Raw genomic sequence first — 144,179 nt, forward strand, 5'->3', positions numbered from 1 at the left:
TCAAAATTTAATATTATATATATAGGTAAATAAAATTTTAGAATTAACATAATTAGTAATACTCTTTTCTTATTTTTTCAATTAGTCGTACTCTGGAAAATTAAAAATTGATATACTTTCGGTAAATGATAAAATAAATTATATATTAAAACTAATATAATATAAGTTTTTAAAAAATCTTAATTTTCTAAAATTTTATATTATTAATAAATGAAACTAATTTTTTACATTTGACAATTTTAAGAACTTTATCAATATATAATTGATAATTTCATAATCATAAATATTATATTTTTATAAGGAATATTAATATTCATCATTTATATGATAATATTCATTATTTACTGTAACGATGTTTATTTTGTATTCCGTTAGTTTTTAAATGCTAATTATTTTAATGAAGAATATTCATCGTTTATGATTTACATATCTATTAATTTGTTATTGTCAATTCAGTAGTTATAACTTTATATATATTTCTCAAATCACTATATGAAATATTTATTTTCAGATGAAAATAATGTTGATTCTTTACAAAAGTTAGATTAATTGTTTTTGTGATATATATTGAAATATTTTTATAATTGATATAAATATTCATCATTTATAGGCATATTATTCATTAATTTGTTAATGAATATTTATTATTAATGAATATTATTTATTTATATATTCAAATAGACATATATAACATAGACATAATATAAATCGTCTTTACAGTTAGTAAATTAAAAAAAAACATCAAGCTAAAATTATCTTAAAAATATTTATATTGTGGTACAAATATTTCTTTTAATAAAATAAAGTTAATAAACCATGAACATCTAACATTAAAGTAATAAACATTCAATACATGTTTAATGAACATAAATTAATGAACATTCATATACAAATTAATGAATATAAAATCAAAAAAAGTGTGTATCAGAATTCTCACGCACGTGTTATACTTAATCGGACCATATTACAGTATGGTCCGGAATGTATGATATAAGCCCCCACCTTAAACAATCATCGTAAAAGGATAAAATCTACACTAAATCTTTCGTCTCTTCCTAAAATAAAAATTCACGTCTTTCTAAAATAAAAGTTATTATAAGGTAATTGTTTAAGAGAGTTAGAAAGTCTAAAAATGCTAAGTTAAACATTTAGTCATGACAATGCATAGTCAAATATGTTGATTTTCTAATAAATCAATAAATGAAAGATTTCAAGGGACTAATCGCGTATGTCTTGTTTCCAATGGTTCATGATTTGAGGATGCATAAAGAGTTCACTATGGATCCACAGGCAACTATCAATTGCCTAATTGTAGTGCGGACTCCATCATCACCTTGACCTCCAAAGGCACCAATAAACTCAGACGGTGTGGGATTGGATACAGGTTCTACAATTGCATAGAGGTAGGAATCACGTTTTCCATGGAACCCTAATATCTTTCCATCAAATGATGGGAAGCAGAAAGAGAAATTTACAAATTTAATGTTTTAATTTTTTTGTTTTGATGTCTAAGCTATTTTTTTATTCAATTAAGTGTTTGAATCTGTTAAAAGTATTCAATATAGTGTCTCTAGCCGGTTTTACATATTAAAGTGTTTATATGACTTATTTTGAATAGTAAATTAACTTAAATACCTTATTTTAAAAAATAATATCATATTTTCTTTCTTTTTTTTTTCTATCCATTTTCAGCATTATTTGTTTAGAAAACTTTGTTTCTTTCTAAAAAAATTAAAAGAAAAAATAACAAATTTCTTTTTTCTCATGCATTCAAGTAAAAAACTAAAGAAAATTAAATAATTTTTAAAAATTAATACTACATCTTTATTTTTCTAGAGCTAAATTTATTAATAAAAAACAGAAAGAAGACCAAAGAATAAAAAGAAAAGAAGAAATAGAACAAAATGATTAATTGCAAAAATAATCATGACCTTTAGCACTTGTAGGGTTGAAGTTGATCCTACGAGTCAGATTATGGTAATTCCAATGAGTTGCATACTGCATCAGAATCTGAATGTGAGGAGTAGAGAGAGACAAAAGTGAGATTTTTCTACTTTTTTAATGGTATTTATTATATTTCTTTATGTGTCTTAGTGTGGAAATATTGATGATGATGCAAGGACCATATTTACATAACCTGCTAATTTACCGATTAGTAATAGTTAAAGGAGTTCAATTTTTGAAGTTGTTGAACCATACACTTTTGATGGTCAATCTGAAGCTTAGAGGCAAAGTAGACAACCCAAAGACAAAAGAATTAAGTGTGGAAATCCAAAACGAAAAGAAGTGCCATCAAGATATATATGCAGCAATCAAAAAAGTCCAAGAACTGATTTGAAACCATTCTTTTTGTATTTATCATATTTAGTTTATGGATTATGAGACAAATTGATATATTGTTTTAGAGTAGTTAAACTGTTATTTTGTGTTTTGAAGTTGAATCAGGTCTCTAAGTGGCAACTGTTTCAGTTGTGAAACTAGACAATAAGATTCCTCATTTTGTATATCTTTTAAAAGGTCAATTAACATTATCTTATTTAATATTTTATTGTGGATTGCTTAGTTTATAGCAATAATTTCTTTCTTATTCTTAAAAACATTTCCAATTAATAAACTTAATTCTTCAATTCAAGCTTGACAGACTTACAAAAAACTTCTAACGACATAAGAGATGGTATAAATATAAAACAAATTATTCAGGGATGCTATTGATATCAATTACAAAATACAGTGACATTTGTGAAATGGCCTATAATATCTAGGGACAATGGATGAAATTAAACTGGACAACTTATTATTGCTACGTCAACCTTCTTCCATGGCAAAAAGCTCTACACCCTAAGTAACACTACCCTACTCCACCATTAGTGCAAAATAATTTACAACCTTAATATAAACCAAACTACATCAAGCTTCTCTTCTCTTTTTTGTGGGCATATTCTATCTCTCTTTCTACATTTTTTATTCTCTTTCTTTCTGTCTCCTTCATATTATCAATTTTTTGAAGTAGTCCTTTTATCAATGTCTTTGCCCTTGGTTGCATAGAAGAGTCTACCCACAAGAAAAATTGGCATGGCTGATTCTGCAAAAATTCAACCATTTGAAACTAATTATATTCCAACCACTAAAAAAATTCATTTTTCATCAAAATCAAATAACAAGAACTCTACCTCAAAATTCTAACATCCAAAGAACCTCCTGCTTGGATTTGCATCGGTCCAAGAGGATTTCAACACTACTTCGACATGGCAAAAGTAGTCTAGTGCAATCAATTGAAAATCTATGTTAGCCAATTCAGACATTAGGGTTCCACAAATTGAAGGGTTAAACCAAAAGATGAAAGATTTGTTTCTGTTAAATCTGTGTATACTTTCGGTTAGGATTATGCTTAGTTTGTGTTAGGTTTGTTTTATATATATTTTTTTAAAAAGCATGAAAAGATAATCATTTAAGAAAAAATCTTTAAAATGTATTAATTAAAAAAATATAAAGATAAAAAAAATGAAAGAACACGAACAAAACATTTTAAAACGGCATATATTGTAATTTTCTTTAAATAATTTTACAATAAAAAAGCCTTTAATACAGATAAGATGTAAAATAGAAATAAAAAAGGATTAGAATATGTTCTATATATCTTTTTTTCTATAGTTGCAAATACTCAAGTGTTCCAGAATAAATTTAGTCATAGAATATAAATTTAATTCAAACCCATTTGAAGTAATAGGAATCATAGAATTTCTATAACAAATCCGTTCTTATATTCATATATATGTGTTGTGCAGATTTTGTTTGTGAGATCAGCTCAGCTAATGTGGTTGCTGATTAGATGTCGAGGGAGTTTTGTATCCTATACAGTTCCCATAAATGGCAACAATCAAAATTGTCAACTTAATTAAAGCCAAATTGATTAAAATCAAAATCAGTAAATAATTTTTTAAAATCCATTTATTTTTTAAAATTTATTAAATTGAAAAGTTAAAGTCTGAAGGGAAACTAAAATTAGAACTGAAATCTTAAAAAGAAAAAGAGTAGTTCATAATCACCTTTTCTCGAGCCAGTATAGGTTCGCCTTGTTAAGATATAGAATTGGAGCTGGTAAAAAACCGTCTTCTTTGCTTATTGATATTCTTATATAAATGGGATATATATATATATATAGTAGACGATTATCATTATTATAGATAACTAGACAGACTATTATTTCAATTCTTTTTATAGAAAAATATGACACTGCTCTGTAGCTTGTGTTTTTCTATTATATATGAGGCAAAAACTAACAAATTACACCTGTCTTATTATGGCTTATTCATTATTCTTCTAATAATTTGAAACACCATATAAATGTTGACGGATAATTTGGTCAATTTGGTCTATTGAAGGGTTAAATACATTTAATTTAAACTTGTTCAATAAATAGTCTTTTAAATTTATGTTCAATGGTCAAATATATTTAATCTAAATCTTTACAGCAAATAGCTCATGTAGGCAACGGTTTCGAGCACACTTAAATATCTCTAGGGACTACAGCATTGAAAGGCTTTTTAACCTAATTAGGGACAATGCTAACTAATCGCAAAAATTGGTGTGTAGAAATGGAGTCGCCATCCGAATAATTTTCGGAACACTTTTACTAATTGAATAGCAAAAAACAGCAATTTAGAGACCACAGTAAAATGGTTGCTATTTAGCTACCATTTACCAACCACTTTACTTTCATTTGAAGACCAAATTAATTTTTTTAACTTTGCGACTACATTTGAGACCATTTAGCAACCATCAAAATCAGCGATCATTTAGAGACCATAATAGTGGTCTCTAAATTGGGCGCCAATTTTTATACATAATTAGCGACTATTTAAAGACAACACCGAAATCTCTAAATTAAAGACCACAACATGTGGTCATAAAAAATAGTGCTAAATTTGTGTGGATAATTTAGCCATCACTTAAAGACTATACTGGTGGTCTCTATTTGTTAAATAAATATAAAATTATTAAAATTAATATATAAAATAATTTACTTTATCAATTAAATAATTTATTAAATTTAATGTTTATTTTACCTTTAATTTTTATTTATTTATATATTAATTTAACTGTTAATTTTTGAAATGTATTTTATATTTTATAATAATATGTAATTATAAAATAAAGATATATTAAAATTCATTGTGGTTAGCGACCACAAGCCATATGGTCTCTAACTAGAAAGTCATACGACACTAGTTCATGTCGTTCCGATGTAAATTAGCGACCACACGTGTTTAAGTAAAACGCCATCTTCCCTTGTCATTTTAATATGATTCCACGACCACTTTAGCATGATTGTGGTTGCTAATGTAGACATAACACCAATTACGATTTCCTTTTCTCCAATTGCAGATGTATCAAAAAATCAAATCCCTAGCACATAACTTCCCACAATTAAACCCTCCTTGCACCACCACTCCTCACCATTTGTAATCATAATTCCTCCTCCGCTGTTGTCCTCCTTGCACCACCATTAAAGTCATCTCTTTTTCTCTATCTCTGAAGTAAGCCTCCCTCTCTCACACTCTCTTCTTCGTCTGTCTCTCTTTTTCTCTCTCTTTCTCTCTCTCCACCATTGACTTCTCTCTTTCACTTTCGGGTTTGGTGGTTTGAAGATCTGAGACAGGTTAGAAAAAATATACAATGTTGATGGTGATTAATATTGATTTTGTGGTGAATAAGTTAAAGAAAAGTTTCTTGATTAATGTTGATAAGATGCAGGTTTAGAATTGTTCTTAGTCTTACACTATTGATTCTTTAGTGATTTATAATATGTGGGTTTTGTTCTTAATTTTATACTACTGCCTTTGATGGTGTATTTGTAAATGTTGGCTTTGATTATTCCTGATTCCTTCATCTTTATCACTTTCTGATTTGGTTACCATGTCTATGTTAGCAAGCATTTTGAATTTTCTCTGTTGTTCTTGAATAAAGAAATCTAGCTTCAATTATACGAATGGGCACTTAGCTTTTCTTTGAGTCTACCAAAATACTCTATCTTTGTTGAGATTTTAGCAGACATGGCTTAATGTGTAGTGGTTTATATGCATGGTGTTTCTTAGGCATATAGTTGATAGAAAAATCAAAGCCTCAAATATCTCGTGTCTCTCGTTTGTGGCTAAAAGTTATCATGTTATGATGAGGCCTTGATAAGGCATCTGTCAATTATTATTGAAATCTCTGAATTCATGTCAATTATCTGATTTTCTTGTTTAGAAATTTTGCAGTAGTTTGTTTTCTTCTGTTATTTGGTTCAACCATTTGTTGTCCCTCTTTTGAGGGTATAGGCTGTAACTTCTACTTGTACACTAGAATCTATTATTATTAAACTTTGCTAGTTACCATATCCATTCAACCAAAACATTGAGTATATTTTTATCATGATTGAGTATTTTTTTTCTTGAAAGATAATCATGACTGAGTTAATGTTTAAATTAAAGTCAGATAAATTTCTTATCGAAGCTCGACCACTTCGTAATCTGTTGTTCTTTTTATTTCTTAAGTTGGATTGAGCAAATTGGATGGGTTTCAGAGGCAAGAATTAGATCGTTGTTGTGAGACAGGTAATCCATCAATAGGCTGGAATATGTGACCAAGCTTAATCAAAGACTAGATAGCAATAAAGGCCCCCAACACTTTCAATAATCTTTTATAGTTTTGAGCTCAAGAGTTGAAGAGGAAGTTATCTAAAGATGGAATATGGATCTAGGGTGTTTATTGGTTTTGTGCTTGCTTTTGGAAATTACAATACGAAAGCCCAAAATCTTACCAATCGTTTTGTATTCAATTGCTAACCCCCTAAGCCTAGGGTTTCCTTTTTCTATTTATAAGAAAAGGTTAGGAAAAACCCTAGAGACTTAGATATACTCTCCATTTAATTATTGATAATTACATTAATTAAAAATAAAAATAGTTTTATCAAATTTTTTTTTTAAATCGATAAATATTGATTTTTTTGATAATTTGGGATAATACTGATAAATACTCATTTAATAATAAGAATAAAAAATAGATAATTATTGATAAAACTTCTAAAAAGTTGATTTTGACGGTTATGAGTGTTTTAAATCAGAAATACATTGAAAACGACTACAAAACCTGAGGTTTGGGCCAACCGGCATTGTGCAGAGTCAACCGACTCATGTGCAGAGCTGACTGGCTCTTTGTATAGCCGATTGGCTGCGCGCAGAGCCGATTAGTTCTAAATATTGGTAGACTCACAAAAATTTATAATTTAGTCCTCGAACTTGGCCATTTGATTTATTTTGACCCTAAAATTTAATTTCTTAGTCAATTTAGCCTAATTTGATTTTCAAATATAATATTTGGCTCAATTACTTATAACCCTAACCAAAATTTTGACATTCTCCAACTTCGTGAGACTTGAGAGAAATAACAATTTTTATTATCGGGTTTTTTTGTAATTTCCTCAATATCTAAATTTGGAAGATGAGTGTTGATAGCCTCCTGAATTTGTGTCCAATAATGAAATATACACATAGTTTAAACTTTTCTTAGAAATAAAATAACACTAGATTTTTAGGTTTTAATTGAAATATAAAGATTTAAAAAAATACTAATTTCATTAATTTACTGATATAATATCTAGTGACGCGCTATACAAGAATATATTTGGTAAAATTTAAAATTTTAGATTTAATTGATCCAAAATGGACAAGTATTAAATAAATTAAATTTTAATTTTCTAAGGATTAAATAAGTCAAATTTTAAATTTTTTAATAAACAGATCTATAACTTGTCATTTTTTAATCAATTAATTATAAATTTTAAATTTTGTCAAACACACTTTTGTATAGCGTCTCACTAGATATTATATCAGTAAATTAATAAAATAAATAATATTTTTAATTTGGGTGTATTTGACCCTTATATACAAGTTTAGGAGGTATGTTTTGAAAAAATCTAAATTGAATGTATTTGATTTTTGGACATAAAATTTATGGAGTTATTTGTTAAAAAAAATTAAATTTTATGTATTTGACCATTAAACATCAGTTCAATAACAAAAAAATTAAATTTTATATATTTAACCATTAAACATAAGTTTAATGGAGAAAATTAACCCTTTGTCCAACCGTTGACTCTCTCGGACTATTGTTTAACGTCTTTAACGTCTTTTGTTCTCAGCCAATCAAATATGATATTCTGAGTGCACCCCGCCAATAGTAATTTCTCTTTTTCAAGAAAAGGAAACAGAGAAACCAATTAGGTCATTGTCAATGCGGAAATAAAAGCTTCATGGTTAATATTTAATTAACAAAAGAGGATCAATTGAAACATTGTGGCAGACCATAACTTTCATTTGATATGGTTTTGGAGTCAAATTAATTAAGATTTAAGAGCGTAATTATTGGGAAAAAGATAAGATAATAAAAGCCATGCTACAATTTCTTAATTGGAGATCCATTTTGTTGTTATTAGGTGAAGTGTAGGAGATATGTAGTTAATTACGATTTAAATATATATTTTCTAAAAGTCCATATTCGAATCTTAATAAATGTTTTAAAAAAGTCAGTACACCATATTATCCATAGATATATTAAATTAAATAATGATATATAACATAATTTATTAGATGTTACATTTATAGTGATTAGTTTATTTTTACTATTAATCACACATATTAAAAATTAACTAATAAAAATATAATAATTAATAAATAATACTACATATCATATGATAAACTGTGACTATTTAAGAATTTCTCATTCATAATGTAAAATAAAAAGTAAAAACATTTGAATAATCATTTCTATTTGCTTTAATTCATATGGATAATCCTTTCTAATTTAAAGCGTACATTATGTAAGAACACTTGAATTTCAAACTAATTCTTTCCTATCTCTTTTGTATAATGGGAATGTTTTTACAAAACTTGGGTTTTAAAAAATTTTAATAGTTATTTTATTTATTTTCTTTAATATATATTTTATTTATTTTTAAAGAATAAATTCTTTTCGCTAATTTTTTATAAAATGGAATAAATATCTCATAAAATTTTATCTAAATATAATGTTAAGAGGCATGGTGATTCCATATTTGTAATAATATGCTTATGATAAACTAAATAGATTAACACATACTTGCACAGTAAAAGTAGATTAAATAAAATATTATATAAAATAATTGGATAAAAGACAAGTAAAGATAAATATTCTTTAACATCTAACAACAAAAGCAATTTGTGTAGTTTATTTTATCTCCTAAAGTCTCGTAATAAAAATAAAAATTAATTAAAGTTTGGCATTAAATCTTGTTACACTTGTGCCTTTTTGAATAAAAAATTGCAAAAGAAGAAAAAACTTTGATTATTATTAAATATCTTGATATACTTGTTCCTTATTTATTATTATTATTATTTAGGAAACAAAAGAAAAAAGAAGAAAAGCTTAAAGAGTAAAATTTAATATTGACAAAAGAAGAGAAAAAAAAAAAAAAAAAGGCGTTCTAGAAGGTGTCTTAGGTTGTGGCCTTATCTACAAGAGTAAGAGCACACTTAAATCAGCGTTTTTGTCTTGTAATTTGTGAATGATGAACCTCCTCACTCCTCATTTCCCAAAACCAATAGTGACTTCCTGGCTAACTGAGTGGGATTGTGGGAACAAAACACCAACACTTTCTAGAAGGCTTCCCCCACGTGGTAAGTTTAACTCTTACTAGATTGCAACAATTGCTTTTTCCAACTTTTAATTTTAATTTTTACAATTTTTTGAATTTCTTATAATTCATAAAAAATAAAAATATTTAATAATGAAATTAAAAGATTTTAAATATTTTTTTTAAACATAATTTTAAATAAATTTTTAATGTGTTTGAGATTGCCGTTAGATTTTTTAAAAAATAAATTTAAAATTTTTTAGATTTTTTCTAAACTGTCTTTTTAAAAAAATTATCTTTAAAAAAATACCGGTTGATTTACTTGTTATAAAAATAACTTTTAAGAATTAGAAAATAAAATAAAATAAGAAAAATTGAAATTAAACCCTAATGAAGATTCCCCAAATCGCTTTCTTTACAGAGAGGTTGATGTTAATAATTTTGATAGTCATTTTCAGCCGTTGGAGGGGTCTGAAAGTCTAGGGGCCAGCCAACAAGATTCTTGAATCCCAAGAAAAAAGACATGGATTTTGGTTTAGCCTTGGATTTGGAATTGAAAGGTTAAGATTCAAAGTCTAGGGGCCAACTTGAAATCCAAATTGAATTTTGTTTAGTAGAAGTTTTATTTGGTTTCTTTCTTCTAGAAACTCTGGCACGTGCGAGACATTACGGAATAATTTCTGGGAAGTGTTTGGTCACACTTTATAGCATGCATAAAGTAATATGATGATATGGTATTTGTTAAGTTTCTGCAGGCATGTTTCAATCACCCAAACGAAGGCAGAGTTTTGGCATTTTGTCCCGGCTACAAGTTAGCTTTTAAGCCGATTAATAATGATTTTATAGCTTCCATCCCGGAACGATTATCTATTATATATATATATATATATATATATATATATATATAAAAGGATAATTATTTTTTAAAATTAGTTGATATAATTTTTAATTAATTAAATTAGTAATCAGTTAATTATTAATTAGTAATAGTAATAAAGTTAAATCTCTTAACTTATTATAATTTTATTAATTATTAATAGGAGATATAAAAAGAAAATCTAATATCAGTATCAAAAAAGTATTTGGCCAGTATAAAATAAAAAATATGCTAATTAATTTTTCATTATTATTATTTTTATTATTTCAAAATTAAATAACTAATTGAAAAGTGTTTTGCAAGTCGCGTATTATAATTATACATAACTTCTAAAATAAAAAACTTTAATAAAATAATATTCAAACTAGACGAGTCTATCTTAATAATATTAGAAATTATAAATTTATTATTACTAAAATTAAATAATTTTATATTTTATATATAATTTATGAAAATAAAATTTATATATGTTATAGGTGACTTGATAATATAAAAGTCACATCTTATATTTAATGATGAAAATATTATTATAGCACAATTTAAAAAATTAAATAAAAATAGTATGCCACATATATAGATATTAATTTTTTTAATTATTAATTTATTAATTTAAATATAATTAATATATAATTATTAATTAAAATTAATTTAATTAGTTAAATATTATTTGAATACTTCGATGAATAAATAGTTTGAAATTCATACATATATTAAGTAATAAAACATAAATAAAAGAAGCGCGTGTAAAATAATTAGGTTTGATTAAAAATAAGAAAAAAATTGCAATGTTTCATTTAACTTGATTAAAAAATACATTAAAAATATTATTTCACTTAATATCTCCTGTAAATTTAGGATATATATATATATATATATAAGTATTCATAAAAATATAAAGAAAAATACTTTATTCATCTTAATGAAAAAAAAAAACCTTCAAATGAAGAGTCATAAAAAATCAACAATGTAAGTTTTTTCCATAATTATTGGACCATTTAATAATAAATGAATAAAAATATACCATTAAGTGATGGTCAATGAAGAGTTATATGATGGTTAATAAAGAGTTATCTAATTTATTTATTTAAATTTTTTAATAATAGATTAAATTCATCAAATATAAAGACAACCTTTATTCATTTTAAAGATAAAAAAAATTAAATGAAGAGTCATAAAAAAATCAACAAAATAAGTTTTTTTCATTATTATTGGAGCATTTATTGAATTGAAATAAACTATTAAATGATGGTTAAAGAAGAGTTATATGATGGTTAATAATGAGTTATATAATTTATTTATTTTATTTTTTATAATAGATTAAATTCATTAAAATATAAAAAAATTATAGAAAAATTGACAAAAAAAGAGAAAGTAAGTTGAAAATATTGCTTATATATATATATATATATATATATATATATATATATATATATATATATATATATATATATATATATATATTGTTATTAAAATTAGTTAATATAATTTTTTATTAATTGAGTTACTAATTATTTAGTAACTAAAGATAGCAATAGGACTAAACATCTTTTAGCTAAAATCGTAACATTATTATAATTCTAGTAATCATTAATAAGAAATATAAAAAATCTATACAATTTAGAGCAAAGAAAAGAGTACAAAGAGAGGATATTAACGCAACCCACTTATTATGACCGATAGATTCATATTATAGGATATTTTAATGCTTTATATTATGTTTTATATGTATAATATGTGAGAAAATGGGCTTTAACACCTCACTTTAGTTTAGTTGTCTAATATGAAGTATTATTAGCTAAGAAAGAAAAATATTGAGTTAAATATACACAAATGGACTACCACTGCTAAGACTCAAAATAAATATGCATTGACTGTTAATTGTCAAGCCTAGCCGAAAAATATAAGGCCCGCAAGGAGAAATTAATTAGTCACTATATAATTATGGACAACTACTTTTAAATTATTTATTTTATTTAGGATAGTTAAGAAGATAACTATTAGAGGTGTTATGCTTAAATAAGTGGTGAAGATACATATATAAGAAGAGGAGTTCAGTTGTAACAAGTCCACCATTCCCTTTGTATTCTATACAGTTCATCTTCCATAAACAATTTACTTTAGTTATGAATTATTCTTTAAAGATTTAAGAAGCTTTTCAAGAAATGGAAAGTGAGGACCAATCATCTTCATACTTTGAAGAATTCTGGATTTCGAGAGAGCTTTTATTTTATGTTTTTCTACTTAATTACAATGACCGTTTGATTAATTTTGTTAGACTAATTTTTATAAGTGTTTAGTTTAGCTTTTTACTTATGTATGAACTGTTATTGTTGGAAATTGGAGATTAGAGTTACATAAAGCTCGATGATGAGAATGTTTTATTGGCTACAAAACTGGAAAAAAAATGAAAAAGAACTGTAACCTTGATGTCTTAGGAAAATTGTCCAAAAAATATTAATGGTATAGTAATAAGCATTAAAATGAGCAAAAATGCCAATCAAGGCAATAGCGAGAGGGTTTGTAAGGTTGTACTCGCACGGGCTTAGCCTAAGTGATACTAACCAAACTAGCACAATGAATCCTACTACAACAAGGAGTCTTGATGATGCAAGTCCTATTAGCTCAAGGAATTCTAATCCAATAAGGAGTCCTGACTCAACTAGGAATTCTAATCCTGCAAGGAGTCCTAATGATATTAGGAGTTCAAGCAACGAAAGAAATTTTAATTGAACTTATCCAAGACATTTAGGCTAAGGACACATCAAGGCTTGAAGAATTGGATTTAAGTCCAAGGCTCATTAATCTAATTCAGTTTATTGGGCTTAAAAAGACCCAAAAACTGAATTGGAGTATATGAAGACTTTGGGCCTAACTTGGCTTATGTTACGAGGCTCATCTATATGACTTATGTAAATTAGAATTTTATGGCTTATTTTAGGCGGCCGCACATGTATTTTAACTAATTAGGACTTTGTTTAAGTTATCTCTTGTAGTTAGGAAGGTTATCTTTATCCTAGATTAGATGTAAATCCTTATTAGTTAAGTAAGAGTTCTATTCTTACTAAGACTTTAGATATTTGTTTAAAACATGTAAAATTCATATGCCTTTGACAGATTATGATTAATTAAAGTTTCTACTTCCTTTCAAGCCAAAATTATTTGTATCTTGTGTTCTTGTTTGAATGCAAAACTTACTTATCAAGGGGTTGATCTATCCTTGTGGCGTATTTAGGATTAGGGTTTAAGGGACTTAGTTTTCCTTAGGTTCTAATACTTGATCATTTTTCTAAGAAATCTGTCTTCTAAACTTTCTTAGGGGTTGAACTGAATTGGTTTTTGGGGTTTTCATGTTAATGTGTTGGGGGTCCGCAAGTCAAAAGGAGTTCTCAAGCTTATTCGTGGAGGTTCCATATCACTAAGCTCACGTGAGCTCAACCTAAGCTCGTGCGAGGCTGTCCAGGCAGCACGCAATTTGGGACCTTACGCGTGTCTAGAAGAAAGCATACGCGCACTTGGCTGAACTCGCACGAACCAGCATGTACTCGCGCGAGTCTAGCAGCTGACCTGGAGTCATGAACCTCGCATCAGACCTCGCACACGCTTGTCTCTAAGCTTGCGCGTGTCCACCCTGAGCTCACGCAAGTCCGCATTATGACCGCACGCGAGTTCAGCCTGGACAGAAGTCAGCTTTCAGTTGACGTATCGCTCATCCAATGACAGAACCTTTTCTTAAAAAAGCCTATAAAAGGCAAAGAGGAATTTTGTGTCAAGGGTTAGAGTTTTTGGGATTTCACAAGTATATCACAGTTTAAATTTTAAAAAGTTTTTTTTAGCTTTTAAACTTTTAATTATGGAAAAGAAATTTCTTTGAAGGGAAACACAAAAACAACTTAATTTCTTTTCTTGGGCAACTCCTCCTTCCCCCTTACACTGGGTTGGATTTTCTTTTTTTAATTTCTCGGAAGACCAATTGTTTTTAACAACTAAGGTTGCCACTTAAGGGTAAAATCTACTCTTAATCATATTTTCTTTGTGAATTTATAATATTCATTATATTCAAGAAATCTTCAGGATAATAAATTTTTCTTTCTACCAAGTCACAATTGAGTTTAAGTGCATATTCAGATAATCATTGGGTAGGATGCTTTGAAATTAGAAAATCTTTGACTAGGTATTGCATTTTTCTTGAAGATTCAATCATGAGTTGGAGGTCAAAGAAACAAAGAATAGTCTTTGAAAGTTCGACATAAACTAAATATAGGTTCATGGAAACCACATTTTGTGAATTCATAAAGATTCTTTACTTATTGAAGTACTTCAAGATTGTACTTGATCAACCAGCAGAGTTTTATTGTGATAACATCTCAACCATTCATTTAGCAAACAATCTAGTATTCCATGAGAGATCAAAAAATATGGAAATGGATTGTCACTTTATTAGAGAGAAGATTCAAAATGAATTGATCAAGCCATAGCACATCAAGACACAACATCAATTAGCAGACTTATTCACTAAAGCTCTCCATCCTGCACAGTTTAGAAGTTTGTTGTCCGAGATGAGCATTAGTGATATACATCTCACATTGCATTAAGGGGGGTGTGAAGAATAGTAAGGATGGTTTATTCCTTTCATATTTATGTGACATGTGGTTTAGTTATTCAGATTAATTAGTCCTAGTCATTAACCAATAGTTAGTCTGACTTAGCTTGTATAAACACTTTCTTTTACCTCATTAATCAAGTATAAATCATTTCATCATTATTGCTTTGTTTTCTAGATCCTTGTTTCATTTCAGAGTATAACTTTGACTCTATTTCTCCATTGGATATTGATACAATCCCATATTAGTTTTAAATGAGAATACAATGTTTATTGGATGACAAATATTTTTATGCCATATCATGTTCAATGGATAGTCATACAAAATTGGCTTTTAAGTGGCATCTTCAATGAATGCCCGATTAATATATAAATATACAAAAATTAAGACGTAATATATAGTTGTAGTTCAATGACAATTTTATTTTATTTTCAATATATACTTGATTTTTAATGATTATATTATATAACCATTACAATAATATACATGATTTTTAATTTTATTTTTGTATTTATTAATTTAAGTATAATATGGAATCATTGTGAATTAAATATAACTTATGAACTATCATATTATAAGATAGTTGAATTGATGAAAATAAGAATTAAATTGGTCAAAGTTAGAATATTCGATTTTCAAAAGGATAGTTCATTTAATTAAAATAAGAGTTAATTTGATAGTTAAATTAAATAGAAAAAAGAATATTCAATTTGATTGAAATAAATAAAATTGTAAGAGTATATTTTAATTGATCAAAAATAGAAAAATTCACTTTTGTTTGAAAAAATTATAAAAGAATAGTTCAATAGATCAAATTAAGAGTTAATTTGAATAAAATAAGAATATTCAGTTTGATAAAAAAAATTACAAAATGATAGTTCAATTGATCAAAGTAAGAATTAATTTGATATCTCATTTAATCAAAATTAGGAACGTCAATTTATTTAATAAAAAAGATTTGCAAAATGATAATTTAATTGATCAAATGTAAGGATATTCGGTTTGATTTAAGAAAAAAAATGCAAAAAGATAGTTCAATTAATCAAAGGTGATTTGATCAAAAGTAAGAATATTTAATTCGATTTGAAAAAATTACAAAATAATAATTCAACTGCTAAATTTAAGAATATTTTGGCTTGATTTGAAGAAAATTATAAAAGAATAGTTGAATTGATCAAATTAAGACTTAATTTGATATTCTACTTTATTAAAGTATGAATGTTTGGTTTGATTTGAAAAGAAAAAATATTTCATAGCCATGCATCACTGTAATATTTTTTTAATTTATTGAACTCATACCAGAATGAATAATGGGTGAAAATATTTTAAATTTTCATTTTGTATAAGTTAAACAGTCATGCATCAATCCGTGATTAGTTTTGTGCAATATTTTCTTAATTTTAATCTTATTTTATTGATTGATTATGTTTAAGCATTTAATATAATGTTGGATGGAATAGGAGAGAAATTCCAATTTTCCTTCCTTTATCACTTGTATATAAAGCCTTTTTTAGTAAGGTTAAATGATATGGATCAAATTAATTTAAATAGCACTACTGTTTGTATCCAGGTCGTTCAGAACTAAAGTGAGGTCGGAGGCAAAGCCGAGCTGTTTTAGAGAACGGCTCAACCTGTAGCCAACATAATTGGCAGAAGAAGAATATCACTACAATCATTATTTATCTTCCAAATAGCAGAAGAAGAATACTTCTTCTAGAAGCTTTATTTAAATAAAATAATAATTTCTGATTTTAATTATTTAATATTGATATTGTTGCCGGTGACATTTGATCGCCCCCTGAATATCTTAATCAATCCCCACAGTTATTTGCTTTCTATAATAATACCGCATTTCACTTTGACCCTTTATATATCTCTTTCTCTTTTCTTCTTTCTCCAATTCACACACCAAAACAAACAGCTCCTCAGAAACTCTGTTGCTATACTTTCCATTTTCCTATTTTACCCCTAAAACTCTCTCTCAATTCAATGTTCACCTCTTCCTCTTTAACCCTAAATCCCCCAATCTACGCCGCCGCCACGACGCCACTCCTTTCGTCACCGAAATCTCCACTTTCTCCTCCTTTTCCTCTTTCTCCTCGTCCTCTATCAACCGCCGCATCTCTCCGGAGGATGACCGTCACCGCCGCCTCAGTCTCAACATGTCTCGAATCAGTCCCGGTCAACTCGCGCAGAGCTATGAGCTTATACGAGATTCTCCGAATCAAGCAAACGGCGTCCTTGATGGAGATCAAAACAGCATATAGAAGTCTCGCGAAGCTATATCATCCGGATGCGGCCGTCCGCGAAGATGTCGAAACTGACGGTCGTGATTTTATGGAGATCCACAACGCTTACGAGACTCTGTCGGATCCGGCTGCGAGAGCGCTTTACGATTTGTCTCTTGATGCGGCATCTAGGAGAAGGAGACCGGCTGTTGGTTTTACTGGCGGGTACTACCCGACCCGGAGATGGGAAACGGATCAGTGCTGGTAGAAAAGTAGATTTTTGACTTGAAGGTTAAAAATGACAATGTCTCACAAATCTAATCGAATGATTTTCCTTTTTTTTCTTAACCTTTTCTTTTTTTCATTCTTTAGGAGTTTTAGTTTAACGTGTAAACATGTCACTGACGTGGCAATGTGTAGAGAGATTTTTTTAGTGTATATTCTACACTTTTTTTCTTTTTGCCTCTATGAGGATGACAAAGAAAATTCAAAAAAAAAAAGGAAAAGTAGGAAAGTAAATATTTCTTATTGAGTTTCTTTCTTTTTTATTTTCTTTAAAATATTTATTATATGGTGCTTTTGCTTTTGATTTTGATTTTATATTTTTTGAAGTGATTTGGGTTTGTTGCAATGCAAATTATGAATTATCTTTGCCAACTTGGCAAGATAATCATATTATTGACTATGTACAAACTACTAAAATCAAAAAAATGAAAACAAATATAATAAATAGGAATGCAAGGGTTCAATCTGAAAAAATGTAAAAGTGCAGGGGTAAAACTTGCATTTCTTTTTTTATTTACTTTGATTAATGGTTTCAAATAATTATACATCGAAATCAATTGATAATTTTATAAGAATTCTTTTTGTAAAATATGTTTTCTGAAAAACATTAATATATAATATCTGATTTGTTTTTATATCTCACAACTTCAAAATAGAATTGTAACGTGTTTAATGTAATTGTTAAATGATTAAGTACTTGAAGATATTATTTAAATTATAATATTTTTGATAGCTTTGTTTTTAATATTTATTATTATGTTTTTATATTTTTTAGTTTTATTATATTTAATTTTTTATTTTTTATTTTTATTTCTAATTTTATTAAAGAATATTCTACACAAAATTTATTTGTTATATTGAATTTTTATATTTTATTTTTATATTTTATTAAAAATCTAATAAAAATACAAAAACTTAATAAAATAACATAAAAATATATATTTTACCTACTTTTTTTTTAAAGCTTTTTGATAGTTTATTTATAGGAAATGCTAAAATAAGTATTAAAAGAATTATTTAGATTTTAAAAAAATATAAAATTTGATTATGTGGTTTAACTGATTGACATAAAAGATTTTATAATTTTTTTATGATTATTAACAATTTACATCCATTTATTAAAATCATTAATTTAATAGTCATAACAGATATTTATTTAATATCAATTGCTTGTGATTCTACTATCATCCTATTCTCTATCAACTTACTTTTTTTCTAAAACTAGTAATATTAATTTTTATAAAATATAAAGAGAAATTAAATAAAAAAATATTACAGAATATTCAGACTCTGCTGAATCCTCAGAAGAGTCCTCTTCAGATTCTGATGATAGTGAGATTTCATTCCGATGATCAATCTCTCCCCAAAAGAAGAGAAGGACATTTTAACAAATGTGATACAGTACCCTTTCTCTCCATATCCAGTTCCTGAGTTATCTCAGCTTGCTACTAAAATTCCTCCAGTTCCTTATGTTCCTATACAAGTCTTGCCTTCAAAATATGCAAAACCTGTTCTAGTTATAGCTTTCTTTGACACTGGAGCTTAAAGAAGCATGATGAATCCCGAAGTCCTTCCATCTGAATACCGGAAATCTCATGTTCGGTTTTTCAAAGCAGCAAATGGTCAAACTTTCAAGACTGCTCTGATCACAAAGTAGAAGATCAGGATACAGTTTTTTTTCTGGTTGCATGGTATGGACGCACATCATTAGCTCAGATCTGCCAAACAAAGACCTCTTAATAGGGTTTGATGTTTATCATCAAGCTCAAAGGCTTCAAATTCTTCCCAATGGAATAAAGTTCAAGAGGCAATTTTGTCCATACACAGACACCTCTAATCTGTTCACTATAGCAGATACAAAACAACCATTCCTACAATACAAAGAAAAATTCCTTACTTTTTGTCCAGAATCCCATTCACATTTCCAACACCCTCTTCCTTTGTGGAAAAATCTCCAGTTCTATATCAGCCTCCCGTTCAAGCTCAATGAAGATATCAACCCAACAAAGGCCACCCATCTAGGAATGTCTCCTATAGATCTAGCCCTTGCCAGATCAGAATGCTTGACTCTGCTACAACAGGGCCTCATTGAGCCCACAACCTCACAATGGGCCTGTCAAGCCTTTTATGTGGAAAAAAGGTCTGAGAAGTTAAGAGAGAAAAAGAGACTTGTTATTGATTACAAGCCTCTAAATCATTTTTTGCAAGACAACAAATTTCCTCTCCCTCGAATTTCGAATCTAAAAGTCCACATTCAAAAGGCCCAGTTCTATTCAAAATTTGACCTCAAGGATGGATTTTGGCAATTGGGTATCCATCCCTCAGAAAGATACAAAACAACCTTTTGTATCCCAAGCACCCAATATCAATGGACAGTCATGCCTTTTGGGCTCAAAACAGCTCCTTCACAATTCCAAAAAACAATGATATAAATCTTTGGGCCTATCCTTTACTCCTCCCTTATCTACATTGATGACATTCTCCTATTCTCGGAGACAGCTGAGGAACATCATCAACTCTTGAAACAGTTCCTTGCTATAATCCAAAAGTATGGAATCATGCTGTCAGAGAAACAGAGTATTATTGGCCAGCAAGAGATAGAGTTTCTTGGCATGCATTTCAAAGACGGCCAATACACATACGGTCCACACTTGACAAAAGAGCTCGATTACTTTCCAGATGAGAATCTCTCTGTAAAGCAAATCTAACAATTTCTTGGAATACTCAACTATGTCAGGGAAGCCATACCACACCTGTCCAGTTACACATGTCACCTTTTCAAAATGCTCAAAAAGGACCATCCTCTTTGGGGAACAGAATAGACTACAGCTGTCCAGAGACTAAAAGAATTGGCTCACAATCCTCCACCCCTCACCATTCCATCTACAGGAAATCTTATCTTTTAGACGGACGCATCTGATCATGCGTGTGGGGCCATTCTCCTTGAAAATCTCAACAACAAGGAACAACTGTGTGGTTATGCATCAAGACAATTTTCTCCATCAGAAAAGCATTACCACTCAACTTACAAAGAGATCTTGGCAGTCAAATACGGGATAAAAAAGTTTGAGTTTTTCCTGATTGGTCAACACTTCCTGGTTCGGATGGATAATTCTTCATTTCCAAAAATCATTGAATCCAATCAAAAGACCTTACCAGAACCTCAATTATTGAGGTTAAAATCATGGTTTAGCATATATGATTTTGAAGTTCAGCATATAAAAGGGACGAGAAATCTCATCCCATATTTCTTATCCAGACTGTCAAAGCTACAACCAAAACACCAACCTATTGTCCTCCTCACCTCAACAGTTAATCTTCCTATAATCTTCATGGCCTCTTCGTCCTCAAGAAACCCTCTCCAACCTCCCTCACCACCAGACCTTCCCACAAATCTCACAACAAAACAGGTCAACGATTTTGCCAAAAATATGATGTTTCATTACTTGGCAACTATCCAACAAACCTTCTCGTTACCCATCCAACCCAGTTTTTTTTATCCAGATTACCCTTGGTGCTTAATTTATCACCTTTCTCCTACCCATCCACAAATTGAAAGTGAATTATGATTTCTATGGTGCCTTTCTACAGTTTGTTATCATGCTATAGAAATCCCAGTCATGGACCTCCTATACTTCTTCAATATTGAAACAAATGCAGGAACATATCCATGGAAATATCTCACTTGGTTCAAAACCCCATACCAATGGAAAAAGAATCTCCTCAAAATCATTCATGAAAATAAATTGTTCACAGACAATGACTTCAAGGCTTTAAGATATCATGCCATCTATATTTTTCACAGGCCTTACCTTCAGCTCTCAGAAGACACTTATGCCACCCAAAATATCTGTCATTATTGGAGGACAATTGAAATGCCCTTACATCTTGCCCCTCCAACAATAACAAGGGATTTAAAGTTTTACTTTATCAGGATTTTACAATAATCAAACTTTTTTCGAAATTCAATTGTTAAAATGATCAACAATCTTAATAAATTCAAACACAAATTAGTAGCAGTGTTATGTTGTTTTTAGAGTACTATAATGTTACAAAAACAACTAAAGGAATTCATGCTAAACTATATTATATTTCTTTTCTTTTTCACTTTTTTTAGAATTTCATTTACTAGAATTCATTTCTAATTTCTTTGGACTCCTTAGAATTCAATGGCCAAATATACAACTAGGCCCTTTGACTATGGCACAATGACTAGCTAGGCTCTTGATATTTGTTTATTTCCAATAAACCTTATTTTAAAGAAATTGAAATATATAGACCCTTCTGTTAGTATAACACTAAAATTCGTTTATTTTTAGCTGCCTTGGCAAAACAAGTCCCATTTTTCTGCACTTAACACTTGATATATGGGACCATTATTAAATCTTAGTTACCATTGTTACATAGTTTTTCTTCTTCATTAGAGCATCCATAATAGTATGGTTTTCTTTTTAGAATGTAACACATATTCCATGTAATCACTTTATTATATACTATTTTTCATTATATTATTCTTCACTATAGATTATAAAATAGCATGGACTTATAAAGACAATCACGTATTTATTTTAATAATTTGTAATATATCCCACAAATAAATAAATTATTTTTAAAAAATTATTTCATTTTTAGAAACTATTACAACCCATTTTACTTTTGCTCATTTGCCCAAATTTACAACAAAATAAGTTTTACTTAAAAAAAAAGGATAGACCTACAAAAGGTGGCTCATTCTACTTGTAATACAGAATCTAAAATTTACCATTCATTACACCATTGTAGATGCCCTTACATAAAATCCCTAAGTTGTAAAACTAAATTCTTAATTTCTATCTCTAACTATTTTTTCAAGTTTGTACAAAGTAAAACAATTGAACAAAGGAGCAGCACACCAAGAAGGAAGGTTATAAAAAATAATAAATCCACATGAATAGCAAATGACAATAATGCCAATGCCACTGCAAGAAGTGAGACGAACATAGAGAGATTTTTACATAAGCTTAATATATATACTGCAACTAATTGGACAGTGACATATATGAATGTCTATTTTTTAGTATTGGATGATTGACACGTATTTCGTCATTTAAACCTAATAAATTTGTGTCAATCATCTATCAGTTTAGTATATAACAAGCATTATCAGCCGGTATTAAGAAAGCAAGAGTCTTCCTAGAACTTGTCCTTGCAGTTATATTTTTGCCTGTTATAAGAGGTAGAATGACCCTTGCTTGAATCTGCATACATATATATAGCATACAAGTACCCTAAACAAAATTCAAATCTCTATAAAAATGATGAAATAGTAGCTGCATTAAATATTCAAAGCCAATATCTTGAATAGCTTCAAAAGTAGGTCCAAATACTTATAATCCCACTCCCTCTCTTCTTTATTTTATTATTATTTTCTTCTTCATTATTTAATACTTCATGTCCCTTATTATTATTATTAATAATTATCCCCTTGTCCGAGTTGCCTCCTATGTCATTTTTGTATATTAAATTCCTATACTTTTACAAAATTAACTATTAACTCTAAGGATTAAATTGAAAAATAAATTTACCACTTAGTCTTTGAATTTTTATCAAGATGAGACTCATAAAAAATGTTAGGGTGAAATTATTAGTTTTAGTGGAAATAATAGTTAATTTTACAATAAATTGATTTTAATATTTAACGAAATTAATTACTTATCATTTTTACTTACTTAAATTTAGAGCAACACTATCGATTTAGTATATAATTTAATTTGAATTATTAAAATAGAATGCATAATTATAATTAAAAATATATTTATTTTTATTAGTATTTTGATAAATATTAAAATTAAACTATACTAAAAATGAAATTTTTTTCTAAATTTGATTAAAAACTTAATCTTTGACAATTTTAATACTTGATAAAGAAGTCTAAATAGCAAATAGTAATTTAATTTATCAATTTGACCTTTTTACTGTATTGATTTAGACATATGAGAGTAATAGTTAATTTTGTAAGGATATAAAAAAAATTAATATAATAAAATCGACATAAAAAATAACTTATATATTAGAGTAAACATCACGAGTAAAAAATAATAACCTCTTATTATTATCATTGTATTAATTATTATTTATTTTTCTATATTTATTTTCTTTCCTAATTTGCCTCTCGTCTTCTTCTGTTGCTTCAATTTGAGTAGACGTAAGGACATGTTTGCGTGATTCTTCTTCTTCTTACTCTGTTGCAACTTTCTTTGCTTTATTTAGCTTTTGCAAGGGGTTTAAAGGTGTTTAATTCACTTTTTAAGCAATTATAGTAGAGGAATTGAAAGAAATTTTAGAGATAAAAATTAGAGATTATATATATATATATATATATTTGTAGTTTGGGAATTTTATTTAGGGAAGAAGAAAAAGAGCTTTCCATCAATAGTAATTAGTGAATCCTATGTTCCAAATTGGGATAAATATATTAAAAATTTGTACAATTTTGAAAAATGTATCTCTTTAATTAAGAGATATATGATTAAAAATTATAAAAAAAATATTTTATTTTTAAAAAGTATTTACCGGCAAGAACTTTAGCCATTTTCATTCCAATCAGTCGTCATTATCATATTTTTTATGTTTGATAATATGAGTTTAGATTGGCCTGTATAGCTCTCTAGAGCAGAAATTCTGACATCTAAATATTGTCACACATATCAAAATAAAAGTAATTGAATTCTTACAAATCGAAATTTTTAATGATAAAGTAATTTTTATTTTATTATGATCTATAACCATATATTTCTGTTTATCTATAAAAACCACATATATTAAAAATTATAAACTGTAAAACCTTCCTTTTGCGTTTCTTCCTTCGAAATTTGCATATGTTAAGTGTAGAAGTGGGACCTATTTTGCGACGTTAGCCTAAAATAAACGAAGATTAGTGTTATACGGTCTATACGTTTCAGTTAAAAAAGAAAGGACCTACTGGAAATTTCAAGAGCCTAGTGGGCCCACAGAGCCATAATTCAGGGGCCTAGCTGTACCTCTGGCCCAATTCAATTGAAAGGAAACTGGGGGTAGGCCGGGTCCAGTGCTGTTGACTTATAAAAACTTGCTGGGTAGGATGAAGAAGCTTAAAACTCAGCATTTCTAGTCTTTCAGTTTAGCCAAAATAGAAAAATATAATTTCGGTTGAGGGAAGGGAAGTGCCTTTCAAGGGAATATCACACCTGTCCATTAATGATTTCCACCAAAGATTAATGGAAAAAAGACAAAATCAAATACCTTCTCGGTTGTTGTAGCCTATAATTCACTAAATCTAATTTTAACTATTTAAATTAATAGAATCGAGATTTTTAAAATTAATTTAAAATAATTATGAACATTTTTATTATATTTTTTTAAATTAATACCATATTAATAATAATGTTGACTTGTAGTAATATTACCGTAATCTAATTACCTTACGCTTAATTACCAATTAAATTTAACCTTTTAACGTTTTTAATAAATTTATTCAAAATTTTACTAAAAGCTATTGATATTTACAGAATTATTAGATATATATAATATATATATATATATATATATATATATATATAGTCGATGAAAAAATTCGGTGACTTTACTAATATAACAGTAAAAGTATTTGTTGTCACCAAATTAAGCAAAATGGCAATCTTTGATTTGATATCAAAACTCACCAATTGAAATAAAACAAATTATGTATTGATTCCCTTCTATTTTGTCATTCTTTTCTTCTTCTTCTTCTTCTTCTTTCTTCTTTCTTCTTCTTGTCGTTGTTTTCTTCTTCTTCTCTAATACAAATTCTGGGGTTCTAATAAATTTACTTTTGTTCGAATTCCTTTAGATTATAAAAGTAACTACAATCAAACATCTGTATCTGCAATCTCAATACAAACAAACAAGAGAATTTTAATTACAGTATCCATCAAAAAAAGAGAGGAATTCCAATAGAGTTGCATCATCGCCATGCCTTCCATAGCTCGCCTTAGTTTTAGTTTTTTATCAAATAATTTTGTTTCGTTAAATGTTGTGAACTTTAATGAAAAAAAAGGTGTTCTTTTTATTCTTTCGAATCCCTAATCCTGAATTTGAGAAATTGAAGAAGATAATAAGAACAGTACTAAATTAGTATTTACTTTTGAATTTCTGATTTTAATTTTGGCCTATATGGAGATGAACAGGAATGAACTACAAAACGTACTGATTTAATAGCCAATGATTTTGAACGCCACAAGGTTTGGGTTTTGTTGTTTGGTAACGATGATTGATTTGGCGGTGGTGGTAACGGTGGGTTGTGGTTGAAATGGCAGTTGTGCTATTTGTTTGATAATCCTGATTGAAACGGTGAGTTTTGACATATCAAAACTCACTGTTTTATTTGATTGGTGAGTCAACGAGTTTTCTTTTGCTGACTCGTTTTTTCAGTTATTTTAATAGCTTTCTATGCCACATCTTTTATTGGATAGTATATTTAAAAAAATATTTATAAATATTGGTAGATTTTTTAAGAAATTATGAAAGAATTGAATTAATTTATCAAAAACATAAAAGGTTAGGATTTAATTGGTAATTAAACTATTATCCTTTCAATAAATAATTATATAAAATTACATTTCAGATGCTCTAACTTCTAAATGATTAAGTATGCACTTCCATATTAAAAGAGATGATATTTGTTATATTTTATCCATTGCAAACCTTTTTTTTTTTTTTTTAGGGATTTTATTGTATCCAAACATAAATCATAATTTTAATATCAATTAGTTCCTTAAATAAAGAAGTTATTTTAATTTTTAATTAACCATAGATTTTTCAATTTCTAAAAGTAATTCTTTTCTCAAATCCACTTTTATGATTATTGTCATTTATTGAAATATGAGAAGAACATATTTTAAAAAATTATTGGACTAGAGAAGAATTGACTGGTTAACAACTCTCATAGTCTTAAATTTTATGAACCAGCTTTATGAAATCAAAAGGAAATTTGCATGTTCGATATGAAGCAAAACATAAGGGAGTCTTTCTTTTCTTAGTTGAAATGTATATGTATAGTTTGTTATTGAATATCCAAATTGCCTCATTTTTTGGGGTGAGGATGTCCCTATATTCTTATTTCAAAGCAAACATTGAGTGAAATAGAAGAAAATGCTACTTGGTTATTCTTTATCAGCTTGAGTGAACTATATAAAAAATAATAAATTAAATTAAATTAAAAACAAGTAATTTGAAAATTAATGTAATGTAAAAAGAAAAGTTCCAAGTTTGAATACTTTTTAGGAATATAATTAATAGGAATAATTGCCTTCTCTAACAAGTTGTTCAAATTATTGGTTAGTTAAAACTGAACAAATTCAATAATTGAGCTCTAAAATAAATAAATAAAATTATTAACAATGACAACTTGGATAGTTTGGCATTTATAGAAGGAGGATCCAGCTTGACATTACTTGAATATGAAACATTTAGTATTATGGTTATTTTATTGCATGCTGACCAATGGAAGATAAGGTTACTAAAATGTTTTCTATTTGTTATTAAATTGATTGGGTTTGAGTGCATCCCAATTTTAAATCACTTGGTTTCTATTTGAGGCTTTTCGGCATGTCTCGCCCCACTTTTCTTTTTTTCTATTATTAATTTTCACGGTGCACTGTTTTTTTGAAAAGAATAAATTATATTTACAGTCAGTTTCTTTTATAATTTTTTTTTATTTATACAATTTTTTTCAGAAAAAAATACTAAAAATATACCTCCAAAATACTTAATGAATATTTTTTTTATATTATTGTGTATTTTTTAGAATTTCATTGGAAAAATGTTTAAGATATATCTAAAAAATATTAAAAATTTATTTATTCTAACTTATATCGTTATAAATTTTTTTTTTTAGAATTTTGTTTGAAAAAAAATTAATATTTAATATTATAAATTGAATGATATTATATATATTTTTGTAGCTACTAGTATAATTTTTTACATAAAAATATATTTTTTAGAAAATAAATCACAAATATACTAATGTATTTAAAATATATAAAAATATAATTAAAATAAAACTAAAAAATATATATTTAACAGTCACAAAAATATATTAAAAAGATATAATAAAATAAAAAATATTATAATATAGTTCTACGAAAAACCGTACAAGTAAAATTAAAAAAAAAACAAAAAAAAACCGTAAAAGATCTATTTTAAGAAAAAGAATCATATAAAAAAAAAAATTTAGACACGCTTTTTTATAAATGTGTAAAACTCTTTTTTTTTTTTTAAATTTTTTAATTATGAAAAGAAAGAAACGGGATTCGAATTTGAAACGTCTGTCCAAGAACTCTTCCACCGGACCAAACAACTAGTGGTGTCCATCACTTCACTCCTCAAAATTCGCTCCTCACACATTCAAATTGTTTTGAGATAATATTTTGAATTATTGTTGCAATTTCTATAGTGGGTTTGTATTATTTCTTTGCTTTTATCTTTAAACTAAAAAATTCAGTTCTAAATAGTTTGATTCAATTGAGTTCATAATGGAGTTGAGTATCCAGTTTAGTTCAGTTCATAAATATAGATTGAATAACAAATCAATGCAATACTCAACTCAAGTGGCTCCTAACATTTGATGGAGTACTCAATTTTTTTATATAATTTAAAACATATTTATATAATAGTTTAATTCCGGAAACAGAATCAGCTTTAGCATCTCATTGCTCACTTTAGACTGTCAACTTGAGCAGCACAGTCAGTATTTAATTGTGGCAATTGTGAGCTCCTTCTAGCTTCCACTGGAGGATTGAGAATAAAAAATGAAAGCAGAAGTCTTTCCAATTGATTTTTTAACCACAATTTGGATCAGGAGAGCAAGAAATCCAGAAAATTCAAAATCCATATTTGCACTTAAAACTACGAAAAAGGTCAATCTGACAAGGGGGGCTGAGTCTGAAGCACCTGAACTAAAATAGTATTCCCCTCTAAACACTAAGCTTTTCTTCTTCATAATTTCTTATATTCTTCTAAAAAGAAAAAAAAAATATGACCAAAGGCCCTTCATATGAACCAAGATTTGTACAAACTCTCCTACTACCTCTAAACTCGTTATATAAAATGGTTGAGAAGGAAGAATCATCAACAGGTAACAAGCACGGAGTTGATGACATGCATGAGAACCCGGATAGTTGAGAGGTCAGTACCCGTAACAGCAGGTGAGTTGCGTAGCTGATGCAAAATCTGGTATACTTGCTCAAAGATTGGCCGCACATGCATTGAGATCATTTGGTCAGCTGGGTTTATGGCAGCTGCCACGTCTGTCATCCAAGCAAGCTTTCGAGCTGTATCCTTGCTTACGTCACAGGCCAACTGCTGCAGAAGAGAGAGCAACACTCCTTGGCTTAAGGGGAGTGGAACCATTGCTAGAATCCCTCGCAAATCAACCTAGCAAAACATAGAGGGAAGTTGTATAACTAATTATTCCATGTCAATTTCAAATCAAGATTAATCAACTAAGGATCAAAATGTAGAATGAAGAGATAAACACCAGCTACATTTATCTTACTGAATTAACATAAAAATGAAATATAGATATCAACAAAACTAACATCATTACCCAAAAATATATAAACAGATATGCGCACAAATTTCATCTCATCACATTAAAAAGAGCCAGGAATAGATAGCAAGTTAGAAACCTGAGAGCATAACCAGGAGACAATGTACACATCACTTCTTTGTAGGGCGATGGTGAAAGCCTCGCCATATTTGTGTTCAGATATCAATCTTGATAACTCCTTTGTTGGATCCACATGAGTCTCAACCTTAAACATTCATGAAAAATGCTTAAATTACAAAGGTTCAGAATAGTCAACGACAATTGACAGTTATGAATTAGCGATTAGCTAGGTTCATAACAACAGACCTTTTCATGGAGACCAGCCAAAGGGCCATTGCTCAGTTGCGTAACCAGGGGGTTTGCAGCATTTGAGTTTGCACCAGCAGCCACAAGAGCTAACAGCTTCCTTTGACTTTCAGCAAACTCCCCACTCAGGGTTTGGGTCAACGAGGATGCTGAGTTGATGGTTTCCTGCAAATAACAAACCATTAGCAGAACGATACAAATGCAGAAGGAAAAAACAGATTGCGGAATCTGCATAAGTGAGACAGCAAACTGTCCTAATTTGCACTATAAGAAAGTACCAAAATGCAATATTATCATGACAATTAATCATCAACACCAAAAAACTCATAATGTAAAGACCCAAAGTGCCCAGAAGTCAAATGACCCTAAAGCCAAATCCTGTGCTCAGTTAGGTTACACATCCTGAACAGTGACCAAGACATCATCTGAAGGAAGCTCAAAAATCAATAGCTCAAAAAGTGCATGCTATTGGAATTTAAGTAAAGTTTCAGCAACATGACTTCAACTCAACAATAAATGGCTCATATCCATAATATAAACCCGAAATTTGTGCTATCACTCAAATTTTCAGGGAAAAAGGATGAGTTTGATTCCTCTTCCTGATGAATTTCATAAATGTGGCACAAAAATACTCACCCTTAAAGCAAGGGCCAATGAAGAATGTGCAGATTCAAAATGTTGCTGAGCTGCAGCTGTATGTTCAACCATCCCTTTCCTAAAGGTGGCATCTACTTGCTCAAACATAGCTTTACACGACATCTCAAAGGCAGGGATAACTGAAGCTTCCAGGCCAGCCTTCAAGGAATCCTGCATAAGCACAATAAAGGTTTAACATAAATAGCAAAGGACACCCACAGATTCATTTTAAATGGTACTAGTCTCATCTCAAGGGAAGATTAATTTAATTTGCTTCTAGATCTTATTCAACAATATTTCACCACCAAGCCACAGCTCATCAAAAGCAGGTCTAGGTATACAAAAGCTCCCTAGATAGTCCTACTCTTTACAACAAGCTTGCACAAGTGGCTGTCTTTCAGCTTGAACATGAAACTCCTTGGGTTGCAAATATAAGAAAGTTCCACCGCAGTAGCGACTAGAAAATAGCCCTTAGATATCTTATCGAACTGTTTATTGTTCATGCGAATTACATCAAGTTGAAATCACACATACCTGGAGAGCCTGCTTTCCAGAAGTTTGAAATTGTGCTTGAATTTGCCTAGCAACAGTGGCTTCAAGTTTTGTATTAACTGATTTCTCCAGTTGATTTACTGCCTTATCACCTACTCCTCTCTGTAGTGCAACAAATCAGTCACAAACCAATGAAGATCACGTAAAATAATCACATTGTCAAATTTCTAACCTGGAATGACTCCGCAATAGCTGAAGATATTGTTTTCTCAAGGACTGGAGAGATAGTACGAGCTACAGCTGGTCCAATTGAAGCTAATTCTTTTTTCACTGCTTTCTCCAACATGGCTGTCAAGTCCTTGTTGATAAAGTTAGCAATCAGACTTGATATTTGCTGTGTGCGATCCCGCAATAACTTCTCATTCTTTGCATTTTCTTCTTGAAAACGAGCCCACAGTGCATCAGTATTTGCCTTGACAGCTTTCTCAATGCTCCGCCCTAAAGCAGCCTCCAGTCTTCTACATTCTTTTGAAACAGGGACAGCAACCATATTTGACATCTGCTTCTGCATTTCTCTTTGTGTGGCTATTAACTGCAAAAATAGGCAAATAGCAAGGTTAAAGTTGACAATACATTGGCCAAGCATACACTAAACAATACCTTACAGGTAAGAAGTAGATCAAGAAAATCCAGTTTTACAAGTAAATCCAGGTAAGATGTAAAGCATGCACATGTCAAACTTCACAAGATAGACAAAGTTATGAATCCAACCTTCAATCACCATCCTTCTCATGCCAAAAGAAAGAAAAAGATGTCCATTGAGAGGGGGAAGGGGCAAGAGAGAGAGAGAGAGAGAGAGAGAGAGAGTTCGGGTGGATGTGGGGTGTGGGGGGTTCTAAGCCAAACCTTAATCTCTACTCAAAAGATTTCTTCATAGGGAAGTCTCTCAACTCTCTATCTCATATCCCCAGATAAGATCTAGAATTTTTCAGGCTGCCATCAGCAGGGCCAAAATCTTGCCTCATCTTCTTGCCCTTAACTATCTGATCTCTTGGTATTTTCTTCAGATTTCTCCTCAGCCTTTTTTTTCTCCTTCCCTGTTTTCTTATAGTTTTGTCTCTCCCTGGGACATCTCCCTACTTTAGGTTAGTTATGTCTAGATAATCCTTACATGAGAAAATTATAAATTAACTATTTGTTCAAGATCCCAAACTTTTCCTTTTTGATCTATCCCCCTTTTGTTAAGATATTTCTTTTTGGACTAGAAGCAAAGCCCAGATATTGGAGATTAATGGGGATCCTTGATACACCCTAATCTAGGTTCAAGAAGATGCATTCTTCAAAGGACTTGTTCTCCAATTACAGGTGTGATATACCATGGCAACTAATCTCCAAACACTCAGGAGACTGGGCCTGGTTCAAGTAAGCAGTGATCAAAACCTCAACACAGTCCACAGCACCATCTTTCGCACGGACAAGGGGCCACTTAAGGTTGGCACCAATATCAGATGCTTTAAATGCTTTCTCCACTTTCTTACATCAAACCTCAATCTCTCAGCCATTTTTTTTCTTCAGGCATACCAAACCTTGAGCTTCTTATTTGTAACAAGCCTGGTATTGGTTTTGACTCTGTACTCCTACTCTTGTTGATGAAATGCTTCTTTTATTTGCCAAAAGAAAGAAAGGAAAGAAAAGGGGGAAAAGAAAGAAGATGATGATAGTAAGAAGAAATGAGGCCATAAACTCACAAGACCTACCTATATTTCTACAAGTCATATAATACAAGTACAAAAGTCTATCGGCAAACAATAAGTGAAGCACTTGAAATCTTTAAACTGCATGAAGTTACTACGAAGAGCACAAATATTATGCAAATACGTTCAAATCTTTATGCGTCCAAAGTCTAAAGAATTACCTGACTTAACATCTCCTGCATTGCAAATATTTGAGGAAAGGCAGTTTCTGAAGTTCCAGCCGGTTCATTAGAAGAGTCTGTTGAATTAAAGACACTTGGAGATGGAGAATATGGGCCTGATGCTTGAGAACTTTTCGCCTTCTGCTTCTTTGCCTTCGTACTTGGTGTTGATTGCTGAACTGTTGTGGGCATAGTTGACTCGGTAACTTTCTCCAGTACATTTTTGGTGGAGTCATGGACTTCGTCCTCACTTATATGAGAGGGTTGGGCATGATATTCGGGCACATCAACACCATCAACTTGCTGAGGTTCCTCCATAGTATAAGTTTCTGCTGATATGGCACTACATTCCCTGGCAACTTCAATACCAAGATCTGAAGCCTGGGAACAAAAGAACTTCTCCTTATTTTCAGGAACACGACTTTTAGGTTCTCCTCGGAGGCCAAATTCACCATTGTGAGTAGATTTATTTTCACCAACTACTTTAACCTCCACTTCTGCATTACTGACATCACTATTGACAACTACATCTTGAATATTTGCTTCCTCAGTCTTGATATCATTATTATTAGGAGGAACACCCATTAAAATCTCAGAAGGAGTTACAAGATGGGTTGGGTGTTTAAACATTACAGGCGGATCAAGCATGCTAGAGTTATCATCTAGTGTACCTTTTTTGTCATCATTCCTTAAGTCACTACCCAAAGAAGGAACATCCGATATATTTGCACGAATAGTATCCATTTGCTGGTCAACTGAATTGTCAATGACTGGCTGATTTGAACCTTGCTCACCAGATGGAGGGCCTGACTTAAGTCTTGATGAGAGATTAACATCAGTCATACCCCTACTTTTTATGGAAAGAGGAGATGGTTGAACACAAGTGATGTCAGCATCACTAGTCGAAGGGGCCAAAGCAAGAGGTTTGGAGTCATTACTTGAAGAGGGAATATCTTGCGAGGTAACTGCATCAATTGAAACAGAGCTTAGAGGAACATTCGAGAAGTTCTTTCCATGTGAGTCCAAAGCAGAAACTCCTTCAACATTAGCTAGATCAAGTGAAATATTGGAATCCGAATTCTCTAAACCAACATTCTCCAAGAGTGGCGGCAAGCACTGGCATAAATCCAAAGTATACTGCTGAATAGCCGCTGTCTGGACACAATAAATCTGAGCAACAGATTGTCCATGTAAAACATCACTAGTTCCTGTTAAACTCAAGATAGGCATGGTGACAGTAAACTCCGATATGTAATCCATGCGGGTTGCTGCTGGATTAGGACCGTAGTCTAGGTGTATAGCATATATTGCATTCCTCTTAGCATTTGCAAGTAAGAGGAGACCCACTTGGGACAGAGCTACAACTTGATTGAAGAATGCTTCCTCTATTCGAGGTTCAGCTGAACTCTTGAGCTCTAGAGTCTGAGTGCAATTCAATGAATCGCCATCACTGGGTAACAGCCAGCCCTCTTCTTTGTCTGAGACCCAAATCTTCACTTCTCGATTCTGGGACCCCTGTTCACAAATCATGCAAGATTGAATAGCATAAACATAGATAAAACAACTTTGAAAACTGAATCTGAAATGTTTATTCTCCATAGAGACCAGTTTAAATCACATCTTCAGAAACTTCAACAAATACAATTAGGGGTGAGCAAAACTCTGAAAAACCCGAAAACTGAACCGAACAGTTTCAGTATGGTTCGGATTGGTTTATATTTTTTGTAAATTCAGTTTAAGTTTCTTGAAAAACCAAATTACATCGGTTCGGTTTGGTTTTATGTCAAAAAATTTGGTTTAACGAAATAAATCAAAATAACTGGTTTTTTTATTATTTAGTAAGAAAATAATAATTTTTAAAGTGATTTTAGGTTCAGTTTGGTTTATTTGATTTGGTTATCGTAATTTTTCTCCTACTCAGTTCAGTTAATTCAGTTTAACTTTAAATTTGGTTCGGTTGGGTTTATTTTCAAAAACTGATTTGGTTTATTTGGTAGAGCTGGTTCAATTCAGTTTTGAACCGAACCGATCAAATGCTCACCCCTTTTGTACCAAAAAACTAGAAAGTACTTAAAAATCTTAATACATACAAAGAAAATAACTTAGAAGCTCCACACTTGGCTAGCATAATTATGACTAAAAGACTTGGACCAACAAAGAGAAAAGATCTTAGTAACATGTACTGCTGTAATAAGTATGATGTGATCTGGCCGGTTGCTAGCAGTCAAGAATGTTGCTGAGTAAACAGACTGGCCATCATGTGGTCTCAGTACCACAAGCGGTGATGCCTTGAGATCCTCCCAGATCTTAATCTGGTTGCAATAAGAAACAAAATCAATGCCCTTAAAAATAATTTAAAACAAGTTTGACAAATCTCAAAATCAACCAACGTGATTAGATGACTCCATTAACAACTCTAATTAAGCAAAAATACAAAAATGCATTATGCCCTAGTTAGAATGGTCAACCATATTAGGGTAGGTGGAGAAAAGAGTGGTACAAAATAATCTATTGACTATCTGAAAATGTAGCCTAAAATTGTTCTGAGTGGAGAAAGAGAATCCATAGAGCAGAACCTAATGAATTTGGGATTGAGTCTTAGTTGAGATAAATTGTATGCATTGTCAAACATAAACACATTAAACATGACAGAAGATTACAAAGCTAAAACACAGACCACCAATCAACTATCAGAGATAAAGATGCGAAATAAACCTACTACAAAGAAGAGAGTGAAGGAGCACTCTATTAAAGGGGCATGCACAGGGGACATGTTATCAAAAATCTAAATCACCCAGACTTTCTGCAATCAAATACTTATGAAGAGATTTCAACGTTAAAACCTCTCTAATTATAGCTCCAATCCAAACTTCAACTACCCACTTCTCTATGACTAATATCTCTATATTCTTTTCCCCATCAATTCTAACCTAGTTCAGCCATTTTCAAGGAAATTCAACAAGCTGGCAACAGCATAATCCAGTTTAAGTTTCAACGCTCCCACTACATAAGGGCGCACAGAATTTCATACGTCTCTATTATTTTCAAAAGAAATTTAGAAAAGAAACAAAAGATGCATGAAGAAAAGTAACAGAACCAAAAAGGACAAATACAAACTGTTCCATCCATAGAAGCAGAAACCAAACGGGTAGTCATCCACTGGCACATTGATAAATCAGTCACTTCTCCATCATGTTTGCCAACCAATTGGATACCATCAATCACTTTGTCAACAGGACATAAAAGAGGTGCCTCTGATGAATATACTCCAGCCTTTCCAACTTTGTTAGTATCAATTCTGAGAACACGCTTACCAACTCCAACAACCAAAATTTCCTATTAAAAGTGCAAAAATAATAGGTCATATGCAATATAAGAAGCAGCAACTTCAACAAGAAAAGGAATAATAGAAAACCATGCAGAAAAGGATAAAAGCAGACACTCTTTTGTTAAGGACAAGCAAATGAGTCATACTTGTTTGTAGCAATGCCAACAAACTCTTGGATTTTTAATCTCTCCCTCTCCAACTATTTGAATGGCAATAACAGCCTTTCCTGTAATTTGTGGCTTATCTTCCTCATCTGGACCTTCAGAAATTTTCCAGACATTAATCCGTCCATCTATGCCAGCACTGCATATAAACATGATAATACGTCACAATAACCAAAAATAAAATCAGACTAGGAGACTACAGAATGCAGAGAGAAAGATACCTAGCCAAGAGATGAACATCCTCAGCAAAGAAAGCCATATCAGTAACCCTCTGAGAGAAAAAGATACCTTAGATGAGCAGAAGACCATAACTATAGTTGCCTAAAACAAATTTTCCTTTCCATCCTTTAACTAGTCTGTTAAGTGAATAAAAAATAACATACAAATCAATTCCCCATTTTCACAAGGCCATATTGAAGAATATCACTTAATGGACTGTATCATACATGTCATAGACAGGAATTTGATCATTACACCTACCGCATTTGAAATCATTGTTATATCCTCCAAGAGAAATAGACAGTTAAACAACAATACTATCAAGATCAAACAAAAATGATGACTGAATGGAGAAGTCAATATTCTGATATGTGCAACAGTTTTCATTTTCTTTTCTTTTCATATGTTTGCAAAGCACCATTTACAATAACCGTTTTCAAATCTACATAAATGTTACCCTTATTATGTTATAATGGAACTTCTGAACTTAACAATCAGAATGAAGAGTATCAGCATAGAACCCTCTTTCCTTTGCAATAACTATACAATATTATGAAGAATGATACATCAAAGGTTCAACAAAAACAGAGGATGAACTGCAATGAACATAACTAAGAAATTGTCAAGCCAATGATCATATTGTCTTTCCACCAAATAATGGCAGAATGATTCAAGTTAATTAATGTTCTTAAACTAAATATCCATCTCCTGATTGTTGTCGATAAAATAAATTTCTGGTACATCCTTCTGATGACAGCTAATCAGGACTCCAGTAGAAAGCCCAGAAATATCCCAGCCATGATGCAGCTAAGTAATGATAAAAGAAAAACCAAACAAAGCTACCTAACTAATGTACACAATCGTATGGAGTCACACCCGTATTGATGTTTACATTTTACCATCAGATGAAATGAGGGCGCTATCATGCAGCACCTCACAAAATTCTTAAACATCATAGAAAGACTAAATCAAATGTATTTTCTTTTTATCATAAGAAGGTAATTAATTAGTGCTGCATGCTAAGGAATATAGCTAAGAAATAAATAAATCAAACCTGTTCTAAGAAAAGAAAAGGAAGTAAGAAAGTTTATAGTGGACTGGCAATAGGTCATAAATTCATAATTTGGCTCTCATTTGTCTAAGTTTACTTCTTTACCAGAAATAATTACCTCCAACTAGTTTGGGCTAAAAAATAAATCAACCAGAGTTTTGCTATTTCCTACCAGGTATTCAGAAGGCCACAACTTTTATATTCGTTAAAGCATAAAAGCAAATCGCAGATAGCAATACTTCTGCTCAACTTAACACCCTAAACCATCTACTGAAGCAAAAAATAATTATGCAATGTTAAATTTATGTACAAATTAAAGACCAAAACTACTTTATCTCATCAGTGCACGGCTCAACACCACTAGACACCAGACAAGACTCAGCCATAGCATCTTCTAAGAAAACAACCTTTCTCTGACCTCCAATAATCAACACAAGCAACACAACTTGCCAGGCCAGGATTAAACCCAACAATCAATACGCAAATAAAAAAACAATAATAACCAAATCCAAATTACGAAATCAATTAATAAATATGCATGGTAAAAAAATAAAAATAGAAATAGAGAGAACCTGAGAGTTGGAGCGAAACAAGGAGCGGAGAGCAGTATTAATATTAAGAATCCTAATATTACCCTGCTTTAACCCATAACATATATAAGATTTATTAACAGCAATTTGCCTTCCTAAGCACAACTGAGGATCAGAGTTGTACTTAGTAATAGGTGTAACCTCAAGTTGAGGCTGCACTTCCCCTTGTAACCTAACATCCACATCATAACACACTGCTACTTCACCACTCCCTATCCTTCTTCCCTTTGGCATCTTACTACTTGCCATCCTAATAGGTCCCACAACACCACCCGGAATCACAAGGGTCCCACTTCCTTCCGGCTGTTCTTGAATTGGCGGCGGAGGGGGAGGGGGGCGGAGGAGGGCCATGATTTCAGCACCACTGCGGTCGATGTTGTTATTGCGAGGAGAAGGGGTTTGGGGTTGAAGAGGAGGGGTAGGGTAGGAAAGAGAGCGGTGCGGCTGCTGCTGCTGCTGCTGAGGAGGAGGAGGAGGAGGAGCGTGAGAGAAAGTAGGAGGCGAGGGGGAAAATTGCTGGGGAAATTGTTGGGGGAATTGATGAAAGGGGAAGTTAGAGAGAGTAGGGGGAGGATAAGAAGTAGTGGCTGGGGAAGGAAATATAAGAGTAGGGTTATATTGTGGTGGTGGGGGCGGTGACGGTGATGGCGTTGTTGTCGGTGGTAGTGGTGGTGGTGTTGAAGTTGTGGGCATGAACAATTTGTGCATGTCGAATTGGGGTGGCGTTGGTGGTGTTGCTGTTGGGGTTTGTTGTTGATTTGGGGATGCCATTTTTAATTTTTGTTACCGAATGAGTGGAATTCGTTGATTCTCAGATCTAATATTGGAAATGGGTTTTTTGGGGCTTGTAATTGAATATATAATCTATATTATCAGTTCAATGGAGTGAGAAGGAAGAGATCTGAAGAATAGCGTTCTGAGAAGAAGAAGAAGAAGAAGAAGAAGACTATTATTATCAATATGAGATGATAAATAAACTCAGAATAAGAAGTACAACTGGAAGTGGACTGAAGAAGGGACTGGACTATGGAAAGACCGCAATCAATTAGAAACAAAACAACACATATAATAAAAGATTATGATGATTTTCAGAAGAAAAAAAATAAATAAATAAAAGAATTATGATGGTAAATTGGTAATTAAGCCTAAAAATGATAATGATAATAATAATCTTATTTTTGTGATTTCGAATTGGGTAATTAGTATTTTTCTTCTTATAAAATTATATAATTGTGGATTGTCCGTAACAAAAAAAAATTGTGTATATATGATTTGAAATTCTACAATTGGATTCTTTTCATAAACTTAAGAGTTTGCAAAGTTATTTTTGGAATAAAATATATTTAAAAGATATATTTTTTTAAATTCAGATAAATTTTATTTTTAACTTTTCTTAATTGCACTTTAATTTTAAAAGTTCGAGAAATCTTTTCATATTTTTCTCCAAACACAGACACAATATAACATTTCTGGTATCACAAATCTTGTCTCAAATAGAAAAAAAAAATATTTTAGAAAAAATATCTAATTCAATATCCTCTCGAAGTTTCCTTGATCCATCATTTGACGCTCTATATAGAAAGAAAGAAAATACGGTTGTACTTACACTTTGGTGACTCCATAAAAATAGTGTAAATCAAATAACTTAAATAGTAGTTTTGGAAAAAAGATATAAACCCACTAAAAAAACTTAACTAAAAATCTATTAGTTTCTTTTAAAAAATATGACAAATTTAAACACAAAAATTAAGAACATCATAGTTTTAATGTCTGTGCAACTATTGCCCTCTCATTTTCTTATAAAGTGAAATTCAACCTTAACAATCAAAGCTTGGGCTCCTCTTTACTGGTAACCATCATCATTTCGGTAATCATCCATATTTACGTATCAATGTTGTTTGTATTTACAAAAGATGTCGATAATCTTGTCCATGAGATTAAGTGTAAAAAGATCTTAAGGTGATTGTTTTAAAAGCTACATTTACAATTTGAGAAATTACTTTATAATCAAAACAATAGGGGTAATGGTAGCGATAGTAAAAGAGAGTGGTAATAGGTATTTTCGTAAGAAAATTGACGAGTCTCCTAAGAGACCAAGGTTGGTCACCAACAGTGATCGAGTCACAAAGATGATGGACCGAGTTTTCCCGCCATATTACATGTGCCGCCACCATGCGAATCCACAAAGAGCCATTAGAAAATACCTGATCCAAAAGAGTGAGAGGTCACCTATAGATCTAACTTGGAGGAAAAGCAATAAGTACAAAATAAATGGCAACATCTAAAGACAACAATACTACCAGCCAATAAGGAAATGTCAACATAATAGGAAATAAGCCGACGATAGTAAAGAAAGAGAATGGACAATAGAAAAAAGATTCCCTTAAACCCTACTCTTATCTCATTTATAAGAAATATGACGGTAAGAGGAAGAGGGAGGAAAATCCAAAACACTAAAACTCTTTCTCCTTTCCCTTTTCCTTAGTTCTTCACCTTACTTGATCATAAGAATAGCCCTACTAGTACCCCTGCCAGCACTGTCAACTCACTTGTTATTGCCTTGCAGGATCAAGTTAGGACACTTCTAAGAAATAAGTTATTAAAGAAAAAGAGATGAATTGCCATGTGACTTATAAAATTTCTCGTTGGAATAATATTGAAGTAGGAGAAATGGTTTTAGCAAAATAAGAGGTGATGCTAATGACAAAAATAAATTTCCTAAATGCACCACTAATAATAATGTCAGCAAGTAAAATGTTTGATGAAATACATAAAAATAAAGTATTATAAGTGCTCTTGTTTTAAGATAATAATTAATAAAAGAATAGCTATTATAACACCCATCACATATTAGAAGAGAAATATAGGATTGATATGCTTAAGAGTTTATGTGAATTCATATTAACACTTAAGGATTAATTTTTAGACCACATAGATAAACCCACTCATACCTTTAGTTGTTGGGCCATTAACATATAGATTCAAGCTTTATACATGGTATCAGAGCAACCTGCCGACCTGAGTATAGAATAAAGTATTATACATAACTAAGTAAAATAGTTCTGCCAGAGGAACCAATAAAGATTATTCCACTAAAGGAACAAATAAAGATTGTTCTGCTAGAAGAACCAATAAAGATTGTTCCGCTAGAGGAACCAACAAGAAAGTTGGACCAATAGAGACTGTTTCATTAAAAGAACCAGTAAAAAAAATCTCTAACTGAGACTGTTCTGTCAAAGGAACAAACAAGGTCTCTAAGTGAGACTATTCTGCCAGAGAAACCAATAAGATTGTTCCGCTATAGGAACCAATAAAAAAGTGTTTTAGTGAGACAGTTCTATCAAAGAAACCAACAAGAAAGTCTCTAAGTGAGACTATTTCAATAGAGGAACCAATAAAGATTGTTCCGATGGTGGAACTAACAAGAAAGTCCTTAAGTAAGATAGTTCTACTAGAGGAACCAACAAGAAAGTCTTTAAGTGCGACAGTTCCACTAGAGGAACCAATAAAAAGTCTCTAAGTGAGACTGCTCTACTGGAGGAACCAATAAACAAGTTTGCAGATGAGATTATTCCGCCAAAGGAACCAATACGAAAGTCTCTAAGTGAGACCATTTAGAGGAACCAGTAAAGACTGTTCTGACAGAGGAACCAACAAGAAAGCCTTTAAGTGAGACTGTTCTACTAGAGGAATTAATAAAGACAGTTTAGCTAGAGGAACCACCACGGATGTTTTTAAGAAAGATTTTTCTGCCAGAGGAATCAATGAAGATTATTCCACTAAATAAACCCTCATATAAAGAATATAAAAAGAATTGATTCTACCAAAAAGGAATTGAACAAAAGCCAAATAACTCAATCGGGATGGACATGTTATGCAATTTTAGTGAAAACATCATAAATATGTTAATCTATCCGGACAAATTAAACTATTTATTTTATCATCGGCTTGGTCAAGGTTTGCACTGTATCAATTCGACACAAGCAAACAGTTAATTCAAATCAAATGCAAAGAAAAAAATTCTCATCATGAAGTCCTAATCCCGTACATCCACTACATTGATGATTCAATAACAAGGAATATAAAGTTCAGTTGTTTGGTCACACACTCGTAATATATATATATATATATATATATATATATATATATATATATATATATATATATATATATATATATATGTATAAAGCTAGATTGCTACACGGTTCGGTTCAATAATGGTCAGACATCAATATCTAATAGAATCGAACTAAAAAAGGGAGGCTAATGATGATAATACAAATATTATGGGAATAGAGAAGGAAGAATCCTAGTAGGATTTAGTTCAACCTTGATATACATGAAACATATAGTAAAAACATGTAGAATAAATATTATTTCCTTAAACATTTATATATATATATATATGCAACATATACTAAAATAAGTGTAAAAAGCGAATCTTATTACACTTGAGCCGGGTAGGGGTTGGCTCTTGGACGGGGCAAAATCTTTCAAGACCACTACCGCCCTTTTTTTCCTCCTAGCTATTCACGTCATCGTATGTATGCTCGACTTCGGTTGCCGATGCTTAATAGGTAGGAGTACATTATGGCAGGACCATTCACCTTCATTGCATCACCTTGGCAGTCAATTCGATGCGGCGATCAAATGAGAAGGAAAACTAGCCCTAGCTGGTTGTTTTATGAAAGCAAGTCGTTCAGTTAGCAACGCTTTGAGAAAGCATGCGCAAGAAGACTACCTCAGGGGAAATACTCCATTTTTGGCATGGTTTCCTAACGTTCAATCAAGAATCTAACATATTAACAGAAAAAACAAGCAGGATAGTTAAGAGTTAAACTACTGTAGTACAACTAGTGTTTGTTAGTAGTACAACAGAATTCTGTTCACCCCAAAAGCCCTTCGTATGCAAGCCCTACTGAAGTGAAGTACCAAAGGCATGCTTAGTGACGAGCAAGAACAAAAACACCTCTTACTATAGATAGGCTAACACGCCTTTACTAATATTAGAATATAAGGTCCTTCTTTATCAAAGTCAAGTTTCTCACTTAGAAAGACTGCACCCACTGGTGCTTTTTTGTGTGTTAGCCAGGTGAAAGGCTTGCTTGACTATAAATAGATTAGTAAAAAGGTCTTAAGCTCTTTATTACTTTGGCTTTGAGAAGAGAATCGTTGGTTTAACCGATGAACTACATGGGAAAATGGATATTTTTTTAGTTAGACTTCTATCAATGCAGTGAGAGAACCATCCCTTCCTATTTGTTTGTCTTGTCAAATAGAAAGAAAATTAGACCCTAAAGAGTTTTTTTTACCACTTTAGGGGGTAGGGATGAGGGGGGGTTACATACAACCGAGGCAGAGTTGTTTATGATTGAATCTCAGAGGCATTCTTATCATTTGGTAGATCTAAGTCCATGGCCTATTTCAGGTTCACTCGGAACTTTGGCAACCACCGTAGGAGGTGTGATGTACATGCACTCATTTCAAGGGGGTGCAACACTTCTCAGTTTGGGCCTCATATTTATCCTATATACTATGTTTGTATGGTAGCGCAATATGGACTACATGTTCTCAGGTGCAACAGATGAAGGGATGTTGGGTTAAGTTCCTTCCGTCCGTCCCTAGTCAATCTTCGTACACGCCTGGCACCCTGACATCCTTATTAACACCCTACAAATCCAACCTGACAATTCATTCTTCCCCAGGATCAGGTTCCAAGTGTGCAAAGTCCCAGATTTGTAGAAAAAGAAAAGCAAAACAAAAGATGGAAGGTTGTTACAAATGCTTGCATTTCAACGCTTACTAAGAAGACTCACTAAGCTAGTAAGATTAGTGCTCGCATTGCCCCTTGGACAGCGAAAGAGAGAGTGACCGCACCTAGGAGGGCAACGCGCTTAAGGATGTGGAGGCGACCAATGGAAGCTCGACTGGTTGGAGAGGAGCGAAAAGACCAGCCCCCTAACCTAATGCGGCATTGGGTTTGGACTGTAGGGAATCGTAGCATTGGGGATGTCTGATCCTTTCTAGTGCGAACGAGTAAGATAACAGACCTCTTTCTTTGAAAGCCAAAATAAAAACAATTGTTGGAGTTTTAGATTCATTTTCTGTCAGCTAGATTAGTTCCCTGCTAACCTAGGAATGAGTGAATAAAGAAAAAGCCTATCTTTTCTCAAGCTTGATTCGGAATAGCTATCCGTTCAAGCAGGAGAGTTTGTTTTTCTTTGTTAAATGGCATACCTATAGAATAAAAGGGATTGGTCAAAAGGCTTTTTGGCAAAGGAAACTGATAGTCGCTTTTCGTTCCTTGCAACATGATTATAATTATTAAAATCACATTAGCTTTCGCTCGTGTCATTGACATCAGCCTCACGCACCTACGAGGCTATACCACCACAAAAGCAATCGATCTGGGTCAAGGGATTGAAATTCTCAAGATTTCTACTATTTTCTTATTTTGCCATTCGCTGATGATCTAGTGTGCTTTTCAAAACCCATCTTTTATGCCTAGAAAGGCCCATTTGAGTGATTAATAAACCCTCATTGGGAAGTGCCTTTTTTTTTAAGGCTCAAGCACATGGACTTGGAAACCCCTGGGCTGCCGTCCTTTCTTCAAATACCACGGCTTAGGGCCAGACCAAGGGTCCCCAAGTGCTATGGCAATCTACCATGTGGTTGTTGTTAAGAAAGATGAAGGAAAAGAACAATAAGGGGGTCGGACCCGTCCTCGTCACAAAATTCGATAAGCCAAAAAAAATTATAGAGGAAGAAAATGCAGTTGGGCTTTTGGAAGAGCGCTCCACGTGGTTTTTTTCCTATCTAGTATAGAACCCCTTAGAAGTGAGAAAGAGTCGATCTATGAAAGTTTTATTTCATATATATTAAAATATGGATACTACCTTTAAAGAAGGTTAAGGAAGAGTAATGCTTACCTTGCCATACAATAGTAGATTGGTCCATTGGGAGCTACTACTGATTCCGGCTTGGGATTCTTAGAGCTCCAAAGAAAGTTCAAAGAAGACAGGGAATCAAAGACATGCAATGAATTGAATAAAGAAGGTCGGTAAGGTAAATATAGAGCTCCACACATAGTTTTTAGTTCAGCGCAAGGCTAGCTCTTATATAATATATGCTAGAAAACTACCTGCCTTTATGAGACCTTATTATTCATCTCACGACCTATCTACACACATTTAGTAGTAACTCTTGTTTATTCTATCAGTCGATGAGAGAGGCTATTATGCAACCTGACCTTATGCGCCTTATTTTCTTCTTCTCTATGCGTATGTCTCGAGAATCTTTTAGGATAGCTTCCATGCCCATCTTATACAAACCTGTTGGAATCTCATATGTGACTATCTTGCCTACATCTTCATCATCATCCAATTGAGTAAACCAACCTTCTCTTGCCTGGCTAGCTCTGCTGCTAATAGGGCTAAAGTGCAAAGTAAGCATTAGTGTAGTATAACGCGGTAGTAGCACATTAGATTAGGGATAATTAGCGTGCATAAGATTAGAGTGTTGCCCGTTGTCTTGTTAGTGCCTCTCTCTAGTGCTAATTGCCTTTGTATTTTAGCCTTAAAAGGATAGGTCGTGCCATTCGAAAACTGAGAAAAGAGGCTGAGAGTACTCTGCTCTCTGCTCAAGGCGATCAGGGGTTTTCGAGCATTCGTCCAACCCAAGCCTATTCGTGAGATCCTCATGAGGCTAAGGAGTAAAGAATTTTCGATCTAACCATATCAGTATGAAGTTTCTATGATTACTTATGACATCATATTCAAGGGCATCCCTTACAAGCCTTCAAAGATCGGATTCCTCCCTCTTTCTATTCTAGACCTTGAAAGTAGTCCACTAGCAACGAAGTCGCGAAAAGAGCTTTTATTCCAAGTTACGACTTCTTCCTTTCTCTTTTTTTAGGCTTTCTAGCCAAGTCCACTAGAAAAGGATTTGTGAACAAGAGCAACGGAAATAAAATAGCTTTCTATCTAAAAAGTTTCATGTTCGCCTGGTCTTTCTTCTTTTTCTTTAAAGAGCGAGGTCAGGGACTTAATGGACAAAGAAGAATGGAAAAAAGAATGAAAAAAGCCCAAAAAAGCAAAAAAGGAACATAACCTCTGATACGATAAACAGAATAAAACCATATCGAGGTCCTAATTGTACGACTTTGGTATGATGTCCTTTTAATATAGACTCGCATAAAATATCGTGCCACTATACAAATATGGTATGCAGGATAACTATGAGGCCCAAACTGAGAAATGTTGCACCCCCTTGAAATGAGTGCATGTACATCACACCTCCTACGGTGGTTGCCAAAGTTCTGAGTGAACCCGAAATAGACCATGGACTTGGATCTACCAAATGATAAGAATGCCTCTGAAATTCAATCATAAACAACTTTGCCTTGGTTGTATGTAAACCCCCCCCCCCCCCCCCACCCTCTAAAGTGGTAAAGAAGGACCCTCTAGGCTCTAATTTTCCTTCTATCTGATAAGACAAATAAATAGGAAGGGATGGTACTCTCATTGCATTGATAGAAGTCTAACTAGAAAAATACCTCTCTATTACTTTGACTTTGAGAAGAGAATCGTTGGTTTAATCGACGAACTACATGGAGAAATGGATCTTCTTTCTTTCATTTTCAGCAAGAATTTTTAGAAAGTAACAATTCCATTCAGTTCGCTTTTAGAAAACTTGATGGTCGCGGATTAATGCGTTATGCACCATCGACGGCTTAAAATTAAAGGCGCAGGTTGATCTTTCTAGTTGAGGTTGCATTTATTCAACTTGACACGTGGGAAGGGCTTACTATCTTCGTGGCTTGGCTTGGTCTCGTTCCCTTTCCGCACTCTTACTCCACAGCATACTGATCTCTGTCAGGGTATCATTTGTAGGGAACAAATTATCCCTTTTACCTTTTCCTCCCTTCGTCTTAGAGACCGTGCCATTCTGGAAGTTTGTGTTATAGTTCGATATTTAGTGTCCTAGGCATAGAGGAACCACACTAATCCATTCCGAACTTGGTGGTTAAACTCTACTGCGGTGAAAATACTGTAGGGGAGGTCTTGTGGTAGGCATACAAGCATTCCAACTCATTTTAGTGGAAGGCCGTGCTATTTTTTTACATTAATTAGTTTGTAAGGGATTCAATGCGGACTTTGATAGGGATCAAATGGTTGTTCGTATACCTTTATCATTGGAGGCTCAAGCGCTCCCTTTCATGACGTAGCCATACAGAGAAGTCACTATCATCCCTGTAGTTAGATCTACTGGGAACTCCGATAAAGAATCAATCATAAAAAATCTAGACTGGACCAGAGAATGCCGCTGCTGATAGATTCCGCACAGATCAAGGGAGGTGGTTTCTTTTAGAAAGAGAGAAATGGGTAAAGAAAGGGCTACTGCGGCCATCGTGCTCAAGACTCTCGAAGATAGCATTGAGATTATTCAATGAATAATCATTCCCATTCTTGGTCTTGAAAAGTTTTGCCCCGTCTAAGAGCCAACCCCTACCCAGCTCAAGCGTAATAAGATTCACTTTTTATCATTAAAGATGGATTGAGCCTTTTCGAGAAAGAAAGAAAAATCAAGAAGCTCCCCCTTTCCCTAGTACTAGCAGACGAGCTTTATATAAATTTTTGAGAGGCTCTCTCCACCAATTCGCAGATCAATGTAGTTGAAATTTCCCTCGGGGTAGGGACTTCCACCAATGGTTGCTCGAGAACCAGCAGCAGTGCTGCCCTTTTGGATGACGTTGACAAATGGCAAAATGACTTCTAGGAGCTCATTTCCTAGCATCTCGGGTTGATAATTCTTATTTCTTTATCTTACCTATGCAATTATTGTTTTCTTAAAGAAATTTTTTTATAAATCTAAGTATAGGCGTCGACGATTAATATGTTTTTTGACTTTTTACAAGCAAGGAGGAGTGAAAAACTAGTTCAGTTTGGTATGCTCATTGTTTTATTGCAGATGGGGACTTATGCAAGAAATGGTGAGGACCCTCCAAATGGTTTTTTGTGCCTTACTAGCGGTTAGGAAGTTCTTGTAAAATATTATATTGCAGGCAGAAAAGGCAACATAGAAGCCAGCTATTTTATCTGCTTAAATCTATGATTTATTACCAGAATTTCATGCAAGTTAGTTCAAGCAAAAGAAGAAAGAGTTTGACTTTGACCCTTGGTGGTTGGGTTTCAATTGTGAAATAGGTTGTGATTAGTATGAATGTAAAATATTGAATTATTTATTATTCATTTTGAAGACCATCATATATATATATGCAAGAAAAACTTTTTAGGGGTGCCAAATATATAACAAAGAAAGTGGTTTTCTCACATCCAGTATTGACCTTATGTTCTATTTTTGCACGGGTTTTAAAAATGACCTTGAAGGCATGGTTGGTATCATAGCTTGAGCTATAACTCGGTCACTAATGTGTGTGCTTGTGTGGGTTTTCTAAATTTGAGCAAATTCTATTGAAAAACACCACTGTATAAGTACAAAATAAACATGTAGCCAAGTTCGTTATGGATCCCCCACTCTCAACCATAATAAAATGTTTCCACTATATCTCTCAAGAGTCGTTAAAGGAAGTACGGCGGGTCCGAGTAAGAAAAAATTCACTGAGAACTAGGGCATACAACAATGGATCAATTCATTCAACAAGATCCGTTCAGATCGGACCAGGATGAATGGGATTAATCTGACCTCTCGCTCATATGTAAGACTCACGCCGCCGACAGATGTCCCATGCCACATTTCGTGAACACTATGCTCGAGAATGAATGAATTGTGATATAGCATCGAATAAGCCATTACTCTATTCTTGATTTGAGATATATAAAGGACTTTAAGGGAAATAAAATAGGGCCCCCTACACCATATATCCTGTTGCCTAGGGACGACTGCACGTTACATTATAGCAGCATGACCAAATAAAGACGGAAACCCCTTATATAGGTTGGGCGTTCTTGCGCACTCGGCATCCTGCAAGAAAAGTCAAGGTCTTTTATTATAGAACAAGCAACGGATTGAGCTACACAAAATTCGTTGCTCATTAGCACATCTGTTTTCAATAAGAACATTTGTTTAGGCTTTATTAATAAGATAGAAAGGGCTCTTTCAGCTTACTCTGATATAGCAGACCGTTAACAGGGTGCCGCAGTTTATGGGCTTGAAGGACTTAGCACCATGACAAGTGGTATCAGAGCCGAAGGTTAGGCCAAGCCATGGCTAGTGGGAAGAATCCATAGGCTAATGTGGTCGAAGAGGCTCGATGGACGATTAAGGAGCGCAATGTTAAGATTGTTATGAACGCGACACTAGAGAGCTTGAAAAGAGCAAGAGAACTTCCTTCTGTTTGGACTGCCCAACTAAGGAAAAAAGCTTTAACCTACCCCACCCACCTCTCTTGCTTGAAGAATGAAAAGCGGGAACTTTTCGAGTGATGAAAGAGAGGGGTCTTCTCTTACACATAGGATCAAGGGTGAAAAAACATCTAAGTTTGAACCAGCCCCCCCTCCCCCCCCCCTATGTAGAAAGCATTGCAACAGAGTGTCTACGCCTTTGTTTTACATTAGTAATTGGCTCAACGCTAACCTTCCCCACCTTCTAAGGTAAGGGTATAAGGGTACTAAAGCTGCTTTTCACCCTCGATCTGTACGTACATGCATATGGATCTTCATCGTCCACCTCGAGATCCCCTATGAGATCTTCTTTCAGAGAAGCCCCTGCTTATGCTGGCCTTATATATTCATGGTTCCAGATCCATATATGGAATTGGAATGGGCTATGCCTTCATCTATGCTATTGGTTTTCAAACCAAAGCATCGATGGTGATTTATTGTATAGAAGAATAGATCCGTAGACCTATTGATTAACCATAGATGCAAGTGGGGCTCAGTCTCCGAACTGTACGTGAGACGAGTTTCTGCCTTATACAGCTTGGGCCAAAGACTGGAGGAAGTTTAGGAGAGATAGGTTCCGACTAAGACAAGTGGCTAGTTTTTAGTACAAAGGAACAGAAATGGGACTCTCATCATCCTGAAGAGCCATTTTAAGTTTAAAAAATTTGGCAACACAATAATGGATTAGAGAAGAGAAGTAGGGAATGTTATTCCCCCTTATCTGGATGTTCAAATCGATGCTAATATAATAGCATATGAACTCTCAGTTAAGGGGATGTCAGGTTCCCTTTGAGTGTAGAAAAGCTATTGCTCGAATTGAATTGAGGTTGTGCCTCTTTCAATCGCTATAGTTAAACTTCTGGATGTCATATAAATTGACTATATGTAATTTGGTATGCTCATTGTTTTGTTGCAGATGGGGACTTATGCAAGAAACTGTGAGAACCCTTCTAAATGTGCAACCTATATATAGTAAAATATTTATGAATACTAAATATATATTTAATGCATATCTTATTTTGTTGAACATATACCATTTACTACTATTTTTACCCTTTTTTAAAGAATATATATATTTTGAATGTACTTTATATATACATAATATATACTAAAATAAATATAATTCATACTATTTATGAGAATTTATCTTTTTATTTTTTTAATATGTAATTTGTATGTTAAAATATTAGCTAAATTTGACCAAATTGACACATTCATTCCATTTTCTATTATATTAAATAAATACTAATATTCGTAATCCTTGATGCTAAATAAATTTTAATCTTCAAATCAAACAAATTAAAATTTTAATTAAAAATACTAAATATATACATAACATATACTTTTTACTATATAATACTAAGAGAAATTTTCTTTTATAACTTTTCCAGATTTGTCTAAAATATAAACCACATATATGTAACATAAAAGTTGATTCTTAATAAATTTAACATGTTATATATTTAATTTGTAACATAAAATTTATGATTCATAATTTTTTTTAGGACATATTAAATTTTAGTATACTTTGCATAAAATATATATTACAATACCCATAATTTTTCTTTAATAATGATAATATTAATAATAATTAATAAATGAGTTTTATTTAAATTAATTTTACTTTATTTTTTTATTTGGTTTAAATAGGAATGATTTAAATAGAAATTTTAATGCTAAATTAGTTTGATTTTTAAGAAATTAATTAAGTAGATTCTTTGAGAAATAAATTATATTTTGGTTAATCAAATTTTTCCCAACGAATATATAAATTAAATTCTATAATTGAGAGTTATGGAAGAATTTGTAAAGGATATTTTATAAAAGAATTATTGAGAAAAAGAAAATTTTAATTAGCTAGTGGTGTTAAATTTAGAGCTAGGAGGTCCTCAAAGCTGTGAGTTAAAGTCATATGTCTATTTGCATGTGTTATGCTGAGATTTTATGAATAATTTTGATTACATGACTTAATACTTTAATCAGTTATTTTAATCGCTATTTATATAAGTTTCATTTGCTGCATTACGATTTTATTGTTTCGTGTTGACTCGGGATGGGACGGTTGTAGAACATGAATCAGAGACAGAAAATAAGGAGGTAAAGGCTTGTAAGTTTAAAAAGGTAAATTAGGATTTGCCCTGGTCGAGAATTACTCTCTGGGCACCGGCTTATTTGGAAATCTAAGTGACCAGACTGGAGTTAAGGATCCTGGTTGAGCTTCGCTTTCTGGGCATCAGCCTTATTGGAGTAAGAGAGCCGAAATGCTAAGAGTGTTAGTGTTAATTAAGTGACTAAACTGGATTTAAGGACTCTAGTCGAGCTTCGCTCTCTAGGCGCCAATTTTGTTAGAATGAGAGAGAGTCGAGATGTTTAGTGTTGGGATTAGGGTTCTGCTGAGGTACTCCGTCCCGTAGTAGGTGAAAGTTATTTTTATTTAAGCATGGCATGTCAAGTTTATCTTTTTACATGACTTAATATTCATTTCAAATTAAATAAATGTGTTATTGAAGTGTTTGTAACTGTTTTTGGGATATATGATTTTAACTCACTCTCGAGACTGACAGTCTCAAATTTTACTGTTTTTCATATCAGTGATTGTTAGTCTTCCTGCAGCTCTTATCTAGCAACCCGACCCCTTAATCATCGGGTGATGTAATTAATTTGATATGTTTGACTTGTAAAATCTTAAATTCTCCGCAATAGAAATAATAGACTTATCAGTTATAATTTTTATAGTTTCGGATTTTGCCTAGTTCTACTAACAAACCGAATTAAACATGTACAATTTAATAGTCAAGATAAATTGTGACATCAATGCTATTAGATGAGATTTAATTAAATTAGTGAATGGTCAGACTTACTACGGGATTCGATGGCCTTACGCCTACCCATTCCCTAGAGCTGGTCACGGGCCCACAAATCGGGTCGTGACATATACCATTTTTAAAGTTTTGTGTTTATTTTTAACTTTTAGATATTATTTTCAAAAATCAACTAAAAACTCTTTAAATTACTATAAAACATCTAAAATGGTGTCGATTTATTAATTTTAACTCAAAATCGACTAAGGCATACAAAAATCTAACAAGATAAAAAATTTAATTTTTTATAATCAAAATCTATTCTCAAATAATTGAAACAAACCTTGTAGCTTTGCTTTTCTTTCCATTAAATGATTGATTGTACTTTTAAAATTGTTTCCAGGACTAATACATTAATTGATCTCATATTTTATTTTTTAAAAGAGATTTTATTTGGTGTTTTAGATAGATGTAAATTTTGTATACATAAAGGTATAAATTTAAAAATGTGAGGTTGAAAAGTATTTTTATAAATCTTAATTTCTTTTCTCTTCTGTGTAATTAAGGTTTATCTTATTTTTTTAGCAATTGTTGCATCTTTTGCCTTTATCTAGTTAATGATCTTTAATTATTATTGTCAAAAAAATCCTTTTTAATACAAATCTTATAATTTGAGTACCATTGGAACTATTAACTTTAAATTTTGTTCTTCACTGTTTATTTTGCATAATTCTTTGACATGTTATCATTTTAAGCAAAAAGTACAAAGAAAAAACTCTTCAAGAGATAGTAACTCTATTAATAATTTGGTTTCACTTAGACTCTTTCTAGAAAGATTAACGGTGAAAGTGAAATAAAATGAAGGGTAAAGATCTAGTTGTTTTTTTCCAAATTGTTGAAGGTTCTTTTTTATTTTTTGCTATCATTTTTTCTATTAATCAATATTAAAAATAATAAAAAATAGAATATATAGATTTACTCCTTTTTTTTTTCTTGTAATCTATTTCGATTTACACTTCAAAATTAATTTAGAAGCATATTTCAAATACATATTGACTCACTTGTCTTTGTATACAATAACCATTTTCACCGCAATAGGCCAATTCCTGTAATAAATTAATAACAATAAGTTCCACGGTCGATTTATTTCTCTCCTCAATCTAATCTTAATTATTGTTACCATCTAAAGCAACCATGATTTATTTACTAAAGGATTATTATGTAATACTATGAGTTCTACTTTTGGATTTTGAAAAGCACGATCTATATGTAATATATACCTGTTCATGAGCCTGGGTATCCGCCCGGCGCACCCAGGCCCGCACTCTTTGGGCTGGGCTTGGACACATTATTTTTAGTAGAAGCCCGGCCCAGCCCGAGCCTGACAAAAACCCGGATTATTATGGGCGGGCTTGGGTTTTATATTGAAACCCAAGCCCAGCCTTGTCCAGCCTGATGTCTAGTATAGTTACTAAAAAATAGGTTTGAAATAAATATGTCATACTCATCACTCGAATCTGTGGCCTTCTTTTTATTTTGTGAATTTTTGTTTAGGTGATTTTACACCCAAATTTGAATCCGATAGCTCAAGTGAGGATGATATTAGTGATATTGATGGCGAAGAAGAAAGTGAAATTATGGATTTTTAGGTAAGTTTATTATTTATATATTGATTTAGCTTACTAGTTATTTTTATTTATATAAATACTTATTAATTTAAATATTTTTTGTTTTGTAGAAAATGTGAATTTGCCTTTGAAGGAGTTTTCATCTATATTGTTCTTTTATTTCAGTTTTTGGAATTTTATTTAGATGGTTAAAAATATTAATTGATGTTTGTATCTTTATTATCATGATGAACATGATTATTGTGTTTAAATGTTGAATATTTGTGGAAAATGTTTTATATAAATTAGAATTTCATTTACAGGTTTAATAGTCGATCGGGCCGGACTTTTTAAAAAATTTAGGGCTTGGGCCAGTCTACCGAGCCCGACCCATGAATGTCTATTTACTGTGTTTAATAATCGGTACGTTCAAAAAATTTAGGGCTTGAGCTTGGGTAGAGAGATATTAAAAATTTTCGGGCTTGGGCAGGCTCGGGCTTGTTCAAAAAAAAGTTAGACCCGGTCCGAGCCTACCCAGGCCCAGCCCATAAACAGGTCTAATGTAATATAATAAAACTGTTATGGGATGAAAAATGCATCTCAAATTAATCTCAAGGGTAATTTTACCTTTTCACCAGACTTAAATTACCACGGCCCATAGGCCGGCCCCAATTATTCTAGTAAAACGATGTTGTATATATAGTTAAAACTTCTTGAATATTTAGAACTATAATTCTAAATTTGAATTGAAGTTAACAAATATATTAATACCCTTGTTATAGTTTATGATTTAAGCATTGATTTAGATATTTAAATTTTAGTTTTCTTTTGTTGGTTATATATTATGCTAACTAATTGTTAACTAGACTAGTTTCTTATTGACCAAGTCAAAGATTATGGCATATGATAGATTATAGAAATTTACATTTTGAGAAATTCTTACTTAAATCATGTGTATAGATCATAATAAAATGAATGTTTTACATTTGGCATTTGATGATTGAGGTCAAGTTCTTCTTATAGTTTTTCCCAAAATCTTGAAGTGAATTGAGGTTCTCTGTTAGATATTATGAAATAGGAACTCCATAAAGACTTACAATAGAAATTCTATTAAAATCATTACTAATTTAGCCATTAGAGTGAGTGGCCGAACAACTCCGTCCGCCGCTTTCTAACTATTATTTCAGATACTCCGAAGCTCGAATCAGTACTCAACAGTATACAGTATATAATAGCATAAAAAAATATATAAAAAAAAGAATAAAAGTTTAGAAAGCATAAATAACTAAAAAGGAAAACATCCAAAAAAGTGTGTAGAAATAAGAAATTTTTTAAAAAACATATAAAAGTTAAAAAAAAAAATCCAAAAAGTGTATATAAGTAAAAAGAATCGTCCAAAAAGCATAAAAAAGATAAAATCAGATTAGAAAAAACATGAAAATTTCAAAACGCGGGGACAAAAGTAAATATAATAAAAAAAGATATGTAATGTAATATCCTCTATTTTCTGTCTCTGAACAAGTTAAATATATAATTGCACTTTAAGCCACGTCTTTTTCTTTTGAGAAGCACTTTAGTCCCACAAAATCATGCATTCTTTTTTTTATTTGCTACTTCTGAAACAATATTAAAAGTATTATTAATGTTCTAATTATCAATGTAGCAATGGCAGTAGGCCCATGTCCTCTTGCAATGAGGTTCATGGCTGGGCTCTCAGTCCAAAGCATGAAGACAACCAAAAGAAATTTTGCATATGACATGAAAAGACATTCAGATATGCAAAAAATATATGGTTAGCCCCTCATCCAAAGTGTAATTAGATCTCTAAATTTCAAAATAATTTAACAACATTTTTTAAATTTAAAAATAAAAAATTATATCTTTAAAATTAATTTTATCTATCTTACCATATAATAATATAAAACTCAATTAATTTTAGATATTAAAAAAAAAACTTGTGACATTTTCATTTAATTTTCTTAACATAAAAAAATATTAGTTCTGATTTTAATAGTCAAACGATAAAATTTAACAAGCAAGAAGTAATACTGTCAAAAAAAAATAAAAAGTGATGAAATAAATAAAATTAATTCCAAAATTGTAATTATTTATATTCTAAAATTTAAGAATTTAATTATATTTTAAACGAATATCCAAAAATTTATTTGTCTTTTTTATCAACTCTACAAATTCATAAAAACCATAAATCTAATCTAATATGAGTTTATTTATTATTACAATCATATCCTCCAATATCAATTTTCTTTCTTTAAAAAAAAAAACTTGGGTTAATCAATTATTCTTTTTTTTAGCCATTAGATATATAATTTCAATTTGTTGAAATTACACTTCACCACTTGATTGTTTAGGCCAACTAAAAACAACAACAAGAGAAGAAAAACTTGCACAAAGATCGAAAGTGGAGTGAATCTTGGGATTTAAAGCAACAAACCATCCACCTCAAAAATAAATTGAAAAGTTCTTTTTATTATTAACTTATCCAAAAAAGTAAGCTCACTTTTTCTTTTCTTTTTTCTTAAAGAAAAAAAAGGATTGAAATTTGTTTGTTATCTAAATTTACCCAAATAGAGAGAGAGTTTTAGTCTTTATTTCTTACCTTTGAAGCGAACAATAGTCGCTAGTTATAACGTCCAAGTTATATTCCTTTATACACTTTACTCACTCCCATTCCCGAACCCCCCACTCTTTCTTTTCACGTTTTTTGCTTTCAGATCCCCGAAAACACAAACACTCCCTCCCTCCCTCTTTGCCTATATATACAACCTCTTCAAAATTCTCCTGTATCAACCCAGATTTTTCAGGAAAAGACGCATAATCTTCAGGAAGATGTGCTGCGGAGGAAAGATGTGCATGCTGTGCACATGTGTGATTCTGGTTGTGATTGCAATTGGTCTCATCTTTGGATTTGGGGTCTACAAGAATGGGTTTCACAAGTTGAAGGATTCAATCCATGTTTCTGGGTATGATCCAGCTTCTTCTTATACTGCTGGAACTGGAAGGCCTTTCTTGGGTTACGGAGTTCCTCCTGCTCCTTTTTAGGGATTCATTTCATTTATTTCTCTCCTTCTCTCATTTTAATTCTCTAGGGTTCTTTTTCCTTTTTTCTTTTTCATTAATGTTTGTTGCTAGGGATATGTGATTATTTGTTTGGATTTTTTTATTTTAAAATTGGCTTTATTATTATTTCGTTTTTATTTTATTTTATTCTTTTAGTAACTGATAAATGGTGGGTGTTAATGTTCTTGATCTACGTGTGGTCAATCCAATGTGGAGGATAGTATTATTCGCTTAATTGTAATTTAGCTGCTTAATTCTCTGGGATTAGTACAGAATTCACTATGAAATTTAGATACACTAAATTCATTTATGATCTTATCTATATATACTATTAATATATACTAAATTTATAAATAACTAATATTATATAACCTATAAATTCCTACAGGTAAGAATTATTATTATTATTAATGTGAATACAATTTTAATTATTTAACAGTTGTTTGTACCCAAATGTGACCGTTGAAGAAAGTTCGACAACCGAAATATTTTCTCATTATTTTATTGGTAAAAGAAACAGAACAGTTTGAACATTATAGTCATCAGTTACGTAGTTTTGACTTTATTTTCATTTCCTATCACTTGAATGTCTTTATTAACCAAATAAAAATTATTGTCAAAGACGAAATCACCATTAAAGAAAAAGGGTATACACTAGTGATGTTAAATTATCAAGAATTTTATTAAAAATAACAAAAGGGGCTTTTTCTTTCAAAAAGATCATCCGATTGGAAGTACACTAAATTCTGCTGCATAATTTTATGCACATTTCAAAGTCAATGATTATCCAATTGGAAGAAACCTAAATTCTCTAGCAGAACATTGCATTGATCGATATGTATACTTCAGAGCCAAAGCCACACTGACATGAGTAAGACAATGGTGGCTCCACATAGAGAAAGAGCAGACTACTTTGTTTCCTACCAAATACCAACTAATAATTATCAAAACATGTATGCATGTTTACCTTTCAAGACCCCATCAGGAACCACTTGTACATAAAAGTCCAAACAATATTTGCGAATTTCTCTCTTTTTTTTTTTTATTTGTTTGTGCTTTATGCATAAAAGTTCCTTTTTATGATAAACATTTATAGCATGAAATAGCACAGGCTCTTTAATATCCAGCATATCAGCTCAGAACAAAATTGATGTAATATACACTTGCCAGGGGGAGATGGTCCACAACCAACAGCATTGCCACATAATGCCCGCAAATTGGCAGAGGAACATTCCCTCCAGAAAAATCCATTTGGTCTCTCTAGCTGCCGCACTGATAGTCACAACCAGCAGTGTCACCACATAATGCCCGCAAATTGACACCAGAAAATTTTCTCTACGCATAACCATTTGGTCTCTCTGCACTCTTTGCTGATCTCTTCTGCAAGTCTGCATCATAATGTTGCATGGCTGCCTCTAGAGCCTGCATCAGAGTTTCCAGGCATACAAATGGAAGAAGAACAATTCAGAATATTTCTTATTACTACAAGAGAACATGTGCTTTAATTTCACTAATTCATTATGCAGACATCTCCCACAGCTAGTGCCAATACAAACTAGCATGTTTACAACCTGTAAAGTTGGTTAAGATAAGCTGACACAGTATCAAGACGCATGCATAAACCATTGACCTGGAGAGGAGAATTCTAAGGGCAACATACAACTGTAATCCACTAAATAGCTTGATAGCCTTGAATTCATTAGGGCGTGTCATGATGCAAAAATATTAATCACTGAAAGTAATATTATTGACCAGCTCCTTTGCTTTTAGTCATTGCCAGGACCCATCTTCATATGATGTTAATTCCGAGATTCTTCACACAATTATTGTCTATCAGATCCATTCAAGAAACAAACTCCAAAAAATAGACCATTTAATTAACTGGAACTATCCCGAGACTGGTAGCATGGAAATTATAAAATTGAGTGGAACTGTGTAAAGAGGTGGTGACCTGTTGCATTGGACGAATAAGGAGTGTAAGCTGATTCCGAAGATCTGACTGCACAGATTCCTTCATCTCCTGGGATATATGAAAAGAAAAAATAGAAAAACAAAAGATTAAACTGCAATTCGAACAGTAATCTGAATGCCATAGAATAATAAAACACAGGAAATGAAAAGCACAAGCATGCACCAGCTATAATGATGTCGTATTTTTAGTTAAAAATACTGATTGAATCCATCTAAATATAATTCATTACCTTGATCAGATGTTGAAATGTCAGTTGGAACAGTAAAGTTGAGCAATTATGAAATCCAGCCACTATTTATTTTGCTATATAAAGATTGTTTAATTAACGACCTAAATAAATCTGTGGCGTAAAGACTATTGGCATACATCAGAAAATACTGTCAGCAATTCTATTTATGCTATATTTAGCAGTTGAACTCAGAAGGTAATTCTGAAGCAAATAAGGATAGCTAATATGTAATCACTACTCCACTAGACAAGCAAAGCCAATACAGAGATGCCCACAATTCTTGCCATGTTGAAAAACCAGGACAGACAATCCACAACTAACATTTCAAAAATACTTGGTCCTCTTTACACATAGCTTTGATGCTTAAGCAACTCAAAACAGAAGGCTGCGAAACTATTATTTCTTCATCCTGGAAACTCGAATGAAGAATGAGATTTGTACTGGAGACCAGAATAAAGAACAAGCTTCATACTTGAGATTTGAAAAAGGTCAGGTAGGACAAAAGGTGAAAGGTATGCTTGACTTTGAATCCTCATGGTCAAAACAGCATGAAAGGTAATCAACAATATCGTGTTTTGTGTCAAGCACTAATTGAACTCCATAAAAGAGCTAAGTTACACTTCTTTTGAACTAACATTGCTCAGCTTTTATAGCAATAAATGTAAATCCAATGTGTGACCATGGGAGAATTAAGCTGACAGGTAGGAAGGAAGAATAGAACTAAAGTGGGAAATGTGGGAGAGCCAGGCTTCTATTTAACTTACCTGTAGCTGCGAATCAATCTTTGACATTGCATCCTTGAGTCTACTTACCTGCAAATGTTTCATGAGCAATCTGAGGAAATCAGAATATGAAAATAATACTATAAAAGGTCAAAACATGTTGTGCATGTTTGGAGTGATTTAAAGTTAGGAATTTTAGGCATAATAACTTTAGATTATTTAGTAAAACTTAGACCCTTAAAGAGTAGTTAGGTTGAAAACTAATATGAGATGGATTAGATTACCTTTTCAAAGGCATTTCAAATTCACACCCAAATAAGATTTTATTCGCAATAATGAACCTAATCTAGATTCATGAATCAAAATCAATTACAGATAATTTATGTATTGTAGTTTCCAAATCTTCCAATTTCAAATACACCCATTTAACTGGAAGATAAAAGTATTCCTGAACAATGCTGCTTTAAGAAGCTACTCTTTAAAAATCCACAGGATCTCAGCTGAATTGCTTTTCGCAGCATAATAGTTTCTTCCAAATTTTTTTGAAGTTGGGGTTTAACTAGACATCAACTATTCATAAAATAAATGTCACTGCAAAAAGCCTACAGGAGTTTGTTCTGATGCACTCTAATCAAAATACTCTAATATTTGATATCATGCAACTTCATGCTATGCTGAAGTTTCTGGAATTTCAGAAAATTCCTTTTCTTTAAATTTTTTCAGTAACTTATAGTGAGAAAAGAATTACAGTGTTTTACCTTGGCATAAAGATATGCAGTAGTGATTGGATAGGATGACCAATAATGTCTCAGCAACTCCTCAATGGACATCCAGTGCTGGAGATAAGTTTTCCTTATTAACATGAGACCCCTTAAAACTAAACCAAAATCTAGCAACAATAACAAAGCTTTAACAATGCATCAAAACATGATTTTATTTAAGGCATGCTCCAGTGCAGAAAACCTTGCTCCATAAACAATAAAAAAATTCTAAAAAGATCTTTTTTTTTTTAGTAGTTACTTCAAAAGGGAGAATATAAGGACAAAAGTGAGTGCCACTCACATGTAGCAGTTCCTCCTTTATCGTATTTGGCAACCTGTCCAAGACACTCTCCCTAGAGTTCTTTCCAAGATGATATTTGGTGCTTGAGATATTATGTGTCAGTATGGAAAGAACCTATGCCATAAAGTTATACATAATTGGGAATTAACAACAAAATGAATGTTTGCCATTTCAATTCAGGAAATAAACTGTGAATAACTCAATACCTTTGTAGCAATTTCAGGTTTAACTATTGGATCATTCAGTCCCATGGCTTTAGTTTGAGTAATTGAATCCCTCAAAGAAGCATATGCTTCTTGGGAGCTCAAGCTGCATCTAGCAGCTTCTGTTCCAGAAGGAATATCTCTTGAATTTTTAAGTGCGCTAGCTTGTTGAGAATCAAAATAATCCCGTGGATCCTAGTTTCAGAAATACAACATAATAAGTATGAAGAGATAAAAAGAAAATACTGCAAGCACATGATGGAAAACCCAACCTTAATGCAAAGTGGTGCTAAATGATGATCATTTGATCCTTGAAGATCCTCAATTTCCATCATTTGCGAAATTCTATTCGATCTTTCCTGGTTAGCATTCCCGTCGGCCTCTCGGTTAATTGTTTTAATACCTAACAACACTAAAACATAAGGGCACTTTTCCATGCAAGCACAAGTTAAAAGCAAATGAGAAGGAAGCAAAAAACACCAAACTAACCCCGTTTTGACCGAGCAAGTGCATCTGCTACAGCTTTTGTGTCTTGTAGCTGTTCATCATCTATAAAAGATTTATTAAGAGAATTAAAACTACAGAAGGGGGGATAATCTCAGTTGTCTAGATATGTAAAGAAACAACCTGCAGCATATTCAACAAGAGACAGACAACAAATTATTTCCTTACCTCTACAAATGAATTACAGACCACATATTCATGAAATGATCTTACCTATAGCTGTTCCTTCAAGAACAACAGCAGCATGGCGATTGAGATCTTGTAACAAAGTCCTTCTGTATGGTTCATGCTGTGACTCTATTACATCCTTGCTGCCATCACGAACAATTCCATGATCCTGCATTTTCAAAAATAAAATATAGAGATTCACCCGACAGATTCAGACAATTAATCCAGGGATAGAACAACGGAATGTTTCTGACAGAAATACACACCAGAAAAGCAGCATAAATATCAAGGCACACTTTTTCCCTTTAAATCTATGAAGGTAAATTTTAGAAACTTAAGAAAAAAAAAAAAAATCGGAATTATAACATGGAGAAAGCAAATTCTATATAATATTCAGCAGTAACCTCTATTCAAGCTGGGAAAATTAGCAAAATACTCATCACTGAAGAGAAGATAATTGACAAGTAGGCAATTCATGAAAATATTTATCGGAAGCATACAGGTAATATTATCTTGTATACTTGTTAATTAAATATGGACTTCAATCAAAGGAATTCTATTTCTATAAAACACAAGTCTTCTCATTTCGCTCATTCCCCAATATGGGTTATGGAACATTTGAGCTTCCAAGGGACAGTTTACAAGGGTTAGGAACTTCCAAGTAGTATTATGGGCAAAGCAATTTTCCCTGCCTTGACAAGTACCAGTGTCCACCCACTACTAAGGAAGAGAAGTATGTTCTATTTGTATCTGTTCCATTATAAAAATAATATGATGTGTTTAATATATGGAGACAGATGCACAATAGAAATGCAGTAAGCCGATGCAAAAATAAATTTGTTAAATTATTATAAAAATAGAGATAAATAATAGACATAGGATTATAGAGTTCTGAAACTAAGATTAACATAAGATTCTTAATATGTATAATCTAAAGTTACAGATTTGAAATGTTAATTGAACTTAAATACCATCAGTAAACTGAAACACCATAGGCTAAAGAGTGGGCAGAAGAATAAAAAGCGCAAATGTTTAAGATCTGGTATGCCTCCTAGATAGGCTGTATAAATTTGTTTCCTCCAGTTCACCTGTTGAGGTCAAACTGCACTACTACAAGGCAGGTTCACGAGCATTTTTTTTCTCCTTCAAATAATAGAAATACAGAAAGGAAACTGTGGGCAATACCCTCCCTGTCCTGTTCTTAAGGAGTAGATTCATGAGGTAGGGTTCACAAGTTCAAAAGCCTGAAAGTGAACAGAAGTATATATTTTCCAATATCGTGTCAGTCTAACTAAACCTCTTACAGGATTGTTCTACATTTATCCCTTATGTATATTATTTTTTGCAAGTAGGTTATTCCCTTCAATGTAAAACTCCATTCCAAGTCAGCAGCAACAAAAATCAAAGCACCTGAATTCCACACATGTATAAATGTGTTGCATGTTGACCACAAAAGTCATGCAAATATATAATTCGAAACTACAAGATGAGAAATTCGTAAATGAATAGAATAATCATTTACAACAAAGCAACAAATGGCATTATCAAACCTACTGGCAGATGTGTATAATCATCCCCTTGGTCAGCTTCCATGTCTAGAGTTGGATCCACACATCTGATCTGAAATGAGGAAAAATATCAAATGAAGTCATTCCAGAATATCTCAAATTAGAGTTAATAAGAGACAAGAATGCAAGTGAAAGATTTTAACGAGAAAAATCCAAAATGACTGTAAAATAAAAAGCACCTTCTGCCTAGTTTCACTGGCCAAGATATCATCAGGTTTTAGAAAAAGAGCAAGCTCCTCATCTTCTGCAGCCTCTGCTGCTGCCGCGTGAATATTTCTTGAACGTTGGAGGTATTCAGCTCTACAATATTTGGTCCAAAAATCCCTTTCTGACATCTGGAGCTCAGGAAAAAAAGATAGTCATGAGGTTCACAGAGACTAAAATGAGAATAAACATCTTAGCAACAGATAATCACTTAATGATAATGACATGGGCACGAAGATTATCACTGACATGGCAAAGAAGCTTAAATTATAAGTCCTCCACTCCCATTACCTTATTAGGAACTAAACTCAAGTATGCTTGATGAACTGCTGGTTTCTCTGCAAAGATCTGAAAGACAATTTAATCATAAGTCAAAAACAGAACATGCATGCATCAAACTGATGCACTATATAGGCCTGCAATACCATCTGAACAACAGAAACACTTGAAATACACTGATAACTATAACACAAACAATATCATGTAAAAAAAAAGTGAGAAGTCCAAAAAGCCATGTAAATGTGCTGCATGCTATCTTTAATACAGGTGGAAGCCAGCCTAACTCTAGGACAGTAGAAGCATAAAACAAATACAGTGATACACCATCCAAACCATGGAAAGAATCTTCAAGAAATAAAGGTCAGCAAAAAGAGCAACTACTAAACTCATAGCATCCATAAACACAAGAAAGGAAAAAACTGTGAAAGCAACATGAAGTCGCCAACATATAACAAGCAACAGTACACATAAGCAAATAAATGGTACAAGAAAACATAAAAACTATCTGATCATTTAGACCTAATAAATAGTATGTAATGTCACCGTTAATAGTTAAAGAACAAAATACAGTTTCATCCAAATAATATAAAAAAGCAATAGAATACCATACAGTAAATTAAAGAGAGAAAATTCAAATACTACAGTACAGCATTGCTCCAGCACCTTTACAGAAAGGCTATCAAGTAGGAGAAGAAGATAACATACCTCACGTACAATCTCCGGTGTCAAATTAAATGTAACCTTGTTTGTCTGGAAATGCAAGAACATATCAATTATTAACCTAAAAACAAGTACAAGAAGATATATTCAAATCTAGATTGGTTTAGCTTGTCTATATTTATCAGCCAATTATCATGCGCATTTAACATGATAAAAAAATTTATGGATATTCATTTTAATGAAAATTAATAATTCAAGGAATCATTACAATTTCTAAGAACATTAAATTCATAAATGCAATAGCCCATTAATTTTAATCTCTTTGTTTACCTTAATGAGAAGGAAGGAAAAGAAACATAGACAATACGATAATGCAGTGAAACACAACTCTTGAACACAGGGAGCCATACTATACCTGTCCATCAATCAATGGCTTAGAATCTGCAAGCATAACACTTTTAAGACCCACCCGTTGCTTTGACTTTCTGCTGAACTCTCCATTGAGCAACTTCTGCAATTAAAATCATGTAGGAACATAATTGTGGGTACATATTCTTCAATAACTTAAGAGGTAATTACTATTTGCCCCCTGTATTTTTTTATATTATACTAGTTACCCCGTGACATTTAAAAAATATATTTTTTCATCTTTTTATTTTGCAATTTTATACTAAAAACCTCTTCCGTTAAAACATCTGTTAGGAAATCGTTAATTAGGTTTGGTTTTATACTATTTGTCCCCTGACTTTTTGTGTAATATATAAATTACCTACTATATTTTATTTATTGCACTAAAATCCCCGTGCATTTTGAAATTCAATGTAAATAAGGATCTAAATTAATAAAAAAAATAGAATTTGATATTCAAACTTTTTATCAAAGTTATAATTCTACTGTAATAAAATTAATAATAATAATACTATTAATAATAATTATAGTATCTATTTTATTTTAACAATATAAAGTTAAATTACATGAATTTTTAATATTTTGATTAATATAAGTACTTTTAAGATATTTAAATTTTATTAGAATTTGATTATGCTAAAGATTAGAGTAATTAAGGAATACTAATTAATTATTTTTGTACAAAAACTGTAATTAAAGAACACTAATTAATTTTTTTGTACAAAAACTAAAATTGATTTTTGTATAAAAATTAGACAAGGGGGTTTAGTATAATAAATAAACTATAAGGCACAATTTGTATATTACATCAAAGATCAAGGGGCAAATAGTATAAAACTAAACCTAGTTAATGGTTGTTTAATGGAAATTCTGATGGAAGGAGTTTTTAGTATAAAATTACAAAATAGAATGATGAAAAAATATATTTTTTAAATATCAAGAGGTAACTAGTATAATATGGATAAATACAAAGGGTAAATAGTAATTACCCCATAACTTAATTATTTTCCACAAAGATAACAACTTCTTGTGGATAGACAGTTTTACATTGCAGAAAAATAAAGGTCAAAATTGATGGAGAAGTAACAAATTCTAAGGCTAAATGAAATACAGTATCATAAAAAGCAGCATAGTTGAGTATATGCCTTCAAATACACTCAAAGAGAACTAACCTTCCTTGTTGCCCAAAATTCAGAGTCTGTCAACACTCTGTCACTCACAAACTGCTTATGAAGTTTCTGCAACTCTCTGTGGAGGACCGAATTTAATGACATCAAGGAGACCTCAGAAAGCAAATTATCAGCTTCAGGGAAAAGGATTCACTTAGCAGCAAAGAATCAATTACAATGGATCTCCTCTCCGGTTAAACAACAGTGCCTAATATTGTGGATAAAGATTTTATAGTGTACAATCATTACGAGATGCACAAAATATGCAAGTCTGTATTTCAATACAATTATTTTGGAAAATATAAAACCTAGCAGTTTAATGGCCATTCTTTATAATGGAAGGTGCTGTATCTCTATTGTAGGTCAAGATCAGTGCTGTCTTCAGCTCTTTCCAAACTTCAGTTCCCATCATCTTGTATGCATTGTTATAACTAACCAGAGACATCTTACTCTTTCCAGTTTACATGCTAAATTTAGACCAGTTTACTGAACATTCAGAAATCAAGGAATGACAGAAAGTAGAACCACTTAAAGCATAACAATGATTCAAGGACAAGAGATTCAACAATATTCCTTGATTATCACAAAATCTTCAGACTTAACATTAGTTTAGAAAGAAAGCTTACAGATTCTCCCGAAGCAGGTTCATTCGAAGAAGCAGTTCTTCTGTACTAGGTTGATCAGAAGGAACTTCTGGTGCATCTGGAGGTTTCGGAGTATCTCCAAGCTTTGAAAGGGCTTTTCCTGTTTACAAGAACCAATTACCACATCTTCAAGAGAAGGTATATTAATTATTTACCATAATAAACCATTTCCGGTTGAAAATTACCTATAACCAAAATTAAAATGTACATACAACTAGCATACCAAATAGATATTATAGGAGGGAGAAGGGGGGAAAGCCAATCGTACCCCAGACAAATATGAAATTAATAATGGAAAATAAAATTGGTGGCCATTCTAAAAAATTGCAGAGGGACTTTCAATCAATCAGTACAATTTTAATACTTGAGACATGAGACATGAGACTTACCTACAATCTCTTTGCAAATTCGAAGATCATCATGATTTTCAAACTCAAAAATGTAACTTACCCCCTGGAACATCAAACATTGTTAAAAGAACAGAAAAAAAACCTTGTGAACAAAGTCAAATTTGCCCTAGAATAAACAAATAAAAGAATACAAATAGAAACCTGATTTGAGGTAAGATTAAGCATTGCTTTCGCTGATCCCTCTTTAGTATTTTTGTGATCTGCACATTCCCAGCAGATGAAATAAAGCTCATTTAAACAATCATATCCAAATAACCAAAAAAAATTGCTCTTTTAAAAAAAAATACAGAAAGTACTTGTAACGTATTTAAAGTCCATGTCAAGCTTTGAAGCTGAGTTAGGGTTATTAGGCCTGAATGCCAATTTCTCCATAGTCTGTAACAAACATTAACAAAAAAAAAAGATTGAGAATTAGTCACTAAGAACACAGGGATCCACCACGCAACATATATATACAGGATTTGATACAAGATTACCAGTAAAAGACGACCCGGAGTGCCAGGGTCCTTGAGAGAGGTCTTGTATTTGACTCGCTTGGTTACTTGTTTGCTCGCCATTACACACTCGCGATCTTTGCACAATTCAAGTAAATGTATAACCAATCTATAGTTGTTATCAGTCCCTAAATTCACTTCTGTATATGGATTTCTAATGAAAGAGAGCCATGAACTGAACACACAGTTAGCAAAAATCAAATATTTTTCAGTGGCCTTGAATGGATCAATAGAGAACCCAAATTGGTTAGCAGAGAGCTCTCTTGGAGACAGACGATTATAAAAAAAATAAATTAATAAATAAATAAAATAAAAACAAAATTTAGGTTTGTTATTGGTTAGTGGTGACTGCAGGTTGCAGAGAAGAAAGGAGAGAGGAAGGGAGAGCAAGTGAGAGAGAACGAGGCGAGGGGAAGACAGCGCAATGGGTTTCGAGCGTCTTCGGTACGAATTAATTTCTTTAAGGAATGGTGACCCTTTTTTTTATGACTAATTAAATCTTAAATATATTTTTAACAATTTTAACCTATCATTTTAAACTTTGAAAGTAAATATTCATATTTTCGAAATTTCTTAAAATTTTATATTTTTAACTTATCATTTAAAAAAAAAAAACTTATTATTTTAAATTTTAAAATAAATATTTATATTTTAAATTATTCTTAGAAATATTTTTAAAAATGATATTTAAAATTTCATAATAAAAAAATATATAGTAAGTCAAATATATTTATTAAGAATTGAAATTAATTAAAAAAATTATTCAATTTAACAATATAAGCAAAGTCCATATATATATATATATATATATATATATATATATATATATATTCATTTTTCATATTTTTAACATTTAATTTTATTATATTTTTGTTAGTTTTTAAATAATTTCCTTTTCATAGGCAAGATGATCTACAATATTATTTTTTTATTTCATAAAAATTATTATAGAAAAATAGTTTTAAAAATAAAATAAATATTTAAATATTAATTTTAAATTTTAAAATAATTTGATAAAGTTGTTAATTCAGAATAGAATCTATTTCAATAAAATAAATACGATCTTCCAACACAGCATAATAAGGTAGAATCTATTTTAATATTCTCTAAATGAAGTGACGTATTTTAGGAAATACCTTCATAGACCAAACCATCTTCCATAAGTCACTAAAAGAGTTATTTGATGTAGTTGCATGATTGTTTTGATTAGAATATGTTACAAGTACATAATACTATGTTTTCACGCTATACTCACCATTTTTAGTAAGGACCTAAAATCTTGAACTTGATGGGCTCTAAAAAATGATTGCTAATTAGAGAATTAATACACTCTCAAATGAAGAAAGACCCCAGTAACCAGATTACTTTGTCAGTAATTATTTGAAAAATCATGAGTTCACTAACCCTGGCATTATGGTGAAGCTCTTTAGGAATTATTGGGTATATCATATCAGCACCAAAAAGCCAATTATCCTTCCAAATTTTAATAGTGTTCCTATTCCTTACACGCTAACATAAGCCTTCCTGAAGCACATATCTTATTCCCATAGTGCTACGCCAAACATAGGAAAGAAGAAAATCAATTTTAGCTTCCAAGAAGGACGATTGTAGGAAATACTTAGCCTTAAAAAAATTTATAACCAAGAGCTCTTCATTTATCAATAACCAACACCTTTATTTTGCCAATAATACTTGATTAAAATCATACAAATACTGAAATCTAATGACACCCTCTTTCTTTGATAGACACATTTTATCCAATTCTAACCAATGTGTTTTTCTATCATTCTTCAAATTTTCCTACTAAAATTTACTAATCATGGATTGGAGCTCATTACAAAACTTGATAGGAAGAGAGAAGCAACTCATTATATAATTTGGTATAGCTTGAGTAATAGACTTGATAAGTACCTATATACCGGCTTTTGATAGAACTTGCTCCTTCCAACCTTTAAGCTTTTTCTGTAACCTCTCCTTAAGAAAATTAAAAATAATCTTTTTAGATCTACCGACTATAATTGGAAGGCCAAGATACTTTGGATGTTGTCCAACTTCCTCCACCTCCAAAATAGATTTAATATCCAATCTTGTAGCCTCCCAAAAATTGCTACTAAAGGATACTTCGAATTTGTCAAAGTTAATCTTTTATCCTAACTCATTTTCATAAAGCTTGAGAATTATCTTAAATTTTTCGATCTTCGTTCTTGTTGCTCTTCATCTACAAAAAAGAAAAGATGAGAGACTATAGGGCTCCCCTTACAAATCTTAACTCCATAAATTTCTCCTTCATCTGCTGCTTTCCTAATCATTGTTGATAACCCTTCTGCACAAATAAGAAATAAATAAGGCAATATGAGATCCCTTGACGTAAACCTCTAGTAGGCTTTTAACAAGCCTTTAGATTTCTTATTAATTATGAATGAAAAGGAAACTGACATCAAACAATTCATGATAAGTTTAATAAAGTGAGGGGAAAAGTCATCTTAATAAGAACTTGTTCTAAATACACCCACTTTACTCGATCATATTCCTTGCTCATGTATAATTTAAAAGCAAGACATCCTTTTCGACTTTTCATCTTATCTTTCATAGAATGAAAAATTTCAAAGACTACCAAAGCATCATCTATAATAAGCCTCCTTAGAATAAAAGCACTTTGAGAGTCATCGGTACCACTTGACATAATTGCTTTCAGACAATTGGCCAACACCATAGAAATTTGTTTATGCAATATATTACATAAGCTAATTGGTCTAAGGTCTTTCATAGAATTAGGATTGTGAACTTTTAGAATTAGAGTGACTAAAGTGTGATTAACGTTAGAAGGCATAATAACTGTAGAAAGATATTCTAGAATAAAATGTGAGACATCATTACCAACTATATGCCAATACTTTTGAAAAAAATAAAGCAGACGTGCCATTAGAACTAGGGGAGTTTGCTTGGATGTATTTGCTTTAGGGTAAAGATAACCTCATTTATAGTAAAAGAAAGAGACAAATGAACAAATTGATCTAAAGACAATCTCGAGTCGATGGCTTCAATTGTATGATAAAAGTGAGTCGGCTCACATGTGTTAAAAAGATCAATATAATAATCTAGGATAATATTCTATACTTCTTTCTCTCCTTCACACCAAACACCCTCTTTGTTTTTTGACCCTTTAATATTATTCCTTCTACGCCTTAAATTAGCTTTCTGATGGAAAAAAAATTTATAATTTTTATCACTTTCCTCAATCCATAAAGCCTTTTACCTTTTTTTCCATATAATTTCCTCATACTTAAGTAAATCTTTAAGCTTTATTCTCAACTCTTGTTTTTTTGTCTGTACCTTACACCTCACCAATATTACATTATACATGGCCAAAAATTATTTTATTTTATTGTTTTAACTCTTCCCCACAATTTGAAATTTTTTCTTTCACTATCATTCTCCCCCCACTCAATCTTTCAAATACAATCAATTAATTCTTCACACCTTACATCACACGTCTGCATGGCTTCAAAATGAAGAATTTTGTTCTTTACTATCCTTTGATTTTGAAACTCGTCCATTTCAAGAAATAAAGGTGAGTGATTTGATGCCATTTTATGCAATGCTTCAGCTTCAATTTGCAAAAATAGAGACTCCTAATCTATAGAAGCCAACATTCTTTCCAATCTTTCTTCCACAAATCACCATTTATTCTTGCATTATCCCATGAAAAATTGTATTATATATATCCAAGTCATGAAGACAACACCCATTAATAACAGTTTGAAAATTTCTAATAAAATAATTTGACTTAATCCTGCCACCTTCCTTTTTATAGTGAAAAAAAATTTCATTGAAGTCTTCGAAGCATACCCAAGGCAAATGTGATTGGGCATGCAATGAGCGTATAAGATCCCACATCTTACACTTGCTAGTAGCATTAGGAAAATCATAGATACTTGAAACTCAACATAGGGGTACCACTCTCATTACACACTTTAAAATCAACACAGTTCTAAGAATAACTACAATTATTCACAAACACCTTCTTACACCAAGTAAAGATTAAACTACACCTTCTACCATTTGCATTCACAACAAAGAAATTAAAATAATTAAATGAAACTTTAATTCCATCAAGTTCATGATTTGGCAACTTTGTTTTCATTAAGAACATTACATCTGGGTAATAATCCCTAACATATTTTTTTAGGGCACAAACCATCCAAGGGTAAGATCTCTGTCTGTATAAGTTCAACTTGCAAATTTAAGGATCCTTTTTGGCATTCTTCTTAGCATTCATCCTATTCATATAGCCTTTTTCATTGCCAAGCTCCATTATGTCATTAGCCTTTCTCTTACCTAGATCTCTACCTACCTCTTTCTATTTTTTTAGTATCCTCCTTATGACAAGTTTGTGTCTTAAGATTTTAACTTTACATGCATGAGTCTTATACAACTGTTTCAACATGTCAATCACCATACATGGGTACCTACACACTTCAAATATAACATAGTTATGAGAATAGCTACAAATATTCACATACACCCCCTTACACTAAGCAAGGATTAAACCACCTCTCATATTTACTTACATTCACAATAAAGAAATTGAGAAATTAAATGAAACATTTTTATTCCATCAAGTTCATGATTTGACAACTTCGTTTCCATCAAGTTCATGATTTGATAACTTTGTTTCTATCAAGTTCATCATTTGACAACTTCGTTTCCATCAAGAACATTATATTCGAATAATAATTCCTAACATATTTCTTTAGGGCATGAATCGTCTAAGGGTTACTTATTCCTTAGAGGTTCCAACTTAATAGCCTCATATTGTTGAGCAGGGCTACCTTACAGCCTCCACCTGTACAAATACAACTTGCAAATTTAGGGACAATTCCCCTTTGAGTTTCTTCTCAGCATTCACCCTGTCCATAAAGCCTTCTTTATTGTCAAGCTTCATACTGTCATTAGCTTTGCACTTACCCAGATCTATACCCAACTCTTTCTATTTGTTAGTGTCCTCCATATGACAAGTCTATTCAAGTTTTCAAATTTTAACTTTAGATGCATGGGTCTTATGTAGTTGTCTCAACATGTTAGATAAAAATGATTGTCAGAGATTAATTTTTGTGAAGGATCAACAGTGACATAAAGTGTTGGGGTAAATGGGTATTTCTTTTAAATTTTATGTGGGACCTACGTTGTCTGGTGGGTCCAAGGAGTGGGTCATTTTAAAAGGTTGGTCTTTAATTTGTAGACGATTCTCTATATTTCTTTAAAGCCTCGATTTCAGTTATTCAAACTCTTTGCTTTATTCTTTAATGGTACGAAAAAGCAAGTGGCCACGCGATTAACCCATCGAAGTCAACATTATATTTTAATATATACATATTCACTCAATTGCAAATTCACTTAGCATGATTGTAGCAAGTCTCGGAAGTAGGATTTTTCTTAACAAATATCTAGGTTTTTCGGCAATCTTTCAAAGGTCCAAAATCAAACATTTGTAGAATTAGTTGAAAAAGTTAAAAGTAAGGTTCAAGGATGGAAATGATGACTTTTATCTCTAGCAGGGAAAGAGATTTTAATTGAAGTAGTTGCTTGTGCTATTCCGATCTTCTCAATGAGCTGCTTCCAAATTCTGAATTTGTCCTAAAATTGATTGTTTGCTAGAAAATTTTTGGTAGGGACAAATTTAAGATGAACGTAAAATGCACTGGACATCTTGAAAAAAATTATGTAAAAATAAATATTCTATCAATTTTGAATTTTGAAATTTACATGTGTTTAATATGGAACTACTTGCAAAATAGGTTCGGTGAGTGTATCAAAATCCTCAAAGCTTGTTAGTAAAGATCCTAAAAAGGGAAATATTTTCATCATACAAACATTATGTATAGTTCTCCAGGATCTAATTCATCATGGGCTGATGTAGTTTGAGTTTGGGTAAGAAATTTTGAAATATAACTATTATCTTTTAATAGTATCTTTCTAAAATTTAAGTTATAATTTTAAAATTTTAAAATAACCTCTGTGTGAGAGAGTTTTATAATCTTGATTATATATATATATATATATTTTTTTTTTTTAAAAAAAAATAAATATTAAATTACAATGTGTTAAGAATATAATTATTGTTTTATATACTTAGTCAGATAAAAAATATTAAAGTTTGAAACTAAAAAGAAAATACTTATAATCAACCAGAAGGTCATTCTGCAATGGACTAATAGTTTGTTATAAAATGCTTAAAAGATGAAATTAGAAGACTTCAACATGAAGTCCCTGTTTTATGTTTTACTTTAGTCACACTTCGACTTAGAAAAGAAGAGAAAAAAAAAAAACATCCAACAGAGAATTATCTTCTTTTAAAGCTACTTAAAAATTAAAATTAAAAGAAAAATAAAATAAAATAAAAACTCCAGAAGCTCTCTGTTTATCTTAAAATACATATTACCGTCAACAATAATATCGACAAAACAAAAAGCTTTCTTCTTCTTCTACAAGAAAAAGAAGGGATTAAACACAACACGAAAACACAGCCAACTCAAACAGAGATCCGAACAGGAAACGAAAAGTAAAGAAAAGAAAGATGAGAATCACTGTAATGACGGCTGATGAACAGATCATATCTTTAGAAGTCGATCCTCATGAATCTGTAATTAAAAAGAGAAAAAAAGGACCTAATTTCAGTTGTTACATGTTTTACATGCCTAAATTTGTATACTGACAGGTCTTTTGTTTTTTTTTTCTTTTCGGTTTTTAATTGTTTAAATTGAAGGTTGAGAACGTGAAGGCTCTGCTCGAAGTGGAGGTAATGATCTAGTAGCTGTTGGTTTGATTGCTACAATTGAATTCTGTTTTAAACAAATTTAAGTTAAAAGTCTTAAGCTTTATTAATTTCGTTTGTTTATTTTTTTGAAGTAATTGTTATTGGTATTTGTATGTGTATGAGCAGACACAAGTGCCGCTGCAGCAACAGCAGCTTCTATATAATGGGAGGGAAATACGGAATAATGAGAAATTGAGTGCATTGGGTGTTAAAGATGAGGATTTGTTGATGATGGTATCTGGTGGTGGTGCTGCTGTTGCTCCGTCTAGGTATAGTTTAAAATGTTTCTATACACTTTCTGATATAGACTTTTAAATCAGTCGACTTTTCATATAAAGTTTTGTGCTTCAATTGTTATTTTTCTAATTGGACTGTTAAAAATATAGCAAGTCTGACACTTTGAACTACATCCTCTTTGCAATGTATTTATGATGGTGGTGAAATGCCTTGTTTTGCTATACTATCACTTGTTGAGCAAGTCGATTGATTTTATTAAGTAAAGCATAATAGACAGATATGCAGACACATGTCTTCATTGGGTTTTTGTGGTATTAAAGTTAGAAAATGCCACAATGGCACAGAATAGAGTCTGGCATGAGCTATTGTTGCATGTCAAATGAAGATGCTAAAGAGTGTGGGTAATCGATTTTGAGTTATCCTGTCAAGCTCCTTTGAGTGATAATTTCATGCATTAGCTCCTTCTATGTAGTGGAATTCTGATGGATGCAATGCTTTCATTATCTATTATTGAAGATATTTTCATTTCCTCTCTTTGTAGTGGTGTCTTCTCTCTAATTATGTGGTTATATTCCTCGCCTTTATCAGCTTTTGTTCAACAGCCATTATTGCTTAAATGCGCAGGCATGCATGGCAAGCCTCACAAAATTTTATGCAAATGTTATCTATTCCTTGGCTTTATAATCTAAATTTTATGTTGCAATATTTCAGTGCACCAGCAAATGATTTGAGCTTCAATGCTGATGGATCTGCTGTAAATCCTGGGGCTTTCCAACAGCATATTCGAAATGATTCTAATCTGATGGCTCAACTATTTCAGGTTTAATGGATGGTTATTTTCTTCATTGTTTACTTTTTGTTCTGAATTAGGGATGTTTGGCGATATCATACTCAATTTAGTGCTTTTTATTTCAGATGAGAAAAATTCTGATGCAAGATAACATACTTTTCTCGGATTTTGAATCTTTAACATTCACTCATTTCTCCTCCCTATCCGTATTCTTCTTAAAGATAAATGCATCGCCTGAATGCTTATCAATTTATCTTGTTTCCTTGCCACTCCTTCTCAATGTATTGGAAGCCTATTATGTTACTGTTGGAACTTGCTGCTTGATTATTTTCTGTGTATTTACGGTTATTGGCTTCGTGTGCAATTGCTCATTTTCATCCCAATTTGTTCTTTATTTCTGTTGTTTCACCTGCTCAGATTTTATATGGTCTAAATTTATTATGGATTCACAGACTGATCCAGAACTTGCACAAGCTCTTCTTGGAAATGACCTCAATAGACTTCAGGGCCTCTTACGGCAACGAAACCGCCAAAGATCTGAATTGCGGCGCCAACAAGAGGAGGAACTTGTGAGTGACTAGCTTTTCCTGCTGGCTCATTTTCATTTTCGTATTAAAGAACTTCTAAAGTTTATTAAAGAGCATGGGAGGATGATCCATTAAATCTCTAACAAGTACTTCATGCAAAAGCTTATTAGGCTTGAATGCATGGATAAGTATAGATCTGAGTTGACATTGTTGAAATACACGTGTAAGGACAAAGTTAACTTTGGATAACTTGGGTGAATAGGGTCATATGTGATATACCTTGTTAAAGAATCACTATATTATCTCTTACTCTTTCTGATCTTTTCTTGATAAACCACATCGGTGTAATTACTTGATAATTCAGTAAATGTTGGTGAGAAACCATTTAGATTAGTTGGTAGTTACTTGATTTGGTTTTAGTAAACCATTTAGATTGTAATTTTTAAACAGAGAAGTTTATCTACCTCTTACTCCTTTCTTTATTGCTTATAAAAGACATAAATGGATTCTAATGATCTATTACTGTGTCTTATTTTTTTATTTTAAGACAAAAAAGGATGTAGTTTCTGTGCACCATTTCAAATGGATTTTTTTTCTGCAAAATAAAGACACTGATTTACCTAGATTTATTTTTTCTCTCTCCTCTTTTTTTATAGGCCCTTCTTAGTGCAGATCCTTTTGATGTTGAGGCACAAAAGAAAATTGAAGCTGCCATTCGTCAGGTTAGTTTAATTTACATTATCAAGTGTGACAGTCAACAGGAGTGACTCATGGATTTTTTTCATTGTCATTAATCTATTGCTTATCTAATAACATAAGAGGGTAAATACCAAGTTCTGTTGTACGATGTTGTATTTGATTTTCTGCTGGTGGTTATTCTCCACTCGAGATTTAGATGATTCGATCCCATTATTTTGACTTTCAATTTCTCTCAAAGCCATGTGAGTTTCAAAAACTATCTTTTATTTATCAATTATGTAAATGAATAAAACTTGTTTAATCTCTTGAGACTTGTGGTACTTTAAATTTGATGAAAGGCTTTCTCACTATGACTTACATGCTGGGCCGTCTATTTGTTTTTTCTTTTCAAGTTTCTTTTCCCCTTTCAGATAGTATGTTCCCCTTAAATTTTGATGTTTTGCGATATTTGCTAAATTTAAATGCAGAAAGGAATTGATGAAAATTGGGCAGCTGCCTTGGAATACAACCCTGAAGCTTTTGCTAGGGTGGTATGTATTCTCTTCAACTTGTGGACTGCATAAGTTAAATAATTGAGTTTTGAACTCAAAGTTTCTTGTTTAATCTTCAGGTCATGTTGTATGTTGACATGGAAGTTAATGGCGTGCCCTTAAAGGTAGAGGCAATAAAATTTATCTCTAGATGCAGCGAAGATGCAGCCATGTTATTCTTTTACCATAACTTAGTGTCTGTTCTGTTATTTTGCATTCTTTCACAACTGTACCTTTTTTCATTCGCTTGTTTACTCAAAAACAACATCATGGAACTTATATGATAATTCCTGGATAATATCCTTTTTCTCTCAATGTTTTTAAATGGTTATGGTGGAAGCAAAAACCTTACAATGTAACTTTTCTGTCTCTCTTTATTCAAGGCATTTGTTGATAGTGGTGCTCAGTCCACAATAATATCAAAAAGCTGTGCCGAGCGATGTGGGTATGTATACACTTTATTGTTTGATTATTATTTCATTACTGCAATTATTCTACTATTAGGATTAGGTGAAATTAATGCTGGCTCTGTTGCAAACTTAATATTGGCAAGATATTGGATTTAGATAGAAGATTAATTCCTACATGTATACATAAATGTAATTATAGTTATCTGGTAAAGATCAATAAAATTAGGTATGTGCCTTTTCAACTCTTTAAGTTGGCAAGTATTCTTTATTAAGTGGAGATATGCTAGTTCCATAATTTTTCTTCCTTTTATTAGTTATTTGGAACTTTTATATGTTATTAGTAATGCCGATGCTCTATCTTAAGTCTTCACAAGAAATTTTAAAGGAATCCCACTATAATTATTGCTTCATTGTGTTTTTTTTCTTAATTCAGATTGCTTAGGCTTTTGGATCAACGTTATAGAGGCATTGCTCGTGGAGTAGGTCAATCTGAGATATTAGGTCGGATACACGTAGCTCCAATAAAGGTACTTGTGTGTGTTTTTATTTGTGCAGTTTATAGTTTCTGTTGTTTATTTTTCTACTTTGCTTTTACACATGCATGGCTGCATGCAAATTAACTTTCTTTTTTTCTCATATTCCAAGCACTTATATTTGAGTATGACTAGTCACATTCAAAAACTGTTGTCAGGTGATCTATATTAGTCACAGATCAGAAAATCATAAGCATAAAGTTGAGCAATGTATATTCTATGCATTGTTGCCTTCTTTTTTGGAATTATGTTTTGATGTTTGGTATATGAACTCCTTCCATCTCTTCATAAAAAACTCCATTTTTTATCATAGATTGTACAAGCTGCAAAAATTGATGCCCCTTCATCGACTGAGGAATACTTGTTGTTCTATCAGCATTTAGTCGTTATTTATCACTATTACTATATCCTTAAAGCTGATTCTAACTTCACATTTTAATTCTTTTTATTCTGTGCAGATTGGGAGTATATTTTACCCTTGCTCTTTCTTGGTGCTAGATTCTCCCAATATGGAATTTCTTTTTGGGCTTGATATGCTTCGCAAGCACCAGGTAGCATCTGCAACTGGACTTTTTGTCTAATGGTCTTCTTGGAAATTTGATAATTAAAGTTCACTGTATATGTGAATTTATTCAAACTCTGTCTGTAGTGCATTATTGATTTGAAGGAGAATGTTTTGAAAGTTGCCGGTGGAGAAGTTTCTGTACCATTTTTGCAAGGTTAATCATCTGACCTCTACATTGCTCCTTTATAATGATGACAATATCATGCATGAATTGCTTTCTTAACCAGATGCTGTGTTTCTTTTGTTGTTTCAGAGAAAGACATTCCATCTCATTTTCTGGATGAAGAGAGTCATAAAGAAGCATCCAGTTCTGGAAACCCAGTAAGTCTACTCCTATTCTATTAACAACAGTACATAGGTGGTCCTCGATGTTAGCTTCTGATTATACTAAGTATGTGAAGGTTTTAGACATTTGGCATACTCTATTCTGCAACTGTTAGTCTGTCCTATATTTGGAGTGTCAAATAACATTGTTGAACTTTTTAGTTATATCATAATTCATGCCTACTTGAAGTGTGGGAAAAAAAATGTTTCCTTTGCGACCTTGCGTATTTATCTGAAATGGATTGTTGAAATTGGCTTGAGCATGATTCTCTTTATCTTGTGTTTGCTACCATTATTTTAGCACAACTTCGGTGTAACTAGCCAAGTTGAACGATCTGGAAAACTTTAGATCTATCACCATTCAGTTTCTTGAACATAAACACACGCGTGTACAAGTTTGTCATCTGCAAATAAGTTGAAGGAAAGTTCTGGCACTGATCCACCTTGATTCTTCAGGTAACTTCAGGAACAGTGGATAAGAAGGCTAATGCATCTGCAGGAGGTCAATCTTCTGGTTAGGTTTCCTAATTTTGAGACGATAGTTTATTGGTTACTTCTTTTAACAGTTATTTTAACTAATTTTGACCTTGACTGGTTTCGTTAGGTTGACCATATTAGCATGCATTTTTAGATTCCATGGCTTTGTTCATCAAGGACGTCAAATTATTTGCTAGGCTTAGGTCTTGCGCTGTTAATATTTGTGTCTGATTATGTTGGGCGGAAATTTATTTATCTTTCATGTTATAAGTTTTATATCAATTACTAATTAATCTTTCATTTTTCTGTGGGTCACAGGAGTTGCACGGGGTAGTGTAACACAGGTAAGTCATATCATTCCATCTTTCTGCGGTTCTTTTAGCTTGCTGCTGGAAATATGGTGTTAGCTATAATTTGCTAGTTGAGTACTTTTTCAGTTATTCTCAAACCCGTCAATGCTTTTTTTTGTTCATATGTTTAGTCAATGCTCTAGCTGATAGTAGTAGTTATTGTCGTGGTATTCATCATTGTCCTCATTATCATCATTGCCAATTGGTTGCTCATCTCAATAAATCCATGAACCTATCAATTCTGGACTATCACCATGGCCAATTTGGAGTTGAATTTAGATACATGTTCTCAAGAGATTTCCAAGTAAAAGATGATTTCCTGGCAGGGACCTGATTTTGAAGCAAAAGTTGCAAAGCTCGTCGAGCTAGGGTTTGGAAGAGATGCAGTGGTACAAGCTCTTAAATTATTCGAAGGAAATGAAGAACAGGCTGCTGGATTCCTTTTTGGTGGTTGAAGACCAACTCAATATTCTTAATATGCTCATTCATTGTGGGAATAATATTTGATTCCACCGACAAATTTTACAGATTAAAAATTAGTGTACCCATTTGCAAACTAATTTTTTTTTTTTTTTTCCTTTTTGGCAATTCAAAGGGAAGTAAATTAAACAGTTCCATATTTTATTCCTTCCCTCTATTTACTTATTTTATTCAATGTTAACAACGACTGTCTTCTGACAGTTAAACTTTTCCTTGGATTGTAAAGAAATTTAGTTTTTGATACTCCGGATGCGCAAATTCTGCAATAACACTAGTAGAATGAGGCTGTCCTTATTCCTGATTAGATTGTATCCCAAAAACAAGAAAAATTGAGTTAAGTCGAGTTTTGACTAATGTACATTTAGCTCATTTATTACTGAAACTACTGAATTTTTGTTGAATTTTAAATGAGTTTAATAAATATATGTATATATTATAAATTAAATAGTTTCCCAATTTATTAAAAAATAAGGTACTTATTTTGAAAGTTATAATTTATTTATTGAATTTTATGATTTATTCTAATAAATAAGTTTAAATGAATATTGTTATATTTTTATGACAAGTAAAAATATAAATTATTAAACAATTAATATTATATTTTAGGAGCTAGGTTATAGAAATATATGAGCTAATGAGCTGAGTTTGTTTTAATAATTTAGGTTTACCATATTTATTAAACAAGTGTCATTAAAGGTGTTTTTGACTGAATTCGATTATGAGTAGCTAATAAGAAATTTAATTCGTTTACAACTGAATGCCATATTCGTCTTGTGTTCTAAAATTTGTAGAATGATTGGGAAAGATAAATTTGTTTTTGCTGTCAAGGCAAACGTAAAAATTATATTTTTGTCATTTCATCATAATATATTATTACTTTCAAGACGTTTTTAACGTACTGGTGATTGAAGCCTGCAAATAGATTAACTCAATGAAGAATGGCATTGGAAACTTCCCTTTGTCTGGAGCTTCGTCTACCAATATGCAACTAGGCTTATTTGTAACAAAAACAACGAGGCTGCGCAAGTTTAACCCTTGGAGGTTTGCATGAAAAGGTTAGCAAGACAAGCTCGTCAAGGAAGCTAAGGTGATTCTGATTTTTCAAATTTGGTGGGGCTGCCAGACATAAGTGGCACCCAAGCGCTCAATGAAGATTCTATTTTGGAACAGCCAAGGTGTAAGAAACCCTCTAACTGCCCATAATTTGAAGAGTATGAGTGATTCTCATTTTTCGGATGTTGTTTGTTTAGTAGAAACAAGAACAGCAGTGATGTAGTTAGGACAAAGCATATGGTTTTCATTCTATGTATTTCGTAGAACTAATTGGTTCGAGTGGTGGTATCTGCGTTTCTTGTAAACCTTTTATTTCTATTAATGTTATTTCTTCAAATGTTTTCTATATTGCAAAGTTATAGATTCTAGAGCAACTGTTTTTTAGGATTTGATTTATGTTCATTTGAGTATTGTTCCAGAATTGCAATGATGGCAATGTGACACGATTAACAACTATTTTCCAGGCCTCTTAGACAAGGTCATTGTTTGCTGTGATTTTAACATGCTCCTCCACTTGCATGAGAAATAAGGACGGTTGCCTTATGAATGGGAACGTATTCAAGAGTTTCAGGCCTTCATTAATGCTCTAGATATTAATGAATTGAGTTTTGTTGGCTACCCATTCACGTGGAGCAATAGAAGGCATGATGTTGATCATGTGCAGGAAAGACTTAACTGCTTTCTTGGCATGAGTGCATGGCTTAGGACACATCAATTGGCTGTTGTGACTCATTTAGGATGTTGGGTCCGCCCATCGGCCGGTCCTTCTGGATACCTGTCCACATGAATCACGAGCCTTAGACAATTCCATTCTGATTCCAGATGGGCGGCTGATGCTGAAACTCAAAGGGTGGTAGAAAATATTCGAGTTAGAGACACAGTCAAGGCATGTTAAAGTCCAAGTGAACTCATGGGACAAAAATGAAGTTATTGCGATGGGAAGGCTTATTGTCAATTGAAATATTGGGCTAAAAAATCTCCTAACTCCTGGCTGTTGATGGGAGACAAAAATTACTGCTATTTCTATGCCCAAACGAAGTAAAGGAAGAAACAAAATGTTATCCCTGTGTTACAAGACAGTTCGGGCATGCTGAGGAAAGGCCATGAGGAGGTATTCCAGGTGGCTATTGATTATTTTCATCAGATATATTCTTAGTCATGTCCTCAAAACAAGGAAGCGATCACTGAATTAGTACAACCGAATGAATCAGTGCTTAACAAGGGAGGTGAAAAACTTGGAGATTCGAAAGGCTATCTTCTCCATTTGCACAACTGTGAAGTTGTGAAGAGCTTTTTTCATTATGGTAGAATGCTACACAGTTGGGACATTTGCATAAACCATACAGTTGCCTCACCCCACAGATATGACTCAGCTTCGCCCAATAGGTTTGTGCTCTGTCTTTTATAAAACTATTTCTAAAATTCTCACATTGAGATTGCAGCGGATTATTCCTGAAATAATTATTAGCAACTAGAGTGCATTCATTAAGGGAGAGCTATTGCAGATAACATTTTGACTGCACATGAGATAATGGACACTCTAAAGAATAAAAGTGAGTCCTTTTATGGTATGACAGTCAAGCTTGACATGAGTAAAGCATGGATCTTTCTGGAAAAGATGATGGTGAAATTGGGGTTTTGCAAACAATTAGTGAAATGGATTATGGAATGTCTCAATAGTATCTTACTCGATCATGAGTAATGGAGAGACACAAGGATACATTAAGCCACAAATGGGGTTACGACAGGGGACCCACTATTAGTCTATCTATTCATTATTTATGCGGAGAGCTTTTTTTAATTACTTCAGCGAGTAAAGTAGCAAGGCTAAGTATTGGAGTAGGAATTATGGTTGCCCGTAATAACCCTGAGGTCTCCAACTTGTTGTTTGCCAATGACTCCTTGTTTTCTCAAAAGCATCGGAGGAGGAAGCAGGTGAATTAAACAAGTTGGTCCATTATGATAAAATCAAGGCTAATCCTTCACCACCAAGCAAACCATGAATGGATCCATTGAAGTATGAAGGTCCAATCACACGAGCTAGAAGCAAGAGATTCAAGGCTGTCTTGTGTTCTTTCATGGTCCACGTGATAGACAAGATGCATTTAAGAAGCAAGGTTAGCGAGTTGGACTTAGAAGATCAAGATTCAACTTTGATTAATTATGTTTCATTCATGGATTAAAGCCCAACGTGAAAACATGAAGATCAGATCTTATTTATGTTGAATTCAAGCCCAAACGTAAAGCCCAAGTCTAAGGTTGAATATTCAAAGTCAAAATCCAAAGCAAAATAGGAGTCTTCTTTTAACAAGTCCAAGTCAAAATAGGAGTTTACTACTCTTTTACTTCAAGTTTTGTTTATTTAGGAGTCTTGGCCGCATATCCTAGTCATTCTAGGATTAGGATTATTTAAACTCTATAAATAGAGCTATGTAATTCTGCAAAAGCATACATATATCTTTGATTGAATAGAAAACCTTGTTTTTGCTTAAAGAGTTTCTTTGAGTGCTCTTGAGATTAAAGCTTATTGTTTAGGTTTTGATTTCATTTCTACCTTAATTTAATTCTATTAACTTGTTAGTTTCTAGGATTAATTAAGTTCATCTCATTATAGCTATTGATCTTATTTCTTTATAAACAAGAGTGATAGTTTTGCAAATAACTTTTGGCAAACCTTATAAGTATGGATCTTGGCATGTAATCTTCTCTTCCATAGAAGGTTTACATCATTTGGTATCAGAGCTAGCTTACAAGGTTTGGTTACGTATCCTATTTGTTATCTTCGTTGTTCTTCTACTCACATACTCTTTTGTTTGGTTAAAGTCTTCGAGACGTTCTAGATAAATTGGTTTGTGATATCTTTATTTTGTTATTTTGTTTCCTTTAGTTTGCTTGATCAAAGTCTTCGAGACGTTTCAATCAAATTAAGCTCTATGTGTTTTGTTCTTGTTTGGTTATAAAAAAAAAATTGTGTGTGGATCTGAATTATTGATCCGAAGTGAGGCTTAAAAAAAGAAGAAGAAAGAGTATAGAAAGCAAGATTTGGAGCTGATTCAAAAAAAGATTGACTTGGTCAAGATCAAAATATAAAGAAAATCAGGTTTGAAGATATCACATAACCTTCTCTTTTCAATTCATTTTCTTATTCTACTTTTCCTTAATTGTTTCCTATTCGGTTTCTTATTTTCTTATTTATCATCCCGTTATTCTTTATTTCTTCTACTTCCATCCTTATTTTTAGTTCATTATTTTATTCTCCTTTTCCTCTAATTCATCTTTAGCTTAATTAATTTCTGTTCTAGCTTGTTAATTATATTTTATTAAGTTGGTTATGATTTTAACTTTTACAATTTGAGTTAATTTTGAAGGGCACAAAGACAAACTCTTTCTTTGATTGAGTGCAAATACGTGAGGGAGAAACCAATCTTCTTGAAACCATGTCTAATCAGTCTTCTTCCAAAGATTCTGATAATGGGATTCCAGATATGAGAGCATTCATGGAGGCTATAAACTCCAAACTTGAACGACAAAGGCTTGATAACGAAAATAGGTATGCTGAAATGATGGATGAACTAATAAAAATCAAATCTGAATCGAGAGGTAGGAGCTTTCGAGATGAGAAAAGTATGTCTAGAGCGAGGAGAGGAACATGGAGAGATGAAGAAGAACGGGGAAATAGAACCGAAACTCACCATGGGAGAAATAAGGTAGATTCAAACTTGTGTAGTATTAAGCTTACAATTCCTTCCTTCCAAGGTAAGAGTGATCCTGAGTTGTATCTAGAGTGGAAAAAGAAGGTTGAGAGAGTATTTGAATGCCATAACTATAGTTTAGAGAAGAAAGTAAAATTGGCCGTAGTTGAATTCACCCATTATGTCGTAATTTGGCAGGATCAACTAGTGAGTAATAGGCGTAGGAATAGTGAGGGGGAGATCCAAACATGGGCTGAAGTAAAACGAATAATGAGAAAACGCTTTGTTCCTTCTCATTACTATAGAGAGTTGTACAATAAGCTACAAAGTTTGGTACAAGGGGGAAATAGCATAGATGAGTATTATCAAGAGATGGAGATTGCTTTGATTAGGGCCAATATAGAAGAGGACAGGGAGGCTACTATGGCTCGATTTTTGCATGGTCTTAACAAAGTTATTGCTAATCTTGTTGAATTGCAGCATTATGTAGAGATGGAGGACATGCTACACATGGCAATCAAGATAGAGCGGCAATTAAAGCAAAAGAGCAAAAACTCCTCTTTGACAAATTCTATTTGGAAATCCAATTGGAAAGGTACAAATTCTGCCCAAAACAAAGGAAAGGAAGTGTCTAAAGATAATAAAGCCGAAACAAAGGGGGAACAAAGCAATAAAAGCCGAACTCAAGAAGGCAAGCCTAAAAAGATCTAATGCTTCAAATGCCTAGGCTATGGACATATCCCTTCTCAATGTCCGAAAAAACGCACTTTAGCATTAAAAGGAGGCGAATTGGTGTATGCTAGTGAAGAAGAAAGTGGAGCTGAAAGTGATGAAGATTCAATGCTCGAATTGGAAGATTACTATTCCGATGAGGGAGCTAAGTAAGAGGGGCATTCAGGTGAGCTATGTGGAGTCACCATCAGATCCTTGAACGTGCAACAAGGGACTGATGATGAAAGCCAAAGAGAGAACATCTTCCATACACGCTGTTTGGTAAGAAAAACTCCTTGTGTTTTAATTATTGATAATGGTAATTGGACTAACGTTGCTAGCACAATGATGGTGGATCGATTGAAACTTCCAACAACCAAACATCCAAAACCATATACTCTTCAATAGTTGAATGATTCGGGAGGTATCAAGGTTACAAAGCAAGTTAGGGTGACATTTGGTATGCAAAAGTTCCAAGATGAATTATTGTGTGATGTGATCCCAATGCAAGCTTGTCATCTACTTTTGGGAAGACCATGGCTGTTTGATAGAGATGTCATCTATAAGGGGCGTTCAAATTACTATTGTCTTATACTTCACAGCAAACTTTATACTCTTACACCTTTAAGTCCAAAGATTGTTAATGAAGACCAACGTATAATGAGACTTAAAGTTGCTGCCTATGAAAAAGAAAAAGAAAGAGAGAGACAGAGTGCACGTGAAAAAGAAAAGGTACACAAGCAAAAGGAAAGCTATGTGGAAAACCATGAGGGGTGTGAGAAAAGAGAGGAAAAAGGAGAGAAAGAGAGTTTGCGCAAAAAGAAAACATTGAGTTGTGAGGCGCAAGAAAAAGGTGAGTTGAGTGCAAAAGAGAGAAAAGTGAGCTTTGTGGCAAGAGAGAGAGATGTGAGAAAAGCTTTAATGTTACAAAAACAAACACTTGTGCTTATTTATAAAGAAAGTTTTCTGACCACTAATAATATTTCTTTGCCTTCAAGTTTCAAGTCTCTTTTGTAGGAGTTTAAAGACGTGTTACCCGATGAAATTCCAAGTGGGTTACCACCCATTCGTGGAATTGAGCACCAAATTGACTTTTTACCCGGTTCTACCATACCCAATAGGCCGGCATATAGAGCAAATCCCGAGAAAACCAAAGAACTACAACGCCAAGTGGAAGAACTTCTGAATAAAGGTTATGTTAGGGAAAGTTTAAGTCCATGTGCTGTTCCTGTTGTACTTGTCCCTAAGAAAGATGGTTCTTGGCGTATGTGTGTGGATTGTCATACAATTAACAAAATAACTATTAAATATCGTCATCCTATACCTAGGTTAGATGATATGCTTGATGAGTTGCATGGGGCTGTTGTGTTCACTAAGATTGATATAAAAAGTGGTTATCATCATATTAGAATGAAAGAGGGTGATGAATGGAAAACATCATTCAAAACTAAATTTGGTTTGTATGAGTGGTTAGTCATGCCGTTTGGTTTAACTAATGCACCTAGTACATTCATGAGATTAATAAATCATGTTTTGCGTGCTTATATAGGCAGGTTTGTGGTTGTCTATTTTGATGATATACTTATTTATAGCAGGTCTTATGATGAACATATAAAGCACGTGTGTTTAGTTCTTGAAACTTTACGCAAATAAGTTCTGTTTGCTAACCTTAAGAAGTGCGATTTTTGCACAAACAAACTTGTTTTTCTTGGTTTTGTTGTTAGTGTAAAAGGAATTGAGGTTGATGAAGAAAATGTGAAGGCAATCAAAGAGTGGCCGATTCCCACAAATGCAAGTGAAGTTCGAAGTTTTCATGGACTAGCAAGCTTCTATAGGCGTTTTATGAAAGATTTCAGTACCATTGTCGCACCATTGAATGAATTAGTGAAGAAAGATGTGAAGTTTAATTGGGGAGAAGCACAACAATCGGCGTTTGACTTACTCAAACAAAAACTTACTTCTTCTCCTATTCTATCTCTTCCTAATTTTGATAAAACTTTTGAGATTGATTGTGATGCTTCCGGTATAGGTATTGGAGCTGTTCTAATGCAAGATGGAAAACCAATAGCCTATTTTAGCGAAAATTTGAATGGAGCAAGCCTGAAGTATCCAACTTATGACAAGGAACTCTATGCACTTGTTAGAGCTTTAGAAGTATGACAACATTACTTGCTGCCCAAAGAATTCGTGATCCACACCGATCATGAATCCTTGAAGAATTTAAAGAGTCAAAACAAGCTGAATAGAAGACATGCTAAATGGAGTGAGTTCATTGAAGCATTCCCTTATGTCATCAAGTACAAGCAAGGTAAAGATAACATAGTGGCCGTTGCTTTATCTAGAATGTATGCTTTAATTGCTGTTTTAGATGCCAAATTACTAGGTTTTGAACAAATAAAAGACTTATATCATGATGATAGTAATTTCGGCCAAGTGTATAAGGCATGTGAACAAGGTGCGTTTAATAAGTATTATAGGCATGATGGTTTTCTTTTCTTTAAAAAACGTTTATGCATTCCTTCTTGTTCTATGCGTGATTTACTTGTGAAAGAAGCACATGAAGGTGGTTTGATGGGACACTTTGGTGTTCAAAAAACTTTAGATGTATTGCATGATCACTTTTATTGGCCTTGCATGAAAAAGGATGTTATGCGATTTTGTGCAAATTGTATTGTGTGCAAACATGTTAAGTCTAAGCTTCAACCACACGGTTTGTATATGCCTCTCCCTATACCTAGTTCACCTTGGGTTGATATTTCTATGGATTTTGTACTTGGATTACCTAGAACTAGGCATGGGCATGATAGCATATTTATTGTTGTTGATAGGTTTTCAAAGATGGCACATTTTATAGCTTGTAAGAAAACTAATGATGCACAACATATTGCTGACCTATTCTTTAGAGAGGTAGTGTTTTTACATGGTATGCCACACACCATAGTTAGTGATAGGGATGCGAAGTTTTTGAGCTACTTTTGGAAGACTTTATGGGGTAAGTTAGGTACACGCTTGTTATTTTCAACAACTTGTCACCCACAAACCGATGGTCAAACTGAAGTAGTAAATAGAACGCTATCACAACTACTACGCACCATGGTAAAATGCAACATTAAGAGTTGGGAAGATTGCTTGCTGCATATAGAATTTGCTTATAATAGAACTATGCATTCTTCAACTAAATTATGCCCTTTTGAGATTGTCTATGGGTTTGTACCTTTGAGTCCGTTAGATTTGATTGCTTTACCTTTAAAGGAACAAACTAACCTTGATGGCAAGAAAAAGGCCGAATATGTGCTTAAATTGCATGAACAGGTTTGAGCTAATCTAGAGCGCAAGAATGAAGCAAATGCTAAACACGCCAACAAAGAAAGAAAAGAGGTAATCTTGAAACCCGGAGATTGGATGTGGATATACATGCGTAAAGAAAGATTCCCAAACCAAAGAAAAAGCAAGTTGATGCCAAGGGGAGATGGACCTTTTCAAGTGTTGGAACGCATCAACAATAATGCTTACAAGATTGACTTGCCCGATGAGTATGGAGTTAGTGCTACATTCAATGTTGCTGATTTATCTCCATTTTCTTTTGATGAAGGTCTTGATTCGAGGACGAATCCTTTCGAGGAGGGAGTGGATGATAAAATCAAGGCTAATCCTTCACCACCAAGCAAGCCATGAATGGATCCATTGAAGTATGAGGGTCTAATCACACGAGCTAGAAGCAAGAGATTCAAGACTGCCTTGTGTTCTTTCATGGTCCACGTGATAGACAAGATGCATTCAAGAAGCAACGTTAGCGAGTTGGACTTAGAAGATCAAGATTCAACTTTGATTAATTATATTTCATTCATGGATTAAAGCCCAACGTGAAGACATGAAGATCAGATTTTATTTATGTTGAATTCAAGCCCAAACGTGAAGACATGAAGATCAGATCTTATTTATGTTGAATTCAAGTCCAAGGTTGAATATTCAAAGTCAAAATCCAAATCAAAATAGGAGTTTACTACTCTTTTACTTCAAGTTTTGTTTATTTAGGAGTCTTGGCCGCATATCCTAGTCTTTCTAGGATTAAGATTATTTAAACTCTATAAATAGAGCTATGTAATTCTGCAAAAGCATACATATATCTTTGATTGAATAGAAAACCTTATTTTTGCTTAAAGAGTTTCTTTGAGTGTTCTTGAGATTAAAGCTTATTGTTTAGGTTTTGATTTCACTTCTACCTTAATTTAATTCTATTAACTTGTTAGTTTCTAAAATTAATTAAGTTAATCTCATTATAGCTATTGATCTTATTTCTTTATAAATAAGGGTGATAGTTCCGCAAATAACTTTTGATAAACTTTATAAGTATTGATCTTGGCGTGTAATTTTCTCTTCCATAGAAGGCTTACATCATATTATTTTTACAACATTAGTGGCCAAACCATAAATAAGAGTAAATCAACGGTGTTTTCTGCAAGAATACGCCCTCAAACTTGCGGGTGCATTTTAGTCGTGTGCTAGGCTTCTTGTCCATCGGATGTTAAGACAAATATTTGGGTATGCCAACGGTATTTTCCAAGTCTAAACGACAGCCGTTCATTGAAGTGAGGGAAAGAGTGGAAAATAAGTTGGTAGGATGGAAAAGTAAGTGTCTTTCAGCCAGCGGTAAGGAAATAATGATAAAAGCAGTAGCCATTGCCCTTCCGGTGTACTCAATGTCATGTTTCTTATTGTCTAAGAAATTATGTAAGGAAATAAATAGCATGATTCGTTAATTTTGGTAGGGGTCAGAAAAATAAGGAAAGAAAAATGCACTAGCTCCTTTCGAAGAAAATGTGCATCTCGAAAAAGAAGGAAGGATTGGGTTTAGAGACCTTCAATGTTTTAATCTTTCCCTTTTGGCAAAACTATAGTGGAGAGTGATTAGATTTTCAAACTCTCTCCTCGCTCAGGAGTTGAAACATAAGTAATTTTTGCATGGTGACCTTATGGAAGCAAACCTTTCTAGCAAACCATCCTAGGCCTAGAGGAGTCTGATGAAGGGGAAAGTGCTTCTAGCTCAAGGATTGCGATGGCAAGTTAAAAGGAAATAAAGTTCATTGCTAATTGGAGGCATGGATCCTATCATGTTTTCCATATAAGCCTGGGTTACAAGGCTCCTTTCCCACGAGTGTTGATTGGGCGTCACAACTTATGGATACTGCTAAGCTATGCTAGAAGGAGGAACTAGTAAGGCAAATCTTTTACTCATCTGATGTTGATCTCATTCTAGCCTTACCAGTTAGTATGACTGGTGCTAAAGAAACTCGTTTGATTGAATGGTGGAATGAAGAACTATTGGTCAGCCTTAAATGAGAGCCCAACTACGAATCATAATCCTCATATAAAACAACAGTTTTGTGGGCGCTTTGGAAAGCGAGAAATGCACTTCTCTTCGAACAACAAAATTGGTTACCGGATGTAATCTTGGAGCGGGCTTCAGTATGATCAGGAATTTTTTGCAATGCAATCCCCAAACTAGTGCATCCTCCTCGCCAAATGCCAATATAGTGTAGACCCTAATACCTACCCCGCCGAGCTGGAAGGCCCCTCCTCATGGCTGGGTTAAGATCAGTTTTGATGGTGCATTCCAAAGACAAGCTAAACAGGTGCCATTGGCATGGTTATTAGAGACCACGTCGGTAAGTTACTTGACTGTCACCTTCACAACTCTAACTCAAGTGTTATTCTTAAAAGAGATGCTCTGGTCATAGACATGGTGGAAAGTGCAGTTTGCAAATCCTCCGAATTAGAAGCAGTTATTGAAGACATATTACATCTTCGATCTTCATTCCAACAATGTTGTTTTAATTTTGTTCCTCATAGTTGTAACTGGGTGGTTAGCCAAAAAAGCCCTTCTTGGCGGAGAATCTTCTTCAAACTCTGATAGCCTATGTACATGCCTCGGAGCCTCCTGTAAGTTGTAACTCTTTCTTGCAACGGAAATCTCATATCTTTGTGTCAAAAAAAGAAGAAGAAGATAATTGATGCCCGGTTCAAGTACAAATTATAGTGAATGAAACACGTACAAAATAAACCCCATTCTTGGCTCATAGCAAGGCAGAAGATCAAATTTAGAAGCCACTGCATGTTTAACCAGTACTCAGAACCCATTTCAACCTGAACTCAGTGGTGGAGCATAAGCAAGAGCAAAAGCAAAAGCAAAGAGGGCGTTGAGAAGTGGACTTCAAATTTGGATAAATCTCAACCCTTGAATGCTGATAAATAATATCTCAAAATCAAGAATTGCTCCCCTTCTTTTTTTTTTTTTTAATTTGCATTGGTAATCGAATAATGCTAATAGTCTATTACATTAGCAGCCAGTTGACAAGAGATGCTCTCTTAAAAGAGCCGAAATAATTGGGGCTCATTAGGATTTAGGCTTGACAATGTGTGTTATTTGTGTAAGCAAACAAAGAAGGAGCTTCACACCCTTAAAACCATTTTCAAAGTTAAATCAGATCTCCAATCAGCATCAAGATACAGGTAAAAAAGAAAAACTCAAGCCACAAACTGATGGATGAGACATCAGCTGACTCACCTTCCGACCCAGCTTTTATAAGTTAAAACAGAAGGGCCAAGAGGTCTTAAATCCAAAACAATGAAATCCCAGAAAAGAATAGACTCCTTATATTCAGAATTTGCATTGGCAAAAGAAAACCAGATTATACTTTGCACCAATCAACAGCCACCTGAAGACAAATGCACTCCAACAGCGCCGAAGTAATTTGGCAACTCACTGAACCTCATGATATTATAAATTGATTTCTCTTTCTCTTGCCAAGAAATCACAGATCAAATAACCCATCTCATATTTCATCAATGAGTGACCAAAGGTTTAATATATTTACCGCCATAATTATGTCCAATGCCACTGATTAAGTATATATTATGGCCAGCTTTTCCTATAAATACGAGGCAAAATGCTACGCGAACAGCAGATATCATACCATGGCGAATGGTGAAGAACAATTTGTACCTCACTGTAGGTATAAGAAGTTTTATTATGATTTGATTGAGAGCTAAATTACTTCAGAAGTTAAAAATTAAAGGCAATGCCATCCTAATGAAACCGTTTGGTACAATAGACAAGATAAATTAGTCCTGTACAGTCTCATTGGCATTAGAAGTTCAATAATAAAATCTGTTACAGATATATCAACTGCAAATAAAATTACATGTAAAAGATAATGATATTGATATATCTCTTATAATGAATCAATTTTGGCAGTTGATAAATGAAGCCTCTGATACAAAAAAAACTCATGCCAAGTTACAATCACAAACTTTCACTTAGAATAGGGGATATCATATCAAACTAAAAACAAACAGAAAATAATTAAAACCTCTCAGAGAGTCTAGAGGTAACTTGTCTAAGCTTTGAGTATACCTTTCCAGCTGGGGACCCTAAAATGAGACTGCAGAGAGAATCCCTTGCGACTTTAATATTTTGGAAGGATCCTAGTATGTGAATCTTAGTGTCAGCAATGACAATTCTTGTCTTTGTAGCATTCTCAATAGCAAACTTTGTTTTACCACCTTTACCAGACAATCTCCCAATAGCACGAGACAGATGCTCACCTCGAAGAGTTTTCACATCCTTAATTTCGAAAGATTCAACATAAAGCTCATCCAAACGCAAAAGAGCAATAGCATCAATAACATCAAACCCTAGCATGAAAGCATGTACAAAATCTGCACACTTTTGCAGGTTACTGACATCAGGTGTATCTTGTCTAGTTTTTAACTCAACTTTTCGAGCTTTAAGGTTCATACGGATATCAACCTTCATTTGCTCATAAATTGGGGTGTAGATTTCCATCCATGCTTTCTTCAGAGGTGTATACCTATGTGGAGGAACTGATACTTTTCTTATTTGAACTCTCCCATCAGACATCTCATGCGCCTTCAAAGGCGCAAACTTTGGTTTCGCTGGTAAAGACCCATACCCAGAATCTGCTGTTCTTGATCCATCTTGAACTGTTTCAGCTTCCATTATCTGCAACCAGAAAGCACAAAAAAAAAAAAGAATTGATCTTTAAGAATGAATCATCAGATTCAATTATCCAAACAAACCTCCAAAATCAATGAGTCCAAATTTCATAAACACATATTAAAAGAATAATATAATGACATGAAATTAACAATATGAAGCTGTAAGAGCTCTGATTCAAATTGGAGCTTGTATCAACAACCAAACAAGTTATTTAAAATTCTGTTACAGAACCCATTATTCATCTTATTCAATTCATCCCCAATAACAGGCACAGATAGAAAGCTGAAAGTAGAAAGAATTAAAGAGACGGTAACAGAGAAAAACGAGGGGGAGAGCAGCTTCCTTACCTAATAGGCGTACAAGATGGTTAGAGAACGAAAAAAGAGAGAGACATTGAATTTTAGGGTTTTAGGTTATAAATAGTGGCACAAAACCTGACATTTGTTTTATAAGTAGGCTGGCCCACGAACATCACATGCTTCTTGGTTTAATTTTCTTATTTTACGGCCCGTGGTGAGATTGGGCCCGTTTAAATTTGTAAATTATAAGATGACTCGGTCCATATAGCTTTATGAACGTGGGAATCCATCCGGTACCGTTTTATTGGTACAAAAATTTATGTTAGTATCCGACAAGTGCATCAAACACTGACTCATATCAGATAGTGACATGTGCATCAGACGCTAACGTATTTATTTATTTTTAAATAATTTATATTCATTAATTTGTATTAAATGTTTATTAATTTATGTTCATTAAATATGTATTGAATGTTCATTGTTTAAATGTAAAATATTTATTGTTTGTTAATTTAATTTTGTTGAAAAGATATGTGTATTACAATATAAATATTTGTATAATTTTAGTTTGATTTTTTTTATTTGTCAACTGTGGAAAGACAATTTATGTTATGTCTATATTATATATGTTCATTTGAATGACCCAAGAGATTCTTATTCCATGCTGTTTTTCATTCCATGCAAGTCCAATCAAGGTTTGCAAGAAAGTACCAATCTGCTTTCAATAGCCAGTCAGCAAGGAACCAAACGAAAGCAAGGATATAACTCAGCGGTAGAGTGTCACCTTGACGTGGTGGAAGTCATCAGTTCGAGCCTGATTATCCCTAAACCCAATGTGAGTTTTTCTATTTTGACTTGTTCCCCCACCGTCGTGATCGAATGAGAATAGATAAGAGGCTCGTGGGATTGACGTGAGGGGTTAGGGATGACTATATTTCTTGGAGCGAACTCTAAGCGAATATGAAGCGCATGGATACAAGTTATGCCCTGAAATGAAAGACAATTCAAAATCAGCTTAGTAGTATGATTTTTCATTAATGACAAATATCTATTGACAAACTAATAAATATTATGCCTATAAATGATGAATATTTATATCAATCATAAAAAAATTTCAACATACATCACAAAAACAATAAAAGATTTTATAAATAATTAATATTTTTATTTGAGAATATTGATGAATATTATATACACAAACAATGAAGATTGCAGTACTAGATAATAAACATTAATATTAACATTGATGAATACTACATAAAAAAATGAACATCAACATTAATCATAATGAATATTTCAATAAAAAAAATTATTATAGAATATTACATCTAATAGACATTATACATATAAAAAATGAATATTTTAGTATATGTAAATGAATAAAAAATATGTATATATATATGGTCTAATAAATTTTTTTTGACATGTGTTACTATATTCTGACATATATGATTTTTAATTTTGACACGTGTACTTATTATTGACATGTGAAATTCAAGTTTATGTATAAGTTTTAATATAATATTAATTTTTATAAATTTATTTTATTATAATTTTAAAAATTTTAAAAATAATAAAAAAGCGGAAATAAAAGTTCTTATATTATATAATTTAGAAGTAGAATGCACCACACATTTTAGAAAGAAAATACACCATAATTTAAATATTTGTAATATAATTTTAGCTTGATAATTTTTTTGTTTACTAACTATGTGAGGAAAATTTATGTTATGTTTATATTATATATATTCATTTGAATGGATTAGTGGGTATAATTTTCATCAATGACAAATATCTATTGACAAACTAATGAATATTATGTCTATAAATGATGAATATTTATATCAATCATAAAATCTTTTTCAATATGCATCACAAAAATAATAAAAGCTTTCTTAAATAATCAATATTTTTATTTGAGAATATTGATGAACATTATATATACAAACAATAAACATTGCAGAACTAGATAATGAATATTAATATTAACATTGATGAATAATATATTAAAAGAAATGAACATAAACATTAACCATAATGAATATTAAATCTGTAGACAGTAAATATTTAAATACAAAGAAAATTAATTATTACAGAATATTGCATCTTATGGATATTATACATATAAAAAATGGACATTTAGTACGTGTAAATGAACAAAAAAATAATAAAGACTTTCTGACATGTGTTACTATATTCTAACACATATGATTTTTAATTTTAACACATGTACTTATTATCGACACGTAGAACTCAAATTTATGTATAACTTTATATTTTTCTATTAATTTATTTATAATTTTATATTGTTTTAAATCTTAAAATATAAAAAAACTAATAAAGACGTTAAAAATATTTAATTTATTATTATTTTAAAATATTTTAATTAATTATAAAATATTAAAAATATATTTAATTTTATATATAAATTTAATTTATATTATTATTTATAATCAAAATAATTACGATTGTCGTAAAATAGGGGTAAAACGACTACCTTTCATAAACATATAAAAGATATATTCAAAATATTATTTTTGATATTAATATTAATTTTAAATTTATTTTATTATAATTTTAAAAATAAAAATTTCATGTGTCAAAATAAAAAATTTAATAATTTATAATATTAATTTTATAAATTTATTTTATTATAATCTAAAAAAATTAAAAATATAGTGTATAATAATTCAAAAGAACAATAAGTAAAGAAGAGGAACAAAAGTCCCCACGTTGTACAATTTGAAAAAAAATGGAAAATAATTAATAAAATTTCATACAAAATCAACGCGTGTTTTACTCTCTCCTCACCACTATATGTGTTGATTAGACCTGTTCATGAGCCTAAGTACTCACTCGGCCCGCACTCCTCGGGCCGGGCTTGGATAACAATTTTTGTGTACAAATTGTTGTCCAAGCCCGGCCCGGCCCGAGGTCTAATTTAGTTAAGAAAAAAAAATGTCATACCTAGGACTCGAACCTGTCTCCTTCAACATATAATTAAGTGTTATAAACCACTTAACTACCTATTATTCCTGTTTATAATTTTCATGTTATTAATAATATCAAACCCTAAACAACCTTGTTATACATTGTAGAACCGGATCAGGCCCGACCCGAACTCGCCCAAGCCCGATCTCTTTATACAGGTTTAACAATTGGTTGGGCCGGACCGGGCTTTTCAAAAGATTTCGGGCTTGGACTTGGGCTTAGAGATATTAAAAAATCATCTGGCCTGGGCGGGCTCGAGCTTGTCTAAAATCAAGTCAGGCCCAGCCCGAGCCCATGAACAGGTCTAGTGTTGATGGACTTTGGTCTATATAGAATGATGGACCGGAATCCATATTATATAGATTTGTTTAAATTCTAAATAATAATAATAATAATAATAATAGTTATTATTATGATGCTATTGCCATATTTTTCAAATTGTTATTCTCTTTAGTTCATTTAGGTTTAATAGTTATTTTTAATTATTCAAAGAAAATTATGTGGTAAGGGGTGTGATAGATTTTGTAATTTAGACATGATTTCTCTTGTTTACTTGAAAATTTACATATTTTTTAACATTATTTTTTTAAATTGTGAGAATTTTAGTTTTTAAAGCACGAAAAGAATATTATACATACTATAATAAATCGATTAAAGTGATCAAATAATTTTAAATTATAACATTTCATCTAGTATAAGTGATTTAATTGCCTACCAATAATGCTTATAAACTTTTTAATGTAAAAAATTAATGCTCATAATTCTTAGAACAAACTTTTTCACTTCTATAAGCTTTTGAAATTAAAATGAAACTCGGTGCAAAATATAATATGTAACTTTGGGATTTCTAAATCACAAGCTATGAATTAACATTCCTTGTTTAGAAACAAAAATAATGCAAGAACAAAGACGTCAATGAAATTAGTGTAACATTCCATGAACTTTTGCCTCAGGCTTACATAACATGGTAATAATTCAATAAAAAACAAATGCAAAAGCCAAAAGTAACAATCTAGCCAATTATCTAGGGCCTATGCATGCTTGACTACAAGAGGACTCCTGACTTTGTGCTTCCCATCTGACCATACAAGCTGCCCAAACACGTAGTTTTTAGGCGAGCCATTCACTAAGGCTTTCAAGTTCACCTTATACTCCTTCTCTTCTCCAAGTTTTGTGAACGTTAGTTGTGCAGGTTCAACAGTCACGGAGATTCCACCAGGTACCTTAACATGGGCAGTATACGTCCCTGGAGTTCCTACATTCTTAGCTTTGCGAGTGACAACTATTGAAGCATTGAGATTTGCAACTGTGATTGAAGGGTAGTTGAAATCAGCCATGTTGAAATTCTTAGGACATGTATAAGATTCGCCTATGAATGATTTGACAACACTTTCGTTGTACCCGAATCCACATAAAGAGTTGGCATAATCAGTAATTGTCAAATCATAAACTAGGCCAGGGTCTGCTGCAAGATTTGGTCTCACATGTCCAGCACCATATGCAAATGGTGTTGCGGTTTTCCCGTCTGAATCAAGTATTGATCTTCCATTGTTGGCTCGTGTTTTAGCTGCAGGTAGAGCAATTTAGTGCTCTCAGATTGCAGCTTTTCAAATCATGGTTCAGTGGATCACAGCTTACATGGAGCAAAGTAATATCGGACATACCAGTAGTCATGATTGCGGATTTGACAGCAGCAGGGCTCCAATCTGGATGGATTGATTTGAGAAGACCCACAATGCCAGAAACGTGAGGGCATGACATTGAAGTGCCAGACATTACAGTGAAAGGAACTCGACGCTTATCAGATTCCTCTTCAGATGGAGATATTGCTCCGGAGTAAGCAGCAAGTATATTAACGCCAGGTGCAGTGACATCAGGCTATTGATACAATAGCATAAGAAAGAAAACATAAGTCACATAACCTTGACACTAGATTGAATGAATTACAACTTGATGAATGCTAAATACCAAACCTTTAGCAATCCTGGGAAAACTGCATTAGGTCCCCTTGATGAGAATGATGCCATTACTGGAGCTGGTTTAACTCCTACTTCTGTTTTTACAGGAGAAATTGATGCAGTGGGGTTTCTGCCACAAAATATGCATAGGAAAATAGAATCCTGAATCTTGAGCTGAACAAGTTATGAATCAATCGGATAAAAGCAAAAAGGATGCGAGAGTTACTTGGTGGTTTTTATATAGTTGTAAACTGCTTGACCATCGGTGTAAGTGATGTGGGAAGCTGGAAGGAAATGAGGATCTGCTAAAAGTTCATTTGCACTTAATTGATCATTGGCTAAGATCATCCCAACAGCACCTAAACTGGCAACCACCTGTCCCTTTGCTAATCTATCAGAATCACCACGAAGGCAAACTATGATCTTCCCTGCAACCTTAGCTTTGTCAAGTGATCCCTCCTCGCACAATTGACTGCAATTAGTATATTTTTTTGTTAAAAATCTTATCAGAACACTCAAGACTGCTTTGGCATAATTTGCTATACAGGGTCTTAATATTAATAGGATAAATTGGAAAGTATCACTTACGCATCTGATGCATTAGCACTAGCAGATTTTGCATCTGCTCCACTGATCAATGGATAAAACTTTCCTGCTGGCAAGGATTTGTCTGAAAGACTTATTCCCTGAAATTCAGAACAGGATACTCCAAAAGTTATTAGTTATTACATAACATGATACACTACAAGACTTGTATTAGATCATAAACAAAAGTATTTTCAAAACATATTATACCCTTAAAGACTTGTTGTCTCCAAGAACAACTGAGCTTACGAAGTCACGATCCATTGTACTAGCACCAATTGTAAAAATCCATGGAGCTACATTACTTATAGTCTCTGGAGTTGGTCCTGAGTTGCCACCTGAGGCAATTACATGAATGCCTCTCTTAATGGCATTGAAGGATCCAAAAGCAGTAGGATCTGTAAAAAGATCAACTGGGGGACCGCCAATTGAAGCTGAAATCACATCAACACCATCAGCCATTGCGGCATCAAATCCAGCCAAGATATCAGCACCATAGCAGCCACCAGTCCAGCAAATCTTGTAGGCAGCTACTCGAGCTTTTGGCGACCCTCCTTTAGCCGTTCCGTTGCCATAGCCAAAGATACTAGCTCCGGGAACGAAGCTGCCACCGGCTGTTGATAAGGTGTGGGAGCCATGGCCTTCATTGTCACGTGCAGTGATCGAAGTTTTATTAAAAGGGCCATCTCCTGCAGCTTGGGCGCCTTTGTAGAACACCCTTGCCCCTATTAGCTTTCTGAACATTGCGAAAAAGCAATTAGTACTTTTTGAGTTGTTTCTGTTTCCAACTCTCTAAATAAAGGAGAAAAGCTTAATGGAAAATGACTAACTTGTTGCAACGAATTTGACTGTCAGGCTCACAAGATCCCCGCCATCTTGATGGCACAGGCCCCATCCCTTCGTCACTAAAGCTTGGCGATTCAGGCCAAACACCTTGCATAATGGCAATTACCAACAAAGAATTTCAGGAATGTAAGTACAATTAATTGATGGGAAATTCTTGCCAACTCTTTAGGGTGCTAAAGAGAATTAAGTTCATGCAACAAATTATTACATGAATAATGTTTCAGTGGTGAATTAAATTTTAATTTAATAGAACTTGAAGGGATTCAAGCTATTATAATGTCATAAATGAATGATTGTTTAATAAGTGATTTTCATTTTGTCTATTATCATTCAGAAAAATCTCTATATAGAATACGATATTATTATCGTTTACTTGTCAAGTAAACAATACCTCTAATAGGATTGAGGCATGGAATACTGAGATAAACATATGTATTTTGTTTTTTTTTCTGGGGAGAACATGCATATTATATAGATCATCGTAGTAAATTCAACTTGTATTTTATTCTACCAAATAGTCTTTTGAATGAATTCTGGAAGTCAGGATATAAAAAAGAACTCACCAGTGTCAAGATTAGCAATAATGACATCTTGGCCATACTTTGCCCTGTCCCAAAGGGAGCTAGGAACAGGAGTCCCATGGCTTTCTAAACCAACAAAATCCCATGAATGTGTTGTGTGTAGATCGTACTTCAGGTTCAAGAAAATTTGTTTCACACCAGGAAGATCTGCATTAAATTAAAAAGGAACCATAGAGTAGTAATCTATTAATTTATTGCTAAAAAGAATCCAAATAATGGCTCAGATATGGAATCAAGCTTATTTACTTCGAAGCTGCTCTGCTTGAATATCGTCAAGGACTGCAGCAAAGCCATTCATACATTTTGTGTATGAGTAAAGCAATTCAGTCTGGACATCATTTACACTGCATAAGCAGCAGCATGAAAAATGAACTTATTTGAGGCCGACTCCTTATTGAATCAAGAAGATGGTTTAGAAAAAAACACTATAAATATAATCATTTATCATATAAATCTATTTATTATGAAAATAAGAAGGACTCGAATCACCATTACAAATAATCAATAAGCGAAAAATTTCTTATAGTTACTACATAAATAAAAGTAACTTTTTAAATAATTTTAAAGGTATTCCTATCAATAATTATCTAGTAAAAAATAATAACATTGATATAGAGAAAAGCTCAGATAGTAAATATTTAAATTAGAAAATTCTCAATTTTTGTCTTAGAAGAAAGAAAGCCGAGATTGGAAATAAAATACTAAAATTATTAAGTATAATTGATAAAAATTGATTAAAAAAAGATTCTTTTATTACTATTATTATTATTATTATTATTATAATAATACACAGAGATTAAGAAGTCAATTCATACAAAAAAAAAAAGAAATCTCTTTTTTGATTGGATGTGAATACATGAAAAAAAAAACAAACTAATTTCGTATCAAATTTTTAATTTTAATTCTCTTGAAAATTTTATGTTTTCAGTGATTGTTTTTTGATTCGAACCTATTCTAAAAATAAAGTATTTGAATTTGAATTGTTTATTGGCACATATAAAACCATATTATATACAAAATTAATCAAGAAAAATAAGATTCCAATCTGACTTCTTGTAGGTTTTTTTTTTTTTTTTTTTTTTTTAATTTTCTTGGATAGACAATGAAATGTAACAACTTGAAAAGAAGAGAAATTTAAACCTTTGGGCTTGGCTGAGTGTTGCGAGCAAGTCATAGTGTGATTGTGTCACTTTACTGTCATCTGCAATAGCATCGCTTATTGAGTAGGAACTTTCTCCCAGGTACACAATATAAGACTGCATCAAAACCACATTTATAAGATATCTATTATATTTAATTTATTCTTTTCCATATGAAATATCAATTTTACAATAAATATAAAGTGATTGCTATTTCAGTATTATGCAATGCCCTTTCCATATTAAGCAAATAATCCTTTTCATATTTTAGAATTGTGTTACACATTCTTATTTATATTGTTTGCCGCAATAGTATAATAATATGTCAAATAAATAAAAGAATAATTAAGAAAATATGTAATAAGCTAAATAGCAAAATAAAAAAAGAAAAAAGAAAAAAAGAATAGTGAACTTGCCTGTTTTGCAGCATAAGAGGGAGTCTGCAAAAGGGAGAAAAGGAGTGTAGAGAAGACTAAAGGGGAGAGAATTGTGAGCTTCATTTCTCTATTCAACATGTCTACTTTTTCTTGCTGAAAATGTAAGGGAAAAAAGGGTCTTTTTTCCTTTGTTTTTATATTCTAATTTTTGCTATTTTAAGCATCAACTTTGCCTCTAAATTTCTGGTGTACTTAAAACTGATGGAGTGGCGTAATTCTAGTGCCCGAAATTAAAATTTTATTATTGGGTGTATATCGATATTCATGAATCTATTATTAAACTCTTACAAATCCTTAAACTTTTAAGTTATCGAATATTTAAATTATTATTTTATTTTATTGAATTTTTATTTTTTTAATTTTTATCAGATTAAACACCTTTTACATATATTTCATCAATTTTTTTTATTTTATTGAATGTTCGTATTTTTATTTTTATTTTTATCAAAAACCCAATAATCCTTACTGGAAGTAAAACTAAAAAGATCAAAATTTAATAAAATAAAAATTCAGGAGTTTAACAATGTGTTTAGACATATATTGACATATGAATGAGTCAACGAATTTGCTAATTACCTAATGACCCGGCTTCCCAATTGTTCTAATTGGAGTATTTTCAATTTCCGTGGGAATTGTTTGATTCCACCTCAATTTTCTAGTTTTGATCATTTCATAGTAAACCTTCTAACTACAGCATCCAAACTCAAATTAACAAACTCCAAAGTACCTAAACTGATATTATAATTATAATGCCTTTAATTTTAAGTTCCTTTGAAGTATATGATTTACTAGAAAGATTAATATATATGTTAATTTCTAAAATTTAAATTTTTTTTGACATGTATTCTTAATTTCTGACATATGAGATTCTTATTTTGATATGTGTATTTATCTTTTTCATATGAAATTCAAGTTTATATATAATTTTATAGTTTCTTTCATTAATTTATTAATTTATAAATTACATTCCTAATAAAAAATTATTTTAATTTTAATCTTAAGAAATAATAATATCAATAATATTGATTTATGGATTTATATATTAAATAAATAAATTAATAAATAATCTCTAAAATAATTTTATATTATCACATTAATAAAATTGTAAGATTTTAAGAAATTTAAGAATATTTAAAAATAGTCAATTTTCTATTACTTTTTAAAATTTAAAATTTAATTAATATTAAATATTAAATTTTTTATTAAACTATATCTATTGAATTAATTGTATAATTAAAATAATAATAACAGTCGTGTAATGCACATGTAAATGATTAGTTAATCTTAAATCTTAAACTGAATTAATTATTAAATTAGCATACCATATATAAAAATATTTGATAAGATATATGAATAAATACAAATTATTTGATGATTAAAATAGGAAAATGATATCCATTTTTCTCCACTCTTAATAGGATAGATAAGAAATAGATAAATTTTTGCCCCGACCTATCTTATTTTCACTTTTATCCTTTTTGTATATATATAAGTTAGAGGTGAAATCTAATGAGAAGCATTTGCAATATAATGTTGAACACCTTAAAGGTTGTTTAGAAAGAGATTGTCAAATAGTAATATCTCAAAAAGGATAATTAAATATAAAATTCTGAATATTTTACCATATATAATAAATATGGCTCTATTTTCACAATCTAAATTGCTAATCCACAACTTATTATAATGCCTTTGATTAATTGCTCTCCATCTTTATGAATTTCTATATTTATTTACTTTTTGTTCACTCATCTCTATCCTTATTTATTTATTATCTCTATATTTTATTTACTCATCCTAGCTTAGTCTAATTCTAAAGTTATAACTAAAGCATTATATTTTGTAGATTTTCTTAACTCTGACTTCAACAAATTATATTGTTTTGTAATCATTTTCCATCCGTAGGACAACAAAATAAACCTTGTGTAGTTTTACATAATATTTGAGACTTTATTTATATATTTCATAATAAAATTTTGACTACTCTTTTTATTCATCGATCTATTATAAAAATAAATAAAAAATCTCGAAATAAAAAATTATTCTTTAATATTATCAAATTGTTTACATTTTTTCTTAATTTCTCATCACCTTGAAAACTATATATAGAATACATTAAAAAATATATTATATATAATATAATAATTCATACAATGCATAAGCTTTTGCTATGAAATTAATAACATAAAAATTGCATGTGTACCACTTATAAAGATTGAATTATAATGTATATAAATAACTCTCAAATAAATTATGAAAAAGAGAAATTGGAATGAAGAAAAGAAAATAAACATAGAACCAATGTTGTAGAGAATAAGAATTTAAAATATTGAAAAATAATGAATCATTTATATTGCCTGAAAATCTACGAGGCAATTAGTCTTTTTCCAATTTGGACATACATTCCAATGCTTTCTAAAATAATCTCTAATAAAATAAACCTATAACTTTCATTTTTTTTAGTATTTTACTAAAAGATGTATACTAAATAAGATATATTTTGAAAAAAAAACAATTATTCTTGGACAACTTAAACTATTGTTGTGTATATCTTATTTTTCTAATAAATGAAAAATTATAAAATAAAACTTTATTGAAATATGCGAAGAAAAAAATGAAATAGTACTCAATCCAAATTTCTATTAACTCTATATTGCTATATATTGAAATGTTAAAAATAAATAGATATAAAATAGACTAAATAAATTAGGTTAAGTATAAAATAAATTAAAATGAAAATAGAGAAATGGATAAAAACAAGATGATAAAAGTGAATAAATATAAAACAATCAAGAAAATTGAAGTGAAAAGAGAGAGTTAAGACATCATCATATGAAATGAATTACTAAAAAATAAAAATAAAATAAATATATATGGAAAGCCATAAAAATAGAAAATAATTAATCAGGGGGTGTTATAATCTATTCAATTAATAAAATTTGAATAAAATTGTGAATTTAGCAATATAGGTCGTGGAAATAGGGTCACCCATATAATAAAAAAATAATTAGAAAAAAAGATTCTGGTTTCGAAATATTCACACAATCTTTAGATAATAGCTTTATTACTCAATGAGTTAACTCGAGTAAAAGATTCATTCTTTTATTATACTTAATTGCAAAAGATTTTAAATTTGGATTGAGATTATGTAAAATTTTAACTTAAACATCAACTGTCATGTTTGTAATTCCCATCTTTTATTTTAAATTAATGATTGGAATTTTATTAAAACTTGAATTTAAATTTTAAAAATAGTTAGTTATTTTTCAGATAACAAATTACAAGCATTATTTGTGAATTCAATGATCAAAATAATCTAAATATTGACATATCATATTAACAAATAGCTTGAGCAAATTCTAAAAATCATCTAAATCTTCGCACTTGTGTTTGCTCTTTAATTTAAAATCCTTTTCATTCTAGAGTATCGGGGATTTTTGACTTTTCTTTTCTCTTTCTATTGCAAGCGCTCTTGTTGCTCCTATTTTCAAGATTAAGTAATATATATATACTTTTATTTAATATTTTTCTCAAATAAAATATTATAATAACTAGTTTAATATACGTGTTTTGTGAGGAACTTAACTAAATATTTTATTAAAACTTAATTTTTATATGAAATAAAAATTTACTTATTTTCAAAATATAAGTAAATTATAACTTGATCTAAACCTAAAACTACTAATCATATCTAATTTTATTGAACTGGATGACTTTTATTTTTTAATATTTTAGACCACATTAATAATAGTTGTTAAATAAAATTCTTAAAATATTAGGCACTCTAATATGAACTAAATCTTAGTTATCAGCTTAATGATATAATAATACAAATTAAAATAATTTGAATAATCAAATAAATTTAATTTAATTAAAAAATCTATAAGGTACTTTTTATAAATTTATCTATTTTTTTTGACACTTCTGTATTAAGAATTACCTTTTATGAATATGCTTCAATGAAAATAGTAAAATAAGATAAACAAAACATTGTTTTCAATGCAATAAAATCTCGTGGAAATTCCTATCTATAAGTCTAAGATATGAGGTTGTCGTTGCTGGAGACTACGAGGACTATTCAGTTTTCCATTCCACAATTGCTACATCCGTAGATTTAACTTTTTAATTTTTTTAATATGTGTGCTAAATTTTTGATTTATAAATTTTTTATTTTGATATATGTATTTACTTTTGACACATAAAATCTAAACTGATGTGTAATTTTATAATTTTTTTATTAATTTATTGATTAATAAATTATATTTTAATTAAATACTAACTCTAATATTAAGAAATAATATATTATAATATTAAATTAACTAATAAATAGTTTTCTAATTAAATAACAATACTAATTCTATTCTAAAAATAGCATAATAATTATATTTTAATACTATATTAACTAATAAATTAGTTTTCTAATTAGATAATAATTTTAATTCTAATTTTTTATTTTAAATTATATTTTTAATATTATATTAATAATAAAATTAATTTAATTATATAATAAATTCTTAATACTAAAGATAGCAATATTAATTATATTGATAGTATTAATTCATATAATACTAAAATTAATTAATAAATTTTTTAAGAAAATAATTTTTATCTTATTATATTTAATAAAATTTTAAAATTTTAAGAAAATTAAGAAGCGCATAGTTTGCTATTATTTTAAAATATTAAAAATTTAATATTAAATATTAAAAATTCTATTAAATTGTATCTATCAAATTAGTTATATAATCGAAATAATAATAACGATCGTGCAATACATAAATAGATAACTAATATTAATATAAAATAGAATAATAAATATAAAATAAACCCTTTGATTTAGTTCTTTGTATTTTTTTTTTTAGACAAAAAAACACATAATCACAATATAGAAAATGATCTCTTTTCATTACAAAGTTTCTAATCATTAACTTGTAAAAGTGCTAGTACCATTATGTATATTTAACTATGTAAAATAGAAACATTGAACGCAACTTCTCAAATGGAGAATTGAATACCAGAATATTTTCATTCACATTTCATTTTCAAAACTAACTAGACATGTAATTAAGCATCTTCTTTATCTTCCATTAAAAAGAATCACAATTGATGGTCCAACAAATTGTCACTGATTTATACATAGACTGTAGGCAGTAGTTAAAAAAAAAAAAAAAATCAACTTAGTTGAGACTGAACCCTACTTTGATTATGATCAAAATAATTTCAGTAGTGCTTCACCACCAATGGACTTCTAACATAATGCTTCCCATCTGACCATATCAGTCTCCCGAAAACATAATCTACAGGCTCAGATGCTTTCTTAGTTTTAAAAGTAACCTTAAATTCCTTCTCTTCACCTATTTTCTTAAACTCCAAGCTCTTAGGTTTAACCGAAACTGAGACTCCAACTGGTTCCTTGACATGAGCATAGTATTTTCCAGGAGACCCAACATTCTTAACTTTTCTAGTGAGTGTTACTGTGGTATTGATATCGGCAACTACGAAGGAAGGGTAGTTGAAGTCTGTCAGGCTGAATGACTTGGGACATGAGTATGGTTTGCCTGAAAATAGTCTAATTTGGCTCTGATTGTATCCTTGAGCACACAAAAAGTTCAAGTAATCGTCGTCGCTCAAATCATAAACCAGGCCTGGATCCATTGCTTGATCCGGGCGCACATGTCCTGCCCCATAGTCGAATGGGGTGGCCTTGCGATTCGATGAATCCAGCATTGGCTCCATGTTGTTATCTCGTGTTCTTGCTGCAGAAAAGTCACACCCATATCCGTCAAGCTTTTATATAATAATGCAGCGTGTCAATTTAGTAAATATATGCATATGTATACAAATTTTCAAACAGTTCAATTTTGACTAGGGTTCAAACTAGTGATAGATTTCCCCGTCACCAAACCTGCGGATTTAGCATCCAATTGATACCATCACTTTTTCGGCCTATTATGCTGAAATAATTTTTAAAAATTAAATATTTTTAATTAATTTACTACATTAGCAATGCTAACTTAATAATAATTTACTTTATTAGGTATAAATTCTTTTCGAATCACACAAATTTAGAATTAGTTTATGTATGCTAAATAGAATAAGTTATTATTAATGTGTCGAATCAATTGAAAATATTTTTTTCCAATGGTTATTTCAGTAAAATATATTGAAAAAATTAAAAATTGAAATAAAAATAAAAATATTTTTACCAAAAAAGAATATTAATACCAATTGAATAGAAAATCTAAAAAGTTTAATATCAATTAAGCAATTTACCCTCAAGCTAGAAAACTATAAATTCTAAAAACTAATTCAGGACCACTGAGCGAAAGCTGTAAATGACTTTGCATTGAGTAAAGAAGGGGAAAACGTTGTATAGATATACCAGATGTCATGAGTGCGGATCTAATAGCAGCAGGACTCCAATCAGGGTGGAGGGTTTTGAGAAGGCCAGAAATACCAGAAACATGAGGACATGACATTGAGGTGCCGGATTGGGAGTTGAAGGAAATCCTGCGCTTATCAAATACTTCTTCAGTTGGCCCTACTGCTAAAGTGAAACCAGCAATTATACTCACGCCTGGAGCAGTGACATCAGGCTGAAATATGAAACAGCCATTTTCAGGATTCGGTTATACATAGCAGAAGTTTACTCATTTGGAAACCGATAAAGAACTACCAAAGCAGACTGACCTTGAGGATTGATCTCTCAATGCCATTAGGTCCTCTTGATGAGAAAGCAGCCATAAATGGAGCTGGCTTCGATTCCAACTGTGTCCTTACTCGAGTCATGAATGCCACAGGAACTCTGCGAATTACAGACAGAGCTCATATGGCTGTCCTTACAAAGTAAAATCTTGAAAGGTTTAAAAATCCAAAATGTCAGGTGTTACCTGGTAGAGTTAACGTAGGCAAAAACAGCTTCACCGTCAGTGTAATTTACATGTGCAGCAGGAAGAACATGAGGATCAGCTATAATTTCATTGCCTGATTTTTCATCATTGGCTAAAATCATTCCAACAGCGCCTGCAAGAAAAGCCTGTTCTCCTTTGTCCACTCTCCCATTCTCGCCTCGGAGGCAGACCACTATTTTCCCTTTCACCTTCTTGGGGTCAAGTGATCCAGGCATACATAGCCCTCTGCAGAAATTTTGTGTGTTATATAAAGATACTGCAAAGACTAATACATTTTAAAACTAATTAATATATATCAATTATCTATCAGTTTGATATATAAATTGAGAGACATGTATCAAATTCAAATAATTTTTTTTTAAATATAAGAACGCTCATAATAAGTGGTATTCTTCGTATCATAGATTAAAGCTACTCACGCATCTACAGCTGACACATCATTGAACTTCGCCTCTTCACCAGTGATCAAGGGATAGAATTTCTCAGCTGGCAAGACCTTTTGTGAAAGGCTAGTACCCTACAACAAAGAACAAAATTTCACAGGATTTAGAATCCCGCCATGTGAATTTCAGTAGATTACTATAAATATCATTAATATTTGATTGGGTTTTTGCACAGTGACATTCCCCATTTATCATAATTTAGAGAAGAAATACCTTCAGGTGCTTCTTGTTACCAAGTGCAACATAGCTTGTGAAATCCCTGTCCATGGTGCTGGCACCAACTGTTATTAGCCAAGGTGCAACATTGGATACTGTGAAGGGGTCCGGTCCTGAATTTCCAGCAGAAGCAACAACAACAATCCCTTTCTTAACAGCATCAAATGCACCAATTGAAATTGGGTCTTCAAAAAAATCAGCAGCCTCTCCGCCAAGCGAAACCGATAGCACATCGACACCGTCGCTTATAGCCGCCTCAAAGCCAGCCATGATATCTGCGTCGAAGCACTCACCACTGCCGTTAACAGGTGGCCAGCACACTTTGTAAGCAGCCACACGGGCACCTGGCGATCCGCCTTTCGCAGTTCCATTTCCGTTGCCGAAGACATTAGCTCCTTTAACGAAATTTCCACCAGCTGTTGATAAGGTATGAGTTCCATGCCCTGAATTGTCCCTTGCAGTGTGATAGGTTGAGTTGAGAGGGCCAACAAACGCAGCATAACCCTTGTTAAAATACCTTGCTCCTATTAGTTTCCTGAACAATTAATTTAAAACATAAATTAGTGCAAATCTTAAAGGCTTAATTACCAATTTAATCATGAATTTTATGCTTTTCATAACAACTTTATTTAATTATTTTAAAATTTTAAAAAAAGCCTATATTTTTTTTTTAAATACTTTACAAATAATATTTTTAAAATTTTTTTATTAAAAAAATGAAGAGTTGACTGTACTTACTAGAAACAAAATAGTGTCCTAAACCTAATATGTAAGATTAAATGTCTCATATGTGCATCTTTCATGCATTTTGTATCTATACACAACAAGCTTTAACTAACTTACAAGTGTTACTTTTAGCAAGCACAATGGACTAATCGCATAATTTTCTTTACTACTATAAAAAATATTTTTAAAAATAAATTAAAAAATTAATATTTATTTTTAAAAGATTAAAAATTATTAAAAGGTGTTAACTTCAAATTGAATTGATAATTAAAATAAATTTAAATGTAAATATATCCATTCTGAACGTTGCACATTACCTAATAAATCTAGGCAGACACAACAAATAACTGTCTCTGAAATTATCTCTTAAAGCAATGGAAGATTGCTTGTTTTACAAGATAAGAATCTGGGAACATCTGAAAACCTAATTACATCATATTTATGATTGCATAGGCTTGAAACACTAAACCTAGATGGAAGCAATGTTACCAACATAATCTTGGCATGGAAGTTTCAGAAGATGAATTATTTTAATAGGATGGTCTGCACTATGTGTCATTCCTGAAATGATTATTCTGTGATTTGTATTAATTCAGGAAAAAACATAATCTATGCAAATGAAACCTGACAAACTAATAATTATAATTAGTAGCAAATACCGTTCTATGCAAGTAATTAGCATGTGCTTGACAAAAAAATTTCAGCAGGTATAGCTAGACAACATGAGGGTCTAAATTCAAAAAATATATATTAATAAATGTGTGATTTCTAAAGCAAGCAATTATTATAATTAATTCCTGAAATTTGATGAAGAGAAAAGAAATGAAAAGGAACCTGTTGCAACGAACTCCACTGGTGCCCTCTTGACAGATTCCTCGCCAATTTGATGGGATTGGACCCATTCCTTCATCACTAAAGCACTTAGACTCAGGCCAAACACCTGATAAAAATCCCAAATAAAAAAAGAATAAAATAAAATAATAGTAGTTATGAAAAGGGGATTGCCAGAGAAAAATAATTGTCAAACAATTGACAAAGCATAGCAGCACCACAGATTTATTATTATTTTTCTGAGCATAAAGGGAACAGAGTTGGTATGCATATCTCAGTTTCAGATTTGTACTGAGCCCTACCACTGTATTTCATATTCTTACTGTTTAAATGCTCCAAGAAATCTTACATAAATTTTGTAAAAGTTTGAAATCATTCTTGTTTCAAGTGGATAAACCCATGAATAATGAATTAGATTTATAACAAAAAATATATATAAAATAAATAAAAAAAGCATATATCTTCCTTTTTTGGGTCAAAAGTATTCTAGAGAAATGTTTAGTGTAGTCAAAATCAATAACTATGTTGTAGTCAACTGCAATGAAAAATGGCAGTTAACCAAAAACAAAGAATTTCATATATTAATACTCTAAGTTTCTAATTGATGAAAAAAAAAAAAAAAAAACTAAACCACTGAAATTGGAATAATATCAGAAGTTCTAAAAGTCAGTTTTTTTTTTTTTTATAATTAGGTCCAGATACTTTTTTATTTACTATATAGTCCATTTGTCACAGCTAGGCTTTATATGTTTTCTTTTTAAAGCACATGGACCAAAATGTGAGAAATTATTTAACATGCACTGACTTTCACTGACATATAGAATTAACAGTGTGTTATTTTTAAAAATTATTTAGGACTGGATTGTATAAAAAGACTTTTTTGCAGTATTGAAATTATGTTAATCAAATTTCTTTGTTTAAAGAAGAAAAATCAAGCTGAAGAGATATAACACTTACCAGTGTCAAGGTTACCAATAATTACATCTTCACCAAATCTTGCTTTAATCCAAAGAGAGTCAACAGGAATCAATCCATCTCTTTCTAGCCCAAGAAAACTCCATGAATGTGTTGTATGCAGCTTTCTTGCTTTGTTCAAGAAAACTGATACCACATCTGGATGCCCTGCATTGCCCATGTAGTTCAGCATTAGGCCACAGACAAAAATACAAAAAAGAAAGGTAAAAACTAAAACACAGAGCAACAAAAAGATATAACAGAGATACAAGAATTTTGTGTGTTACAGTGCATGAAATCTCAATTCTTACTTGCAAGCTCTTCTGCTTCCTCCTCTTCAAGAACTGCAGCAAAGCCATTGATATTTCTAGTGTATGAGTAAAAGATTTTGTCCTTTGCCTTCTCCTTGCTGTCAAAGGAACATTCCATAAATATAAAAGAGAAGTTTCACATGATCTGGTATTGATCCTGCTACAACAGAACCAGGAAAATAAACATATACATAGACATATATATGTATGCATACCTTGTGGTCAATGAATCAAGCAATTCATAGTGAGAATCTTCTACTCGCTTGTAATCAGATAACTTGGCATCTGGACCATGTGAGTGTGATCCCAAGTATACTATATAAGACTGCAAGTTGTAGAAAAAAAAACCCACATCAATTTCTGGCACAAATGATCATTGGAAACACCATTGGTTTCAGGATTGTGAAGAAAACAGAGTGAACTGATCATGATAAGCAACATAATAACAACTATAATGAAAACAGAACCAAGAAGAGAAAAAAAGAAAAGAAAAAAAGCAGAATACATGCTTACCTTTTTAATGGCAAAAGTTGGTGGCTGCAAAAGGGAGGAAAAGAGAAAGGCAAGAGAAATAATTGAAAGCCTCATTGCTTTTTTTTTTTTTTCTTTTTCTTTTTCTTTGGGTTTCTCTCTACTTTGTTGTAATATGAATCTCTCTGTAAGAGAGAAGTGCAAAAGGGTGGGTGCTTTTAACAGCGGTTTTATATGCTCTGAAATTGGCTGTTTATGGAAGGACGATCGCTTCCATTTTCTGATAACGGTTTGAGATGGAAGGTTTTTTCTTTTCAAGAAATTTCAGTGATTTAAGAGACACAGTTTTACAAAATTCAATTCAGTTTACGTTTCTTATGGATACTTACAGTTGTGAAATACTGTAAAATTATTTCGTCCTTTTCTTAAGTCAGGCTGTTTATGATTTTCTATTTTTAAACAAATCAAATCCATTATATTAATTACTACTGCTTAAAGTTACAACATTAAAAAAAAAAATAGTGTTTTAGTCTAACTGCTAAATTGAAGTCGATTTAAAAGTGAGTGTCACAGTACAAACTTCATCAATTTCAGAAATAAATAAAAATTAAATATTAGACATAATTTCATATAAAAAAATAAAAAAAATAATAAAATTTATATGATTTGAATGAAATAAAAATTAATTTAGAATTTTATATATTCAAATATATATAGAATTAATTATAGATAAAATTTTTAAATGAATTCTACGTTAATTTATCAATATATTTCATAATATTAAAATATTTCATTCAACTGTTTCTATTTTATATATATTTTTAAATAAAATAAATTTTATAATAAAATTCAATCAGAATATAAATTTAAATTAAAAATAAATATTAACACTTAAAATTACTTTTCCATAGTCTTAAGAAATGGAGGATTTTGATTATGGTAGGGAATTATATTGATAAAGAAAAAGGTTTGGTTTTATATTTTTCGAAGACATGATTATGTAAATAGGATTATTGTTGTTCCATATTTGATTATTTCTCAAAACATTAGAGTTATTATTGACTAGTGTTGCAATCACGACTAGATTTTTAATAAAGAAGAATTAAAGAGTGATATCCCCTCCTCTAATTATAATAAAAGAAAATCATTAACCCCTTCAATGTTTCTCTGAGGAGAATCTATGCCTCAAAATTGGGAATATCATAACTTCATAGAATCTCAAAATACCATATTTAACTTACACTAAGGGCCACTTTGGCACCACTGATAAATTTTGAATGGGCTCATGATTTTGACGCCGGGGTTTAATTTTTAGTTTTCTTTTTTTTAATTTACAGATATTCTTAGTTAAGAATCTTTATATATTTAATTTATATTAACTCTATTATGAATAAAAATAAAAATGAAAATCGCTCTCTCTTAATAAATAAAAATAATTAAAAAATTATAATAATTTTTAAAATCTATTTTACAATTTGGATATAATTAATATAATTAAAATGATGAATAATTCTTATCATCATCATACTCCTGCGGCAACCGCCCCCCACCTCCACCATTCCATCGCCCTGGCAGTTGCCATTATCATAGTCCCCTCCCTCAATTATCAAAACAAAAAAATAACAAGACTGATAAATAATAAAAAGAATTATTGCTTTTTGTTTAAGATATTGATTAGTTATTTTCTTTTTACATAATTAAATTTAATTTAAAAATTAATGTTTTTTATTTTTATTATGTTCGCGATTAATTTTCTTAATTTTATCCAAAAAAAAAAGGATTTAGATGAATTAAGGACGCAAAATTTAGGTAAAATGTCCATCAATTAAGAAAAATAATAGATTGACTCTGGGCAACAAAATCGGTGGCCAGTTGACTTTATGCTTTTGAATAATTTTGAAATTACAGGGATTTAATTAATTTTTATTTTTCACTGACATTTGCTTATATTCAAGCTGAAAAGATATCTGATTTCTCGAATTTTGAATCTTCCACGAGTTAATACTCTATTAAATACTTGTTGCTATCTGGGCTTACTATCTCTTATTAGTAGAAGGAAGAAGGCCATTTTTGCATTCCTTCCGAAAAGGTTATGGAAAGGACTCAAGGTTGGCAAGCAAAGTTACTTTCTTAAGCAGGTGGGGATGCCTTGATTAAATCAGTAGCTCAATCAAACCCTTCTTGTTGTATGAGTGCTTCTTTAATTTCTATTTCTCTTTGTGATGAGCTTGAGAAAATGATGAATACTTTTTGGTGAGGTATGAAAAATGATAGTGGTAGGAAGATTAATTGGATGAGGTGGGAGTCTTTGTTATGAAAGGAGAAATGAGGTATATAGACTTTCATAGTCTTCGTGGTTTCAACCTTGCTATGCTTAGCAAGATAGCATGGAATAGATCTCGTCCCCAAGTATCCTTGTCAGTATAATCATCAAAGCAAAGTATTTCTCTTGAGGGCGATTTCTTTTGGCTCAATTAGGGCATACTCAAAGTTTTACTTGGCGTGGTATTTGGTCGGCTCAATCTATTCTTGCAAAGGGATTGGCAGCCAATGGATTCAACTGCAAACACATATTCATAACTCAACTGACGCCTTATGGAGTCCATTAAGAAAGAGAAACACAAAGTTTCAATTAGCAAACAATACTAGGAAACCTAACTTCACCAAATAGTGAAGACTTCAAACTGCATAAGGGTTCCCAAGCCTTATTTAGTTCCAACATAGGATATTCATTATGAGTAGCATCATGGATTCCAGGTTTTGCCAATAAATCTACAGGTGATAATGTAGGAAAAGAGGTGGAGGACTCAAATCACTAAAGTTGTACTAACTTCCTACTTTTTACTTATATTTTCCTGAATTTTCAAATTTATCTTAATCCATTGAGAATATTTAGTATTTTTTATTTCTTTTAGTATACATAACTATTGTTTAATAGACATATATGAAAAGTAACTACATTATTTTTTTTTTAAAAGAACAATTATCAATATAGTTTTTTCAATGTAATAGGGTTTAGAACTGAGTTGACAGCGGCTATAAATTCTTGTGTATTATTAGGCGACAATAAAAATAAAATAAAATAGCTAAATTTTATTGAAAAGTTTAAAAAAAAAAACCATATTATGATTTAAAGTAATCTAATTAAATTTAATTATCATTCTAGTTTCTTTTGGCATCTTATGATGACATGAGTTTTTTAAAGCTATTTTCATTTAAAGATTTTATTAAAAAAATTTAAAATTAAAAATAATACATTATGATTTTTTAAAGTGTCCATACCAATTTCCCATGAATAAAGCAAATGGAATTACTAAAAAAAAAGGATAATTATAAAGTTAGTATTTTAATTTTTTATTTATTTCAGTGTTTGAATTATTATTTTATATGAACTTGTGAATATATGTATATTATGATGTCTTTTACAGGTTTTACAAGTTAAAATAATAATTTAACTCAATTTACACATAAAATTAACTAAATATCCTTACTAATCATTATTTATTATTTTTTTATTTTCTTAATTTATTATTTTTTAATTTCTCGAAAGACATAAATAATTTTAAAGAAATAATACTGAAACTGGATAAAAAAGAAGGAAAAAATAAAAATAAAAAGATACTATTTTAAAGGAAGGTATTTAAACTAATTTACTATTCAAAACATCCTAACGTGTACAACCGGCTACAGATACTATATTGAGTATTTTAGCATGTTGAAATACTTAATTAAACAAAAGAATAATTTAGACACCAAAGTATAAACAAATAGAAAAATTAAAACCCTAAATTTGTAATTTTTCCTAAAAAAACAAAACACGGCCAACTGTATTCAAAACAACATCGTGTTAAGGGGTAATGCAATTTGGAGATCATTTCTCGACAGCACTTATTTATATATCTAGCTTTATCGTTATCCCATGTCTGTTGAATTACATGATAAGCATGCATCTATTCAGAATTAGATTGCCAAGAAATGCACTGGCCAAAGTTGCTGATGAAGCTGACATTCCAATCCCATTTCTTGGAATCCTTCGAAATTTTTGAGCTTTAGCAGGAGACAAATCGTTTCTTCTATGTATAATTTCTTTGATTAGTTTCTGTTACATAATTTCATGATCATTATTACCGCCTTTAATATTATAATGGTGACACCCATTAATTCTAATCCATATATGTAATCAATTTCACAAAACACTTATCTGCCATCTATCGTATGCAAATATCTTTGGACTATTAATTGCAATTGGAAATATTGAGGAAACTAACATTGCTGAAAGAATCGCTAAGAAGCAGCATATCCATATAAAAAATTCAAGTAAAATGATCTTTTTGAACTCTTGTTCAAATTCAATTTACCAGAAATGATGAATTAGAAGTTACTCTTTAAGATAAGATGGCTATTCAATTTCCGTAGGATCAGATTTACAACCAAGAAAATTAAGTGGGTTTGTGGTTATTGTTATCCTATCGGTAATTGTCAAAAGATTCAACAGAAGTATATCATTCAATGTACTTTAATTATTATATTTTTACATATGATTTGTTTCTAACCTTTTTGTCATAGATAAAGTGTTGGTCAATAGTTCATCATCGAATAAGAGTTTTGTTGATCTTAAAATACCTAAAGTGTATGATTTCAAAGAAAGGTAAATTCATAATAATTCTTTTAAACCTATACCATTGTACATATATAAATAACAGCTCTACATTGCAGTTTAATGGATCCGGGAGATAAAATCATAAAGCTTGATGATGAAAATCTCCCCATTCGCAATTTTGAATCCAAAAAAAATTAATAATAGAACAATTGTTGAGCTACTGGCAATAGATATCTATATTAATAAGGTATGTTTTTATTTCTTCCTCATAATAATGTATAATTTAATAATTTTTTACCCTTATATACTTGCGTTGACATCTACAATGTTAAGGACATTAAATTCACCTGCAAAGCCACAATAAAAAATGTTAATCTTACGACCGGTGGTATCCAGCATGTCCCCAGTGAAAAAGCAATATGCAGAATTATGGTGATCAAATATGGTGTAATAATTGCGAAGCATTAAAAGAATCACCAATATATTGGTATATATGTTAACAATTACATTTATACATACTGAATCATTTAATTATACAGTAACTAATGCATATATCATTACCATATGCATAAACTGAATGTTTTTGTTTACTATTGCTTTAGGTATAAACTGAATGTCATTGTTTACCATTGCCATAGATATAAACTCAATTCTATCGTAGAGGACGACACAGGGTCAACAAAATTTTTTATATTTGGGCGTGCACCTGCTGATTTAATTGGTTTACTAACAAATAATCTAGCTTAGGTTTGTAAGGATAAATTCTCTTTGCCACAATTAATGTCTAGAACTTTTAGTACTGAAACGATTTTTCAAGTTATGGTTAATAATAGAAATTGAAGATCCTTATAATCTATCATTAAAAGTAACATATATCTTCAAAGACATACCCCATCTCACTTGCCTATGTGTACTCCAACAAGTGCTACAGTTGTTGGTTCGCTGCTCTGCCTATTGTTAATAGTGGATAAGGGTAAAAAATTGCGTCGTGCTCTTGACTTCTGCATAAGTGATAACGATGTTGACGAGAATGTATCTACAATGTCTCAAACTTAAGAGATATATGGCGACCCAGAAGAATCACTAGCCAAAAAAAGATTGTGTCAGGTAAGAAAAAAGATAATATCTATATTTATGAATATGAGAAAATAATCTCGTAAAAATAGTGTAATTTTAAAGATGAAAAAACAGCTTTATAGAAATAATAAATTTTATAATATGAGAAGACAACTTTGTAATACGAGGATATTTAACAATCGGATAAAATAATTCCGTAATTTTGATATATTTGTGAGTATGAGAAAACAACCCCTTAAATGGATTAATTTTATAATATGAGAAAACAACCTCGTAAAAGGGGTATATTTGTCAATAAAAAAAATAACTCCGTAAAACGTGTATATTTATGGATTTGACAAAACAATTCTATAATAGTGCTAATAATTTAATATAAGAAAACGACCCCGGTAAAAGTGGTATATTTATCAATATAAGAAAATAATATCGTAAAACGTATATATTTATAAATATGAGAAAACAACCTCGTAAGAGTAGTGTAATTACGAGTATGAGAGAACAGTCTCGTAGAAGGGGTAAATTTTCCAATATGAGAAAGCAACCCCGTAATACGAAGATATTTATCAATCATATAAAATAACCCTGTGATTTTAGTATATTTATGAGTATGGGAAAACAACCCTTAATTGGGTTAATTTTAGAGTATGAGAAAATAACCCCGTAAAAGGAGTATATTTGTCGATATAAGAAAATAACCCGTCAAATGTTTATATTTATGAATTTGACAAAACAACCTCATAATAGTTCTAATAATTTAATATGAGAAAATGACCCGTAAAAATAGTATATTTATCAATATAAGAAAATAATCCCCTAAAACGTATATATTTATGAATCTGAGAAAACAATACCGTAAAAGTAGTGTAATTGCGAGTATGAGAAAATAGCCTCGTAAAAAGGGTAAAATTTTTAATATGAGAAAATAACCCCGTAATACAAGGATATTTATCAATCAGAGAAAAATAACCCCATAATTTTGGTATCTTTGTGAGTATGGGAAAACAATATTTTAAATGGGTTAATCTTAGGGCATGAGAAAACAACCCCGTAAAAAGGGTATATTTATCAATATAAAAATATAACAACGTAAAAAATATGTATATTTATGAATTTGAGAAAACAATCCCATATAGTGCTAATAATTTAATATAAGAAAACGACCGAGTAAAAGTGGTATATTTATAAATTTAAGAAAATAACTCCCGTAAAACGTGTATATTTATGAATGTAAGAAAACAACCCCGCAAAAGTACTGTAATTGCGAGTCCGAAAAAACAGTCTCGTAGAAGGAGTAAATTTTTTAATATGAGAAAATAATCTCGTAAGAGGGGTATATTTATAAATATTAGAAAACAACGTCGTAATACAGGGATATTTATCAATAGGAGAAAATAACCCCGTAATTTTGGTATATTTGTGAGTATGAGAAAACAACGCCTGAAATGGGTTAATTTTAGAATATGACAAAACAACCCCGTAAAAGGGGTATATTTATTGATATAAGATAATAACCCTGTAAAATGTGTATATTTAGGAATTTGACAAAACAACCCCATAATAGTGCTAATAATTTAATATGAGAAAACGACCCCGTAAAAGTAATATATTTATCAATATAAGAAAATAATCTCATAAAATGTGTATATTTATGAATATGAGAAAACAACCCCGTAAAAGTAGTGTAATTGCTAGTCTGAGAAAACAGCCTCGTAGAAGGGGTAAATTTTATAATATGAGAAAACAACCCTGTAATACGGGGCTATTTATCAATCGTAGAAAATAACCCCATAATTTTGGTATATTTGTGATTATGAGAAAACAACCCCTTAAATGGGATAATTTTATAATAAGAGAAAACAACCCCATAAAAGAGGTATTTATCGATATAAGAAAATAACCCTGTAACATATATATTTATGAATTTGAGAAAACAACCTCATAATAGTGCTAATAATTTAATATGAGAAAACAAAATCATAAAAGTGGTATATTTATAAATATAAAAAAATAATCTGTAAAACGTGTATATTTATGAATATGAGAAAACAACCCCGTAAAAGTAGTGTATTTGCGAGTCTGAGAAAACAGCCTCGTAGAAGGGGTAAGTTTTATAATATGAGAAAATAACTCTGTAATACTGGGAATATTTATCAATCGGAAAAAATAACCCCGTAATTTTGGTATATTTGTGAGTATAAGAAAACAACCCCTTAAATGAGTTAATTTTATAATATGAGAAAACAATATCGTAAAAGGGGTATATTTGTCGATATAAGAAAATAACCCCGTAAAACATGTATATTTATGAATTTGACAAAACAACCCCATAATAGTGATAATAATTTAAAATGAGAAAACGATATCGTAAAAGTGGTATATTTATCAATATAAAAAAATAATCTCGTAAAACGTGTATATTTATGAATATGAGAAAAAAATTCTGTAAAAGTAGTGTAATTGCGAGTTTGAGAAAAAAAACCTCATAGAAGGAGTAAATTTTTTAATATGAGAAAGCAACCCCGTAATACAGATATATTTATCAATCGTAGAAAATAACTCCATAATTTTGGTATATTTGTGAGTATGGGAAAACGACCCCTTAATTGGGTTAATCTTAGAGTATGAGAAAACAATCCCGTAAAAGGGGTATATTTGTTGATATAAGAAAATAACCCCGTCCAACGTCTATATTTATGAATTTGACAAAACAACCCCATAATAGTGCTAATAATTTAATATGAGAAAATGACCCCGTAAAAGTTGTATATTTATCAATGTAAAAAAATAATCTCCTACAATGTATATATTTATGAATCTGAAAAAACAATCCCGTAAAAGTAGTATAATTGCGAGTCTGAGAAAATAGCCTCGTAAAAGGGGTAAATATTTTAATATGAGAAAATAACCCCGTAACACGGATATATTTCATAGAAAATAAACCCGTAATCTGGTATATTTGTGAGTATAGAAAAACAACCCTTTAACTAGGTTAATTTTAGAGTATGAGAAAACAACCACATAAAAGGGTTATATTTGTCGATATAAGAAAATAATCCTGTAAAATGTGTATATTTATGAATTTGACAAAACAACCCTATAATAGTGCTAATAATTTAATATGCGAAAACAGTCCCATAAAAGTGGTATATTTATCAATTTAAGAAAATAACTCGTAAAACGTGTATATTTATGAATGTGAGAAAATAATCCCATTAAAGTAGTGTAATTGCGAGTCCGAGAAAACAGCCTTGTAGAAGGGGTAAATTTTTTAATATAAGAAAACAACCCCATAAGAGGGATATATTTATAAATATTAGAAAACAATGCCGTAATATAAAGATATTAATCAATAGGAGAAAATAATCTCGGAATTTTGGTATATTTGTGAGTAAGAGAAAACAACCCTTGAAATGGGTTAATTTTAGAATATGATAAAACAAACCCCGTAAAAGGGGTAAATTTTTTGGTATAAGAAAATAACTCTGTAAGACGTGCATATTTATGAATTTGACAAAACAACCTCATAATAGTGCTAATAATTTAATATGAGAAAATGACCCCGTAAAAGTGGTATATTTATCAATATAAGAAAATAATCCTATAAAATCTGTATATTTATGAATATGAGAAAACAACTCTGTAAAAGTAGTGTAATTACGAGTATGAGAAAACAGCCTCGTAGAAGGGGTAAATTTTATAATATGAGAAAACAACCCTGTAATACTGAGATATTTATCAATCAAAGAAAATAACCCTATAATTTTGGTATATTTGTGATTATGAGAAAACAACCCCTTAAATGGGTTAATTTTATAATAAGAGAAAACAACCCCGTAAAAGGGGTACATTTATCGATATAAGAAAATAACCCCGTAATGTATATATTTATGAATTTGAGAAAACAACCCCATAATAGTGCTAATAATTTAATATAAGAAAACGACCCCATAAAAGTAGTATATTTATCAATATAAGAAAATAACTCGTAAAACGTGTATATTTATGAATATGAGAAAACAATTCCGTAAAAGTAGTGTAATTGCGAGTTTTAGAAAACAGCCTCGTAGATGGGGTAAATTTTATAATTTGAGAACCCTGCAATACGGAGATATTTATCAATCGAAGAAAATAACCCCGTAATTTTGATATATTTATAAGTGCGAGAAAACAACCCCTTAAATGGTTTAATTTTATAATATGAGAAAACAACCCCGTAAAAGGGTTATATTTGTCGATATAAGAAAATAACCCCGTAAAATATGTATATTTATGAATTTGACAGAACAACCTCATAATAGTGCTAATAATTTAATATGAGGAAATGACCCCGTAAAAGTGGTGTATTTATCAATATAAGGAAATAAACCCGTAAAACGTGTATATATATGAATCTAACAAAATAACCCCGTAAAAGGAGTGTATTTGCGAGTCTGAGAAAACAGCCTCATAGAATGGGTAAATTTTGTAATATGAGAAAACAACCCCGTAATACGGGAATATTTATCAATCGGAGAAAATAAACCCGTAATTTTTGTAAATATGTGAGTATGAGAAAACAACCCCGTAAAAGGGGTATATTTGTTGATATAAGAAAATAACCCCGTAAAACATGTATATTTATGAATTTGACAAAACAACCCAATAATAGTACTAATAATTTAATATGAGAAAACAACCCCGTAAAAGTGATATATTTATCAATATAAGAAAATAATCTCGTAAAATATGTATATTAATGAATTTGAGAAAACAACCCCATAAAAGTAATGTGATTACGAGTTTTAGAAAACAGCCTTGTAGAAGTGTAAATCTTTTTATATGAGAAAGCAACCCCGTAATACGAGAATATTTTTCAATAACCCCGTAATCTTGGTGTATATGTGAGTATGAGAAAACAACCCTTTAAATGACTTAACTTTATAGTATGAGAAAACAACCCCGTAAAAGGAATATATTTTTCGATATAAGAAAATAACCCCGTAAAACGTGTATATTTATAAATTTGACAATATAATCCCATAGTAGTGCTAATAATTTAATATGAGAAAACGATCTTGTAAAAGTGTTATATTTATCAATATAAGAAAATAATCCCGTAAAACGTGTATATTTATGAATATGAGAAAACAACCACATAAAAGTAGTGTAATTGCGAGTCTAAGAAAACAACCTCGTAGAAGGGGTAAATTTTTTAATATGAGAAAACAACCACGTAAGAAGGGTATATTTATAAATATTAGCAAATAACCCCGTAATACGGGAATATTTATCGATCGGAGAAAATAACCCTGTAATTTTTGTATATTTGTGAGTATGAGAAAACAATCCCTTAAATGGGTTAATGTTATAATATGAGAAATAATCCCGTAAAAGGGGTATATTTATCGATATAAGAAAATAATCCCGTAAAATGTGTATATTCATAAATTTGACAAAACAACCCCAGATAAGTGCTAAAAATTTAATATGAGAATACGACCCCGTAAAAGTGGTATATTTATCAATATAAGAAAATAATCTCGTAAAACGTGTATATTTATCAATCAGAGAAAACAACCCTGTAAAAGTAGTATAATTGCGAGTCTGAGAAAACAGTCTCGTAGAAGGAATAAACTTTTTAATATGAGAAAACAATCCCGTAATACGGGGATATTTTTCAATCGGAGAAAATAACCCCGTAATTTTAGTATATTTGTGAGTAAGAGAAAACAACCCCTTAAATGGGTTAATTTTATAATATGAGAAAACAACCTCGTAAAAGGGGTATATTTGTTGATATAAGAAAATAACCCCGTAAAACGTGTATATTTATGAATTTGAGAAAACAACCCCATAATAGTGCTAATAATTTAATATGAGAAAAGGACCTCGTAAAAGTGGTAAATTTATCCATATAATAAAAAAAACCCATAAAATGTGTATATTTATAACCCGTAAATGGGGCATATTTGTCGATATAAGAAAATAACCCTGTAAAACGTGTATATTTATGAATTTGAGAAAACAACCCCATAATACTGCTAATTGTTTAATATGAGAAAACGACCCTGTAAAAGTGGCATATTTATCAATATAAGAAAATAACACCATAAAACATGTATATTTATGAATATGAGAAAACAATCGTGTAAAAGTAGTGTAATGTGAGTCTGAGAAAACAACATCGTAGAAAGTGTAAATTCCGTAATATGAGAAAACAACCCCGTAAAACGGGGATATTTATCAATCGGAAAAAATAACCTCGTGATTTTTGTATATTTGTCAGTATGAGAAAACAACCCTGTAAAAGGGGTATATTTGTTGATATAAGAAAATAATCCCATAAAACGTATATATTTATGAATTTGACAAAACAATCCCATAATAGTGCTAATAATTTAATATGAGAAACCGACCCTGTAAAAGTGGCATATTTATCAATATAAGAAAATAATTTCGTAAAACGTATATATTTATGAATCTGAGAAAAGAGCCCCCTAAAAGTAGTGTAATTTCGAGTCTGTAAAAACAACCTCGTAGAAGGGGTAAATTTTTCAATATGAGAAAACAACCTCGTAGTACGGGAATATTTATCAATCGAAAATAATAACCCCGTAATTTTGGTATATTTGTGAGTATGGGAAAACAACCCCCTTAAATGGGTTAATTTTAGAGTATTAGAAAATAACCTTATAAAAGGGATATATTTATCGATATAGGAAAATAACCCCGTAAAAGGGATATATTTATCGATATAGGAAAATAATCCCGTAAAACGTATAAATTTATGAATTTGACAAAACAACCAAATAATAGTGCTAATAATTTAATATGAGAAAACGACCTCGTAAAAGTTTTATATTTATCAATATAAGAAAATAACCTCGTAAAATATGTATATTTATAAATATGAGAAAACAACCCCGTAAGAGTAGTGTAATTACGAGTCTGAGAGAACAGCCTCGTAGAAGGGGTAAATTTTCCAATATGAGAAAACAACCCCATAATACGACGATATTTATCAATCAGAGAAAATAACCCCGTAATTTTTGTATATTTGAGAGTATGAGAAAACAACTCCATAAATGGGTTAATTTTATAATATGAGAAAATAACCCCGTAAAAAGTCTATATTTGTCTATATAAGAAAACAACCCCGTGAAAGTGAGAAAACAGCCTCGTAGAAGGAGTAAATTTTTTAATATGAGAAAACAACCTCGTAATACGGGGATATTTATCAATCGGAGAAAATAATCCTGTAATTTTGTATATTTGTGAGTATGTGAAAACAACTCCTTAAATTAGTTAATTTTATAATATGAGAAAACAATCCCGTAAAAGATTTATATTTGTCGATATAAGAAAATAAACCCGTAAAATGTATATATTTATGAATTTTGGAAAACCACATCATAATAGTCCTAATAATTTAATATGAGAAAACGACCCCGTAAAAGTGGTATATTTATCCATATAATAAAAAACACCGTAAAACGTATAAATTTATGAATTTGACAAAACAACCACGTAAATGGGTTATATTTGTCGATATAAGAAAATAACCCTATAAAACTTGTATATTTATGAATTTGAGAAAACAACCCCATAATAGTGCTAATAATTTAATATGAAAAAACGACCCCGTAAAAGTGGTATATTTATGAATATGAGAAAATAAACCGTAAAAGTAGTGTAATTGCGTGTCTGAGAAAACAACCTTGTAAAATGGGTAAATTCCTTAATATGAGAAAACAACCCCGTAATACGGGGATATTTATTAAATGGATAAAATAACCTCGTAATTTTGGTATATTTGTGAGTTTGGGAAAACAACCCTTTAAATGGGTTAATTTTATAGTATGAGAAAACAACCCTATAATAGTGCTAATAATTTAATATAAGAAAAAGACCCGTAAAAATGGTATAATTATCAATATAAGAAAAAATCTCGTAAAACGTGTATATTTATGAATTTGAGAAAATAACCCTGTAAAAGTAATGTAATTGCGAGTTTGAGAAAACAACCTCGTAGAAGGGGTAAATTTCTTAATATGAGAAAATAACCAGTAGTACGGGAATATTTATCAATTGGAAAAATAACCCCGTAATTTTGGTATATTTGTTTATGAATATAAGAAAATAACCCTATAAAACGTGTATATTTATGAATCTGAAAAAACAACCCGTAAAAGTAGTGTAAATGTGAGTCTAAAAAAAAAACCTCGTAGAAGGAGTAAATTTTTTAATATGCGAAAATAACCCTGTAATTTTGGTATATTTGTGAGTATGGGAAAACATCCCCTTAAATGGGTCAATTTTAGAGTGTCAGAAAACCACCCTGTAAAAGGACTATATTTGTCGATATAAGAAAATTACTCCGTAAAACGTGTAAATTTACAAATTTGACAAAACAACCCTATAATAGTGCTAATAATTTAATATGAGAAAAAGACCCCGTAAAAGTGGTATAATTATCAATATAAGAAAATTACCCCGTAAAGCGTGTATAATTTTGAATATAAGAAAACAACCCCGTAAAAGCAGTGTAATTGCGAGTCTAAGAAAATAGCCTCGTAAAAGGAGTAAATTTTTTAGTATGAGAAAACAAACCTCGAAATAGGGGGATATTTATCAATCGGAGAAAATAACCCCGTAATACGAGGATACTGATCGATCGGAGAAAATAACCCTGTAATTTTGGTATATTTGTGAGTATGGGATGACAACCCTTTAAATGGGTTAATTTTAGAGTATAAGAAAACAACGCTGTAGAAGGGATATATTTGTGGATATAAGAAAATAATCCCGTAAAACGTGTATATTTATGAATTTGACAAAATAAGCCCATAATAGTGCTACTAATTTAATATGAGAAAACGACCTCGTAAAAGTGGTATAATTATCAATATAAAAAAATAACCCCGTAAAACATGTGTATTTATGAATATGAGAAAACAACCTCGTAAAAGTAGTATAATTCCGAGTTTGTGAAAACAGCCTCATAGAAGGGGTAAAATTTTTAATAAGAGAAAACAACCCCGTAATATGAGGATATTTATCAATCGGAGAAAATAAACCCGTAATGCGGGGATATGTATCAATTGGAGAAAATAAGCTCGTAATTTTGGTATATCTGTGAGTATAGGAGAATAACCCCTTAAATGGTTTAGTTTTAGAGTTTGACAAAACAACCCCATAATAGTGCTAATAATTTAATATGAGAAAACGACCCCGTAAAAGTGGTATATTTATCAATAAAAGAAAATACCTCGTAAAAGTAGTGTAATTGCAAGTCTGAGAAAACATCCTTGTAGAAGGGGTAAATTTTTTAATATGAGTACAAGGATATTTATCAATTGGAGAAAATAACCCCGTAATTTTGGTATATTTGTGAGTATGGGAAACAACTCCTTAAATTAGTTAATTTTAGAGTATGAGAAAATAACCCCGCAAAAGGGGTATGTTTGTTCGTATAAGAAAATAAACCCGTACAATGTGTAAATTTATGAATTTGACAAAACAGCCCCATAATAGTGCTAAAAATTTAATATGAGAAAACGACCTCGTAAAAGTGGTATATTTATCAATAAAAGAAAATAACCTCGTAAAAGTAGTGTAATTACAAGTCTAAGAAAACAGCCCCGTAGAAGTGGTAAATTTCTTAATATTAGAAAACAACCCCATAATATGGGGATGTTTATCAATCAGAGAAATAACCCTGTAATTTTGGTATATTTTTGAGTATGGGAAAACAACCCCTTAAATAAATTAATTTTATATTATGAGAAAACAAACCCATAAAAGGTGTATATTTATCGATATAAGAAAATAATCCCGTAAAACGTGTAAATTTATGAATTTGACAAAACAACCCCATAATAGTGCTAATAATTTAATATGAGAAAACAGCCCCGTTAAAGTGGTATATTAATCAATAAAAGAAAATAACCTCGTAAAAGTAGTGTAATTGCAAGTTTGAGAAAACAGCCTCGTAGAAGGGGTAAATTTTTTAATATGAGAAAACAACCCTGTAATACGGGGATATTGATTAATCGGAGAAAATAACCCCATAATTTTGGTATATTTGTGAGTATGAGAAAACAACCCCTTAAATGGGTTAATTTTATAATATGAGAAAATAACCCCGTAAAAGGGGTCTATTTGTCGATATAATAAAATAACCCAGCAAAATGTGTAAATTTATAAATTTGACAAAATAACCCCATAATAGTTATAATAATTTAATATGAGAAAATGACTCCGTAAAAGTGGTATAATTATTAATATAAAAAATAACCCCATAAAATGTTTATATTTATGAATCTAACAAAATAACCGTGTAAAATTAGTGTAATTGCAAGTATGAGAAAACAACCTCGTAGAAGGGGTAAATTTATTAATATGAGAGAACAACCCCGTAAGAAGTGTATATTTATAAATATTAGAAAATAACCCCGTAATACGGGGATATTTATCAATCGAAGAAAATAACCTCGTAATTTTTATATTTTTGTGAGTGGGAAAAAACCCCTTAAATGGGTTAATTTTAGAGTATGAGAAAACAACCCCGTAAAAGGGGTATGTTTGTTGATATAAGAAAATAACCCCGTAAAATGTGTAAATTTATGAATTTGACAAAACAACACCATAATAGTGCTAATAATTAAATATGAGAAAATGACCCCGTAAAAGTGGTATAATTATCAATAGAAGAAAATAACCCCGTTAAATATGTATATTTATGAATTTGAGAAAAAAACCCGTAAAAGTAGTATAATTGCGAGTCTGAGAAAACAGCCTTGTAGAACGGGTAAATATTTTAATATCAGAAAACAACCCTGTAATACAGGAATATTTATCAACTGGAGAAAATAGCCCCGTAATTCTGGTATATTTGTGAGTATGGGAAAACAACCCCTTAAATGGATTAAATTTAGAGTATGAGAAAACAACCCTGTATAAAGGAAATATTTATCTATATTAGAAAATAACCCTGTAAAAGTGTAAATTTATGAATTTGATAAAACAATCCTATAATATTGCTAATAATTTAATATGAGAAAATACACTGTAAAAGTGATATAATTATCAATATAAGAAAATAACTCCGTAAAACGTGTAAATTTATGAATTTGACAAAACAACCCCATAATAATACTAATAATTAAATATGAGAAAACGACCTCATAAAAGTGGTATAATTATTAATATAAGAAAATAACTCCGTAAAACATGTATATTTATGAATCTCAGAAAAAAAAACCCGTAAAAATAATATATTTACGAGTCTGAGAAAACAGCCACGTAGAACGGGTAAATTTTTTATTTTGAGAAAACAACCCTGTAATACGAGGATATTTATCAACCGGAGAAAATAGCCCTATAATTCTGGTATATTTGTGAGTATGGGAAAACAACCCCTTAAATGGGTTAAATTTAGAGTATGAGAAAACAAACTTATAATAGTGCTAATAATTTAATATGAGAAAGTACCCTGTAAAAGTGATATAATTATCAATATAGGAAAATATCCTCATAAAATGTTTAAATTTATGAATTTAACAAAACAACCCCATAATAGTGCTAATATTTTAATATGAGAAAACGATCCCGTAAAAGTGGTATATATATCAATATAAGAAAATAACCCCACAAAACGTGTATATTTAAGGATCTGAAAAAACAACTTGTTAAAGTAGTGTAAATGCGAGTCTAGGAAAACAACCTCGTAGAAGTGGTAAATTTTTTAATATGAGAAAACAACTCCGTAATACGAGGATATTTATCAATCGGAGAAAATAACCCAGCAATTTTGGTATATTTGTGAGTATAAGAAAACAACCCCTTAAATGGATTAATTTTATAATATGAGAAAACAACACTGTAAAAGGAGTATATTTGTGGATATAAAAAAATAACCCCATAAAAAGTGTATATTTATGAATTTGACAAAACAACCCCATAAAAGTGGTAATAATTTAATATGAGAAAACGACCCCGTAAAAGTGGTATAATTATCAATATAGGAAAATAATACCGTAAAACGTATATATTTATGAATCTGAGAAATCAACCCCGTAAAAGTAGTGTAATTGCGAGTCTGAGAAAACAGTCTCGTAGAAGAGGTAAATTCTTTAATATGAAAAAATAACCCCGTAAAAAGTATAAATTTATGAATTTGAAAAAACAACCCCATAATAGTGCTAATAATTTAATATGAGAAAATGACCCCGTAAAAGTGGTATAATTGTCAATATAAAATAATAACCGAGTAAAACATGTATATTTATGAATATGAGAAAACAACCCCGTAAAAGTAGTGTAATTGCGAGTCTGAGAAAATAGCCTCGTAGAAAGGGTAATTTTTTTAATATGAGAAAACAACCCCGTAATACGGGGATATTTATTAACCGGAGAAAATAGCCTCGTAATTTTGGTGTATTTGTGAGTATGGGAAAACAACCCCTTAAATGGATTAATTTTAGTGATAGGAAATCATCATCTTAGCAACCATACACCCCAATAACTAATGAGTTATGATACATATGGAATGCAAGAAAACACCCTCCAATCAAGATGATTCCAAAACCCAAGGATCTCCTCAAGTGAAGTTAGGAAAAAAACTAGTTCCAACTGAGAAACTAGCACTTGAATTCAACTCCAAAGAAATTAATGATAATAACACAACTGAAAAGAAATTATGAACAACACAATTTTTTTTTTAGCAAGGGACAACGAAGTTTTACTTTATGCGCACAAAGGTGTAAACTTTGAAAAGAATGAGTACTTAGAAGGAAAATATTGAAACAAGAAGAATTTGGCACAAAAAAAATAAAGAAGATGAGAAACTTTAATAACACACAAAACACAAAGATAAGCAAACCTCAACTTGAAGCAAACTCTGATACCAAATGATAGGAAATCATCATCTTAGCAACCACACACCCCAATAACTAATGAGTTATGATACATATGGAATGCAAGAAAACACCCTCCAATCAAGATGATTCCAAAACCCAAGGATCTCCTCAAGTGAAGTTAGGAAAAAAACTAGTTCCAACAATGAAACTAGCACTTGAATTCAACTCCAAACGCCACAAACCAAGTATGATTTGATAGGTTAAGAATTAAACACAAGATTTTGGTTAGAGAACGCCACAAACTAAAAATAGTTTGATAAGTTCAAAGTTCATGCAAGAACTTAAGCAAAAACACTCACAAAGAGCAAACAAAGATTATCATTCAAAATTCTATATTTACAAATGGATTTGGCTTTGATATTTATAGCCAAAACAAGACAAAGAAACCTAAATGGATGTCTTTTGAGCTTTCCCACGTTTTTCCCTTTAATTCCCCTTAAAACTTATTAAAAGTGGCTGTTTTTACATTGATGTCACTCATTTTTGTAACTCCCAAATGACAACTAATTATGTGCATCCATTTTGTAACTCCAAATTATGACTAATTATGTGCATCTATTTTGTAACTCTAAAAGACAACTAATCACACCATAACTTAAGAAAAACCTAATAAAATGAAAATAAAAAAAGGCTTCAAATGAATCTTATTGGACCTATGAGTTCAGCCCAAACTTATTGCACTAAATTGATGATTTTGGATCCTTTTTGCAATCCTAAATCTTGGACTGAGCCTTGTTGTGTTTGAACACTCCAAATGTCTTTAATTAAGCCCAACAAAGCTTCTTGCATACTTTTGGACTTGGATCTTGTCATTGGACCTCCTTGAAAGCTTAAAGGATCATTTGTAATTCTTGTCTTTATTGCATCATTTAGAGTATGAGAAAACCACCCCGTAAAAGGGATAATATTTGTCGATATAATAAAATAATCCCGTAAAATGAGTAAATTTATGAATTTTACAAAACAACCCCATAATAGTGCTAATAATTTAATATGAGAAAACGACCCCGTAAAAGTGGTATATTTATCAATATAAGAAAATAACCCTGCAAAACTTGTATATTTATGAATCTGAGAAAACAACCTCATAAAAGTATTGTAAGTGTGAATCTAAAAAAAAGCCTCATAGCAGGGGTAAGTTTTTTAATATGAGAAAATAACCTCGTAATACGGGAATATTTATCAATCGGAAAAAACAACCCCGTAATTTTGGTATATTTATGAGTATAGGAAAACAACCCCTTAAATGGGTTAATTTTAAAGTATGTGAAAATAACTCCATAAAAGGGGTATATTTGTCGATATAAGAAAATAACACCGTAAAACGTATAAATTTATAAATTTGACAAAATAGCCCCATAATAGTGCTAATAATTTAATATGAGAAAACGACCCCAAAAAAGTGTTATAATTATCAATATAAGAAAATAACCCCGTAAAAGTTGTGTAATTACGAGTCTATGAAAACAGCATCGTAGAAAGGGTAAATATTTGAATATGAGAAAACAACCCCGTAATACGGGGATATTTATCAATTGGAGATAATAACCCTGTAATATTGGTATATTTATGAGTATGAGAAAATAACCCCTTAAATGGGTTAACTTTATAATATGAGAAGACAATCCTCTAAAAGCGGTATATTTATCGATATAAGAAAATAACTCCGTAAAACGTGTAAATTTATGCATTTGATAAACAAATCTCATTATATTGCTAATAATTTAATATTAGAAAATGACCCCGTAAAAATGGTATAATTATCAATATAAGAAAATAACCTAGTAAAACGTGTATATTTATGAATGTGAGAAAACAACCCGTGAAAGTAGTGTAATTGCGAATTTGAGAAAACAACCTCATAGAGGGGGTAAATTTTTTAATATTAGAAAAAATCCCATAATACGGAGTTATTTATCAATCGAAGAAAATAACCCCATAATTTTGGTATATTTGTGAGTATAGGAAAACAACCCGTTAAATGGGTTAATTTTGAGTATGAGAAGACGACCCCATAAAAGGTGTATATTTGTCGATACAAGAAAATAACCCCGTAAAAATAGTGTAATTGCGAATATGAGAAAACAGCCCCGTAGAAGGGGTAAATTTTTTAATATGAGAAAATAACCCTATAATATAGAGATATTTATAAATATTAGAAAATAACTCGTAATACGAGAATTTTATCAATTGGAGAAAATAACCTCATAATTTTGGTATATTTGTGAGTATGAGAAAACAACCCCTTATATGGATTAATTTTAGAGTATGAGAAAACAATCCTGTAAAAGGGGTATATTTATCGATATAACAAAATAACCCCGTAAAACATGTAAATTTATGAATTTGACATAACACCCCATAATAGTGCTAATAATTTAATATGAGAAAACGACCCCGTAAAAATATTATAATTATAAATATAAGAAAATATGAGGTTATTTATCAATCGAAGAAAATAATCCCGTAATTTTGGTATATATGTGAGTATAGGAAAATAACCCGTTAAATAGGTTAATTTTAGAGTATGAGAAAACGACTCCATAAAAGGTGTATATTTGTCGATACAAGAAAATAACCCCGTAAAACGTATAAATTTATTAATTTGATAAAATAACTTCATAATAGTGCTAATAATTTAATATGAGAAAACGACTCCGTAAAAGTGGTATAATTATCAATATAAAAAAATAACCCAGTAAAATGTGTATATTTATGAATATGAGAAAATAATCCCGTAAAAATAGTGTAATTGCGAATATGAGAAAACAGCCCCGTAGAAGGGGTAAATTTTTTAATATGAGAAAATAAACCCATAATACAGAGATATTTATAAATATTAGAAAACAACCCCGTAATATGAGGATTTTATCAATTGGAGAAAATAACCCCATAATTTTGGTATATTTGTGAGTATGGAAAAACAACCCCTTATATGGATTAATTTTAGAGTAAGAGAAAACAATCTTGTAAAAGGAGTATATTTATCGATATAACAAAATAACTCCGTAAAACGTGTAAATTTATAAATTTGACATAACAACCCATAATAGTGCTAATAATTTAATATGAGAAAACGACCCCGTAAAAATGGTATAATTATTAATATAAGAAAATAACCCCGTAAAACGTGTATATTTATGAATCTGATAAAACAACCACACAAAAGTAGTGTAACTGCGAGTCTGAAAAAATAACCTTGTAGAAGGGATAAATTTTTTAATATGAGAAAATAACCCCGTAATACGGGGATATTTATCAATCGGAGAAAATAACCCTATAATTTTGGTATATTTGTGAGTTTGGAAAAACAACCCCTTAAATGGGTTGATTTTATAATATGAAAAAATAATCCTATAAAAGGGGTATATTTGTCGATATAAGAAAATAACCCCGTAAAACGTGTAAATTTATAAATTTGACAAAACAACCACATAATAGTGCTAATAATTTAATATGAGAAAACGATCCCGTAAAAGTGGTATAATTATCAATATAAGAAAATAACCCCGCAAAACTTGTATATTTATGAATCTGGAAAAAACAACCCGTTAAATTAGTGTAAATGCGAGTCTGAGAAAACAACCTCGTAGAAGTGGTAAACTTTTAATATGAGAAAATAATCCCGTAATACGAGAACTATTATCAATCGGAGAAAGTAACCCCGTAATTTTGGTATATTTGTGAATATAAGAAAACAACCCCTTAAATGAGATAATTTTATAATATGAGAGAACAACAACAGGGTATATTTGTGGATATAAAAAATAACCCTATAAAACGTGTATATTTTTTAATTTGACAAAACAACTCTATAATAGTGCTAATAATTTATATAAAAAAATGATCCCGTAAAAGTGGAATATTTATCAATATAAGAAAATAGCTCCATAAAACGTGTATATTTATGAATTTGAGAAAACAACCTAGTAAAAGTAGTGTAAGTGGTGTAAGTGCGAGTCTGAGAACAACCTCGTAGAATGGGTAAATATTTTAATATGAGAACACAATCTCGTAATTTTGGTATATTTGTGACTATAGGAAAACAACTCCTTAAATGGGTTAATTTTAGAATATGAGAAAACAACCCCGTAAAAGAGGTATATTTATCGATATAAGATAATAACCCCGTATACCGTGTAAATTTATGAATTTGATAAAACAACCCTATAATAGTACTAATAATTTAATATGAGAAAACGACCCTGTAACAGTGGTATACTTATCAATATAAGAAAATAACCTCGTAAAAAGTGTATATTTATGAATATGAGAAAACAACCCTATAAAAGTAGTGTAATTGCGAGTTTGAGAAAATAACCTCGTAGAAGAGGTAAATTTTCTAATATGAGAAAACAACCCAGTAATATAAGGATATTTATCAATCTGAGAAAATAACCTTATAATTTTGTTATATTTATGAGTATGGAAAAACAACCCCTTAAATGGGTTAATTTTATAATATGAGAAAACAACCCTGTAAAAGGTGTATATTTGTCGATATAAGAAAATAACCCCCTAAAACATGTAAATTTATGAATTTAACAAAACAACCCCATAGAATGCTAATAATTTAATATGAAAAAATGTCCCTGTAAAAGTAGTATAATTATTAATATAAGAAAATAACCCCGTAAAACGTTTATATTTATGAATATGAGAAAACAACCCCCTAAAGTAGTGTAATTGTGCGTATGAGAAAACAGCCTCGTAGAACGGATAAATTTTTTAATATGAGAAAATAACTCCGTAATACGAGGATATTTATCAATCGGAGAAAATTAACCCATAATTTTTGCATATTTGTGAGTTTAGAAAAATAATCCTTTAAATGCGTTAATTTTATAATACGAGAAAACAACCTTGTAAAAGGGGTATATTTATCAATATAAGAAAATAACTCCATAAAACGTGTAAATTTATGAATTTGACAAAACAACCCATAATTATGCTAATAGTTTAATATGAGAAAAAGACCCCGTAAAAGTTGTATAATTATCAATATAAGAAAATAATTACATAAAATGTGTATATTTTTGAATCTGAGAAAGCAACCCCGTAAAAGTAGTGTAATTGCGAGTCTGAGAAAACAACCTCGTAGAAAGTATAAGTTTTTCAACATCAGAAAACAACCACGTAATTCAGGGATATTTATCAATCGGAGAAAATAACCATGTAATACGGGGATATTTATCAACCAAAGAAAAGAGCCCCGGGATTCTGGTATATTTGTGAGTATGGGAGAACAACCCCTTAAATGGATTAATTTTAGAGTATGAGAAAACAACCCCGTGAAAGGGGTATATTTGTAAATATAAGAAAATAACCTCGTAAAATGCGTGTATTTATGAATTTGATAAAATAACCCCATAAAAGTGCTAATAATTTAATATGATCAAATGATCTCGTTAAAGTGGTATATTTATCAATATAAGAAAATAACCCCGTAAAAGTAGTGTAATTGCGAGTCTGAAAACAGCCTCGTCGAAGGGGTAAATTTTTTAATATGAGAAACAACCCCGTAGTACGCGGATATTTATCAATTGGAGAAAATATTCCCATAATTTTGATATATTCGTGAGTATGGGAAAACAACCCCTTAAATGGGTTAATTTTATAATATGAGAAATCAACCCTGTAAAAGGGGTATATTTGTCGATATAAGAAAATATTCTCGTAAAACGTGTAAATTTATGAAATTGACAAAACAACTCCATAATAGTGGTAATAATTTAATAGTAGAAAATGACCCTGTAAAAGTATTATAATTATTAATATAAGAAAATAACCCCGTAAAACGTTTATATTTATGAATCTCAGAAAACAACCCCCTAAAAGTAGTGTAATTGCGAGTCTGAGAAAACAGTATCGTAGAAGGGGTAAATTTTTTAATAAGAGAAAATAAATACGTAATACGGGGATATTTATCAATCGGAGAAAATAACCCCATAATTTTTGCATATTTGTGAGTTCGGGAAAACAACCCTTTAAATGGGTTAATTTTAGAATACGAGAAAACAACCCTATAAAAGGGGTATATTTATCGATATAAGAAAATAACCCCATAAAATGTGTAAATTTATGACTTTGACAAAATAACCCATAATTGTGCTAATAATTTAATATGAGAAAAAGACCCCGTAAAAATGGTATAATTATCAATATAAGAAAATAACCACGTAAAATGTGTATATTTTTAAATCTGAGAAAACAACCCCGTAAAAGTAGTGTAATTGCGAGTCTGAGAAAATAACTTCGTAGAAGGTGTAAATTTTTCAGTATCAGAAAACAACCATGTAATATGGGGATATTTATCAATCGGAGAAAATAACCCTATAATACAAGGATATTTATCAACCGGAGAAAATAGCCCCGTGATTCTAGTATATTTGTGAGTATGGGAGAACAACCCCTTAAATGGCTTAATTTTAGAGTATGAGAAAACAACCCCGTAAAAGGGGTATATTTGTGGATATAAGAAAATAACCCCGTCAAACGTGTATATTTATGACTTTGACAAAATAACCCCATAAAAGTGCTAATAATTTAATATGATAAAATGACCTCGTAAAAGTGGTATATTTATCAATATAAGAAAATAACCCCGTAAAAGTAGTGCAATTGCGAGTCTGAAAAAACAGCCTCGTCGAAGGGGTAAATTTTTTGATATGAGAAAACAACCCCGTAGTACGCGATATTTATCAATCGGAGAAAATAATCCCATAATTTTGATATATTCGTGAGTATGGGAAAACAACCCCTTAAATGGTTAATTTTATAATATGAGAAATCAACCTTGAAAAAGGGATATATTTATCGACATAAGAAAATAACACCGTAAAACGTGTAAATTTATGAATTTGACAAAACAACCCCATAATAGTGCTAATAATTTAATAGAAGAAAATGACCCCATAAAAGTGGTATAATTATTAATATAAGAAAATAACCCCGTAAAACATTTATATTTATGAATCTCAGAAAATAACCCCCAAAAAAGTAGTGTAATTGCGAGTCTGAGAAAACAGCATCGTAGTAGGGGTAAATTTTTTAATATGAGAAAACAACTCCGTAATACAGGGATATTTATCAATTGGAGAAAATAACCCCGTAATTTTTGCATATTTGTGAGTTTGAAAAAATAACCCCTTAAATGGGTTAATTTTAGAATACGAGAAAACAACCCTGTAAAAGGTGTATATTTGTCGATATAAGAAAATAACCACGTAAATATATAAATTTATAAATTTGACAAAACAACCCCATAATAGTGCTAATAATTTAATATGAGAAAAACTCCCCGTAAACGTGGTATAATTATCAATATAAGAAAATAACCACGTAAAATGTGTATTTTTTTTATATGAGAAAACAATTCCGTAAAATTAGTGTTATTGCGAGTCTGAGAAAACACCCTCGTAGAAGGAGTAAATTTTTTAATATTAGAAAACAACCACGTAATACGGGGATATTTATCAATCAGAGAAAATAATCCTGTAATACGGGGATATTTATCAACCGGAGAAAATAACTCAGTAATTTTGGTATATTTGTGAGTATGGGAGAACAACCCCTTAAATGGGTTAATTTTAGAGTATGAAAAAACAACCCCCTAAAAGGGGTATATTTGTGGATATAAGAAAATAATCCCGTTAAACGTGTAAATTTATGAATTTGATAAAACAATCCCATAATAGTGCTAATAATTTAATAGTAGAAAATGACCCCGTAAAAGTGGTATAATTATTAATATAAGAAAATAATCCCGTAAAACGTTTATATTTATGAATCTCAGAAAACAACCCCCTAAAAGTAGTGTAATTGCGAGTCTGAGAAAACAGCATCGTAGAAGAAGTAAATTTTTTAATATGAGAAAACAACTCCGTAATACGGGGATATTTATCAATTGGAGAAAATAACCCCGTAATTTTTGCATATTTATGAGTTTGGGAAAACAACCCCTTAAATAGATTAATTTTATAATACGAGAAAACAACCATGTAAAAGGGGTATATTTGTCGATATAAGAAAATAACCCCGTAAAATGTGTAAATTTATGAATTTGACAAAACAACCCTATAATAGTGCTAATAATTTAATATGAGAAAAAGACCATAAACGTGGTATAATTATCAATGTAAGAAAATAACCACGTAAAACTTATATATTTTTTAATCTGAAAAAATAACCCCGTAAAAGTAGTATTATTACGAGTCTGAGAAAACACCCTCGTAGAAGGAGTAAATTTTTTAATATTAGAAAACAACCACGTAATACAGGGATATTTATCAATCGGAGAAAATAACCGTGTAATACGGGAATATTTATCCACCGAAGAAAATGACCCCGTAATTTTAGTATATTTGTGAGTATGGGAGAACAACCTCTTAAATGGGTTAATTTTATAGTATGAGAAAACAACCCCGTAAAAGGGGTATATTTGTGGATAAAAGAAAATAATCCCGTCAAACATGTATATTTATGAATTTGACAAAGAACCCCATAAAAGTGCTAATAATTTAATATGATAAAACGACATCGTATAAGTGGTATATTTATCAATATAAGAAAATAACCCCGTAAAAGTAGTGTGAATGCGAGTTTGAGAAAACATCCTCGTCGAAGGTATAAATTTTTTAATATGAGAAAACAACCCCGTAGTACGCGGATATTTATCAATGGGAATAACCCCGTAATTTTGGTATATTTTTGAATATAGGAGAACCACCCCTTAAATGAGTTAATTTTATAATATGAGAAAACAACCCCGTAAAAGGTGTATATTTATCGATATAAGAAAATAATCCCGTAAAATGTGTTTATTTATGAATTTGACAAAACAACACCATAATAGTGCTAATAATTTAAAATGAGAAAACGACCTCGTAAAAGTGGTATATTTATCAATATAAGAAAATAATCTCGTAAGACGTGTATATTTATTAATCTGAAAAAGAACCCCATAAAATTAGTGTAATTGCGAGTTTGAGAAAACAGCCTCGTCGAAGGGGTAAAGTTTTAAATATTAGAAAACAACCCCGTAATACGGGGATATTTATCAATCGAAGAAAATAACAACGTAATTTTGGTATATTTGTAAGTATGAGAAAACAACCCCTTAAATGGGTTAATTTTATGATATGAGAATACAACCCCGTAAAAGGGATATATTTATCGATATAAGAAAATAACCTCGTAAAATGTGTATATTTATGAATTTGAGATAACAACTTCATAATAGTGCTAATAATTTAATATGAGATAACGACCCTGTAAGAGTGGTATGTTTATCAATAAAAGAAAGTAACCCCGTAAAGTGTGTATATTTATGAATATGAGAAAACAACCCTGTAAAAGTAGTGTAATTGCGAGTCTGAGAAAACAACCTCGTAGAAAGAGTAAATTTTTTAATATGAGAAAACAATCTCGTAATACGGGGATATATATCAATGAGAGAAAATAACCCCGTAATTTTGATATGCTTTTAGTATGAATAAACAACCCCTAAAATGAGTTAATTTTATAATATGAGAAAATAACCCCGTAAAACATATATATTTATTAATTTGACAAAACAACCCCATAATAGTGCTAATTATTTAATATGAGAAAACGACCCCGTAAAAGTGGTATATTTATCAATATAAGAAAATAACCCCGTAAAATGTGTATATTTATGAATTTGAGAAAATAACCCCGTAAAAGTGGTAATCGCGAAGTCGAGAAAACAACTCGAGAAGGGATAATTTTTATGTGAGAAAACAACCCCATAATACGGGGATATTTATCAATCGGAGAAAATAACTCCGTAATTTTGGTATATTGTGAGTATAAAAAAATAACCCCTTAAATGGGTTAATTTTAGAGTATAAGAAAACAACCTTGTAAAAGGGGTATATTTGTCGATCTAAGAAATAATCCCGTAAAACGTGTAAATTTATGAATTTGACAAAACAACCCCATAAGAGTGCTAATATTTAATATGAAAAAAATACCCCGTAAAAGTGGTATAATTATCAGCATAAGAAAATAACCTCGTAAAACGTGTATATTCATGAATTTGAGAAAACAACCCTGTAAAAGTAGTGTAATTATGAGTTTGAGAGAACAACCTCGTAGAATGGGTAAAATTTTAAATATGAGCAAACAACCCCGTAATATGGGGTTATTTATCAATCAGAGGAAATAACCCCGTAATACGGGGATATTTATCAATCAGAGAAAATAACTTCGTAATTTTAGTATGTTTGTGAGTGTGAGAGAGCAACCTCTTAGATGGGTTAATTTTATAACATGAGAAAACAACCCCGTAAAAGGGGTATATTTTTTTATATAAGAAAATAATCCCGTAAAATGTGTATATTTATGAATTTGAGAAAACAACCCCATAATAGTGCTAATAATTTAATATGAGAAAACGTCCCGTAAAAGTTGTATATTTATCGATATAAGAAAATAACCTCGTAAAAGTAGTGTAATTCCGAGTCTGAGAAAACAATCTCATTGAATGGATAAACTTTTAATATGAGAAAAAAACCTCGCAATATAGGGATATTTATCAATCAGAGAAAATAACCCCGTAATTTTGGTATATTTTTTAATATAGAAAAACAACCCTTTAAATGAGTTAATTTTATAATATGATGAAACAAATCAGAAAATAACTCCGTGAAACACATATATTATGAATTGACAACATGCTAATAGTTTAATATAAGAAAACGACCCCATAAAAGTAGTATATTTATCAATATAAGAAAATAACCCAAGAAACTATTATGAATCGAAAATCAAAAGAGGTAAATTCGAAGTCTAAGAAAACAGCCTCGTAAAAGGGGTAAATTCTTTAATATGACAAAACAACCCCGTAATACGGGGATATTTATCAATTGGAGAAAATAGCCTCGTAATTTTGGTATATTTGTTAGTATGAGAAAATAACCCTTAAAATTAGTTAATGTTATAATATGAGAAAACAACCCCGTAAAAGGAGTATATTTGTCGATATAAGAAAATAATATTGTAAAACGTGTAAATTTATGAATTTGATAAAACAACCCCATAATAGTGCTAATAATTTAATATGAGAAAATGACCAGAAACGGTATATTTATGGAATAAGCAACTGTTAGTGTAATTGCGTAGTCCAGAAAGCAACTCATGTAGTGGGGTAAATTTTTTAATATGAGAAAATAACCCATGATACAGGGATATTTATCAATCAGAGAAAATAAACCCGTAACACGGGGATATGTATCAATCAGAGAAAATAACCCCGTAATTTTAGTATTTTTATGATTATGGGAGAATAACCCCTTAAATGGTTTAATTTTAGAGTTTGACAAAATAACCCCATAATAGTGCTAATAATATAATATGAGAAAAAGACCCCGTAAAAGTTGTATATTTATCGATATAAGAAAATAATCAGAATGTAGTGTAATTAAGCGAAGTTTGAAAAATGCCCTCATGAATCGAAAATTTTTAATATGAGAAAACAACTTCGCAATGTTAGGGATATTTACTATCTGTAGAAAATAACCCCGTAATTTTGATATATTTTTTAATATGGAAAAACAATCCCTTAAATGAGTTAATTTTATAATATGAGAAAACAACCTCGTAAAAGTTGTATATTTATCGATATAAGAAAATAACTCAAACGTATACTATGAATTTGACAAAACAACCCTACAATGTTATTGAATAATATGATAACAACCCCATAAAAATAGTATATTTATCAATAAAAGAAAATAAACCAATAAAATGTGTATTTTTATGAATCGAAAACAACTCCAAAAGTGTACGAACCAGTCTAGAAAACAACAGAAAATTTTAATATGAGAAAACAACCCCGTAATACGGTGATATTTATCAATTGGAGAAAATAGCCTCGTAATTTTGGTATATTTATGAGTATGAGAAAACAACCCCTAAAATTGGTTAATTTTATAATATGAGAAAACAACCCCGTAAAAGGGTACATTTGTCAATATAAGAAAATAACCTTGTAAAACGTGTATATTTATAAATTTGACAAAAGAACCCCATGATAATGCTAATAATTTAATATGAGAAAGCGACATTGTAAAAGTGGTATATTTATCAATATAAGTTAGTATAACTCAGAAACATGAGTATTTTAAATCAAAAACA

General features: G+C 31.1%; 7 protein-coding genes and 1 long non-coding RNA gene across 9 annotated transcripts; 4 read left to right on the forward strand and 4 right to left on the reverse strand.

Annotated features, from left to right (window-relative positions):
* The first annotated feature begins 5,294 nt into the window (after window positions 1–5,294).
* Window positions 5,295–6,805, forward strand: LOC125370988. The gene is made up of 2 exons (XR_007217132.1): window positions 5,295–5,659; window positions 6,537–6,805. It is a non-coding gene; the product is annotated as an uncharacterized LOC125370988 (long non-coding RNA).
* A 10,121-nt stretch (window positions 6,806–16,926) lies between these two features.
* LOC8267686 (chaperone protein dnaJ 11, chloroplastic) lies at window positions 16,927–17,890 on the forward strand. The gene has a single exon (XM_002530576.4). It carries the CDS (start codon window positions 17,120–17,122, stop codon window positions 17,624–17,626), a length of 507 nt encoding a protein of 168 aa, XP_002530622.2. The 5' UTR covers window positions 16,927–17,119; the 3' UTR covers window positions 17,627–17,890.
* A 10,552-nt stretch (window positions 17,891–28,442) lies between these two features.
* Window positions 28,443–38,989, reverse strand: LOC8267685 (enhancer of mRNA-decapping protein 4). Its single transcript, XM_015726265.3, has 12 exons — window positions 37,932–38,989; window positions 36,311–36,360; window positions 36,072–36,228; window positions 35,715–35,933; window positions 34,781–34,909; window positions 32,598–34,112; window positions 30,915–31,274; window positions 30,725–30,844; window positions 30,191–30,361; window positions 29,555–29,719; window positions 29,328–29,453; window positions 28,443–29,073 (listed from the first exon to the last, which is right to left on the reverse strand). Exons 1-12 carry the CDS (start codon window positions 38,718–38,720, stop codon window positions 28,768–28,770), a joined length of 4,107 nt encoding a protein of 1,368 aa, XP_015581751.1. The 5' UTR covers window positions 38,721–38,989; the 3' UTR covers window positions 28,443–28,767.
* Window positions 38,990–56,306: 17,317 nt separating this feature from the next.
* On the forward strand, window positions 56,307–56,963 carry LOC8267683. Its single transcript, XM_002530573.4, has one exon. It carries the CDS (start codon window positions 56,607–56,609, stop codon window positions 56,817–56,819), a length of 213 nt encoding a protein of 70 aa, XP_002530619.1. The 5' UTR covers window positions 56,307–56,606; the 3' UTR covers window positions 56,820–56,963.
* An 815-nt stretch (window positions 56,964–57,778) lies between these two features.
* LOC8267682 (general transcription and DNA repair factor IIH subunit TFB1-1) lies at window positions 57,779–67,980 on the reverse strand. The gene is made up of 20 exons (XM_048376237.1): window positions 67,516–67,980; window positions 67,336–67,414; window positions 67,181–67,239; window positions 67,019–67,082; window positions 66,612–66,729; window positions 65,989–66,064; window positions 64,824–64,919; window positions 64,454–64,498; window positions 63,761–63,817; window positions 63,445–63,600; window positions 63,252–63,317; window positions 61,743–61,866; window positions 61,515–61,574; window positions 61,298–61,428; window positions 61,029–61,220; window positions 60,823–60,936; window positions 60,519–60,596; window positions 59,803–59,850; window positions 58,789–58,857; window positions 57,779–58,259 (listed from the first exon to the last, which is right to left on the reverse strand). Exons 1-20 carry the CDS (start codon window positions 67,594–67,596, stop codon window positions 58,173–58,175), a joined length of 1,800 nt encoding a protein of 599 aa, XP_048232194.1. The 5' UTR covers window positions 67,597–67,980; the 3' UTR covers window positions 57,779–58,172.
* Window positions 67,981–73,834: 5,854 nt separating this feature from the next.
* LOC8267681 (protein DNA-DAMAGE INDUCIBLE 1) lies at window positions 73,835–80,630 on the forward strand. Of its 2 annotated transcripts, XM_002530571.4 has the most exons (16): window positions 73,843–74,176; window positions 74,300–74,332; window positions 74,477–74,619; window positions 75,299–75,407; window positions 75,830–75,946; window positions 76,561–76,626; window positions 77,071–77,133; window positions 77,214–77,258; window positions 77,517–77,578; window positions 77,977–78,070; window positions 78,535–78,627; window positions 78,726–78,795; window positions 78,895–78,962; window positions 79,422–79,479; window positions 79,761–79,786; window positions 80,119–80,630. In XM_002530571.4, the coding sequence occupies exons 1-16, from the start codon at window positions 74,111–74,113 to the stop codon at window positions 80,245–80,247; spliced, it is 1,242 nt and encodes a 413-aa protein (XP_002530617.1). In that variant the 5' UTR covers window positions 73,843–74,110; the 3' UTR covers window positions 80,248–80,630. The 2 variants fall into 2 exon arrangements, with proteins under 2 accessions (XP_048234420.1, XP_002530617.1); XM_048378463.1 differs by lacking the exon at window positions 79,422–79,479 and having other exon boundaries at window positions 73,835–74,176.
* A 12,296-nt stretch (window positions 80,631–92,926) lies between these two features.
* Window positions 92,927–94,195, reverse strand: LOC8267692 (RNA-binding protein pno1). The gene is made up of 2 exons (XM_002530569.4): window positions 94,096–94,195; window positions 92,927–93,751 (listed from the first exon to the last, which is right to left on the reverse strand). Exon 2 carries the CDS (start codon window positions 93,746–93,748, stop codon window positions 93,092–93,094), a length of 657 nt encoding a protein of 218 aa, XP_002530615.2. The 5' UTR covers window positions 93,749–93,751; window positions 94,096–94,195; the 3' UTR covers window positions 92,927–93,091.
* Window positions 94,196–97,950: 3,755 nt separating this feature from the next.
* LOC8267678 lies at window positions 97,951–113,836 on the reverse strand. Its single transcript, XM_002530568.3, is given in 22 exon segments — window positions 97,951–98,605; window positions 98,703–98,916; window positions 99,012–99,126; window positions 99,223–99,468; window positions 99,585–99,682; window positions 99,792–100,317; window positions 100,412–100,514; window positions 100,991–101,155; window positions 101,255–101,352; window positions 102,149–102,264; window positions 102,564–102,710; window positions 107,775–108,337; window positions 108,964–109,177; window positions 109,272–109,386; window positions 109,472–109,717; window positions 109,912–110,009; window positions 110,149–110,686; window positions 111,712–111,817; window positions 112,666–112,830; window positions 112,974–113,071; window positions 113,189–113,298; window positions 113,487–113,836. Coding segments are annotated over 22 exon segments (4,692 nt in total). The 5' UTR covers window positions 113,562–113,836; the 3' UTR covers window positions 97,951–98,069.
* Window positions 113,837–144,179: the final 30,343 nt, after the last annotated feature.

Source organism: Ricinus communis, chromosome 1 (assembly GCF_019578655.1).
Source record: "Ricinus communis isolate WT05 ecotype wild-type chromosome 1, ASM1957865v1, whole genome shotgun sequence".
Classification (NCBI taxonomy): domain Eukaryota; kingdom Viridiplantae; phylum Streptophyta; class Magnoliopsida; order Malpighiales; family Euphorbiaceae; genus Ricinus; species Ricinus communis.

What these genes read in the sequence shown, in the direction of transcription:
- LOC8267686 (XM_002530576.4), top strand. Translation starts at nt 17,120, where the DNA reads ATGTTCACCTCTTCCTCTTTAACCCTAAATCCCCCAATCTACGCCGCC.
- LOC8267685 (XM_015726265.3), bottom strand. Translation starts at nt 38,720, where the DNA reads ATGGCATCCCCAAATCAACAACAAACCCCAACAGCAACACCACCAACG. An exon ending in TGCAGGAGATGTTAAGTCAG is followed by an intron (nt 31,275 to 32,597) that starts GTAATTCTTTAG and finishes CTATTTTTGCAG; the next exon opens with TTAATAGCCACACAAAGAGA. An exon ending in TCTCCTGGTTATGCTCTCAG is followed by an intron (nt 29,074 to 29,327) that starts GTTTCTAACTTG and finishes ATGTTTTGCTAG; the next exon opens with GTTGATTTGCGAGGGATTCT.
- LOC8267683 (XM_002530573.4), top strand. Translation starts at nt 56,607, where the DNA reads ATGTGCTGCGGAGGAAAGATGTGCATGCTGTGCACATGTGTGATTCTG.
- LOC8267682 (XM_048376237.1), bottom strand. Translation starts at nt 67,596, where the DNA reads ATGGCGAGCAAACAAGTAACCAAGCGAGTCAAATACAAGACCTCTCTC. An exon ending in CTCCGGGTCGTCTTTTACTG is followed by an intron (nt 67,415 to 67,515) that starts GTAATCTTGTAT and finishes TGTTTGTTACAG; the next exon opens with ACTATGGAGAAATTGGCATT. An exon ending in AATTTTGGGCAACAAGGAAG is followed by an intron (nt 64,920 to 65,988) that starts GTTAGTTCTCTT and finishes TTTTAATTGCAG; the next exon opens with AAGTTGCTCAATGGAGAGTT.
- LOC8267681 (XM_002530571.4), top strand. Translation starts at nt 74,111, where the DNA reads ATGAGAATCACTGTAATGACGGCTGATGAACAGATCATATCTTTAGAA. An exon ending in TTAATGGCGTGCCCTTAAAG is followed by an intron (nt 77,259 to 77,516) that starts GTAGAGGCAATA and finishes TCTTTATTCAAG; the next exon opens with GCATTTGTTGATAGTGGTGC. An exon ending in TACACGTAGCTCCAATAAAG is followed by an intron (nt 78,071 to 78,534) that starts GTACTTGTGTGT and finishes TATTCTGTGCAG; the next exon opens with ATTGGGAGTATATTTTACCC.
- LOC8267692 (XM_002530569.4), bottom strand. Translation starts at nt 93,748, where the DNA reads ATGGAAGCTGAAACAGTTCAAGATGGATCAAGAACAGCAGATTCTGGG.